Source organism: Xenopus tropicalis, chromosome 5 (genome assembly GCF_000004195.4).
Source record: "Xenopus tropicalis strain Nigerian chromosome 5, UCB_Xtro_10.0, whole genome shotgun sequence".
Taxonomy (NCBI): Eukaryota; Metazoa; Chordata; class Amphibia; order Anura; family Pipidae; genus Xenopus; species Xenopus tropicalis.
In genome coordinates this window covers 42,759,883-42,904,061 of record NC_030681.2, presented here as the reverse complement: position 1 = coordinate 42,904,061, position 144,179 = coordinate 42,759,883, and the positions used below count along the sequence as shown (strand labels likewise).

Genomic DNA, 144,179 nt, shown 5'->3' with positions numbered 1-144,179 from the left:
GGGTCAGCTTTTCAAACAGAGACACTTTTGCATCTAATAGACTCTTCAGGGAGGGTGGCAGTTGAGGGCAGTTTATGAGGGCTTTGTCTGTGTGGGGGTTTAGTTCTCCTTTAAAGCATAACTAAAGCATACCAAAGGATTTGACCATATATTTATATGTATTGGTCTTCTATATCAGTCCAAAGTCACAATGGTACTTCAATATTCCAATCAGTGTCACATTATGTAAATGAAAACTGATGTATTCTTCATTAAAACTTAATAATATTCAATTAAGTTTAACTTCTCAACATTGATTACGTTCAATGTAAATGACACTTATAAAATTCTGCTTTGGGCATAATTTTGGATTATTATTGGTTTATCGCTTCCCTGGGCTAATGCAGTAAATTGAGTAAATATAATAGCATTTATAGTTAAATTCCTTTTTTTGTTCTCCCCCCAGGCTGTTGTTTACTCAAGGGTCAATGATTTAGTGTGTGGAACCACTTGTTTTATTCACTCCGCTTTGTATGTATGTGTTTGCCAATATAATAACAGATTAGGAAGTTTATGTTAACAAAATACCATCATCTATATAGGAAGAGTATATCATCTGCACTTTGATACTTATATATATCTAATCCATTTTTTAAATGGTTCTAGTTCTTTCTTTATGGCACTGAATTTCAGGAGGCAGGATAATTATGGCATGTCGTGACATGGGAAAATGTGAAAATGCTGCAAGAGACATACGGGGAAAAACACTTAATCATAATGTGTTTGCAAGGCATCTAGACCTAGCATCATCTAAATCCATTAAAGAATTTGCAAAAACTATAATAAATGGTAAGTTGCTAACATTTGTTTATCATACCCTGAAAACAGATTATACGTGTGATATCAAATTGCATTTCTTTCTTATTGGGTGTCCCTGACATTCATAGTTACTGCAGAGTGGATATAGGAAAAACCATTTCCATCCAGCAATTAATACTTATATTTTGAGTCTTGGCCTTTGCCTTTTGCAGAGGAAGAGCGTGTAGACGTATTGATTAATAACGCAGCAGTGATGAGGTGTCCTCACTGGAAGACAGAGGATAACTTTGAGATGCAGTTTGGAGTTAATCATTTAGGTAAGTAAATATTCTTATCTAGTAGCAACAAATAAAAATACTGGGACATGAAATAGATTTACAGATCATTGAACTTGTAAAACCCCACATGCACATTGTATAATTTAAAACTGTTCATATAATGAGTTGCCATTCTCTTAATTTGTCTTAATACTTTTCATTGACTTCATCTGGTTTAGGTCATTTTCTCCTTACCAACTTGCTGCTTGAGAAGATGAAGCGGTCTGAGAATTCCAGGATCATTAATGTATCATCCTTGGCACACATAGCAGGAGATATTGATTTCGATGACTTAAACTGGGAAAAAAAGAAGTACAACACTAAAGCAGCATATTGCCAGAGCAAGCTTGCTAATGTCCTTTTTACAAATGAATTGGCCAAGAGGCTGCAAGGTGAATACAGTCATGTCAAGCGAAGTAAAAGTGAAATCAGAACTATGACATTTAAGGTGTTGTCAGGCATTGCTGCAACAAACCATATTTAATCAGAATAATGCTATACACAAGGCCAAATTTACTAAAATTTGAAAAATGCTTTCAATTTCTTGCATTTGTCAGTGAAAGGATCATTACTTATGTTTTCTAGCTAGGCTTCAAATCCTTGCATTTGTTATTTCTTGTTTTGGAGAGTAGTAGTCAGCACCAAGCCTTGTGATTAGTTAGAAGTAGTGCAGGTTCCCCAATGGCCACTTTCCATCGGCACATCCAGGTACAGAAGAACAGGAACAGCACCTAGCAGGTGCTGTTCCTGTTCTTCTGTACCTTTGTTATTTCTTGTGTCAAGTATCAAGGCTGGGAAATTTGTTCACAACTCAAGCTTTTATTGGAAGCTGTACTGGAAGCATGTTTGTGACCACCTTTGCATTTATTTGTTCAGGCCAACTAACCCAAACCATTGGAACTGCAGCCTGCAGTCTCCACTTCTTTATTGCCAATAAACAGATTATCCATCAGGACTGCTAATTGTCAGTTTACCAAGACTGCAGGATTTATTTATTTTGTTTGAATGGCCCCCAGAATTATTATATATTCCCAAATAACTGTGCTGTGTGGTAAAAATTGGCCAAATTACCTGACCAAACCTTTGCATGTATGGACAGCTTCCATCCAATCATCTTACAGTCTAAGGTTAATATTACATTGCAAAATTTAGCACATTTGTCACCAAAAACTAGCACAAGGAGCTACTTGTGGAGCTTCTCAATGCCATCATTGGCAAATTACCTACAATTATTTATACTGTTTGATTTATGTGACTTTGTAGCAAAGATAAAAATATTCAGTGTACCATCTATCACACACACACACACACATTATCAGACAAGTTTATGTGCAAATTTGCAGATATATATCTACATTTAAGTATATTTTCTCTAAAATACTAACTTTTTTACACAAAGGTACCAAATTGACTGCCAACTCACTCCACCCAGGAGTTGCAGATACAGAACTGGGCAGGCATACAGGAATGCACCAATCTGCATTTTCCAGCACCATTCTAGGTAAGAACATTTTCATAATATTACATAGTGCATAAGGAATATTTACATGCATAGCATGCATTGAAATGCAACAGTACAAAATGCTTGTGGACAACAAGGCAGAACAAAATGAAATCAATTAGCTCATGTCATGATTTTTATGGTGTACTTTTTATTTCTAAATTACACTGTTAACATATGGTATAATTCACTCAACCATTTAAAATTTTATTTATGAACAAACAAATATGTGGTTTTTTTAGTTGTAATATGGGTGTGTAGGCAGCCATCTCAGTGCATTGTGCCTGAGTCTGAGCTTTCATAAAGAGCCAGCGCATTAGAACTGCTTTCAGATAACCTATTGTTTCTCCTACTCCAATGTAACTGGAGGAGTCCCAAGTCGGACTTGGATTTCTTACTACTGAGTGCTATTCCGAGCTGCTATCTTGCTTCCTTTTCCATTGTTCTGCTGATCAGCTGCTGGGGGGGAAAGGGAGCTAGGTGATATTACTACAACTTGCAGCACAGCAGTAAAGTGTTACTGAAGTTTATCAGAGCACAGGTCACATGGCTGTACACCCTGGGAAATGAAGAATATGGCTAGTCCCATGTGAAATTTAAAAATTAAATATAAAAAAAAATCTCTTTGCCTTTTACAAAAATTGGATTTCATTGCACGATTCTGCTGGGGAAGCTCTAATAACTGATGGATTTTGAAAAAACAAAACAAAACATTTTTTTCCCGTGACACTATTCCTTTAAGGACAAAAGACGGAATGTCATATGAAAGCACTATCATACTGCAAAGGGCCTTCCAGACACTATTGCAAACAAAATAGGAAGCATTGACTTGCTTTTACTAAAACTAAGGCCATAAGCCCAAACTAAGGCCACAAGCCGTGAACAACTATCTTTACTATATACATCATACATTCCTTTATGCAGATGGCTGAAACAAGCTAATCAGTGATTAGTTGTGATAGGTCATTGCCCAGGTGCAAATGTTCCCAGATCTGACAAATGAACACCAATATGCGATAGATTGAATTAAGTTACATTTGTTTGTCTTGTTTGAAACTATAAGCTTTGTTAGGTAGTTACCTAGAGATCCCTGAACAGCATACACCCTATAAATTTCTGTTTACAGGGTAGATGCTGACCACACAGTGGCAGCATAGAGCAGTCTGAGGGCTATAAAAGGCTGACTGACTGGTATGCACCCAGTGACACAATAGTATGTACTTAGGCCGGTAGCTTTTTCCTGGCATCTGCCAATCCCAGATTTTTCCATCAGATAGTTCTTATGCACCACTCATAAGAACTTTTCCACTGCTCCAAAGTCCAATAACTTAAATTTTTACACCACACCAGCTAATACATTGCATTATGCAAGCATAGTGATCTTAGACTATGGAAACCTATGTTGTTAAAGAACAAGGAAACTCTATATCATGGGGGGTGCCAATATGTTAGACACCCCCAGTGAATTAAATCAAGGAACTTTAGGAAGGACAGGTAAGATTGTGATGTTGCTATAGAATGTTCCCTGGGCCAGTGTATGTGTACCAATTTGATTAATAAGGGGGCTAAATTATTGCCTCACCCCCTCCTATTGCATTAAGGTTTTCTTGCTGTTTAAGCTCCCAAGTGACTGCTTCAAGAGAGAGATTTTGAATTCAGCAGTGAGCACTCAAATTAATCAAATGAAATTTTTACACATGTCTGCATTTGGTAAACCTGTTTTGTCAGTTCATGTGGCCAGCAAATGTTGTTGCTTGTAGATATTTTTCCACTTGACTTCCATGGTGTAAAAAAGCAAATAAGTAGAGAAAAGCACTGCAATAAAGAGAGTTTATCCTGTGTCCACTTCATGTCGAGGCCACCTGAGCTGTACTGGACTGGGCTGGCCGGTAAAAATGTTGCTTGATGCCAAAATAGGGGAAAAAAATAAATACAGGAAGACTCCTATTTTTTTCCAGAAAAGGTGGCAACCATATTCATGTCACACTTTATAAGTCCTTACAGTTCCTGCACCTTTGTCTGAAATTGCTAACCTGATAAATTTTGTCTGCAGTTATCAGAACAACAATAAATTAAAATGCTGTAATAATATTTCTATCTTCAAATCCTATTTCCTTATTTCTGTTATCAACTTACTATTTACTGCTTGTATGTTATTACTAGTTGCAATACAAACTTTACAAATTTAAATTTCTTGTTTCAGCTCCATTGTTTTGGTTCTTGGTCAAATCCCCCAAGCAAGCAGCACAACCAAGTGTCTACCTGGCTGTTGCTGAGAACCTCCAAGGGGTATCCGGAAAATATTTTAATGCACTAAAAGAAAAAGAGCCTGCTCCGCAGGCCTTAGATGAGGAGTCGGCAAGGAAACTCTGGGAGGAAAGTGCCAAACTGGTGCATCTTGAGGAAGCATTAACTGAATGTAAAGCTCTGTAGGATTCATATTTGAATCAAGCAAAATACCTTCAATGAAGGTTTCATTTGAAAGATAACTTTGTAGTAATTATTTTTTTATCTATAAAAAAAATAAAACAAAATATTCACGTGTTACTACTAAATTGATAAATCAACCTTTTGTTACCAAAGGGCTATTGTTAATAGAATAGTAAGTCACCATTTTCAAGTACTTTCAGGCATTAAGCACAAGCAATATATGTTCTTGCTTACACTGTAACATTTACAATAAAGCAGTGGTGCTCACCATGTCAAGCGATGGAGACTCCGATTCCTCTTGGTGGGCCATACGGAGTCTATGAACATGGAGTGTTTAAAGGCTGTAATAGACTGGAGATAAAGTTCAGAGTAGTACTCTACCCTTTGCCTAAAGAGACTCATTGGACAAGGACCACAAGAATGCGCCAATGAGCTCCTTGATTGAGATCTGCCAGATATCAGTCGGCAGACTGTTGTGGTGCCCTTTTTATACACGGGCAGATAGATTGCTGACCATGAGTGAGCCTTGCAGGGCACACATATGTTTTCCCGCTGCCAATTTACATTATTGTTGGTGGCATAAGCTGCTGTATCTTTATAATTGTAGTTTGGCAGCCCAGACCCGGCAAAGTTACTTGGTGAGAAAAATGTAGTGGAGCTATTGATAAATCTGTATTTTCAAGGTTCACAGTTGTGTAATTACACATTTGGTGAAAAGAAATGAATATTCATAGATGCAAAGTTAAAACACCAAAATCTATCATACTCGAGTTTTAGAAAATTGACACATCATGGCAAATTTTTAATTGCAAATGTTCGTCAAATTTTGCGTTATGCATTAGTGAAGTACTGATGTTGGGGTTCAGGTCGGCTTACATATGGCTTTCAAATTCTTCCTGTAGGTGTTCAGATGGGTTGAAGTCCAAGATTCAGTGCAGGCCAGTCAGGATTTTTCACTCCCACCTCAGCAACTGTATTCTGTACAGACCTTGCTTTGTTAATATGGACATTATAGTGCTAAAATAGTAATAGCCTTCTCCAAACTATTGCCACAATGTAGGAAACACAAAATTAAGAATGTCTTTGTACTCAGTTGTAAGGTTTGCTTTCACTGGAGCTAGAGGCCTTAGCCCTAAATAGTCCAAGATGATTATCCCTCCTCCTTAAAATATTACTATTACTCATTAACATAGTGTCTCCAAAAGTATGCCAAATTCACCACTGCAGAAAACATGTTTCCAGTGCTCCAGAGTCCAGCGGAAGTAAATTTTATACCACTTCTGCTGACTTGCCTGATAGTTCTGATAATGTGTGCACAAACAGTTTGGAAGTTGGCAGTGAGTGTTCCAGCTAAGGACATATGATTTCAAAAGGGGTGTCTATATACTTTGACTATATCATGTATTTTACTAGTATCAGCTTGCCAGCCCTCAGTTTGCCTTTAAAAATCATTTTTACAAAAAATTAGGTGTTAGTACCACACTTTGGCCAAAATATGTAAGCTCACGTGCCACTTCAAGGCCCCCCATTAACATTATACACCTAAAATAGTTCCAGCTAGAAGCAATACCTAATTACAATTTGTACACGAAACACAGAAAAAAAATCTCCAGCGCTTGGTCTAACCCACGCTGTAGTGTTGACCAGCTGCTAGAAATAACCTTGTACCAGTGCTCGGTCTAACCCACATTCTTCTCCTAACCTTCAGAGCCCTCCATTCCTCTGCTCCTCACTACATCTCTTCTCTTGTGTCTCTGTACATTCCTGGTCGACTCCTTGGTTCCTCGCAGAGCAATTGCTTGGTTACGCCCCCCACTACTACTGCAGTTTCCCGCCTTAAACCTTTCTGCCTTGCTGCCCCTTACATTTGGAATGCCCTCCCTGATTTCCTCCGGAGAGAATCCTCCCCCAGTCTTTTTAAAACTAAAGTTAAAGACTACCTTTTGGAGCACTCCCCCAGCACCTGATCTGGGAACTGGCACTTATATTGTAGTGTCACCCACTGTGACCTACAGCACTTATATTTGCCTATTTGTGTCTGTTAGTTACCCCTCCCATATAGATTGTAAGCTCTATGGGGCTCTCTTATTGCAGCTGTATTTATTGTTATACTTTGTATTTATCTATTATTATCTTATTAACACCCTGTTTGTATTAATGTATTCTACTGTACAGCACTGCGTACATAAGTAGCGCTTTATAAATAAAGATATACATACATACATACATGCATACATTCTGGAATTGACCAGGTGCTAGAAACGATAAAAATCCACCATTTGCATAAAAAAAATAAAGAAAAAGATTGCCAGCGCCCTAAAAATAAGGAACTATTTTCAGATGTATGTTAATGAGCTGGGGCTTAAAACCTTCCTGCTTTCTCACTAGAGCCTTTGAGCTAAGGGTAGGTACAACATGGTCTTACTACTCAGTCACACTGTTTGCTATGGTACTTGATTTTAATTGCATTACAGACTTCTAATGTTAATAAGTAGTGTACTATTCACGTAAAATGAGGGGCCTTGATGTGGATCGTGAGCTTACATATTTTGGCCAAAGTGTGGTACTAACACCTCAAAATGATGTTTAAACTGAGTAAGATTGGAATTAAAGGAGAAGGAAAGCCTGTCACTTGGGGGTGCCAAAATGTTAGGCATCACCAAGTGACTGAAATCGTTTAACTTTTACCCCGGGCTGGTGCCCCTGTTAAGAGAACAACAACAGCCCATGGTAGCTGTGAGCGCTTCCATCTTCCACGTTGGTGCGCTGCGCATGTGCATTAGAGTGAAAAGCCGAACTTTAACAACAAAGTTGGCTTCTCACTCTAATGTGCATGTGCCGGCCCAGGGAATTCCCCGCCACGCTGGTGCGGTTTTCTTCAAAGTCAATGCATCCAGAAAGCAATTGCATTGCCTGTTTTCACTAAGCATGCCATGGGTAATAGGGGACTTAATACCAAACGGAATTCATGATGGAAGTAATTATCTAAAAGTAACCAAATCTCAGTAAGTTTTCTACCTGTACTACCTGCATTAGTCTGATCATATATAATTACTGACTTATTGCTATGGGTTACTGCAGGGTGTAAAGTTGTGATGTACCTCACCATGACCAGCCTGTGCCCGCACTGAGAAACGTGCATTGGTTTCCAAGCAAAAAGCCCAACAAAACTTTTGAGTAAAATCATTTAAACTTGTCATATAGAACTGCTACTACTATAACCACAGGAAGTGTAACGATGTACCATTAGCTGAGGCAGACAATGAAAGAATAGGATTAATAGCAAACTCTTTTATTTTCATATAGGCGCCCATCTGGCCCTTACATATGACGTTTACCGCTGCCAGCTGCCATGTTATGTGAAGGCAGAGGTGTTCCCAGAACATAAAGTTCCTGTACAGTGCGGATATTTAGACTGCGCCACTCCCTAAGCTTTTAGTAACGTAATTGTTGTAATTTGCTGAGTTCAGCCGTTCGGAAACAAAGCGACGATCAGGCGCTATTCTTTAAGTTACAGTTATTCATCCTGTTATATTATTTAAGGTAGCCGCGCCCGAAAGAAACATGGTTTCCCGCCACGTCTTCTCGCAACGTCACGTCATTTAACTTTTAGCGCAGACGATCACATGTTGCTAATAATCCAATCAACGTAAAGTCGGTCGTCATGTCAACGTGTCCCGCCCCTTGCCAGCGGCTTCTTCCGGCCCTGGGTTCCCAAACATGGTGAGTGTCTGACTGGGCTGTGTCTTGAATGACATGACAGTACAGGGCTTTAGTGTGATTAAAATATATGTAGGTAGTGAAGGGAGGGACGGCTTTATAAAATAATGCCATGTTTGTTTTCGGGTTACTATACGAGTCATCAAGAGTCATGTGTAGCATCTTCTAGGTCTGTTTCCACAGCTGTTCCAAAACTCTGCAGTCCTTGGTTGTAGATTCGGTATAATTGGTTCCATATCCTAGTGCACATGCCCTTCATCCCCCGATAAACCTTAGGTTTGAAAGAACTGGCTCCCAAAACTTGAATGGAAATCCTTGTCCTTGCAAGGGAACTGTCTTTCTAATACAAAATCAACTGCATTGTAGGGAAACGCATTTGTTTAGGTATTTAACAGGACAACTGTTGGTATTATAGAAATGCACCAAACTGTAATGGAAATTCAATAAACCCATTTCACAAAGTCTTTATTTTTTATTGCAGTTATTTATATGTAACAGTTTGCTTTCCACATACTGCGAGTCACCAATAATTTCCACCTGAGCCAGGGATTCCCACTGGCAAACTGTCAGAAAGTTTTGTTGTGTTGTTTGTAGCAGAATCATAAAACCAAGGAACTGGAAATGTATTAGGGCAGTAATGTAAAAAATAATGACATTAATCTTGATCGACAAGTACAGAGCTGAAATAAGCCTTATTGTGTTAGTCTTTGTTGCAACATACAAGTTTACAACAGTGAGAACAACACATGTTGACACCGGTTAATTATGTTCATATAATGTACTGCACTGACAGTGTTATACAGAGTAGTGACGTTTAGTAGATGTGCCCTTTTTTCATCTTTAAATTATCTTTTAATATATGATGTAGAGCAGTGATCCCAAACCATTGGCTCACAAGCAACACAATAGGTATAATAGGATGGAGCACGCCAGGACAGCTATGTTAGTAAAAATAAAATAAACTTTTATTTCTAGCTTCCATTAAAAACATATTACAAAATAGAAGAACTGAAACCCCCCAACTTAACTTGTTTCATGGCTCAAGGCCACTTCATCAGAAGCTATATTGGCTCACAAGCACCATGTTGCTCAACAACCCACTGGATGTTGCTCCCAGTGGCCTCTAAGCAGGTGCTGATTTTTAAATTTTTGACTTGAAGACAAGTTTTGGAGGCATACAGACCACATGCACTGCCAAACAGAACCTCCTGTACTGTGCTAGTCCACATGGGGCTACCAAATAACCAATCATAGCGTTTTTTTAATCACCCCCTAGGAACTTTATTCATGCTTGTGTTTGCCCCCCAATATTTTCTTTTGTCCCCCTAGTTTAATAGGTCAGTTTAATGAGAGGGGGGGCTTCATCCACCAACCACTAATAATTCAAAACTATAAAAAAAGAATTGCCAATTTCAAAATATACAAAAAATGAACTTCACCTATTTAAATATTTGTTATTGATCCTCTACAAATACAACAGGTTACACAATGTTGATACTGGGCATTCACAGGGGCTTACAGAATTGGCATTTAGGCATTATTAATAGATCAGCTCTGAAAAAACATTTTATAAATACTTTGCATATAACTTATGTATTTCTATGCTTAAGGGGACAATTTATCTTTTCCGGAAGACACAACGATCTCTGTTGGGCAAGTTAACACAGGAATTTCGACTTGTAACAGCAGACCGAAGAGTAAGTAACCACACATTCATGCCTGGAGCTTCTGTATCAATATTTACTGCATTTAAGTGTGTCATGTATTAAAAAAAAAACCACCAATACACACTTCAACTTTTTTGTGTTAATTTGCCTATTTTGGTTATCCGTTAAAACAGCAAGAGATTTCCATGACTTGTAAACACTTGGCCAGCAGGGTTATTTATATGGTTATTGAGCTCCTGGGCTGTTTGATAGTATCTGAGAGAAATAAACAAGTGACATTTGTGCTTTACAGAACTCCCTGCAAACACATAAAAAGGCTAAAAAGAGATTTTTTTAGGCAGTCAGTCACTTTATTTGTTCTGTTTCTCACTAAACAACTTCTTCTATATTTGCTTGTTTTGCAGTCCTGGAAGATCTTGCTGTTTGGTGCAATAAATGTGGTATGCACAGGTTTCTTGCTCACATGGTGCAGCTCTACAAACAGTATGGGTAAGCAATCTTATGTAAAGCTGATGCATTAATAATAAATGATTTTGCACTTGCCAATATAGTTGGGAATATAACCCCTATAGTCTCATTGTAAAGGGACCTGACAAAATAAACTGAGTTGTGCCTCATTTAAATCTTGGAGGAAGCCTTAATGGATTATTCCTAAAACAAATCTCTCAGTTGGGCAACTGAACTCAACTTTTAAACAGTGTAAAACAATGTAAACTTGTACACCTGCTCCATAAAAAAAAGTTCAAACACATCAAATTTTTTTATTCCTATGTTGATAACTCACCAATAAGTACTTCAGCACCCTGCTTTTGGCTTTACTCAACATGTGCTGCAGTTACCATGTGGAGAGAGTTTGGTTAAAGGACAAGGAAAAGCCACAGAAGGCCATGTGACCTGTGCTCTTATAGACTTCAGTCACACTTTACTACTGAGCTGCAAGTCTGAGAGATATCACCCCCCTCCCTTTCCCCCCCAGCAGCCGATCAGCAGAACAATGGGAAGGCAGCAAGATAGCAGCTCCCAGTAGATAGCAGAATAGCACTCAATAGAAAGAAATCCAAGTCCAGCTTGGGACTCCTCCAGTTACAAGGGAGTAGGAGAAACAATAGCTTGTCTGAAAGCAGTTCAAATGTGTAGTGCTGGCTCTTTCTGAAAGCTCAGACTTGGGCTGCCTACACACTTGAACCATACATTTGTTGGTTCAAGAATAAAATTTTAAATGGTAGAGTGAATTATTTTCTATATAAACAGTGTGATGTAGAAATAAAAGTATATCATAAAAGAGAGGCTTCGCTGCTTAAAGAGGAATCAGCTACTCTGTAAGTCCTGACTATTAGGGTAGGGTGGGCGACGATCCACTCCGAGATGGTTTTCCACTGGCAACAACCGTATTCACTGGTGGAACTGCACCGCTCCTTGGGTCCTCACTCTTATGCATGTCTGCACAGAGCTGGTGTACCAGTGGAGCAGTAGCTTTTTTTATTTCCATTGACATATATTTACTGTGCTGTTTATTTGTAAATAATATTTTTTAATATATCATTATTCAATATGATACAGGTATGGAACCCACTATCCAGAATGTTTGGGACCTGTGGTTTTCTGGATAAGGGGTCTTTCCGTAATTCGGATCGCATACCTAAAGTCTGATAAAAACATTATTTAAACAGTAATTAAACTCAACAGGATTGTTTTGCCTCCAATAAGGAGTAATTGTATCTTAGTTGGGATCAAGTACTAGGTACTGTTTTATTATTACAGAGAAAAGGGTAATTATTTTTAAAAATGAATTCTTTGATTAAAATGGGAGATGGCCTTTCCGTAGTTCTGAACTTTCTGGATAATGGGTTTCCAGATAAGGGGTCAGATACCTGTACAATGTATTTTAATAATAAAGTCTCAGTTTAGCATTAGAGTAAAATATCTGTATATTTATTACATATGGGTGCTTTCGTGATGGTAAACATTATATAGCAGTATCGGCACACTTCTTGCTCTGCGATTTATATTATTGTGCAAGTGTCTGGGAGCAAGTGAACAATTTAGAAGCCCGTGGACGTGAGTTAGTTAAGGATCGTTGTGGCTTACTTTCTGCAATAAAGCTGAATAATCCTGTGCAAGTAGACTACTAATGGCATATAGCACATACAAAATTAGGCAAAAATACATGGGACATTTGCCCAAAAGATGTACAGTTTTGTGGGTTGGTCAAAATTCTAAATGCCCTCGTTCATTTCAGTGGCATGGGTGCAATCACAGGACAACTGGCTTTAGAAAGCCAAATTCTGTATTTTCAGGCAACAAACATCAGACTTGCATGTCAAGGGGATTGCAATTCATGTGACTGAGCAACAGGCCTGCATTTTGCCACCTGCTTGCTGTGCTGCAAATTGTTTAGGCTCCTTCTGTTCCCTTACCTTTTGTCTGTTGTTCTGCTAAACGGAAATTGCTATTCAGCCTGACTTTAGAACTGTGGAGGTGCCTCCAGGTGTTGTGGAGGTGCATGTATATAATAAACATCAATTAAAGATACACAGATGCTCAACTAGGGTACCGGTAATTAAATTTTTTTAGGCAAGTGACCCCAACAAGCACTTGCAGGCATTATACATGGAAGTCATCCAGGGCAGTTTTGAGCCATATTCCATGGCCCCGTAGAATATTAAGGTTTTTTCATATGCTAGTTAATGGGGGTTTTTTTGGAGGGGGAATTTGTATTTGCTACCAAATATTAGGAAAAAGTGGATGTGTCCCTTTCTATAATGTTTGTTTTCAGTTTCTGTGAGCAATCTGCATTCTGATTTTATAATGTCATTGTCACGTTTTATGGCAAATGACCATTAATGAGCCGGTGTTGATAATTTATTGTATTTATATTTTGACTGCATTTAAACATTAATATAAAATCACAATTTAATAAAAAAAAAAATATCTATTTCTTTCAGCTTTAACAGCCTATACCTACCTGACTATATTTGATCTTTTCAGGTAAGCTGGCAAATTTAAATGAGAAGTGAATACTGTTTCATATAAACACTATTTACATTTAAACACTACTCTGTGCTAGGTTAAAGGTATATTGACACCTACTCTGGATTTTTTTATTGCTTTGGGTATCCTTGTTTTTTCAAAAAGTCACGCCCATTGCCTCCCAGCAAGCTGATTTTTCCTGCTTTAGGAAAGGAGCCTACAGCCATATCATGGCACACGTAGCAATTTGTCACCCTTAGGAAATCTCTGGTCCCACAGAAGACAAATCTCTTGAAAATGCCATGCCATGCAGATCAATTAGAATTGTCGTATGTAAAAACACTTAACATGTGGCGACCCTAGTCAATTGCAATAAAATGCATAAGAAGCGATTTTCTCATTCTTACCGATGATTGCAACTTGTAAAGTGTTTTACAAGTGGCAATTATAATGGATCTTAATGGGAAGGTTTTTTCAGGTGATTGTTACCCATGTATAGCACATATTTCCTGAGGGGGGCAAATCTCTTGCCAGCAGAAAATTTATGTGTCACCACACTACATCTGCAAACGGCCTACAGAAAAAAAGAAAACCAAGTACTTAGAATATGCTGTGCTTTGAATTTATTGCTTTATATCCTCTCTGTACAAATGATGTGTGTTGAGTATTTCTTATACCTTCTGGATTCTGTGCATTGGGCTTAGATTTGACACACAGGCGGCCTACCTATCTGGAAACATGTAAGAAAGACCGTTATTACATTGTCAGTGTTAATGGCACATTGCTCATTTTTATGACCTGCTTAAAGGAACGGTAACACCAAAAAAGTGAAAGTGCTTTAAAGTAATTTAAATATAATGTACTGTTGCCCTGCACTGGGAAAATTGATGTGTTTGCTTCCGAAAAACTACTATAATTTATATAAATAAGCTTCTGCGTAGCCATGGGGTTAGCAATTCAAGCTGTAAAAAGGCACAGGTTACATAGAAGATAACAATTGGCTCTGTAGATTATAATTGTGTTTCACAGAGCTTATCTGTTATGCTATGTTACCTGTGCCATTTAGCCCTAATTTACTTTTTATAGCTACACCCATGGCAACACAGCAGCTTTGTTTATATAAACCATAGTAGTTTTTTTTAAACAAACACACAAACAGTGCAGGGCAATAGTACATTTTAATTTTAATTACTTTAATTTTTTTACATTACTGTTCCTTTAAGGGTTGCATATACAGGTTGCAACATTTTTTTTTGCAGCACCTATAAAAAAAGTTTTTTCAAATACCATTGTGCTATCCTTGAGAAAAGGCCTATTAAGGACCGAAAAGTTTTGTGCAATGTGTTCACAATAAAGTTGTGATTGCTTTTACAGGGTGTGCAAGTCTTATGAAAAATATTCTGTATACTAAATTTGGCTGTGCACCCCGCTATACATGAATTTTTTGCATCAGAGTGCAGACACTCTAAGGACTGATATTTAGCAGAGAAGTTACCAGTATTGTCTATGGCAGAGAATTTTCTAGTATTTAGTAGCCACTACAAGTAGCGCTTAAACAGGCCTGTTCAAATAAAGGTTGCTCTGTAGTTTATCATACTTATTTATATTTTGGACAGAAGATTTAATTTAGAATTTTTCAACTTACATTATGTTAAATCTTGCATTGTTGTTACATAAGTTTATTAAACCTAAATGCACTTTCTTTTAGTTTGATCACATGTTTGATAAGTTATTGGGTGATGATGAAGAAACCGAGTCCAACATATTCCTTTGGGTATGTATTTATATTGTTGACTTTTGCAAAAAAAAAGTTTAACTTGCATACCACAAACCATTGACAAATTCTTTACTGGGTGTTATGAAAATTTGTGGAGGATGCTTAAAGCCTAAGTAGCCAGTGTAGGTTTTCCTGTTTGGTCAGAGCTTGCTCTCCATATTAGTAAAGTATTTCTCACTTTCTACTGACAAAGGTTTAGAGACATCTAAATTCATTTGCTTTAGTTGGATCAAAACATTTACTAATTAGAAAGGCCTGCTTCCTAATTATGTTTGAAAAAACAATATGATTTATGAGTATTCTGCTCATCTGAGAGCTTTCTTTATCTGACTTCCAGTAATTGTGAACAGTAGTGTTTTAGGAGAGATTATAGCAACATGTTTATGACCCCTGGGGGTATTGCTGCACTAAGTAAGTTGTTGAGTTCCCAAAAAGTCTGCTGGCAAATCTTTACCAGCACACTTTACACTAGTTTTTATAGTCCCTTTAAATTTGAGGACAATACCTAAATGTTGTGTTTTAAAGGGTTAATTCACCTTTAAGTTTGAATTACTTTGGTTTGGTGCAGACAGTGAAATTCTGAGACAATTTGCCTTCTGTTATTTGTTGTGGTTTTTAAATTACTTAGTGTTTTGTTTAGCAGTTTTGAATTTTGAATTTCTATATGGTTGCTAGGGTCCAATTTACCCTAGCAACCAGGCAAAATCAATGATAGAAAGAGATAAAAAAGATTTATAGAAATAAAAAGTAACAATAACATTGGAGCTTTACAGAGCAGTGATTTTTAGCTGCCCCATTTGAAAGCTGGAAAGAGAGGAAGGAAAGTAATTCAAAAACTATAAAAACAACAGTTGAAAAGTTGCTAAGAATAGACCATCATATAATATACAAAAAAGGGCGACAAAATTGTATTGTCGCACCGAGATTTATTCAAGCTTCGGTATCGTGACTTTCCTTGGGCCAGGTTGGAGCTGCAGAGTGCCATTGATTCCTATGGGAGACTTTCCTTGGGCCGGGTTGGAGCTGCAGAGTGCCATTGAGTCCTATGGGAGACTTTCCTTGGGCCAGGTTGGAGCTGCAGAGTGCCATTGAGCACTATGGGAGACTTTCCTTGGGCCAGGTTGGAGCATCAGATTGCCATTGAGCCCTATGGGAGACTTTCCTTGGGCCAGGTTGGAGCTGCAGAGTGCCATTGAGCCCTATGGGAGACTTTCCTTGGGACAGGTTGGAGCTTCAGAGTGCCATTGAGCCCTATGGGAGACTTTCCTTGGGCCAGGTTGGAGCTTCAGAGTGCCATTGAGCCCTATGGCAGACTTTCCTTGGGCCGGGTTGGAGCTGCAGAGTGCCATTGAGCCCTATGGGAGGCTTTCAAAATCATGCACAGAAGGATCAAAGTCAGAAAGGTTTTCCTGCATTTTACAATCATTCAGATACGAAAAAATAGCACTTTTCGGCCATTATATGATAAGATACGATTTTTTTGTATTTTCAAATACGAATTTTTCGTACGTTAAAAAGCACAATACAAAAAAATCGTATTTGATACGATTTTTTTGTATCGTGCTTTTAAACGTACGAAAATTGTACTTTGGTAAATCTGCCCCTAAATGTTAACCTGAAAACGAACTACCCCTTTAATGGATGTTTTGCAGAATGCCTGCAGCATGTAGCCTGCTCTGTTACTTAGTCATTCAGTGTGTTAATTTTTTTCCCCTCTTTACAGGTTTGAAAGGTTTGAAGTATTGTCTGTCTTTGCATCTACGGTGCTGGCCCAACTGGGGGCTCTCTTTATTCTTAAAGAAAGGTATTCACTAATATTTACCCTGTTCTTTTCAAACATTCTTTTACACTGTGGCAAAAGTCATGATCAAAATCACGATGCAGTTTAACAAATAGTAACTAATGGTGACTTTTACCTTTAATCTTGATTTTTTTTCCTCCTGAGCTTGTGCATATTTATTAAAGTTTTTTAAATAGTTTAATCACAGCCCTGTTAAGTCTCAGAAACAAATCATAAAAAAAGCCGGCCATGTAATTTTCCTATTAATTTTCTAGCAAATAGATACATTTGTGGGAACAGTATTAACTTGCTTGAATGGTGAAGTTATACTTTCCTTTGACTTCTGTAGCATCTTGATAGATATTAAGCACCGATATTGTAATTTTTTATCATGCTAAATCCATTCAGATGCAATTATTTTACCCCAATATATTTATTATGTAATATAAATATACTATAACTGACATCAGAAATCTGCTACTTTTCCACCAAGATCTACTTTGATGCACTGATTTTGGAGAATGGACACAAGTTATGGGGGGATGTAATAAAAGGTACAGGTTTGCATTATGTATAGGCACTTATAGCAACCAATGAGATTGAAGCATTTACTGGCTCCCTTTTTGAAAACTAATTTGATTAGTAGCTGTGGGTGACTAGTGACCTAGTTCAAACATCAATGAGTACAGCAGAGATTCTAGGCCAAGCATTGCCTGAGGCAGCTTTCCCAATGCCCCCCCCCCAGGAGTGGCTTTTTGCCACCCCTCGTAACTTGCTGGGCGCTGCCGCCTGAGGTGATTTTCTCAGTTCACCATATGGCAGCAGCGCCCCTGTTTTAGTGTTAATTTCAGTGAAGCTTATGAGCATGCCTCATGCCTAATTTGGTCTTTGTTAGGTTCAGCTGTCATGAAAAAATGCTAAAATTTACTTTACTTAACACAGCATCTCTTTTTTTTTTTGTGTTTTTTGTTATAGTGCAGAGCGGTTTGTGGAACAGCCAGAGATCCACACGTAAGGAGTTTTGAGTTTTTCTATCATTGTACACAAAAATATTTGATCTAACTTGAGTTATTCGTATCCTTCTGGTTAGTAGGCCTTGTTTCTGATTTCTGTGGTTGTCTTTTAAAGGATATTGCTATTATAAAGCTTCAGCTTCTCAGTGTCACTGATGCTTCTAATAAAATCCAAGTTGGGGAGCTCCAGTGACAACTTTTAAGGCCTTGGTGATTACTATTATAGATGCTGAACCTTTAGGCTGTCACAGTAAGTTCTGTATATAAAATACGGCATTACTAGCAATATTTTATTTTTAGGGTTTAGTTCTCCATTAAATATTAAAGAAATTGTGACACATTCCAGATTTTAAAGGAGAAGAAAAGGTAAAAATTACTGGGGGATGTCAAGTGTTAGGCACCCCAAGGATTGTAATGGCTTACCTTTTACCCCAGGCTGGTGCTCCTGTTGGAGAAAGCCACACCAGCCCGGGGTAGCTGTGAGACGGCGATCCTCTTCCTTCTTCTGTCTTTGCGCCACTTGCCCATGTGCAGTGCAGTACAGTGAAAAGCCAAACTTTATCAAGAGAATATCTAGTAGAATTAAGTCTAAAACAACTGGACTTTTCTGAGTTTTTCTTGAAAACGTTTCACCACTCATCCGAGTGGCTTCTTCAGTTCAAATGACTGGTAGGGAATTCCCCGGTATTTAAACTCTTGATGGTAGTAGAGTCACAGACATCCAATCACAATGGTTCCATTGAACTTGTTCAGTTAGGTGTTAGCTGAAACTGACAGGTGTAGGAAGGTATGATCCAATCACAATGGTACCAAGGTCATTGGATGACCTATGACCTAGTTGAAGCCTCCTGTAACCTAATATCATTACATTTACACCCCTCATTGCTTTCCTGGTGCCCTTAATAACAAGAGGTTTTTTGTTTTTTTAGAGGTCGACTGCTTGTGGGAACATTTGTTGCCCTGTGTTTCAACTTGTTTAGCATGCTGTCTATTAGAAATAAACCATTTGCCTATGTTTCAGAAGGTAAGTCTTGCTGTTTCTTAAAGGGAAATTCAAATGTAAGCATGTTGCCGGTCAGAATAATATAAGTTAAATTTCAACTGGTCGTTTTTTTCAATTATTAGCTCTTTTTGTTGCTACCTTAAGCGAAACTCAAAAATCTATGTGGTAGGATCTTAGGTTCAGTGACCACAGTAACAAGAAGGCAGATTTTGAGGCTGCTGTTTTATTATTCTGTTTTGCTTCTTTCCATTCAGACTGTTTTTAATTTATCCGTCATGAATTAGAAACATCCCCTGATACTAGGGTCCTCGAACTCAATAGCCGAGATAGTAGTATAAATTCCAAATTAGAAAAAATGAAATTATTTAAAAACAAAAAAAAAAGCAACAGAATGCCCTCTAAGAATCTCCACTGACTGTTCCTGTCTTTTATTCAGCTGCCAGCACTAGTTGGCTCCAGGAACATGTTGCGGACCTGAGCCGAAGGTATGTTACCAAGATATGTAGAAATAGCTTGTGGGAAACACTGCATCTCATAAATATGTTGGCTTCCTTTCTGCTGCAGAATGACACACTGTGTCACTTAATCTGAAGTATGAAAAAAATAGTTTTTTCAAGCTTATTTCATTGTACAGGTATAGGATTTCTTATCTGGACCCAATATCCGAAAAGCTCAGAATTACAGGAAAACCTTCTCCCACTGAGTCTATTAAGCAAATAATACTATTTTTTTCCCTATAATAATACAGCACAGGTATTGGACCTGTTATCCAGAATGCTCAGGACCTATGGTTTTCCCGATAAGGGATCCTTCCATAATTTGGATCTCCATAACTTAAGTCAAAAAAATAATTTAAATATCGAATAAACACAAAGATTTGTTTTGCCTCCAATAAGGATTAATTATATCTTAGTTGGGATCAAGTACAAGGTACTGTTTTATTATTACAGAGAAAAAGGAAATCATTTTTAAAAAATAGAATTATTTGCTTATAATATAGTCTATGGTAGATGGGCTTTCCGTAATTTGGAACTTTCTAGATACCGGGTTTCCGACTAAGGGATCCCATACCTGTATGGTGTACATAGTAGACTTAAGGTGCAGTGCTCCATTTACAGAAGCCTTTATAACAAAAACCTGAGGTCCGAATAATAGATCTTACACCTCTACTGTAAATATCACCTGAAAGATACTGTAAGGATGTGAATTATGTATGCATGCGTGATTTTTTTGAATTTAAAAAATGCCAGGGGCCATTAACTGCAAGGAATCCTTGTAGCACAGACCTGAGTCAGTCAACTGCTTTGGGCCATTATTGATAAACACATAGGAATATTTTTTTTATGTAAATGCAGGTGACAGACCCCCCTAGAATGAGTTTATAAGCAATAGGAAATCAGTCGCCCATACTGTCAATTATAATTTTACTTACAAAAATGATGGTTTACTTCATTTTTAAACTGAAGTACTGAGCATTTTCTGAATTCCTGTTAAACCACAAGAACATTTATTGGTGGATTTCAGTCAAAAACAACAAAATCAGCTGCATGTATATGGAAGTTTAAACAAAAATTTGTTTCATCATGGGCACCCAAGTCCACCTTGTCATGTACACAGTCCCATGGGTTTACAGACATAGGGCAGGACCCAAACAAATTGTTGGTATATCAGGATGAGGCATTTACTGGAGAATGGCAACTACCCATCCACACATTTCCACTAGCAAATGAACAGTAGCCAGCCTGCACTAAGCGGTCCTGTTTCCAGAATGTTTCTGGAATGGGAACTGTCGGTCACTGGGTGGTGATTTTCAACTGCGTTGGCTTACAGCTGGGCAGTCTCTTGGTCTCCTCATGGCAGGACACAGACTAGACTTCCCTCTGATTTTCTATACAAAGACTAGTGAAATTTGGATATCTGGCCTTTGTAGGGCAGAAAAAGATCAACCCCTTTTGTAAATTCAAACAGGGTTTGATCCCATCTGCCAATCACAAAGACAGGCTCCAAAGAGAAATCAGGCCTCAGTCCAGTTGACAATTACAGAGACCACTCAGACTCTCAGCTACATTAGGTCCAATCGCAGCTTGTACTGCTGGGCCTATGGGAAGCCACCTAGTGAGCATGCCCAGTTCAGTCCACTGCATGACCGAGACAGAACACAACTCTCACAAGGGGACTTGGGGGTAACTGTGTATTGTGTTACAGCGGGCCTAGCTTTTTTTGCCCTGACAGTCTGGTCAATTACTTTGGAAGGACCAGAGCAAGCAGGCTGGCTATACAACATTAAACACTTAGACCAAAGGTTATCATACACATAGCATTTGTTACTATAGGCCAGAGGGGGCAGGGGGGTACATTTAAGCATGAATAGAATATCCCAGGTTTTTTGCTTAGAAAAGTTGTTTTATCACACACACCTTTAGAAATCTTTGGGATCCATTCAATAAGTTCCCCCAGTAGGCTTTTTTTGAATGCTGCTAGCTTTGTCGGCCCAGAAATAGGAGGGTCCCTGCTTCAAGGAACAGTAACACCAAAAAATTATTGAGCTTTAAAGTAATAAAAATATAATGCACTGTTGCCCTGCACTGGTAAAACTGGTGTGTTTGCTACAGTAACACTACTATAAGTTATAAAATAAGCTGCTGTGTAGCCACGGGGGCAGCCATTCAAGCTGGAAAAAAGGAGAAAAGGCACAGTACATAGCAGATAACAGATCAGTTCTGTAGAATACAATAGTGTTTTATCTGTTATCTGCTATGTGCCTGTGCCTTTTCTCCTTTGAATGGCTGCCTCCATGGCTACATAGCAGCTTATTTATATAAATTATAGTAGACTTTCTGAAGTAAACACACAACCTTTACCAGTGCAGGGCAGCAGCACATTATATTTTAGTTACTTTTATACACTTTCATTTTTTGGTGTTACTGTTCCTTTAAAAAGAAAACAAGAGGTGTTCCTGTTTGGGCCCACCCTTCAAGCATAAAATTTACCAGGCCCACTACAGCTATTCTTCCTAAAGGTCCTGTGTGTCCCACCTTACATTTTTTATATGAAGTTATTGAACAATCGCTTGTTCACGCTTTGTCATATTTGATAGCATGCTCACCACCCTTCCAAAATAGAAATGCATATCCGTGAATAAATATTTTGTGGGAAATAGATACTCAAGCAGTTTGATCCTGAATGATGGTTATAGGAAACCAGGTATGCCTAAAAACATTATATCCCAATGTAATATACTGATGGGGGTTGCAATAAAGGATACAGCGCACTCTAACTGGAATATTGAATTTGTGATACATATATCTCGGGTGGCATATCTGTTTGGTTATGTGTTCTACTGAAGCCTCAAGTCTAACAGGGATCCTAAATTTGGATCTGTAGGTTTTGAGTACAGTACCCCTCACGGTATGCTTTCACTAGATCCCCAGTACTGCATCATGCAACATTTCATTAACAAATATGGTTTTCATGTTCTTTTTCTTGTAGTTTATGTGGGATAATCCCAGGTCTGAGCAGTATTTTCCTCCCTCGGATGAATCCATTTGTGTTGATTGACATTGCTGGTGCTCTAGCTCTCTGCATTACATATATGCTAATTGAAATAAAGTAAGTAACAGCTGTTGTATGCAAATGCCCAAAGTCACAAATATGATTGTTTTCAAATGGCCCTGTAAATCTTTGGTGCATTTATCGCAAAATGTTGCGAAGGTCTAGTCTAATTCCCCTTCTGCCATTTAAATAATTACAGTTAATTCTAGTTTTATGCTTAGTTTATCTTAGTGTTCAGTTTACTTTTATTTTGCACCAGTAGCCTGCAGAATCCTAGAGTCAGTATCCAGCATGCTCGTCCCTTCATTACATGTAACCTAGTTTAATGTTCTTTATTTCGGGGGCTATAAGTTCAGTTAAGGTTGAACTTCCCTTTTCAGTTGTCAGCTCTTAAGTCTGCAGTGTTGTGTTGTAAACAAATGCACTGCATAGGTCAAAGAGTCATTTGGAAAGATAGAATCTATGGTACCTCCCCCATGGGTTCTGCATTCCGAGGCACTAAAAGTATTAAAGGTTAAACAACTCCCCGCAGTTGTATGGCAATAAAAGGAAAGTCTCCTCTTCTTCTTGTGTTTGATTTCTATAAAGCAATATTGGTTTTGCTATTTATTCTTACAATACCCATAGTAACAGTAAAACAAATTATTGCCCTGGCTGCAAGGGCAAATAAAAGTAACTTTGCCTGCTGCTTTAGGGAGCTGTTTAATGAGCTGATTAACCCTTGCCGTGGTGAAGAGAGAAACAAGCAACTGGGTAGCCTGTAATGTAGAGAAATTACACAGGATTTTGCCTGAAGGCACTGCAGGCATTATCAGAAGAGAGGTGGCTGGTTATAAAAAGTTAACCTAAAATTCGTTTAAACAGGACCTACTATTGATTAAGATACAAACTACTAAACTAAGATTCTCTATTAAGTCATGATGCCCAAAGGGGTAGCATAAGCTCTTTAGCAGTCCCCTACCTATTAGACTCTGTAAAACACAGACATTCTGTCCAGGTTGACAGGTCTCAACTGTGCCTAACCTGCTAGCATGGCACCCTGGTCATGTACAAGCGGCTCTGTGTCTAGGGTGGTTTTGGTTTGTTTTTATAATAAAGAAGAGGGGTGCAGGCTACTAAAAATAAGCATCGAGGGTCACATGGAGGTACATCAAAATACCCATTTCTTTCCCATGCTTTCCTTGTTCCATAATTATGCACTAATTATACTATAGCATCCTTTCTGTTACAGAGTTTCTGTGGCCATAAATATGTGTACTTTATGCATACATTTTCTTTTTTTAGCCAGTTACCAACATGGAAAAGAACATGAGTGGTGGTACATTCCTGTACTTACATTAGAATTACTTTTACTTGGAGACACCATGTTTTCACTATTTTTATAAACATTATACGAATGTAAAAATACTGTTACAATTTTTTCCAGACCTAGCAAAAGCCCATTTTTCCTAAGGATGAAAATAACTTGGGCTTAATGAGAACAATTATTGATAATTTAAATCTCTCTTAATGCAAATCTGTGTTTATTACAGTAACTATTTTGCTGTGGACACTGCATCTGCCATTGCTATAGCCGTGATGACGTTTGGAACAATGTATCCAATGAGTGTATATAGTGGAAAAGTTCTTCTTCAGGTAAGAGTGTCAAGCTTGAGATAATAGTCCTGATGCAGAAAGCTAGAGTTAGACATGTTTGTGTTATTTGAGGAGTTTCTGTAACAGTAATAAGTCTCTGTAAATGCAAAAAATATTTTTTTTCTGGCCTGTAATATATTGAGCTTAAATGTCAATGGTGATTCACTGATTGTATTAGAGCAGAAAAACAGTTGGGAGTATGGTTGTTTTTGAGGGGTTTGGGCACAGGTAGTATAGAGTATGTTAAAGGGTTATAATGGGGGAACCAATAGGAGTATGGTTGTTTTTTTGTGGGGTTTGGGCACAGGTGGGATAGAGGACTAGTTTAAAGGGATATAGCGGGGGAACCAATCAATGAATTAACTTTCCTTGGAAGGACTAAGCAACAAGTTGGAATTGCAGAAAGAAGTAACCTAAGAGTTAATTCGTGGAATAAATGTGGTATAAGAAAAATGTTGCCTTATTAAAATGAGATGCAGCGAGGCTTCATCTTATGACAGAAGGCAAAAAAAACATAAACATTGCTTTTTCTTCCTTCTGTAGACAACACCACCCCATGTTATTGGGCAACTCGATAAACTTCTTCGAGAGGTAAGATGGAGGGGAAAAATGAATTCAGGCACAATAATTTTGCGCCATCCAGCTGATCGGATATACAACAACCGGTGTCCAAGGCTAATGGTGCATGGGGCTGGGAATCCACACGATGTCTGGGATGGAAAGAAGCCTTTGTGTTTCTGCAGTGACAGGCACATTGTCTGCCTTTGTACAGACACATGTAGCAATATTTGGCACAAAACTGCACACTACCGGGTTTTTTGCAACAAAATCCAGTCCTTGTGTATGCACACAGGCCATCAGCAAGCCTGTCATTGTATATACACAATGGAGCAGATGAGAGCAGATTGGCCTTATCACTACCTATGTGCAAAATGCAGATGAAAAAAATACAAATGCCTGTGTGACATTATACTAAACTCTGCTGCTATAGTGCTGTTAACCTTTGAAAATTACATATTGCCAGTGGTGCCACGTGCCACAATGTATTCTGTTTCATTTTCTATGGAACATACAGAATATGCAGATTTGGCAGAATAACAGCAATAGTCCTGAATGGTAATTCTTACTAAGTATTTTGGTTGAATAATGTGTTTGTTTAGTAGTTAGTAGTTTTGTTCAAGTTACTGTCATTTTAGTTTGTCATCTTGCAGTTGTTGCTGATAGCGTATTATGTCTTACTGTCCCCTTACATCAGAAAAACAGTCAGTTTTATTGTTGTATCCAGAGATAAGACATCTTAAGGACTGGCTGCATATAATAAATTTAACTCAGAAATTATATATGTTATTAAATTCAGAACTTTTATGGTGGTCTACTGATTTTGACTGATTTGCCATGTACTTTGGATATCACCAGTTCAGGGATCGGGCCTGCAGTCACATCTGCCATTGTATGGTGAATTGGCAGATAAGAAAGCGAAGAGGAGTCACAGCTCCAAGCATACAAAAGAAAGGGAAATTATAAATGCACTTCCCTGGCCCCCTGTTTCGCTAGTCATTTAGTATTTATGTATATGCGTGTCATTCCAAAAACGGGAGTTCTAGTTCTTGGTTACAAATCTATGGGCCATAAAATTGGCAAGCCACCATGCCACATCAAGGTAAACCCCATATGGTGGTCTTAACTATTTACAGTTTTTCATATTTTTCATAGACTGGCACCTCCCCACATGGTTGCAGCTCCTCAGCACTTCCTCCTATTTCCATCATAGGTGGTTTAGACCTGGATGCCCACCTTACAGTTTTGAGATGTTGATTTCTGTTTCATCTCTCATTTCAGAAATTGCCTGGCACCTTATCTGATCATCTCCAATTTTAATCAAATAACATTTTAAAACTACCACTGTTTTCTTTTGCACTTGTCAAGTTTTGTTTTCTTTAATGGAGCCTCCATATTATAGAATCTTTTCTTTACAAACCCAGGTTTCCACACTGGATGGTGTTCTAGAAGTTCGGAATGAGCATTTCTGGACACTGGGATTTGGGACTATGGTTTGTATGAAATCTTTTTTCCATAATGTATTTAATTGAAGCCTTGTTTCTTAATTCTGGGTTCCCAGATGCTGAGGAACTTCATAAATACCTGGATGCTTAATTATATTTTGAATGATGCTGGGGATTGTAAACCTGCAACATCTGGGGGCACAAGGTTGAGAATCTTTGAATTAAAGAGATGCTGACACCTTTTCTAAAAGTATGCTTACATTCTTTTGCTCTGGCTGCTAGACTGGAGGGCGGGTTTAGTAATCTGAGTTTAGAACCACTGAGCATGCCCACAAGCCAGAAGTGAAAGCAAGTTCCAGAGGGAGGGGGCCGAGTGGGTTACAGGAAGAGACGTAAATCTAAGGGATAAAGGGGACGCTAGGGCCTTACTATTAACCTCTGTACAACCAGTGTGGCAGGTATTGAAAGATTTCAAAGAGGCTGTTCACTGATTACATTTTTTGTGTGTGGGGTTTACATGTCCTTTAAGCAGGTCATTTCAAGATTAGGATTCATATTTGTCATTGTTTCTCAGATTTTCTGCTGCTTATTGTTCTGCCATTCTCACACTTATTTGCCCATGTGTTTTTTTTCAGGCCGGGTCAGTGCACGTGCGAATTAGAAGAGATGCCAATGAACAGATGGTATTGGCACATGTCACAAATCGCCTTAACACCTTGGTTTCAAGCTTAACTGTTCAGATTTTCAAGGATGAGTGGGCAAGACCCGTGTTAGCCTCTGGTGCCATGCCACCCAACATGTTGAACATCCCAGACCATCATGTAATTCAGATGCCCTCTTTGAAGTCCACAATGGATGAGTTAAATCCAATGACCTCCACGCCATCCAAGCCTAGTAGCCCACCTCCAGAGTTTGCATTTAATACGCCTGGCAAAAATATGAACCCAGTTATACTTTCAAACAACCAGACAAGACCATCGGGTGTAGGATTTAATTATGGGACCACACCATATACCACTACATTTAATCACGGACTTGGGGTGCCTGGCATTGGCAACACACAGGGTTTACGAACTGGTCTTACAAATGTGGCCAACAGATATGGAACTTACACTCCAGGACAATTCACCCAGTTCAAGCAATGACAGTATCTCCATTTTAATAAATTTGTATTTTTGTCACTTTTGCTGTTCCTCTAATTCTTTGTCCATCATTTATATCATATAATAGAGGGAGTCAAAGCTAATGGAGTCTACCAGGACAGAGGTGTATTGTGACGAAGAAAAGCAAACCATTTATTAACACCAAGCTTTTGAGGTGATGAGTTCTTCTGAATATGCCATTCTGGGGCTGCAAGAAGAAATATTTTTTTAAATAAAGGACTGAACTTTTTTTTTTCCTAAATCTTTAAAGGAATGACTTGGATACTAGTAGAGGAAAAATATGCGCAGACAAAGCAGAAATGTGCAAACCACCTATCAGGCATCACACCTCACACATCACACATCAAAGCTGAGCTAGGTTTGTTTTGGAACTGAAGAATAGCAAGTATAGTATTTATGAGATGTATCATCTTACATTCTGAGAGTTATGGATGATTGTATTACACTTTTATGCTATTTTGGGTTTATTCTTCAATGTAAGTTTTTTCCTTATTTTTTAAACTGTATGTTTTAATTATTTTAAAAACTTTGATTTGCTTTTTTCATTTTAGTGATTATTTAAAGGGAAAATATCACTGAGAAATTAAATTGGATTTACTTTGCTATTAAAATGTTGCCCTATAGGTTGTCATTCATTGGTAATGTATTTTCTCCGTGCAGTTTGTACATGCAGGTCTAATACAGTAGAACCCCCATTTTATGTTTTTCAGGGGACCAGAAAATAATAGTAAAAAGCATTATGCATTATATATTGGTGGGGCCATAAAAAAATTATGTGTAAAATGAGGGTATGTTATGGGACCATGTGTCTGCAGAATGATGAAAAAGATTTTATTCTCAGGTATTTATCTCAGGCCGTATGAGTGTCAGAAAGTATAATGTTAAATGTGGGAATATGCATGTTTCCCAAACAAGTAATGGTGTTTTACACAAGTGTTCTGCTGACAAAGTTTTCTGCCATCAGCTTGTGTATATTTTGAGACATGTCGGCTACATAAGATGAGAATAAATGGTAAATGATTGAAGGCCTTGAGGCATTAAAGCCCTTCAGTATTTCTACATCAGGGTGGAGGCCGGAAGGTGAATTTCTGTGTAAAGCTAAGTAAATGTTGTTCCAAACAACTTTCACATAAAGGAAAGTTGTTAAACTGTCACATGAGACTTAAATTTTAACGCTACGAAAAATGCGCAACTTTTCGCGTAAGTTTTAACGCTACGAAAAATGCGCAACTTTTTACGCAACTTTCGTAATGGATACGAAAAACTCGCGTTTTTACGCAAAAATCGTATTGGTAACGAAAAATTCGTACAGAATCCGAAAAAATCGCAAAACATACGAAAAAGTCGCAAAATGTTCGTTTTCAAGTCGGAACTTTTCCAATTCGGGTCGGATTCGTGGGTTAGTAAATCAGCCCCTTAGGGTAATTCGAACGCTGCATAAAATCGACATATACCCTCCACCGAACAAAAGAACTGAGTCTGGGAGCATCAGGAGACACTTCTTGCTTTGAAAAATTAAGCTTTCACTGTTCTGCCCACTCTCACCAGGGCCAAACAGCAAGAGATGCTCTGGTTACACATTTGTGATAATCAGGGTGTAAAAACTCAGAATAAAATCTGCTCACACACAAAAAATGTGCGGTTCTTAAAAATAAAAGCTGGAATGTCAAAGTGTTGAATCCGTTAAATCGCATTCCAGTGAGTCTATGCAAAGTGGATTTTTGTTCAAAAATTCTAATTTTAAAATAGTTTGATATTTGAAAATAAACCTTCCATTAACTTCTACATTTGCTTTCCTGCTTTTAGCTGCCAATTCTTATTCAAGTTTTTATTTGTTTGATAAATCTCAAATTTGAGTTTGTTTCAAATGTTGTTTTCAAATGTGGAAAAGATTCAATCTACAATTTTAATAAATGAGCCCCATTTGTAGGTGAGTATTATTGTACTGAAAACTCTTTTCTCTCATGTTATACAATTCTCTGCTCTAGAGGTGTTCCCAATTACATTTTGGGCAAAGGAATGTATGGATATAGACACTGTATATCCTTATGTCCCAACTGTTCTGTTGTAAAATGTCTAATTGAAAACAACAAGGTTTTGTATATCTGAGATATACGGTACATTGGGTTCTTGCCAAAGTTTGTGCCATTCTAGTAAAATGATGAGTGTCTTTAAATCAAGTCATGTGAGAACTGTTTTCATAGGTCCAGTGGTCCTTAGGCTGTGGGCTTCTTCCCTAGGGGGTCTGATAGCCAATTACAGTCACAATTTTGAAGACTGCCTCTTCCCTCTTTAAGAGAACACAACTATTTAAACCATTTTAGCATGAGATCAGTAGTGACATTGTATTTGTTGTCCTCTGTATTATTCTATTTATTTATATTATCCTTTGTATAGTGCCAACATATTCCATAGCCCTTTACATCATATATAGGACCTATGGCTATGATAATGGATGAGTGCAGAGGATCTCTTGTCTTTGTGTACATGTATCTTGTGGTTGTGCCTTTGTTGTACCCTCGCCTAATGGTTTAAAATTGTTACGTGGTGAGCACAACTTTGTTTTTTTAAAATAGCCTTTATTGTTAGTGGCACAACATGTATAATGGAAGCGCCATTTTCTGTGGATCTCATTGCACAGCTCTTCCTAACCAAAAGAAAACTTTTAAAAAGGTGTGTAAAATAGTATTATACACCAAAAATTGGTGCAAAATAAACTGCATACTATGCTATGTTGTTGTATCTCTTAGAGGGGAAATCCATCTAAATACATAAATACAACTTTAGCTTTTTGAAAAGTAAATATAATTTTCAGCAACTTTGCATTATGCATCCGTTAAACATATGCAGCCTTTTCATGATTTTAATGTATTAATATGGTTTGTAACTATTACCTAAGCCTGGCCCCCTGTTCTACTGATCTGGCTGACTACTTAGAGACTTACATAAAATCTAACAGTAACTGACTGTCCCCACTCTGTTGTCAGCCTGCATCATCCAAATCCAACAATTACCTGCACACGAGATTTCAATAAGGAAAGGAACATCACCATTGAGGGTTATGTAGTTCCTGCATGGTGTCTGTAAGCTGCAGAGAAGTTCCCAGTCCCTCTTCCCCTGCCAAGATTTCAAATGATGCAGGATTTCAGCATAAAAAAATTATATTCATACTTTTTGATGGAATAATTTACAGTGCTAAGTATGATAGGGGTTTCTGTGTTGTGTGGGCTCTTTAACAAATTGTTCCAGAAGCTGTAGTTCCCCTTTAAAAAGAGTTAATTGGCATATGCCATCATTCTACAGCACTCTATATAGGGTATGACCTGCTGAAACCAATGGAACAATCAATATGGTTTGCAAGGAACCAAAGCCGGCACCTTTGTTTAGCTAAACATACATACAAACATGTCTTGTAAATACATGACCTCATGAAAACACTTACAGTAACTGCTTTGCAAGAACACCGTAACCCTTTAGCTGTTAGCCAAGGTTACAATCCAACTGGGACTCGTTTATAAAGTTTGTGCAGAATTATTCTTACAGGGGAGCATATTTGCCCTGTGTTTAAACAGCTGGACAAGGTTTGTGCATTTAATGTGCAAAATAATTGCAAATTTTGCTTTGGCATTGTCCTTAAGAGTTTATTAAATATGGTATAATTGCGAATATTTCTGCACACTCTGGGTCTGAATTATGCCACAACTTTGGTGGAGTAAAAAATATTCACTAAACAGATTTTGCAAATTGCAAATTTATATTTGTGAAGTGAAAATTGGCACTATACAAGCATACACGGCGGCCATGCTCACGCAAACCTCATTCTCACCAGCAAATATTTATGCGCATCTCACAGCAATTCAAAAGAATTAAGGAATGATGGGCACTGTTAGCTGTATAGGGGAAAACATGCACAAAACCATATCTGAAAAAAAAATGCACCACACGAACTTTAGAAATGACTGTTTATTACATGTAAAAGTGTAACCTTTGATTTAAAGGCATTTTTTCTGCCTCCTAAAAACATGCATCTTGAATGATATTGACTTGACACCTTTGCTGGTAGAGTAATAACCTTGTTTTTCTGGTTTGGCCAACATAGTTTAGCAGCTCATCCAGTGTAGAGCCACTGAATTCCACATAAGATTATCCAGTTTGCTTTTGTAAAACATTCAGTTTATTTCTTGTTTTCTTAACTTGGGGCATGACACAAGCAGGGTTGGACTGGGGGTGCAGGGCCCACCTGGGCTGCCGCTGTGGCTCCCACACACCTGAGGGGGACCCCGCTTCCTGCCCAACCCCATACCCAAACACAGGTAATTTATACTTACCTTCGGTGTGTCGGGGGAAGAAGATCTGCGGGGGGAGCACCAGGGCATAGGGCCCACCAGGTATTTTACCTGTGCCCTGCTGGACTGGTATGACCCTGGGCACAAGCCTATAATATTATTATTACTAACATTAATTTATAACACAACACAACTGTGTTTTAATTGTGGTTTGCAACATGTTCAGATTCATCTGCATTAGTGAAAATTGTTTAATATTTCCCAAAGCTGCTGAAAGCAATGTGTGGGAAATCTGCCCCTTCACGTGTACTTTATTGTTACAACTGTTCTTTCTGCTGTAGAAGAATTTCTCAATATGATTTTCTGGATAATATTAGATGGTCATTTAGGGATTTTTGCAGAACCCTGAGAAATGTACTTTGTGTTGGAAAAACTAGGAACCATTTGACAATCTGTAGGGTCCAGTTCTTCAAGATTCCAGTAGCACATTCCTAGAAAAATAATACTTTTAAGCAGGTGTCACCTGGCCTCAAGGTTACCAGCTGTTCTGGGTGTCCTTCCAGTCATAGAATTTACTACTTGCTAATTTACTACTTCTCTCTTTCCTTTCTCCTTTATTTTAATTCCTTATTGAAAACAAAATGGATTTGTATTTTGTAGGCTATGCACAATATGTATCTTGTTATAGTCTATAAGGAGCATTTGTAGTTAGGTTTGTGATGCCTGTTTTGGAGAGCTGCCGGGTGCAATTAGGACCCTTTAAAACACAAAGGGGACCTGTTATCTTATAAAATATCTTATAATCTTTATAAAATCTGACTTATATCTTAAAGGACATTTGACCCCCACAAAAAAACTTTAATCAGACTCTTTGAAATCTTTAAATACATACCACTCCTGTTGTTCAAAGGTTAATAGTAAGGAAGTAGTTTGCTTCTCCTCCTCTAACCCACTCGGTCCCCTCCCTTAGAAACTAACTTTGGCTATTTGCTGACTGAGCATGCTCAGTTCTTTTCAACTCAGGTTACCAAACACACCCTCCAGTCTAGCAGCCAATTACAAAATGGCATTGCTGGTACCAATATCAACTTTACTTTAGCTGTCTGCTCCTGTTTTTTCTCCTGACCTCCTCTCCCCAAGCTTAGTTTAACTGTTACAGTGCTCAATCCCAGCAGGACTTTTTCTGCCTGTGTAAGCCTGCATTCTTCACTGCATGAACTTTACAGCTCACACATGCTGTTTGCAGATGTAAATGTCACTGAAGATGTGTGAGAGGCTGTCTGGTGAAAGCTGCTATTTATTTTTGGGAAAATGTGATGGTCCTGGTGATATATGCATTAGAAATGATGCCGTCTGGGTTGGGGGTTTATATGCCCAACTAAAACTAATTGGGTGCACATAGGTGAGTGGCTTGTATTATATACTACACACATTACCCCGGCTTCAAGAGAAAATTAAAACCTAATCTTGCACACACTAAAGGAAAATGTCTGCATCTGGTAAACAAAATAAAAGGCACAGTTACATGGTTTGTTACTCGTTGTTCATAAAGTGTCACAGCCTTTCTTATGAATAATGCAGTGTAAACGCTTCCCATTACAATAAAAACTCCATTTGCATTAGCCACCATATTTATTTGTTTGCTTGTATTTATTGTTGGCAGGTTGCCTTTATTTGTAAAGTATCAAAATTCTAATTTTTCCCTCTGCAAATTACAGAATAAAACTCATTTCTGCTAAAACCACAAATGTCTAGACATTTATTGAAAGATCTGAATCTAAAAAGCACTCCCGGAATAAAATGCAGAACAATATGAAAAGAACAAGAATACCTCAAAGTTTTCGTTTTCTTACGAGTTTTTGTGCGCTTACAAACAAGAAAACCCGAAAAGATAAAAGAAGACAACAAATCATGTTTCTTTTGATAGAGGACTCAGTGCAGTGTTTCTGTGAGTGCTTATGGCTGTATTTACATAGACTTTTCTGATAAAGCTTGCTTAGTTTTTACCTTTCCTTCTCTTTTAAAGGTAAACTATACCCCCCAAAATGAATATTTAACCAAAAGACAGAACTTTGCCCATTAATTGGCTGGTGTGACCTAACATGTATGTGTGCCTTTGGTGTGTTTGTGTGCACTGTCAATCGTTGGATCCCAGGGGGCGACTTGAAATGGCAGTTTTCTATGTAGGATTACCCAATGGCACATACTAGTAAAAAATATATTTTTATGAAAATGGGTTAATTAGATACAGCACATATGGACTGTTTTATGTTATATATTTTTATAGACGCCTACATTGTTCAGGGGTATAGTTTTCCTTTAAGAAGGATATTAATGAGCTGGAGAGAGTTCAGAGACATACAGTTAAACTGGCAAATGGAATGGAAAAATTCAGTATGAAGAAAGACTATGAAGGTTCTCCATTATTTCTGACACTGGTTAAAGTTAAATTAATATTGTTTAATAGCCTGTAAATAGGAAGTTTTCAAATCGTGAAGGGTGCCCACTGCACTGCAACATCACACAAGGCAACATTTCTCCTAAAGCCAGCTCTGATAACAGAAAATAACAATGTTGAATGCTGCTGGCACAAACAATGGTTCGAGAAATAGATTATTCATTTTATATAAGTGAATCATTAGTATATTAAACCCAATTTACACATGCACACCTAGCTGAATGGCTCATTTATAGCAACAGAACAATACCTTAATATTTCTGGTGACTTCCTGTTGTCATATAACACCCATGGGTGTATTTCAGTACTTGGCTAGAGATTAATGGATTACTTATTCATAGTCTACCCAATAATGTTTCCTGTGCCAAAGTAAAACTGTAAAGATGGCAATATGAATGTTGCTAGCTGACCAAGGAGGTAGGGGTCTGCATTTCAAGCAACACTGGAGGTTCCCATTTTACACTATCTTAGTGTGCTGGTCTACCGGCACTGGAGAGTGGTGGCTCTGTGTTTCCCCTACAGTTACCATCTCTAGAGAATATCTCATGGTCCAAGTCTAGCTGCAGCTTTAGTTTTGCAATGGTTCACTAAGATTTTCTTGCATCCTTAAATACCATGAATAAGTATTCCATTTGGATCTAGCCATAGGATGAAGCTTCCATTTTTTTTATCCAAAACATGTATGAAAGAAAATTTTAGAATAAATCAGCTCAAAAAAGTTTTATGCTTATATGGACATAAAATGGAAGTTAAACAATAAGGATAATAATATTTATTTAAAAAGTGGTCAACGGAAACTACAGTAAATCAGATGGCAGATGGTAGACACCCACTCGCAGGAGACAGACTCAGTATCAGGACTCAGGTAAAAATGAATGGCACGTGTTGAGCTAATACTGTGCAGATATTTTGTGTATAATCATGTCAAATATTTAGGGGCGAGGGCAGACTAAGTGTTAGGCTAATGCGACACCATGTGTATGACGTATATTTTCAGCAAGTTGAAAAACGCAAGACTTTGCATTCACTTGCATTTTTAGACAGATATCGGCTATATGTGCCTGCACCTGAGCGTATTCAATTCATTCAGGTGCAGGCACAGGTAGGTGCGCATGGTGCATATTTTCAGCAAGCGGGCGAATATACACCATACGCATGGTGTGGCATCAGCCTTGGGTCACATTGCCATTTATTTTTGGTGCTGCCCACAAGTTGTAGCCCAGGGCCATGAGCATGCTCAGATCAGCTAGTAGTTATCCCTCTATAGAGCACGTGTACAAAAGCCATTTGGAAAAGTGATCGAGAAAATACCTACAGTAACCATAGCTGTAAACTTTAATGCAGAGAAACATTACAATAGAAGAAAAGAAAGAGCACTATATATGTTATATTTTCAAATATGCTGTATTGCATAAGCCAAGTGACTAACGTGCTTTTACTCTCCCTAGGGAAGAGTCTTGATGATGCCCCTTTTCTGCTTTCAGATCTTTACATGAGCATTACAAAATCTTGATTGTGTATGCACAGAGCTGCAAGCAGACTTGTTCTGCAGGGCATGCACAAATGGGGGGATTTTTTTTAACCTCAAGCATCATGATAAAACCTGACAGGTTGGTAATCATCTGTGGAGGAGGGGTAGTGTAGCCACCATAGAGGTGGGGAGGTGTTGTAGTGCAGCAGTGGGTGGTAGGGCCTTGACCCAGGTCTTCCAGTGGGCCCCTGTTATGCCAGTCCAACACTGCATGGGCACCCTGTACCCCTTAAACTGCCAGTCCTGGCACTGCCCCACAAGTGCTAGTTTGAATAATTTGGCACAATAATAAGCTTTATGAATCCCTAATTGGTTTTATTTTTTATTCTATATGATCACAAGCTTGTATGGCATGCACTCTTTCTCTGCTATAGCTATGTGGCTCAATTCACATTAAAAGCCATAATCATCTGTGAAGGTCACCTGACAAATGCCTGGGGCTATTATTTATTTCCTGGTATTTATAATGTGCCACAGCACTTTACAGAGAACCGAGCGACCTGGCCGACCGATATCTGGCCTGAAACTGGCCAGATCTCGATCGGCCAGGTTAGAGAATCCAGTCGGATCGGGGACCGCATCGGCTCGTTGATGCAGTCCCCGACCTGACTGCCCCCTGGCGTCATCGCTAAGTGAGCGGATCTTATAGTGTATGGGGACCTTAAGGTAGAAACACAGTTAATGGGGAGTGGGGAGGAAAGTCCCACTGTTTACTTGAGACTCTGCACAAAAGATTACAGCAGTGAGCCATGATCAAGAGCCAAAATGCAAGGGCAGGGTTGCAATTTGTTAGGTAGCAGACAGATTGTCTTGTGATTGGTTGACTGGTATGCATACTTAATTGTAAATAGGCATGTACTAGAGTGAGCAAGAGAGGTATAAGAACTAGAAATTATATTATAATATACTATAATTATATATGAATTATATTATATTAAAATTATGTATAAAACATTTTTTGACTTAAAGTAATACTATACACCCAGAATGAATACGTCACCAATAGATCATATTAAGTGGCCTATTAAAGAATCTGTGTGCTCCCTCACAGATCCCTTGACAATAATTAATGCAGCTCTAACTGTAACAGGGAGAAGTGTGGGAATAAAAGACAGAACATTGTCCTTTAATTGGCTGATGGGGCCTAGCATGTATGTGTGTCACTGGTGTGTTTGTGTGCACCGTGAATCCTATGATCCCAGGGGTCGGCACCTACTGAATGGCCAATTTTCTATTTAGAATTACCCAATAGCACATATTACTAAAAAAGAATATTTTTATAAAAATAGTTTATTTAGATTAAGCAGGGTTTTACATATGAGCTGTTTTTTTGCAATATATTTTTATAGAGACATGTTCTGAAGGTATAGTGGGGTATAGAGGAAATAAAATGAAGTTAAATCTTCTGAACACACATGCATAATTTTACTTTCAGGCAGCAGCACCTTGGTAGAAGATGTTTGTTGTCTGTTTCTAATCTAACCCCTAGGGCGATCCTTGCTAAATGGCAAATATCTTCTTTATATTGGTTTCTGCTGCATATGGGTGTCCTGCCAGAGACACCGACCCCATATGTAATAAAAGGCACTAAGTTTGCCCAGGAGCAGTAACCCATAGCAACCAATAAGATGTTTGCTTTTAAACAGGTGACCAGTTAATGCTGCTATGGGTTACTGCTCCGGGACAAACTTGATGCCTTTTATTACATAACCCCACCGAATGCGAAATAAACCTCTGGTGCAGAGGCTGACATTCAAGTTGGTAACCTTTTATAGCCATTATATTTTCTTTTTGCACTTCCCCTTTATATTTCAGCCCCTTAGACCTGTGTGGCGACTTAAACATTATAATGCTCTTTTGTTATATCAGTTCTGTTCTCTATAACACTACATGTAGATGTATGCAATTTTGTCGCTATAGTTTCTGTGAAACTAATAAGTATTTAGTAACACCCACAGCAGCTTACAGAAATCTGGTTAGACGTGTATATTAATAACTTTGCACACAACGTTCCACCTCCCTTTCCCCTCCAGTAACTATTCCTGCTACATTAATGTTTTCAAGAATGTCAGTTCTGTCATTTTTAATGAACATGCAGGTAATGTAAAGGGGACATAAATCTTCTATAGCAGGGCTGTTCTGCCAAACTGCTGCTGCTCTGCCACATCCCAGCATTCTTTAGCATGAGTTTAAGGAGCCGTTTACACTTATATACCCTTTTTTAAAGCACAAATAGACAGATTCACAGAAAATATATTCTACTTACTTTTTATTTAAAAAATCCTTATTATTAATGATGAAGCAAAAAAAATGTTTTTCTTTTATTCCTCCCATTATTATGAGTTCATTAGGCAGGGGATTTCTCCTCCTACAAGAGCTTGTAAGAACCAGGAAGTTGAAAAATGAAACCACTTTCAGTTTCCATGTTTGCTCTGTTTAGCTTAATAAAATACAAGAGACTGATCTTTCTTAATTAAAAAATAGGCAAAAAGATGGTTTAGTACAAGCCCTATTATTAAACTTTATATCCAATTTTAAACCAATATATCCAATTTTAAACTTGTGTCCAAGTTTCAGTGACCGGAACTGACCTGACATGAAAATCCACCCCCAATGTCCACCATTGGTGTAACCCCCCCCTACTCCTAAATGTCAGGTGTAGGGGGTACATTTGGTCAGTCCACAGTACAGAAGCTTCTTCTCAGTGGCTGAGGGGGGGTGGGAGTGGGTTTTATTTTATAGCATGATGGGAGCTGCAGTCCAGTAATATTAGAGATGGATTCTTAAACCAACACTGCTCAACAACACCACAACACCACTTACCCACCGAAGAATATATCAGCAAAGGCACTGTAAGATCTAACATTAAACACCTAGGCAAAAATGGGGATACCACCCAGTTCTTTGAAGGTCAAATTATTTCCTAACATTTTTCCTAAACATTTATACAGATGAAGGTACAGCATCAGGCTTGGACAGGGATTTAAAATAAGCCCTGGCATTTCAAGTCACAGAGGCCCAAACAGCCCCCCACCAGCCCAATAAATAGTGACTGTCTATGGCATCTTACAGCAGCCCATCTGGCATTTGCCAGAATCCTCAGATTGCCAGTCCAGGTCTGTACAGCATTCATCACACAATACACAATATCTTGTTTAAGACATACACACATGCAATGTAGTCAGATTTGAAACTATAATAAAATATTCCACTCACAGCCACTTTAAAAAAGCCCCACTATCTTATTCTCCTAGACTAGATTTAAAAGGACAATTGTTCAAAAGCTTCGCTCACCACTCTGTATGGTTAGCCCAGATGCCTTGCCCCAGACCCTTAGCTTAGGGGGAGCCCTTTCTTCGCCAATTATTCAAAACATAACATTTTTGTGGCAACTCACGATGCTAAACCAATGGTCCAGGTACAGTGGCACAATATCCTCAGACGAAACAGTGGTTAAAAAGAAGCTTTATTTTACATCAGTTCTGACATGTTTCATGTTAGAAAATGCATTAGGATTGATGTGAAATAAAGCTTCCTGTTAACCGCGTCCATTGGCGTTTGGAGTGTCCATTCATCTGAGGATATTATCCATTTTAAACTGAGTTTATCAGAAAATAGACCTTGCAAGGTCTCGCAAGGACCAAACTGTGATTATAACAATAGGTAAAGGCAGCCCCATATTTATAGTTTGTACATTCCTAGGCCACCTTATGTCATGTGACTGGGCGGCACCACCCTAGGCCTTCCTTTGTAGCCTTCCCTTGTAGCCTTCCCAAAAATCTGGGCCTGGGCAGAGGTATGTTCAGCACAAAGCCTATTTATTGAACTCATGTTGAAAAGGCATTATACTGCCCCTTTTATGTCTAATACCTTATTAATATGGCTGATTATATTATTTTTAAGCAGAATTTCTGTACCTTATGACAAGATCAGAACATATGGATTAAGGAGCACATAGGACGGGGGGGGGGGGGCGGTGTTAAAATTAAGTCACGCTGGTGTAAGATATGGCCTATGGAGGATATGAAAATAAACTCTTTTTATTTAATTTTACCCCTGCATGTTTGATGCCTGGCACTTGCTTAATCAGCTTTGCAATTTATTTTGGGTAAAAACTGCTTTATCTTCTTACATTGTTTAGGCACAAATGCAAAGCGCTGAAATTGATGCAAAAATGAGTGCACATATAATGGCACTTTGTGCTTGGTTTGACCTGCTTTCTACAAGTTCCTAAGCTAGACTAGTAGAATTGGATACTGATTTCACTTGGGTGGTGGAGTTGCCATAAAGGTTCTAGTGCCGTAGAGTAGCTGAAATATGAAACAGAAACTGTGCAAATGTGCAGTCTGGCTGCAATCTTAGGAAATGGAAACTACGACAATTAACAATCAAGTGCCTTTGTACAGATGGATTGAACTCCAAAGCTGATAATATCATTATAATGAATGCTTTCTGCAATGATCAAGTGGAAGATCTTTTTGCATTAATTGGGCTTTTAGCCCTGGAGGACCTGGAAAATATTATTGAGCAGTGTTACCTTAATGAATCCACCTGTAGGTGAAGCAGCACTGTTATACAGGGTTTCAGTCCTGTTTACCAAAGATATATCCATTCCATTGCAACTGTGCTCCACCCAAATGTTACTGTTCTATAACAGGTGGATCTTTAAAGTAACACAGCTTACAAAAACTCTTTTGCTAGTTTTCCAGTGCTAGCAGTCCCCATTTAAAGGGCAGATAAACTTTCTATAGCAGTCTTGCTCCACAGGCACTAAAAGGCACTATGTTTGCCCAGGAGCAGTAACCCATAGCAACCAATATGATGTTTGTTTTTAAACAGGTGACAAGTCAATTGCACCTGCTGATTGGTTGCTATGTGTTACTCATTCTGGACAAACTTAGTGCCTATTATTACATAACCCCATATGAATTATGTAATACACTTGGCAATACTTAGTTCCTTTCACCCTGGTGCCCACTGGGCAGTGGTCCCTGCTTTTTATGACCACCACCTACATCATGTCAGATGGATGGCACGCTGAAATAAATATTTAGGAGACAGAGAGGAGACAACATGGTTCAGAGTAGATAGCAGAAGAAGAGGGATCATGAGGCTCACGATGGCAGAAGACAGATCATGAGAGACCAAAAGAGACATTTCCCCATATGTACCGATAACAACCAATAAGATGCTTTCAAACAGGTAACCAGTAAATTCTGCATGCTGATTGGTTGCTACAGGCTACTGCCCTGGGGATACTTAGTGCATTTTATTACATAACCCCAATGGTGTTGAACCTGGCAGGCTGTAATGAGCAAAGAAGTTCAGAATGGAACTTCATGTAAAGGAGCAGACCATGAAACAAAGAGGAAGACAGACAGCAGAGCAGGTTTGACAGGCTTAAAAAAATATCTGTGAGGGAAGGTATGTGCAAACAGAGAAATAGCAAAATGAAACCCAATGATATGAGAGAGAGTGGGGATAAATAAACAAGTTTTTGTGGGGTAAAGCCCCAAGGAAAGTTTAAGTACTAATTCTACATCTCTGCTTGGGACTCATTTAGGAGTGCCCTACTGGGCTGACTTGGGTGAAAAAATCAAGATGAAAAATGGATGTTGACTAAGATCAAGTAATTCTGTGTACATTTATTTCATTTGTATTACAGCTAACATAGCCAGTCGTTTGCATAATCTGCTTTGTTTTGCACAATGGCTCAGCGCTGACCCCCATTGCCTTGCTGTATTTGGTTTGTATGTTCCATTTTGAGCTGGGTATTATGTACATGGAGTTAGAATGTTTCTCCATGTCTGTGAAGATGTATCGTGGGTAACTGGCTCCTGATGAAACAGGGAACACTTGACACGTAGAACACTTGTGAATGATAAACAACCTTTGTAAATAATTTTTAAATGTGTTTGCACCATATACATAAACGCATGGCCAGCCCTCACTACCTGAGGTGACCTATGCCCTATACCCTCCCTGAATGCGAGAGCACAAGCACTGACTAATTTGTGGCCAACAGGAGCAAGGGCAGGAAAAGGGGTGAGACAGGGGCAGGTTTAAGGTGGCCTTACAGCAGATCCCATGGCATGCCCCCCCCCCCCCCCCCAGCCTGCTGTATTGTAGTTATGCCACTAAATAAAACGATAATGATAAAATACAAGTTTTAATTACTGGTATGAGCTGCCATATCTTATTCATCAGTTATTTGTATGAACTATTTCATCCTGCCCATAAATCAAATTAATATCTGCATGGAATTTTCAATCTGCTCATCATCTTATACCCAGTTTTTTGTATGAACCGTCACACTTATTTGTCAGTAATTCATAAAAAATAAGTTCTACTTATTTACTGCCTTATCCTATTCAGCAGTTATTGGTATGAAATGTTTGTCCATAGAGCAAACTAAACTAACTGTTTCATCAGCAGCTTCTGAAATGTGTTCATTTGCTATCATTACTGCCAGTGGCATCTCAGCAAATTTTAGGTGGCAAGGTTTTTACTTGTAACATATCTGATAATGCATTGTTTGTGCCATTTGAAACCACAAATATATATCAATCTGTCCTTTAAGGTGGCCATACACGTTAAGATCCGCTCGCTTGCCGACCTCGGGTGGGTGATATCAGGAGAATTTAGGCTAATTTGGTCGTTTGGCCCCAGGGGAATTCCGGAATAGGCGCAGTCGGTTCGGGGACTGCATCAACGAGCCGATGCGGCCCCCGATCCGACTGAATTTTTTAACCTGCACAATCGATATCTGCCCAATTTCAGGCCAGATATCAGTCGGGCATGCACGTCGTTTGTGCCCCTGCATGGGCCGATAAGCTGCCAAGTCAGTATAAGGGACCGATATCGGCAGCTACAATCGGCCCGTGTATGGCCACCTTTAGAATGCTTGCTGCTCCAGATTATTAGCCTCACAGTTATTTTACCACAGAAACTGACTGAGCATATTGACTGAGGCATGACTGTGGGAAACTTCAACTCTGCAGTATTGTACTGCCCATAAATACTTACCTTATGAGCCAGCTTTCTGTTACATGGCACAGGGCCTTGCACAGTAAGAATACAGTGGTGAGTGAGCTCATTCCTTTGGATTGTGGTTCTGCTTCTTCTTAAACAGCTAATTATAAACTTTTGCTTAGCATATTACACAGGCACTTCATTATGTAAATGGAGGGTTTTAGGGGGCATTAACACTGCTGCTAAACCGTACTTTGCCCACATGTTGCTGAACTACATATTCTGACATATCATTAAGGGCTAAAGCATTACTGATAATACATCTACAGTATACCTACAGTATTCCTTCCATACCAACAAGTTATTGTAAGTAATATTATGGAAAATGCATCTTTCTTTGCTAAATATTATTAATATTAGGGTATATATTCAACGTCACTCAGCTTGGATGTCCCAACAGTAAGAGAAAGATGTTTATGTAGGTGAAAGTATTGGTGAAAAATGTAATGAAAGTGGGTTGGTAAAGAAAATTACAACTCTTGGGGAATCCCTTTTATTGTTTTTGATTAGCAAAAATGCTCCCAGACTGGATAGAGCATTGCTACTGTAGCCAAATGTTACTAGACTACAGCTCCACAGCTGTCAACCAACCCCATGTCATGAGGGGGATAATGATCCTTCATGTTATTATTTAAAGAGGAATCCAGGTCTGAAAAAAACAGGACTGGATTATTATCTCCCTCATGCCATGGGGTTCATTGCCAGCACTGCACCTCCCAGCAGATTCCAGTATTTTATTTAGGATTAAAGCTAAAGGAAAAGGATTAACGCGTTGTAGTCCAGCAACCATAGAGATAGATTCTTAAAACAACGCTGCTAAAGTCCTGCAGGAATAAGGGCCCAGCTGATGCAAGTGGTGCCTTTAATAAGAATCCTGCTTGCTTGATTACATATGTCTCTCTCTTCTTGTTATCATATGATCATTGCTGAAGGCCATTTAAACTGAATTTGTTTTTGATTTGAATACCAAGACAGCACTATAACTGCCTTCTGACATCTGATGCATTATCATACTGACAACAAGCAATTGCAACGTATTATGTTACATTACAGATATAACAATAATTTGGAATTCTCTTGCAGCACCTTTATATTACTATTGTAAATTAGAAGTCTATTCATTTTCATTTTTATAGTTAAATTATTTGCCTTCTTTTTCAAGCTTTTAAATGGCAGTCACTGATTCTAGCAGGCAATAAAATTACTGCTCTCTGATGCTAGAATGTTACTGTTATTATTACTGTTTATTACTTTCTTTTTATTCATGCTTCCTCATATGAATCTTACAGTGTCTGATGCAAAGGATTGCCAGGTTGCAAAGGTCTGAAATTTCCAAACTGGAGAGCGTAAACCTGTGTAGACTTATTGCATGTTGTCTCTGACTATTTCTGTCTACAATTTTTTTTAATCATTAGCCACCAAACATGGCATTTCAAAATGAGCACCTGAATTGAGGCCATGGGGAGCAACATCAAAGGGGTAGAAAACAACATATTGTTGATGAGCCACAGGTTGGGGATCACTGGTGTATTTAATACTGAAAGAAATAAGTAGCTTTGTATCTTTTCTATAATAATAACCAGGGCCGCCGCTCCCTATAAGCAGAGTATGCAGTCTGCATAGGGCACCATCTCCCAGGGGGGCACCACCCCAGCTGCTCAAAAAAATCGTTTTTATATATTATAACTTAGTTATATAGTTCAATCAATCTATGGGGGCTATTGGGGGCATTGTCTATGGGGGATATTGGGGGCACTGTGTGTGGGGCCCCTATAGTAGGTGTTTTTTTTAATTATTTTATTTTTACTTCCATAATATTTGGGGGAGGGGGCACAAAAGTAAATTTCTGCTTAAGGCACCCATTTGGCCAGCAGCGGCCCTGATAATAACTATTAACTATCCCCCTATCAGCAGTCTCTGTCTTCATGCAGCTTTCTGTCAGAGTTGGTAATTGTGAAAGACAGTTTGCTCAAATACATTGTCTGGGGAAAGGATATTTAGAAATATCCTTATTTCCATGAGATAAAGCTGATCTTACAATAATTTTTTGGAAAGTTTCACTTTAATGTCTCCAGTGGCCCAACTGATGCAAGATAACCATTCTTTGTTCTTTATTCAAATGATTGTTACAAGAGCCATGACACAATTCAAATACATAAATAGAGTTTTTACTGCAGAGTAATATCAGCAAGTGAACATTGCACAGTAATCGCTCTATGTAAGATAATACCGAACACTCTTGGACAGTACTGAGCCTCTGCCTACCCCTATGTCTGGCCCTGCTCTGGTAAGCCAGTCTTTCATTGGCTCATGGTGAATTCAATGAAAGAGTTAAAGATGACAGATCCTTGACACATCCAGATTTCACTTCTATGAAATAGCTCCTTGGGACGTGTACCATTTTCCTGTGTGTGTAGGCACAAATATAACACATATAATAAATATATTTGAATAAACATTCCCACATTGCATATTCTCGTTGATACATACTTTTGACAAGCAACAATAAATATGTTTCAACAATGTTTAAGGTATTCAACCCCATATGAAACATGCACATACTCAGGTTCAGTAACCTATAGCAACCAAAAAGATGTTTGCTTTTAAACAGATGACCAGGAAAATGTATCTGCAGTTTGGCTTTGTGTTACTGAACCTAGATAAAATGAGTGCCTTTTATTACACAATCCCTTGAGCATATTGTTTTAGCATCAAACTTCTAAAGTACCCTTCCCATATTAGATAACTAAGAGATGACTTACATACAGTTGGTAGGAATGACTCACAGTGGTGAATGTTCTTGTATCAGAAGGTAACAATACATTGAGCATTGAACCAGGAGCTGGGTGTACTCTTACAATTGGAGGATTCTATTATAGCAACATTGTTCCACCAACATTTTTGCCTAATTTGGAAACCTAACTGGGGAAGTTTTAGGGAAGTTGTATTTTCCATTTAGCTATGGGAATTTATATAATATAAAGAGACTGAAGTTTAACTCCATTGATTATAGGGAACGTATGTACAGACAGTATAGTTCAGCCATTTAGCATTCACGTGGTTGCTCTCACTTCACAGCACACACATAGGGGCAGATTTACTAAAAATCTGATTTTTTGGTTTTAGAAACTCACATAAACTCCTGAGAGCTCTTTTGATTAAAAAAATATAAGATCAAATTATTATTTAATAAATTCATCATTATGTATTTATTAAAAGTCACAATAATTTGTAAGGTCATCATTTCAAAAAATGTTTCTTTTTATCCAACTTTATTTCTCAAAAGTTTAAAACATTTCCACAAATCCTTCTTTTTTTTACAAACAGGAAGTCTTCCAGCAGCCATTTTAGGAGCATTGGCAGGCATTTTCCTCACTTGCTTTTTGGATAGCAAAGATTAAATAAAAAACAATATTCCAAATTTTTCAAGACCCCACCCCCACACACAAAACAATCGTATACTACCAAAAACACTTACATACATCTCAAAAAAATGACATGAAAAAAATTCTAACTTTTCTCAAAAAACCTTAGTAAAAGGCCCCCTTAGTGACTTATCTATTAAGGTTATTGTCCAAGTGCCCACCTAATTTGTTGATGGTTAATGATGGTCTTTAGAGCACCATACACTAAACATTAGCACCATACCTATAGCACAGGTACGGATATGGGAGTGCAGCACTCACTGGAACAAGAGAAACCTATACTGTGCTTAAAGTCTGCCTTACATGCAAACAGTGTCAGACTGGGAACCCAGGGGCCACCAGAAAACCATAGACCATGGGCCCACTATACCAACTATTTGTCCTCCTTTCCTCACTCAACCACTTTAAGTCTCGTTTATTTACATGCTAGCATCTATTCTATTTCTCCTTTTTGTTCCTATTCAGAAATAGGGAATGACCATGAAGCAGGCCAAATGGTCAGGAGTAGGAGGGCCCACTGACACCTGGGTCCACCGTTTTCCTGGTATCCTGGTATCCTGGTGGGCCAGTCCCACACTGCATGCAAAACCCCATGGGCAGCCCAAGAACATGCCATTAAATGGGAGCGCAAATTGTGCCCAATAGCAGTATACATTTCACTGTTGTCTATTACAGTGAACCCCAAATTGCAAAATACTACTATCTAAAGTCGTTCTGCTGTTACTTTTATAGACACATAATAACTGATCAAAATATTATCCACTCAGATATATCTAATGATATACAAGCACATTAAGCATTTTTTCAAGCTGCCTTCAATCACCAATACCAAGTTTGCTTTAATAAATTGCCAAAATGTCATTTGCCAAGGGCCCAGCAGATCATATGGGGCCATAATCATTTCTTAAAGGAACAGTAACACCAAAAAATTAAAGTGTATAAAAATAATTAATATATTATATACTATTGCCCTGCACTGTTAAAAGTTGTGTGTTTTCTTCATAAACACTACTACAGTTTATATAAATACCCTGCTGTGTAGCTGCTGGGGGCAGCCATTTAAATTAAAAAAAGGAGGAAAGGCACAGGTTACTAAGCAGATAACAGATAAGTAGCAGATTCCCATTGTATTCTACACAGTTTATCTGGTATCTTCTTATGTAACCTGTGCCTTTCCTCCTTTTTTCAATTTAAATGGCTGCCCCCATGGCTACACAGCAGCTATTTCTATTAACTATAGTAGTCTTTCTGAAGCAAACGCGCAACTTTTACCAGTGCAGGGCAACAGTACATTATATTTTAATTATTTTAAAACATTTTTATTTTTTAGTGTTACTGTTCCTTTAAAACTACAACAGTATTGGAATTGAGCGCCTCCCAGCCCCCCCCCCCCCCCCCCATTTTACTCAGTTTAAATATCTCTATGGCATTTTTTTGTTCATAAACAGATCATATCACTCCTATTACTGCAATGTAGTCCATCCGTGCAGAAGCACAGGCACCACCTTCCCTATAAACCTGAATCTCTGGATGAGCTGGAACCTTCTGCCTTATTTGCTTTAAAGTGGTAGTCCACCTAAGCAAAACTTATAATCTGCAAGTATTACACCAAAAATTATTTTCTACTGATTTAACACACTGCTAGGGAGGTTCCCTTTCCCCTGGGATCCACCAAAGACCAGGACGAATCTCCCAGGGCACATGTGCTCCCATAAAGGGGAGCTGCCACAGGAGCAGTGGGGAAGGAGTGAAAAGGCCACCTATTTCCCCAAGATCATCAGAGCAGAGCCCTTATGTAGCTACTGCATCTTCTAAACCCACAGTGAAAAAATACAAAAACAGAAAGGTACCTAAATGAAAAACATACATAAATGGCATGTTTACTGCCCCAATAGTGAGCCCTCCATCTCTGCTGTGTATATCAAGCAACCCCTGGGTCATCACTTCATGCTCCACACCACCTTACACCTCAATTAAAGTATATGTTCTTATAATTTTTAATTGCCTAGCATGGTGATTCATGCACAGCCTATTTATGGCAGTGAGAGTACAAACTATGATCAGAGTCTCACTCTCTTTGCTTATACAAACCCACATGCTTGGGAAAAACTGCATTGTTTTTCCAATGGATTCTCTCTTTACTGTAAGATGCTTTGCTCATACACCTTCTGTCACAGTTTCACTCCCCATGTCTAATGGTAGGTGCATCATTTCTCAGTCAAGTGGTTGTATAGGTTGTATTAGGGCTTGCTGTATGCAAGAGTATTTTGTTATTGTACAGAAATACCAGAGTCTTGTTATGTTTTCAAGCATTTGTGAGAGGTTTATCTGGTAGTAAAACCAACAGAATAGGGCAGGGCAGTGCTCATGTCCTTCTGTTGATCAATAAGTTGTTCTCCAAACAGAGGTGTTGGTTTATGTTGTATTCTTTATCTTGTAGTGATTTGGGTTGCAGCTTCATGTTTCTGTTACATGTGCCCTATTCTTTTATAACTGGGGAACACAGTTGCAGGTACCCTGTGGGCAGATAACTACTCTACTCTACAACTAACACAATGTTTTAATAATTATTTGATATTTTAATATCCAATTTGAATAATTGAAAATGGAAAAAGACATCATACTTTCTATGATTTTCTTTTCCTGACCATTCCCCATGTCAGCAGATCCTCCAATACCTAAAGCTTTAAAACTTTCTAACCGCCTATACAGTCACAGTACCAAGGTGGTAAACTGGCACCAGACATGGCAGTTGATCAGAAAACTGAAAATCACATTTTGTGTGATGTAATTTTGGCCATCTCCACCATAGTCTATACAAGTGGGGACATACCCTAGCACAGTGATCCCCAAACAGTGGCTCAGAAGCAAAATGTTGCCCACCAGCCCCTTAAATGTTGCTCCCAGTAGCCTCAAAGCAATGTTTTGGTTGCATAAAAACCAGGTGTACTGCCAGACAGAGCCTTCTGTAGGCTGCCAGTCCACACAATTACTACCAAATAGCCAATAACAGCCCTATTTTAGCATTTTTCATGCTTGTGTTGCTCCCCAATTCTTTTAACATTTGAATGAGGCTCATGGGTAAAAAAAGGCTGGGGACCCCTGCCCTAGCATAATCAAATTGGGAGGTAACCAAGGCCCAGAAATCATTTAAATGAAAGATATTAAAGGGATTACTCAAACGAACCTAAACATTTGAGATTCATATGTATAACATATTGATTATTCTGATTCCAGAGCAGAGTGTCAGAAGAACATACAATAATCTGATCCTCATTTTAATCCAGCCAAGGAAACCATAATCTTTCATATATATATATATATATATATATATATGTATATATATATATATATATATATATATATATATATATACTGTAGTTAGTCTCCTTTAAAACTTCCTACAAGGGTACTACAGAGATAACACAGAAGGTTAGATCCTCCATTAAATCTGTTTAAGTGTATGAACCTACACTTTTTATAGACATACACATGAGAGCTCTCACAAATCAAACATCTCTGATACTCAGAAGACTGGGACACTTGCTTTGGGTAGATATCCATAAGCATCCTGCCCCCTACAAACACAGGGTTCCAAGATCCTACGAGAAAAAAAACACACATTATGTACGTACAAAAATAATCATTAAAAAGGGGAGACATTCATTGCATGACACATCTTCTGAATCATAGACACTTCTATGGTTCCCTAAACATTGAGAAACTACTACAGAACAAATAGAATTGCCTATGCCAAACACACAGGGCGTCATTTATAAACACTGGATACATTTGTACATGAGCAGTAACCCATGGCAACCAATCAGAGGTTTGCTTTTATAGTTCTACCTGCAGCTGGCTGAAAAAAAGCTAACTTATGATTAATTGCTATGGGTTACTGCCCAGGTGCAACTTTGCCCATTGTTTATAAATGAGCACTTGTAAATGTTCTTCTGGATTAAAAATGGTGATTTCAGCCTAGTATACTAGTAAAATAGAACTATATAAATACAATAGGAATTCTTAGGGGCACATTTACTTACCCACGAACGGGCCGAATGCGTCCGATTGCATTTTTTTCGTAATGATCGGTATTTGCCGATTTTTCGGAAAATTATTGCGACTTTTTCGTTGCCATTACGAATGTTGCGCAAAATCTGGCGATTTTTTCGTAGCGTTAAAACTTGCGCGAAAAGTCGCGCCTTTTTCGTAGCCATTCCGAAAGTTGTGCAAAATGTTGTGATTTTTTCTTAGCGTTCGGATTCATTCAAGCTTCAGTATGGTGACTTTTCTTGGGCCAGGTTGGAGCTGCAGAGTGCCATTGAGCCCTATGGGAGACTTTCCTTGGGCCAGGTTGGAGCTGCAGAGTGCCATTGAGCCCTATGGGAGACTTTCCTTGGGCCAGGTTGGAGCTGCAGAGTGCCATTGAGCCCTATGGGAGACTTTCCTTGGGCCAGGTTGGAGCTGCAGAGTGCCATTGAGCCCTATGGGAGACTTTCCTTGGGCCAGGTTGGAGCTGCAGAGTGCCATTGAGCCCTATGGGAGACTTTCCTTGGGCCGGGTTGGAGCTGCAGAGTGCCATTGAGCCCTATGGGAGACTTTCCTTGGGCCAGGTTGGAGCTGCAGAGTGCCATTGAGCCCTATGGGAGACTTTCCTTGGGCCGGGTTGGAGCTGCAGAGTGCCATTGAGCCCTATGGGAGACTTTCCTTGGGCCAGGTTGGAGCTGCAGAGTGCCATTGAGCCCTATGGGAGACTTTCCTTGGGCCGGGTTGGAGCTGCAGAGTGCCATTGAGCCCTATGGGAGACTTTCCTTGGGCCGGGTTGGAGCTGCAGAGTGCCATTGAGCCCTATGGGAGACTTTCCTTGGGCCGGGTTGGAGCTGCAGGGTGCCATTGAGTCCTATGGGAGGCTTCCAAAATCATGCTAAGTCTGAAAGTTTCGCCCGCCGCTTACGAGCGCTCAATACGAAAAAGTCACGACAAGATACGAGCAAATCGTAATGGCTACGAAAAACTCGCGTTTTTTCGCGAAAATTGTATTGGTAACGAAAAAGTCGCGACAATTTCCGAAAAGTTGTAAAGGCGCCGAAAAAATCGCAAAAAAAAGAAAAAGTCGCAAAATGTTCGTTTTCCAATCGGAATTTTTCCAATTCGGATTTGAATTCGTGTCTTAGTAAATCAGCCCCTTAGTCTTTTTTATTTGTGGGTTTAAAACTATTTAGGTTTTTGTTCAGAAATTCTGGAATTTTAACACCAATCTGGTGGTTAAGGTCTAAATTACCCTAGTAACCAGGCAGTTGTTTGAATGAGAAACTGGAATTTGTATAGGAAAGGTTCTAAATAAAAAGATAAGTAATAAAAAGTATCAATAACAATAAAATTGTAGCCTGACGGAGTAATAGTTTTTAGGCTGCTGTGGTCAGTGACTCCCATTTGAAAGCTGGAAAGAGTCAGGAGACAAAATAAAAAATGAAGACCAGTTGAAAAGTTGCTAAGAACTGACCCCTTTAGCAAAAGTATGTTTAGCACAAGCCATAGCATAAAGTATTCCTATGCATTAATAATTAATAACCTAACCCACTGTAGTAGTATAGACAGGGCCAGAACTAGGAGTAGGCAGAAGAGGCACGTTCCTAGAGCACAGTGGAAGGAAGATGTTGAACATGTACCTCTTCTGCTTGTGCAACAACCTTTTCACTCCCTAATGTGATGCTGTTATATGTAGCAGAACCACTGAAATCTATCCAGCGTGCCTGGTATTCACATTTATGTTTTATCTTTGTAAATAAGGAGCTGAAATGTGCTAATTCCAGAAATTTTATGAAAAACTAAATTAAACTTTTCGTAGCTTAAAATAGAAACGCATATTTAATATCCTGGATTCACAGGACATGTCCAAAATTATATTTCTATGGTCTCCTTAATTTTACTTATAAAAATTGCAATTAGTGTGTTGGTTTTGCTACAGACAAAATGTCAATAATTATTTCAATAATAATCATTTGTATGTACTCTTTTCATTTTAGATTCTTGCTACATACTTTGGTACCCCTATCCATATTGGCCATTAAACTGTTCAGGAGACCACTGTCATTAATATTTATGACGTGGAATCTTTTTATTAAAGTATATATAAGATATAGGATGCTGTAAAATGCAACATTTGCAAATTTCAGAATTGCATTTTGGAATAGTTTGGAATGGGCAGAAATATTTACCCATTCTGGATTTTTCAGAGTGTACTCTTTCTAAAAATACATATGGATTTCTTGGTTAACTTAGTTTTCAGGGCTTATACCACATACATTGCAGGCAGTCTGTTGACAAATATGCTCACACGCATTTTCTGGGCAAATTCCCTATGTACATGCATTACCACAAGCGTTATAAACTAACTGCTATTTGGGCGCAGCTAACACTGTAAGTGAAAAGGCACAACCAGGATGATTTAAGAGAAAAGGCACAAACACTAAGATTTTTTAAGTGAAAAGGCAAGACTTTTTGAGTACGAAATGTGCATTCTTTACAATCCTAGATCAATATCAGATGTTCATTCTTATGCTGAAATGTTTTCATAATAGACAGTTACATCAGCTGCATCTTTAACATACACACTGCTAAAATGTTGCATTTTCTGCTAAACTTGTTCTACCTAATACATTTCTTGCCTGTAGTGTTTTTATGGGATTCCTAAAATGCAGTCTAATGTAGACCAAGGCGCAATCAAGCCCAGCTTTTAGTAGGCTGGTAAGACAACAAGTAAGTAGGAGAGATTATTGAGGGGAGACTGGACTTTGAGTAGCCCAAGTTCTTGCAGGTGGGAAATGGTGCAGCAGATGCAACAGTAATAATTCAATTATAACTTTTTATCGAATAAAATTTAACGAATAAAATTACTTATATAATTACTTTGGCCTTTGTAGGCCTTCTTCTATAAGCCAGCATTCTGAAACCTATTGGTACACTGTCTTGCCCCATGGGTTATTTTTTACAATAATAATATTAAAGGGGCAATTGCACACAATAAGATCTTTCATTTGCTATAACTTTTGACTGGAGCATCCCCCAGAAATGGCAGACTTCTCTAGAAGAGCTCAATATAATATTCATTCTTTATTTATTTTTTTTATATATTAGAACATGCTTTGTAAAACAATTAATTCTAGAAAAATTGTGTAAAAAGCTGTGTCAAGTAATGGCAAATTTATCAAGCGTGCAATGGCAGATTAATGACTTGTGAGGCCCCTAGGCTACACTTTCCACAGGACCCCCCCCCTTCTAGGCTACTCCCACTCCCAACAATTATACAAATATACAATATATGTTAACTATTGGTAATTATTATTAGTAAAATAATGCACCTGGCCTGGGAGAAGAAGGCAGTAGGCAGGCAAAAGTGGGTGCGATTAGGGGCCCCTTGTACCGTCTTCGAATTGTTATGTACACTTTATAATGCACATGCGTCGGATAGAAGGGAAGGCGGTAGGCAGGCAAATTACTTAAGCAGTGCATGCGCCACTGCACCCAGAAGTACAGGTCATCCATGCACGCAATGTGTGCACACCAGAGCTTTCTATGCTGGGTGGGGTTTGGTGCGTGGTAGTGATGTGTGAGCCAGCCCGATACCCGTGGGACCCGTGGATTAACCCGCGGGTCAGGAGGGTTCAGCCCGACCTTGGTACATGACTTGCAAGTCACGGGCGGGTTAGGGTTGAGCTCTTCCACTCACCCACCCCGCCCATGACCTAACACGGCTGGCTTCCTCTTCTGGCTTGAGAATTTACTGGATTTCTCGACCCACACATCACTACCGACCGGCAAAGAGAGCTTGGGGGCACTCGCTTCACATACATGGATGATCTGTAATTTGCCAGCCTACCACCTTCCCTTCTCCCACACAGGTGCATTAATAAGTGTAAATAAAGATTTGGAGATCCCACTGGGCCCCTAGGCTATAGCTTAGGGATGCCTAGGCCATTAATCCGCTCCTGCAAGCGTGCATGTTTTATTTTATGCTGTTCAAACACCAGATTTGATGCCATTATTTTACACACTTCAGACCTCACATAATCCATTAGTTAAAGTGTGAAGTAAAAAAACACGATGAAAACTAATTAATTTTCCTATAGCATTTTCAAACTGCTACTTCTGTTAACACCAGATTTTCACACAGAGGCACACAATAGCCGAAAATCATTGCACAGCTTGATAAATACATCATTTTTTACAGAGTGATGCCTGGTGATGTGTAGTGTATTTTTTCACTGATTTTTACACAGCATGATAAATAGGCCCCATTGTTTGGGGAGCTGGCATTCTGGGATGTAGTTCACCCTACTGGGTTTATTGCATTCCAAAAACATACAGGCAGGTTAACTTGCTCCTGATAAAATGAGGCATGCATTATAGGTGTTTGTGTATGTTTGCCACTGCTGAGGGCAAGTTGTGTCAGTAACATAATGCATGCACTGTTTATATATACAGTATATATACAGTATGTTTCATGCCATGGGCGTCCACAGAAGGGGGCAAGAGGGGGCACTTGCCCCCCCCTGGAAAAGTAGCAAAAAAAAAAAAAAAAACCTTACTCCGTTTCTGCACTGTCCCCTCAAGCCCGTTTTGCTGTGCTCCGATTGGATCTTTCTTCTTGTGTATTCTCCAATCAGAGCACAGCTTCCTTGACAGACAGTAAAATTGACCAATCAGAGCACAGATGCACACAGGGATCGGGAGATTTTGCAAACTGGAAACAGAAATGAAGACTGAAAAGAAGAATCTGCAGCTGTAACTTTACCTAAGAACCAACTCTCAACTTTTGCTGCAGTTTTCATCCCACAGGTACTATACACAGGTACTATACACAGGCACTATACACAGGCACTATACACAGGCACTATACACAGGCACTATACACAGGTACTATACACAGGCACTATACACAGGTACTATACACAGGCACTATACACAGGCACTATACACAGGTACTATACACAGGTACTATACCCAGGCACTATACACAGGCACTATACACAGGTACTATACACAGGCACTATACACAGGTACTATACACAGGCACTATACACAGGCACTATACACAGGTACTATACACAGGTACTATACCCAGGCACTATACACAGGCACTATACAGTTCTAAAGAATCACTAGCTGACATTAAATTGTTTTTTGCCTGACCTGACATCTATAATAATTTATAATCTTTCCCCTACCCTAACAGATGGAGGGTAAGTTAACTCTTTCCCTCTGAAAATGCTCATTGTGTGTTTATATATTTGTTATTGTTTTTTGCACTTACTATTTTTTTTTTTATTTTTGTCATTGTTTTATTCATTTATAGTAAGTTACAGTGGGGCCAATCCTGTGTATCAGTGCCAGTGTTATAGTGCCAGGGCCTGAATATCTACCATCAGTACCCACTGTGTTTCACTGTATATAATGTGCTGGTTTTGTAAATACGGACTGCGTCTCACTGTATATAATGGGGAGTCAGTACCCACTGCCTTTCTTGCTATAAAACTAACATAAACACATCTAAAGGGGTGGTTCACTTTTAAGTTAACCTTTAGTATGTTATAAAATGGCCTATTCCTAGCAACTTTGCAATTGGTCTTCCTAATTCATTTTTTTGAATAATTTGCCTTTCTCTTCTGCCTCTATACAGATTTCAAATGGGGGCCAAAAAATATTGCTCTGTGAGGCTACAATTTTATTATTATTATAATTTTGTATTACTTATTTTTCCAAGTAGGCCCCTTAACTATTCATATTCCCATCTCTTGTTTAAACCACTACCTGGTTGCTAGGGTAAATAAGACCCTAGCAAACAGATAGCTGCTGAAATACCAAATGGAGAGCTGCTGAACAAAAAGCTAAATAACTGAAAAAACATTAAAAATAAAAGTGAATTAGAATGCGAACTAGCCCTTTAAGCTAACTGATCACAAACACAAATGTTTGCAGATCCCCTAACAGAAGTGCGCGTATGAATACTTTTACATCCTAAACATTTTAGGGTAAAAAAAAAAAGCACCCCCACCCGCACTTTTGTACAGTATCCCTGGGAGTCAGTGGGAACGGCAAGAGGTAGTTGGGAGGTTAACTTTTTACGCCAGCAGCGAATCCACATTGTCACATGTCACATTAGCTGTAGGTCAGTCTGTGTATGGGCCATCTTTAGCCTCCCCTAGTATCATCCTGCAATATATATTTGTCTGTTGCAGGATGATGCTAGCTTACTTGCCCCCCTTGGAAAATTTTCTGCGGACGCCCATGTTTCATGCATAAATAACTGTGGTAGTGTTTAAAATCTGCCATCCTTATGTGGTTCATAATTATTTACAACATAAATACAAGCACTGGTTGTTATGCTTTGCTATGTCACACAGTGGAGGATGTTTTGAAAGTGTGCCTTTTTTATGTCAATTATGTAAGCCCTATTTAAAGTGCAAAAAAATCCAAATAACACATTGGGGCTAATATTTTAACAACTAAATATAAATTAAATGGTACCTACTTTCATTGATTCTATACGTTGCCTGCCTCATTCATTTGTTCATTACCTGCTCCCTTTCTTTAGCAGAAGCAGCTTAGTTCATAGCCATCAGACAGACCAGGTAAGTAATGATGAGACAAAGCCACTGAATAAGGTGGTGCAAAGCATGGGCGTCCGCAGAAACTTTTCCAAGGGGGGGCAAGTAAGCTAGCATCATCCTGCAACAGACAAATATATATTGCAGGATGCAGGATGGGGAGGCTAAACATGGCCCATACACAGACTGACCTACAGCTAATGTGACACTTAGTGGATTCGCTGCTGGCGTAAAAAGTTAACCTCCCAACTACCTCTTGCCGTTCCCACTAACTCCCAGGGATACTGTACAAAAGTGCGGGTGGGGGTGCTTTTTTTTTTACCCTAAAATGTTTAGGATGTAAAAGTATTCATTTGCGCACTTCTGTTAGGGGATCTGCAAACATTTGTGTTTGTGATCAGTTAGCTTAAAGGGCTAGTTCGCATTCGAATTCACTTTTATTTTTAATGTTTTTTCAGTTATTTAGCTTTTTGTTCAGCAGCTCTCCATTTGGTATTTCAGCAGCTATCTGTTTGCTAGGGTCTTATTTACCCTAGCAACCAGGTAGTGGTTTAAACAAGAGATGGGAATATGAATAGTTAAGGGGCCTACTTGGAAAAATAAGTAATACAAAATTATAATAATAATAAAATTGTAGCCTCACAGAGCAATATTTTTTGGCCCCCATTTGAAATCTGTATAGAGGCAGAAGAGAAAGGCAAATTATTCAAAAAAATGAATTAGGAAGACCAATTGCAAAGTTGCTAGGAATAAGCCATTTTATAACATACTAAAGGTTAACTTAAAAGTGAACCACCCCTTTAGATGTGTTTATGTTAGTTTTATAGCAAGAAAGGCAGTGGGTACTGACTCCCCATTATATACAGTGAGACGCAGTCCGTATTTACAAAACCAGCACATTATATACAGTGAAACACAGTGGGTACTGATGGCAGATATTCAGGCCCTGGCACTATAACACTGGCACTGATACACAACATTGGCCCCACTGTAACTTACTATAAATGAACAAAACAATGACAAAAAAAAAAAAAAAAAATAGTAAGTGCAAAAAACAACAACAAATATATAAACACACAATGAGCTTTTTCAGGGGGAAAGAGTTAACATACCCTCCATCTGTTGGGGTAGGGGATAGATTATAAATTATTATAGATGTCAGGTCAGGCAAAAAACAATTTCATGTCAGCTAGTGATTCTTTAGAACTGTATAGTACCTGTGTATAGTACCTGTGTATAGTACCTGTGTATAGTGCCTGTGTATAGTACCTGTGTATAGTACCTGTGTATAGTGCCTGTGTATAGTGCCTGTGTATAGTACCTGTGTATAGTACCTGTGTATAGCACCTGTGTATAGCACCTGTGTATAGTACCTGTGTATAGTACCCTGTGTATAGTACCCTGTGTATAGCACCTGTGTATAGCGCCTGTGTATAGCACCTGTGTATAGTACCTGTGTATAGTACCTGTGTATAGCACCTGTGTATAGCACCTGTGTATAGCACCTGTGTATAGTACCTGTGTATAGTGCCTGTGTATAGTACCTGTGTATAGCGCCTGTGTATAGTACCTGTGTATAGCGCCTGTGTATAGCGCCTGTGTATAGTCCCTGTGTATAGTACCTGTGTATAGTACCTGTGGGATGAAAACTGCAGCAAAAGTTGAGAGTTGGTTCTTAGGTAAAGTTACAGCTGCAGATTCTTCTTTTCAGTCTTCATTTCTGTTTCCAGTTTGCAAAATCTCCCGATCCCTGTGTGCATCTGTGCTCTGATTGGTCAATTTTACTGTCTGTCAAGGAAGCTGTGCTCTGATTGGAGAATCCACAAGAAGAAAGATCCAATCATAGCACAGCAAAACGGGCTTGAGGGGACAGTGCAGAAACGGAGTAAGGTTTTTTTTTTGTTTTTTTTTGCTACTTTTCCAGGGGGGGGCAAGTGCCCCCTCTTGCCCCCTTCTGTGGACGCCCATGGTGCAAAGGCCACAGCTTTGAAATCTTATTATGAGATTAATCAGCCTCTGTTAAACTCAGCAGGCTGACCAAAACATATCAAACCAAAATCTGCCATAGCCAGGCCAGAATTACCATGTTTACTATTTAGCCTTACTTTTCCTCCTCACAAGCTTAAATTGTGCATTTTGTTTAATATATATATATAGGAAAAGGGGGTGGGAGGGATCAAGCGCAGCCCATACTTGCTCCTCTGGCTCATCGATAGAAAGGGGTAAGCCCGTGCAGCTGCATGCCTTTTAACCCCTTGGGTGACTCACCCACTGCTGCGCCACCACTGACCTGCTCTCCCTGGCACTGCAGACCCCACTGACCAATAGCGTGACCCCCCTCTGCTGTCCTGACCATTAACCCCTTCACACCCACCCCATGCGTTTGCAGGGGGCATCCACCCCCTGTGCCCTACTAAGGCCCCGCTCCATGTCCTTGACATGAAACAAGAGTTGTGCTCTGTGGCTTAGGAGGTGTAGGAGCCTATTTGGTGTACTTAGTATTAGTGATGACACATTGACTACCAATGCAATCTGCATGTTGACACGTGAGACAACCTAGAATATGATCCTAAGCTGTAATATACTGTGTGTAATACTTTCATACAGTGATTGTGATACCTACCAGAATGATAATATGATACCTGGCATCAGTATTGTGCTTATAGCAGTGATCCCCAACCAGTGGTTTGTGAGCAACATGTTGCTCCCCAGCCCCTTGGATGTTGCGCCCGTGGCCTCAGAGCAGGTGCTCATTTTTAAATTCCTGGCTTGGGGGCAAGTTTTGGTTGCATAAAAACCAAGTATTATGCCAAACAGAGCCTTCTGTAGGCTGCCAGTCAACATAAGGGCTACCAAATAGCCAATTATAGCTCTTATTGGCACCCCCAGGAACTTTTTTCATACTTGTGTTGCTCCCCAACACTTTTTCCATTTGAATGTAGCTCAGGGGTATAAAAGGTTGGGGATCTCTGGCTTATAGGAATGCAAGCATAACTGCAAAAGTACTAAAATAAACACAAAATACTCACAATACCCATACATGCTGCTTAGAAACTTGTGGTGAGTGCCAAGCCTCATGAATTCATGTGAAAATGCTGCATTGTAGGTAAAAAAAAACCCCCAAAAACTGCAATTTGCGCTCTGCACTGCTTTTATAAATAAGTCTCCGTGTTCCACAAAAATGGGAATGTCGTACAACATAACATAAAACAAGTACAGGAGTCACTTAGCTGGCCTAAGATAAAATGAACACCATATTTCATGCCTTAATAGAATATGGACAGTATGACTGTATGAGACTCTGAACGCAGTATATAAATACTATATAAAGTTGAAAGCACTATTCTGATTTCATATCCATCTACAGAGCACGGGCTGAAACCTGACTGACCTATTATTACCTATCTGCTGCCGTCACATTAGTTGCCCAGCTGCTTGCTAAAACCAGACACAGATCGGGCTGTTCACTTTTCTGAACGAGGGAGTTGACCATTTTGTTTAAGAATCCTCCCTTGGTCCTTGTGGTGTTTCAATGTGCACCTTTTAATGTATGCTTATCCTAGTGATGTAATTTAATATAGACCTGTAGTAATGCCTTGCCTCCCTATCCCTCTGTCACAAAATGTGACCGCCCCAACATAACTTCACCTTGCAATACTCGTTTGTCTTCTTTGAGGGATAGTAACATTTGTTGCAAGAGACTAAAACATCACTTGGCAGCTGTCAGAAGACCTGAGTACAACTCACAGGCCTTCGTCCAAAGGTAAGAGAAGACCTAATGCTACACATGTGTCAGTAGAATAGAATGCATTTGACATTGGCATATAACGCTGTGCTGACTGCTTGGGTGTTTGACACCTCTGGCACATTTATTTTAGCATTGAATATCTTATTATTTATTGACAGAACATTACTCATATTTAACTATGTTTATAAAACATCTGGGAAAGGATCCAACATCTATTCTGTTCTTCAGAATGCAGCATTGTCTGCTTATTACAAACTGGTGGTTGTGCCTACAAAAAAATTAATAAAATTGCCAATTGATTCCTGAGGGGAAACCTCTAGTACAAACCATGACCCACAACACTGGTGGAATTAAAGTTCCCAAAATGAAGCTGGAGAGCCTATATAACTGATTTGTTGGAGGTACTGGGGTTGCATAGGGGAGATCCACCATATTCTAGCGCTGCCACTGGCATAGGAACAAGCCATGAAAGCTACAATGTGTTTGGCCAAGGGGCCAAAGGGGGAGAAGCATATTCTGTTAAACCTGATGGTATATTGGGTTGCCTTTGTAAATGGTCTAGGTGAATATATAGGGCTAGTCTAAGGGCTAAACTCCATGGTAGATTTTGTTCAGATTTTGTAGCTCAGATTTTATCTAGTCTTGTCATGCAACACCGCAACAGCTAAAGATTTTTTAGGTTCCTATAATATCTGATTTCCACAGGCTGTAATGTAAAGTTGGATAGTGTATTTTGTTCCTGCGTCTCCATCCGACAGTCAAAGTATTTCAATGAGAAAAAAAGTCTTTCCGACACCATCAGATTTTATCAAGTCGGATGAAGATGCAGCGTTCCCCTTTCACAAGCGCATTGTGACGGATGGCAAATCATTTAGTTTACTCACATTCACATTCTATTTTGACCCTTGTCACTATATTTGACTTTTAGGACGCGTTTTGCAGATCGGACACAATCCAACAAAAGCTCCAGTGGAGTTAAGATATAACTGTTAAATAGAACATTATTCAATCAATGTGTCTGGTCCAAGTTGCACAAGGTGCAGCAGGATGCAACAAGATATAATGGGCATTTGAGATGACACCTGAGCACATGTACAGAGGAAAGCTGCAGGCACTCCTGTCTGTTTCCTTTGAGTGATGGAGTTGTAGAACAGACTAAATCTGTGATGTGGTTAAAAAGCCAGTCACTATGGGCTGTCCCATGCTGTTCCTTATAGAATCTCATTCTTCTGTCCACTTCATATTAGCTGTCTTTGTGCACTCGATATTCTGTGTGTAAAAATGAAGTCACTTATGTAGCATATGCTATTTAATATCATTGTATCTTTGGAATGGATTCAGTATCAGATATATTGCGTTAATAAACAATGCCAGTATATTAACAATGACTAATAAAACTATTGTAATTCATTATGGATTTTATTTGAAATATTAAACCATGAGATAATTATAAACAACAGAGAGAGGCAAGAGGTGCTTATTCGGGTGTTGCAAAACAAGAACTCCCAACATTGTCCCATGTGCTTAGCTAACTTTATAAATACACGTTAGTAAGTAATAATAGCTCTGTCCCTGTACTGTTCCTTCTGCAGTTTGGGTGCCCCTCCTTGGTTTACAGGGAGTATAACTGTATCAGAACAATAAAGATAAATATTTAATAGTATGCAGAAGGCAAAAGAAGAGTTTCAGTTGGCAGTTATATCTTCAGTGGAATACAATGATACAATTAACCAGGCAAGGAACATAGCTAGTTCAGGGTTAGTTATAATAAATGCTGCTTTTCACTGTACAAAATTCTGCAAGATGTTGAGTCGTACTGTGTAAATATGGGTGTTGGTCTAAGCTCCACCCACATTGCTACGTTCATGGGGACTGATGCGCTGCATTTGCTAGGCTGAAGGCTATTGTAATCAATATGCTATTTGTACAAGTAGGTATAACTATACCTCAGACTGTATTATCCCTAGTTGTATAGCAGTATAGAGTATGATGATGCTGAAGAACAAGACAATAATAGTACTTTATTTTGACCTTGCATTTTAAAGGTCTTCATCTGCACAAAGAATTTGTGTTACTTGTAGACGCATCTTATTCAGCTCTGGACTGAGCTTCAAAATAGGCCCTGGTATATCAAGTACACAGAGGCCCAATCAGACCCCCACAGGCCCAATGCATAGTGACTGCCTATAGCACCCTACAGCAGCCCCTCTGGCATTTGCTAGAATCCACAGATTGCCAGTCTGGAATTGATGTTATTCTGACAGGCATGTTTGAATTCATGATAACATTAGTAAAGGTCCTGTGGCTACTCTGTGTGCAGCTTCAAATGTGCCACAGGACAAAAAGACAGAGCAATTCATATGGATGTTTTGTGCTCTCTGTTAAAGGTACAGTAGCCCTATATAACCCTATCTGGAATAGAGTAAAATACATTCATCCTTAAATTAAATGACAGGGGATGGTAGAATGCCATTGACATAAACAGGTAATCTTGTTTTCAGTAAAATGTGTGCTGTCATCATTTTAAAGCACAAAAAGTCACATCAGATAAAAACAACACAAGAATCTGAGGTATCTCATGCTGGGTGTGGCAATTTGGGGAATTTGAGTTATTCTCAAAGTGGCAGATCCTGAAATATTGATCAGAGGTTGCTGTGTGATGCAGGTAAATAAGGAATGTGATAAATGCCAAGATAAGGTTTGTGGGGCACATGTGCAGGCTCACGAGTTGGTTAATGGTTAAAAATGGCGGGGCCAAGAATGCAGTCGGGCAGGATCATATTGATAGAATGGCTTGTAAAGTTCATTACAGCAAAGAAAGCACTGAATTGTGGTTATCATGAAACAACTTTTGGAAAGGCTCAAAGATCGCATCCTTGGTTATTCCTAAACTGGAGCAACAGTTGGGTCTCATCCAAATTGGCATTAGGTGTGAATCTTATTCATATTAAGACAACAGGCTAATTCATTCAGATCACAGCATTATAAATGAGTGGAAGTCATGGATCTGATCACTTGGACTGACTTGATGCAGTTATGTGGGGTGGGATTTAATGCAAATGTACCTGATATCTTGGGGTCCATAAGATGCCAAGTTCCACCTGAGTGGTGTGTTCAGTGGCGCAGCCAATGCACTGTTATCATAACCACATGGTCATGTACAAACACAGCGGCACATGCGGTTATGCTAAAATGGATACAAATGTTGTGCTTATTGATCCATTAATTGTACTTATGTCCACACACGCTCCTCGCACTTCTGTATAGGTGTGTAAAGCACTACTACATTATTTGTGCTTCTTCTGCAATGTACTAAAACTAGGGAGCCCCGGTACTATGGCTACTCTGAATGTGCCAGTAATTCCAGGGTTCCCACAGCAGGATGCAGCAAAAGAATCACATGCAAACTCATGTAATGATGTAATCCCGACCCACAGCTTGCATTCAGTTTGTTCCCACATACGTGCATACGTGCATCCATTTTGATACAGCGGGAACACTTGCAACTGGAAAGGAATTGCGTGATGGATAAAAAACGGTGATTTACCTCCAAAATTGAACTTTGCGGTCATAAATTACCCCTAATGAAAACTGGACAGTGGTCATTTTGGGAGAGTAAGACAGACATGGAACCTGGCTCTAAAACCCTGTTAAGTATGCCAGGCATTATAGCCAACTATATAGAATCTTATTTTATAGGTAAAGAGACTCTTCAAATAGTAAGCATATATTTTGTTATTATGTTCTAGAAACTTGTTCCTTAAATGTATATACAGGTATGGGATCTATTGTCCAGAAATCCATTATCCAGAAAATGATGGGAAGGCTATCTACCATAGATCCATATTAATCAAATAATTCAGAAATTTAACTTTGATTTCCTTTTTGCTTGTATTAATAAAACAGTACCTTGTACTTGATCCCAACTAAAAAAATCCTCATTGGAGGCAGAACAATCCACTGGGGTTATTTAAGGTTTAAATGATTTTTTAGTAGACTTAAAGAATTTAAATCAAAATTAGGGAAACCCCCATATCCAGAAAACCCAAGTTCCGGAGCATTCTGGATGACGGCTCCTGTACCTGTACCTTATGAGTGGGAGCTGCCACACCACATACCTAAGCTAAAGCATTTTCCTTAGAAGAATAGCAGAAACAAATGTTGCTTTTACCATAGCATTATATAGAGCCTGCCTAATTTATAATATATGCTAGTGAATTCAGTTAGACCCTTATGTGGGACCCTCCCCTCCCTTTGATTTAATTTGTGATGTTTGCCACGTGTGATACCTGTACAGTGCAAGTAAAACCGAACTGACCTTGGTTTACACAAAACAATTGCTATTAATTATTTATAAAACCTGTATAACCAGGCTCTGCCATGACAGTTTCTAAGATAGTTTCACCTTAATTAAATTATATAATTCCTCAATTAAAATCACTAACCTGTTGCTCACCGTATCTGAATCATTCATTTAAGCATATTTATAGCACCACAGGTGCAAACACCAAGTAAGGAAACCCCACGTGTATTTAGGTTTTTATTATACAGTTAAAGGGGACATGCACCTTACAGAGCAACATTGTTCCTTCACCCAAACGTTGCTGGCCTACAACTGTCAACATTCTCCAGCATATTATCTAGGCTTTATTTATAATGAAATCTGCAGTCCAGCAACCAAATAAATCCAGAAAACAACCCTATGACCAGACAAAATGCCATCTCACATTACTCATACCCAACGTAGCAGTACTCATTAAGGACCCTGTTACCTCCAGTTCCAAACAAGTGTTGCTTTTATAAAGAAACCTTGCAGAAAGTTTCTCATTTAGTCAGGACTGCTGTCATACAACTCTCAGGTTCCCCAGTGATCAGTAGAATAAGCCCAAGTATTGCCCAAATATTGCCTTTCCTGCAGGGAAGGGAAAAAGCCTAAGGTCTCCCTGGCCCTAAAATTCAAAAAGTCTTCTACAAGAATCCCAGCTGTCCCACTTATGGCAGCACTGATTTTAGTGCAAGGGTGGCTCTTAAAGGAATAACATACCTCCATGTACTGTAAGTGATATTTTATATTTTTTCTTAGGAAATGTCCTGCCAGTGTGTTTCAGCCATTTATAAAAACACAATGTTATCTCCTGGGAATTCTTTCATTGCAAATATCATGTATGGATTCAGTTAAATACCAAATGCATGATTTTTGAACAAAACAGGTTATTTGTCCAAAGTCACATGATTAAAGGGTTGAATTTGGTTTGATTAAACATCCAGCAATAAATACTGGGATTTGCTGCATCTCTATTAATTTGTTATCTATTTGAACTTTTCCATCCAAAAAGCAATTAAAGCTGCACTTCTGCTCATTTCCAAAGGAACTGGAGTAAAATAAGGCGAGCTTAATTACACATGCATAATGATTCTCCAGTGAGAATCATCCCTGCCCATAGTACATCATTAATCTTTCTTTATTACCATGCAGATCTTGCTAGCTAATTTTACACCGTGACCTTCATTAGGACAGGCCTAGGATTAAGGACTGGTTATATGATATATGGAAGTTGGGGGCAGTCGGTATAATAAGCAGTCCTGCAGCTCGAAACTGAGTTTTCTAACAAATGGGGGAAAGGAGTGTTCAGTGTATACCCGGGCCAATCCCTAGTCAAGCACCCATTGCCAGCAAAGGCAATCTGTCACACCACCTGCCCTGCCACACCCTGCCAATGTGCTTGTGCTGGTAGGACCCAATAGTACCTGGACCCACTGGTTTCCTCCCTGGTGGGCTAGTCTGAACTGGGAATGCTGGATAATTTGCAATGGGGCTCATAAGGTCCTTATTACACAACTAATATTAGTTGTATGTCTTCATGATCCCAAGAGTGGAATATACAGTATGTGTATCACCTGATATACCAACAGACAGACTGCTTTGTGCCAAATTCACAAACATCAAAGCAAAGATGGTTACCAGATCAGAAATACACATTAGTGATTACTACCTACTTGGCTTAATAAAAGGACAGAGAGAAAGCCCCCAGGAAATTCAGGACATAAGTCTAAGAAGAATAAAAAGTGGTAAATATCTGTTATACAATGTATATTTATACAGTATTCTGCCTGCCACCTGTAGCAAGACATGCACACCTGCCTAAGGAACATTCCTGGGGCATGAATAAAGGGCGCAACCTGAATACTTACATTTAGAAAAGGAACGTCATTTTGTATAGTCTAGTTTGATTCCCTGTGGCAACTCTTTGTCACCCTGGACTAGTCACTTAATGTCCCAGCATTCTTAGTGCGCCTATAATGGCTGCCTGGCTTGCAGAAAACCACTTTAAGTCCCACAGGACAAAATTGCTATTTAAATGATTTCCTTTCTTTTCTTTAACATATGATGCTATAAAGGACCTAGAATATCCTCATAACACTCATATTCTATGTATCTGTTTTACATTTTCCAGAATAATAGTATAAGTAAATTCTTTTGTAACAACTGTATTTACTATTTTTCTAACATGCTGCCACTGGCTTTCTGGCCAAGAAGCAATAGGCCAACGGAGTGAGAGTCTAGAGCAGTTCATGTAGATTTAATTATATTTAAATTGTTTAAATTGAAGTTGCATTCTAAGATACATATATTTGTGCCTGCAGTCTAAGGGCTCTGGCACACAGGGAGATTAGTCGCTTGCGACTCATCCTCTCAAGGCAACTTCCACGATTTCACTGAAATCGTGCCACCGCGTATGCCATCCCACCGGCGATTTACATTTTCGCCAGTGGGATGGCATTTCAGGGAGATTAGTCGCCCGCGAACAGGGAGATTTGTTGCGGGCGACTAAAAATTTTAAGTTTATTTGAACATAAAAAAAATTCACAAATTTAAAAATGGGCCTTGTCCCATTGACTTCTGCATGAACTTGCCAGCTTTTTGATGCCAAATTTTTGAGTTTGTTGTGCTTCATAAACATTCAAGTTCCAGAAACTCGACTTTGCATGTTGTAGTGGAAAAAATTTTATTGTATTTTATAACTTTATATTTTAGAATTGTATTATACTTTATAATATTATTATTATAAAACAGCCCCATATAATCTTTATTTGTGGCTCCAGGAAGCCTATGTGACATTGATGTAGTGATAAAGTAGGCCATCCTTTGAGAATATTTAATGTATCTCCTTATGAGCAGACATCATGTATTGCCCTTTAGATGTGTATGAGTAGTTAAGTTGGGCTTTACCTAATGCACCTAATTGTACCTAATTGCACAGATCTAGATGCCTGGCCAAGTATGTGGAGTGCATCAAGCAGTAACTGAAAGACTGCTGCTGTTACCTGAAAGTAAAATAAAGACAAATCCTGTTCTGCATTACTGCTGGAGTTTGTTCCTACTACGCTTGGTTGAATGTGAATGGCCAGATGGCTGGAGAGGAGTTTAGAACTCCTAGATAATACAAAATAACAGAGACAGAGGTGTGCGCATAGATTTTTATATTACAGCATATATTGAGCTCACCCTAATCAGTATGTTTCTGTATGATAAGTGTGATATTGGTGCCAGGGCAGGCCGGCTTCATTGTCCCTGGCAAAACAAGCTGCTCTTACTTGAAGTTGCTTTGTCCAGATCCTCACGAACCAATCTAGTTACTGCTGCTGCACAGTAAGCGGCTGCTGCTGCACATCTCAGTTTTTATGCCCTAGCTTGTAGACTGAACAAGAGCGAGCATGTGACAAGTGGCATGTTGTTCATTTTCCATAAAGCAGACATAGGGGAGTGTGTAAGATTGGCACTTTGTCACAAAGATCCAGTCTGTTACACAAAATGTGCCCAAAGTAAGAAGGGATTTCATTTGTAGGCTTTGCCTTCCTGCGCTGGCATTCACACTTTGATGGAACTCAAATGATCTGCTGGCTGTTCTTTACCTTAAAGTTATAATTTACCAAGTTGTATTCTAGGTGTCCCTACACAAAAGTCTACACCATTAGACTCCTATATACAGTATGTGTTTCTTTAGGCAGAAGGTATATTCTAAATGACAATACAGTACTTTATAAAATATGTATTATACCCAATTACAAGCTGTTGTAGTGCTAAACATACTATCATTGTGGGGTAGAAAGGTAGCTGAGTGGTTAGCACTGCTACAATTGCAACCCAGGGGACTTCTCCAGGCAGGTTAACTGGCTCCTAATACCTTGCTCTTATTGTGTGTGATTGTGATACAGACCATAGACTATAAGCTCCACTGGGGCAGTGAATGATGTTTAATCTCTGTAGTGCTGGGGAATATGTGAGTGCTGTATTAAAGAAAAATGTACCTGTGACTTTTCCTAAAATGCTTAGCAATATGTCTATACCCAAGCCTTAATTCCATTATTAAAAAACTTTTTTGTCTGTAACTAATATGGTGTTTTAAATGCAAATCCTGTCAATAACGTAAACCTCTCTTGCCCTCTGCCCAGCTGGACAGTCAACCCTGAACCAAATTGTCATAGAAATAGGAATTTGAAGGCTGTTACTTTCAGGCTGTTAATGCCTGAAATTGAAATCTAGGTCACCAAAGTGTGTATTTTTGCAAAATGTTTTCATGCAGATCAAAACAACAATGACCCCCACCCCCTTCTCCCTGAGGTGTTGTTCATTTCAGGCTAGACTGGAAGCTGCAGGAATGTAAGACATCCACATTTTTAGCCAAACTTTAATACATAAAGGCAGTATTCAAATCTGTAAGGAAACAGAATTGCCCTTAAGCTGGGGAGTACTGCCCAGAATGTCAGGCACATTGAGCAACACTTCTTTATTGGACTTGCCAAGTCACTGGTTAGAGATAGAGACTGGAGTTATCTGTCAAAAAAACTTCTAATGTGATTGGCCTGTCTCATCACATACAATACAACATATTATAGTTTCTTGTATTTCTGATTTTTTTATGATTTGGTATGTTTTGTCACATCTGGGAGGATGCTGATGATTATGCAAGTATGTCCACACAAAAGCTCGTATATATAAAAATATGCAAACACAGTTTTCCTGTTATACAAGATACAATAAAATTATATAGGTTATGTTGTTTCATAGAAATCTTGCGCAATAATTAGGAATGCATGAGAAAAGCTTGGAAGCCTTGCAGTCTAGTGCACACCAATGGGGTTATTGAACAAAAATTGAGTTTTTTGAGCATTTTTTTTTCTACATTAGTCAAAAAAAATGGCAAAACCTCAAAATGGTAAAACCTCAAATAGTCTGGAGTCAATAAAGAAAAAAACCATGAAAGTCACCAGAAAAAAAAACTCAGCAAGTAAAAGCTGGCAAGGTTGTAAAGGAGGCAATGGGGATATTCTCTAACAATTTCATCTATTAGTTTTCCCAGTTTACGTTTTTCAGCCTCATTGAAAAGGAATGGTACAATGTGATGCTCGCTGGCATACAACTTTCATCCAAAGTTTTGTTAGGTTTTGATAAATCAGCCTGTAGACCTCTAGAGAGGGTTGCAATCTAATATGAAGCAGGAAGCCTTGCACATACTGAACACCCAAAGCCCTTACTTCTTATGTACACTAAGAAAGCCTCTAAGTCCATGAGACTTGCACTCCAGGAACCCAAATCCTTGCACTTTAATTGTAGAGTACTTTCTACTAAGAATCCTTCACATTACTGTAGCCCTGTAGCTATAATGTGCACTGGGGAGTTTTGTGGATATTTTTTCACTCAGTACATTTTTACAAAGATGAACAATAGCATGTGAGCCTGTCTCTCTAAATATGCCCATACTCATGCACATACATGCAGCGGGAGTTTAGTATCAGTGTCAGATATCAGCCTTGGGAAAGCAACCACATCATCAGCATCCTAAGTAAACCCAGAGGGTTAAATGCCATATACACAGCTGAAACCTCCTTCTATGGGCCATGGATATTTCTATATGTATGAACAAGAAGGAGACAACCAGAACGAATATACACTGTATACAGAGGGGTTTCAGGGACTAACCAAGATCTTTGGCATTTACATGTATATGTGTTATTCTGTTTTTGCAGGCATGGTAGTGGCTACTCAGGTTTCCCATCATACTCAGATTGAGTAAGCAAAATGGTAAGTAAATGATGTACTGAAATCACAGCAAGCATCAGCTATTTTCTTATCACAGAACTTTCATACTGGCAGCTTATTAGCTATTGGAAAATTAGTCCTAGTTCCCTAGGTCTCTTTTATTTACATGCTAGCATCTATTCTTCCATCTATTTCTCCTCTTTATTCCCATTCAGAAATAGGAACCATGAAGTAGGCCAAATGGTTAGGAGCAGGAGGGCCCAAAAACCCCTGGGCCCTTCAGGAGTTTTCCTGGTGGGACAGTCCAACACTGCCCATTGAGTACTACTTTATATAGACTGTGCCTTGTCATAGAGCGCAATTTTGTTGGGTAATGTGGACAGAACCCAGTCCTTCAACCATTGACAGCTGAGCTGTCCCATCCTGGTTATATAACCCTCAACGTAATGCGTTTATGTGCATGGCAGGCAGTTTGTAACGGCTTTACACAGTCTCCAGTTATTACTATATTTAGCTTTATAGTTTTTTAGCGCTACTAATGATACCCTGTGCTGTACACAGAATTCTTCAGGCACATTGAGTTTCTGCCCAGTATAGTATTTTACACTGTTCTGTGCTGGGAAATAAGGGATATTAAGTAAATCACCCAGGGGCACAAAACGTTGTTAGGGAAACCAAATCCAGGCCCTGAGTCACAAGCTAGGAATGAAGCCAGTTGTTCTGCTTGCCAGCAACACAGCTGCATAGCCCATCAGCTCTTAGCATTAATATTATAGTTTCAAAATGCTTTAATACAGGTACTTAAAAGTTTTTAATGGGCATATTTATCATTTTTTGAGTTTGTAAATTATAGTTTGTTTTTATAAATCGAATAAACTTGCATGTTGAATGCTCACTTATTAATTAATAAGGAAAACTCGTTGGAATAAAAAAACTCGGATACCTTGAATTTTTCAAGTTACAAACTTGAAAAATGTGAGTATGAAAATATGGCTTGACTTTGCCTAGGACAACTCCCATTTACTTCTATAGAAACTCACAAGCTTTTAGATGGCAAAGTTTTCATGTTTTTTGCACTTAATAAATACCACACATCAATGTTTTTGAACCATAACTCGAATTGTGCGAGTTCTAGCATTAAAAAACTCGAAGGTTGATAAATCACCCTCTAAAGGTTCTCTACCCCCGCATCATTTTCTTACTTGCATTTCATCAGCTTGTATTACTTACTGAATGCAACCCACTGCAGAATACTTCTGACTGCTAAATACTCATAACATAAAATGTTTATTTTTGAGTTCAAACAATTGACCAGTAAATGTTGCTAACAGACCTAGTAGGAATTTGCAACCTTTTTATGACATTAGGGTAAGATCCCATGGAGCGTGTTACTCGCCTGCGATAGATCTCTGTTATCATGGGCGAGTAACTGCTCCGAAAAGGCTTTCCACCGGCAACAGTAGAAGTCTTCGGTGGAAAGCCCTTTGCATTCGCTTCAAAGACGCACTTCTATTGTTGCCGGTAGGAAGCCTTTTCGGAGTGGTTACTCCCCCCCAGAGATCTATCACAGACAAGTAACTCACTCCGTGGGTACTTAACCTTATACTACTTAATTATTTTAAAATCTAGCCATCATTAGTCAATAGGCAAATTAAACTACTATATAGATGGTAGAAGCTGTGAAAACATTTTGATTTGGCACAAATAAAGTCACATGAGCAGGTTGGTTGTGACACCCATGCATCACTGCTAAGCCGAGTCACTGACCTTAGCTTGTCACCAGAAAAGAGCTAAGCTACCATCTTGATCTGATAGATGCATATGAGCTAGACAAGCAATATGCACTGAGCTTTTTCAATATAACAGTAAAGATGCTGTGAGGGCTTGCCCATTTAGCACCCTCATCAACCCCCTGCCTGCCCCACACTAAAGGTCCCCATACACGGGCCGATTATAGCTGCCAATATCGGTCCCTTGGACCGATTCAGCAGCTTATCGGCCCATGTAGGGGCAGAAACGAGGGGCCTGCCCACCCGATATTTTGCCTGAAATGGGGGGTCCTTTACTGAACACTTCTGATGTGTAGCTTGCTCCTAGTCTCCTATATTCTGATGAATTGTCTGTTTCCAAACATTTGAAAGTTTCTTTATTCATGGAACAAATTAAATGTTTACTGTCCACAATATTATATGTACGATACCAGTGTGCAAAGTAGCAACAGAAAATAATGACAATCATTTTTATTCTAGAGTCACTTGTTGGACGGCCACAATAAAGTGCTCCTCACTGGAAGCCCAGGGAGCATAAGTGATCTGCTGCAGCTGGACAATAAACAAGGAGGTGTTGTTGTTACCGGAATAAAGGAAGATAACCCAGTTGCTAGCAATTTGGGTGTAAAAGAAGGTAAATAGCAATCCCATTTAATAGTGGCAAACTTAGGTTTGTAAAATAACTTTTTCTTAATTGACTTTATTTAGGGATGCAGGAATCCATTTTCTTCAGATGCAGTTGAATACAGAATCTTTCACAAAGGGTTAGCAGAATATTGAACCAAATCCTAATTTCATACGCAAATTAGTAAAATCCTGGTAGGGAAAATACATGCAAAAAATACAGCAATTTCTCTAGCCACATGATCTAAAGCCTGAACCAAATACAGGGTTTAGTGGCTTCATAGGTTCACTATGCTTTATTTATATAGTACTAAAATGTTATGCAGCACTTTACACTGAGATTGTTCTTTTGCGATATAGCTTTTAATAAAGGACAGATGACTCCCAGAACTGAGCAAATTTACCAATTGACACAAAGGTATAACATGTAGCACAAATACATTATCCTGATCCACAATTTAGGCCGCCAGTTGTGTTGAGGAGAGGATATTTATAATGCTGACAGCATGCTGCAAAGCCTGTAGATCTAAAATCTACATTGGTCTAGTAATCTAGTAATCATAGAAACAAGTGTGGTATAGATTGTAAGCACCACAAACAAATACAATTTTATACTTTATGAACACTCTAGATTGCTACGTATAGACTAACAGGCGCTCACCAAATATGTCAAATGGTTCGGGTGCCCATGCCCCAAACCCTTCGCTTACAAAATAATAATTCCTAGACTGACGGGTTACTCACCGTTCCGAATCAGTGGTCCGGGTGCAGCGCCCCGAACCTGCAACTAAGAGAAACCCAAATCGAAACAAATATATCAGTTTATGTCAGTTATTATATACAGTTCTGTGGCATATGTTGACACTTTATAAATAAGTGTAATTGTAAAAATAGTTAAGAGAATAGTGGAAAAAAAAATTACTTTTACAGTTTTGCTAACTAAGCAGATTTATACTCAAGTACCTGAGCTTTTGGAATGTTACTGTTCCTTTAAGCCAAATGGAAACCTGTGCATAATCTTACGTGCTGCTTATTTAAAAACATATGTGTATGTTTGTAGCGTTGCCCAAGCCCCAGGGGCCAGGGCAGGGGTCCCATTATCAGACCTTTCACCTGCTATAAATTTGGCAGGAGCATGCCACTCTGGAGCATTTCAGAGACGGCAGACCCCTCATTTTAATAAAATGGAAGAGCTCTACAGCATGGTTAATATCTCTGCTTTTAATGTGTTGTCCACAATTTCAATTTATCCTCTCCTGTGGTTGTTGGTCCAGAGCAGCACTTCAGTAAGTGCAGACCATTTATTTAGTAGAACTGAAAAAAACAAACAGTTATTCATTTTTTGCAGGGGATGAACTCCTTGGGGCCACCATATACTTTGAAAACTTGCAGAAGGCTGAGGTTCTTAATATTTTAAAAGCAACAGAACCATACAAAGCAGGTTTACAGCTTCATACTAAAAGTGAGCTTCAGCTGCCTCAAGTGAATGATTTTACTTTGAAAAAAGATCATGTGGTAAGTGTATTTATATTTATTGACTGTATTAGCTATTTCAGTCTCTAGCACATATATTAAACAATTATTCTGTGTTTATAGGTTGCAAGCTCTTCAATATATGATGAGCTCTTCAAAAACAAGATTCGACCACACCTTAGGGGGTCTGTCTCCATGTTTGATGTATCAAGAGAAGGCACAAATTATGGACAACCACAGGCTCCTAAAATGCATAACTTTGCTCTTGACTTACCTAATATTAATGCTAAAATACCCAGTATCAATGATGCCAGAAACAATGTCTCAGTACCAAAAGTCCAAGGTCCAGACGTTAACCTAAGCCTATCTAAAGATAACATACAAGCACCAAACTGGAGAAGTCCAACATTAAATGTGGAAGGTGTAGAAAAGAGTATTCCTGAAATTAATGGTCTAGATATGAAAACCAACCTTCCTACAGCAGATTTGAAATTTAGAACTCCCAATATAAAAGAGCCAGAAGTAAATGTTAATCTTCCTAAAGTAAGCGTAAAAGGCTCTGAAGCCCTTGATTGGGGAATTGTGTCTCCAAAAGCAAATATAAAAACCCCAGTATTAAAAAGTTCAGAATTAAGTGTTGATCTACCTAAAGCAGGGTTACACATTCCTGAACTACGAGGTCCAGAAGTAAATGTTGGCCTTCCAAAAGCTGATCTACAGATTCCAAAACTCAAAGGTCAAGAAATAAATGTTGATCCTCTTAAGGCAGATATAAAAATTCCAAATGTGAAATGTGATATTCCTGATGCTACTGTTCAACCCCTCAAACTCAAAAGTCCAGAATTGGATGTTGATCTACCTAAGGCAGGGTTGCACTTTTCAGAAGTAAAAGGTCCAGAAGTAAATGTTGAACTTCAAAAAGCTGATTTACAGATTCCAAAACTTAAAGGTCATGAATTAAATGTTAACCTTCCCAAGGCAGATATAAAAAATCCAAATGTAAAAGGTCTTGATGCAAGTTTTCAACCACTGAAAGTGAAAAGTCCTGAACTAAACATCAGTCTACCTAAGACAGACTTACCTACACCTGAACTAAAAGGCCTGAATTTGAATGTTGACCTTCCAGATGGAGATGTCAATATTCCAAAAGTGAAAGCTCCTGAAGTAAACATAGATGTTCCCAGTGTACCCCAACTAAAGGGTCCAAAACTAAATGTCAGTCTACCTAAATCTGATATTCAGATTCCAAATCTAAAAGGTCCAGAAGTGAAACTTGACCTTCCAAAAGCAGATCTACAAATTCCAAAAATAAAAGATTCTGCAGTGACTATAGATCTTCCTAAAGCTAATTTACAAGCTCCTACAGAGCCAGATCTAAAAGTTAATATGCCTAAAGTAGATATTAACATGCAAAAAGTGAAAGGTCCAGAAGTAAATGTTGGTGTCCCCAAAGTTGATGTGGATGTTCCAAAACTAAAATTTCCAGATGTAAATCTTCCTAAAGCTGATTTACAGCTTCCAAAAATGAAAGGTACTGAAGTAAACATTGATGTCCCAAAACCAGAAGCAAAGGGGAAGTTTAAAATGCCTTCCTTTAGTTTCTTTAATTCAAAGAAAGATATCCCTAGCACAGAAATAAATGTCAAATCTGGAAAACTGAAAGGGCCAGAAGTCGATGCTGATCTTCCCAAAGCAGATATACAGTTTCCAAAATTTAAAGGCTCAGACGTAAACCGTGATATACAGATTCCAGAAGTGAATGGTCCAGAAATAAATGCCAATTTTCAAGCTGTTAAACTTAGAACTCCAGAATTAAATTTTGATCCACCAAAAGCCGATGTTCACATTCCAGAAATAAAGGGTAAAGGATTCAACATTGATTTTCCAAACCCGGATTTACAAATTCCAAAACTAAAAGGACAAGATGTGCATTTAGATTTTCCAAAAGTCAATTTGCAAGGACCTAAAATAAAAGAGCCTGAAATGAATGTCAATCTTCCTGAGATAGATATAAATATGCCAAAAGTGAAAGATGCAGACTTGAATGTAGGTGTTCCTAAAATTGATGTAGACATGCCAAATTTAAAAGGTCCAGAAGTGAATGTAAATCTTCCTAAAGCTGATATACATCTTCCAAAGCTTAACAGTTCAGAGGTAAACCTCGATGTGCCAAAACCAGAAGTAAAAGGCAAGTTTAAAAAACCCTCATTTAACTTCTTTAGCTTTAAAAAAGATGCACCCAATGCAGAAATAAATGTGAAATCCCCCAAAATTGAAGCTTCTGGTGACATACCCAAAGTAGATTTGAAAGGAAAAGCAGAGCTAGATGTTAAAGCTCCCAATATAAATGTATCAGCCCCTGGAATTAAAGGAGATATCAGTGGGCCAGGAGCAAATATAGATGTACCAGATGTTAAAGGTTCAAAACTTAAAAAGCCTCTTTTTGATTTTCCAGATATAAAATTCCCCAAACTAAAAGGTCAGGAAGTGGATCTCCCCAAAGCAGATATACAAGTTCCACAAGTGAAAGGACCAAATGTAAATGTTAATCTACCTAAATCAGATATGGAGATCCCCACGTTGAGTGGACAAGAAGTAAATATTAAACTCCCTAATCCAGGCAATATAAATGTTCCAGAACTGAAGGGGCAAAAAGTGAATGTTGATGTCCCTAACCAAACTATACAAATTCCAAAACTGAAAGGGGTAGATGTAAATGTAGATCCAAAAATAAATGTTGATCTTCCTAAAGCAGATCTCCACATTCCCAAAGCAGATCTACAAATTCCAAAACTGAAACGTCCAGAAGCTGAAGTTGATCTACCCAAAATAAATATGGAAGCCCCAAAATTTAAAGGACCAGGAGTCAGTTTACAAGCACCAGAACTAAAAGCACCTGAAATAAATCTTCCTAAGGTAGACATTAATATGCCAAAACTAAAAGGTCTAGATGCAAATGCATATATTCCTAAAGTAGATGTAGACATGCCAAATATAAAAGGTCCAGAAGTTAATCTCCCTAAAGGTGAACTACACATTCCAACACTTAAAGGAAAAGACATTAACCTTCCGAAAGCAGATCTACAAATGCCAAAACTGAAAGGTCCAGAAGCTGAGATTAATCTACCAAAAACAAATATACATGCTCCAAAATTGAAAGGACCAGGAGTCAATGTTGAACTTCCCAAAGTTAATTTACAAGCACCTGAACTAAAAGGACCAGAATTGAATCTTCCTAAGGTAGACATTAATATGCCAAAACTAAAAGGTCTAGATGTAAATGCAGGTATTCCTAAAGTAGATGTAGACATGCCAAATATAAAAGGTCCAGAAATAAATCTTCCTAAAGGTGATCTACATATTCCAACATTAAAAAGTCCAGAGGCGACTCTTGATATTCCAAAACCTGAAATTAAAGGGAAATTGAAAAAACCCTCATTTAATTTCTTTAACTTCAAAAAAGATACACCTAATGCAGAAATAAACCTAAAAACCCCAAAGGTTGAAGCAACTGGTAACTTACCCCATGTGGATCTAAAAGGAGATGCCAAAGTCGATATTAATGCCCCACAAATAAACCTTAAGAACCCTGACATGAAATTAGAAGCTCCAAATGTGAAAAACACAGGATTTAAATTTCCATCCTTTCAAATGTCTGGCCCGAATGTCCAAGCACCTGATTTGCAGGTGGACGGATCTCTAAATAGACCCAAGTTGGATGTCAGTGAATCACATATTGACTTAAAAGGTCCGGATACAAATACACCTAAATTTAAGATGCCTTCTTTCCCTTCATTCCAATTTTCAGGCCCCAAAGTTGAAACACCTGATTTAGAAGTGGGTGGTTCTTTAAAGGCCCCTTCGGTTGATATTAATACACCACAAATTGATGTCAAAGGTCCAAATGCAAGAACAAATGCTCCTAAATTTAAAATGCCTTCATTTCCACTCTTACCTTCTCAGAAGGCAAGTCTTGACATAGACACACCAAATATAGAGGTGGATGGTTCCTTGAAAACTCCACAAGTGGAGTTAAATGCACCGCAAGTAAATATTAAAGGTTCTGATAAGCCTATTGTAGATGCAACCATTTCTCAAGGAACCTTTAAAGGTCCGCAAGCCTCAACTGATGTGAAAGGTTCAAAATTCAAATTCCCAACTTTGCGTATTTTCCAGTCTAAACTTGGTTTACCAGATGCTGACCTAGGCTTTGAATCTAAAAAATTAGAAAATTCTTCACCAAATATTTCAGGGAACCTCACAATGCCAAATCTAAAGGGTAATGTTCCAGATGTCACTTTTGAAGAATCAGATAAAAAGAGCTTGCCAAGGTTTAAGATGCCAACTTTTGGAAAATCAGATGCCCAGTTACCAAAAGATAGTGTCCAGTTAAGAGGCCCAGAGATGAATGTAGATTTACCAAGTATTAGTGGCAAAGGTATCAAAAGCAAAGTCCCAGATGCAAGTTTGAAAGCAGGTGTTCCAGTACTAGAAGGGAATATACAGGGCCCAGGTACTGAAATCAGAGCACCCAAACTTAATATGGAAAGTGTAGAAGGAAGCGTGCATTTGCCTACATCTGCATCTATATCAATTCCCAGTATCAACTTACCTGACAGTAAAATACAACTGACTGGTACAGAGAAATCCCCATCTCAAAGAAAAAGCCCTGGCTTTGATATTGATCTGCCATCTGCCAATTTCAGTGCCCCTAAAATAAAAACCAAAGTACTGCCAGATGAGGTTTATCATTTAAAAGGTCAGGCACTAAAAAGCGATGTTAGACTGTCTGCTCCGAAGCTTGAGAGTGGTGAATTAGATGATATTGACATAGATTTGCCATCTGCAAATGTCAATGCACCAGTGTGGAAGGAGCCATTCTCTGGTAAAACAGAGGTGCCACCTATTGATATACACTCCCCCCAAGTCAAAGGTGGCCTTAATATCTCCCCGCCAAAGTTAGAAAACTGTAAAAATGATGATCTTACTGTGGGAGTCAACATTCAACCTGGTGAGGTGAATGCCCCAACTTGGAAAAAACCATTTTCTGGTCACACAGAGGCTCTTGGCGATGATATAAACGCCCAGTTTAAGGTTCACAACAAAACAAATTCCCCTGATACGGAACGTGATATCAATCCTCCTAATACAACCGATGTACGTTCTAAAATCAAAAATATATTTTCCGATTCTAACTTTTCCATTCCAGATATTGACTTTGATATCTCTCCGCCGCGTATAAACACTTCATAAATTTTTGCCTAAATATTGTAACCATAACAAACACAAAAAACCTACTTGCAGGCATGTTTGTCTGAACATATGTAAATGAAATAATTGATATCTGAGTTATTGAGATATTGAGTTAAATGTCTTTTGAAATGCTTTTTGTTGAAGTGTCAAGAACTGTATATCTTCTGTTTAAGTAATGTATAATTATTTTGTTTGTGGTGTCTTACTTACTTAAAAATAAGATTCTAAAAGATAAGGTTCATTCAAGCTAGCATTTTAATTGGTCCATTTCAGTAGAATGAAAGTATGTCTCATTTAGTAGGATCCCCTTTTTGTCCACTTTTCATCTGAATCTGGCCTCATTCAAGGCACATAATTTGATGAGGCCACAACTCTTTCCTCTGTTTTCGCACTGGTCAATTTATATAACACTATCCAGCAAGAGAGTTGGAAGGAGATGCATCATAGATAAAGGGGTTGTGCACCTTTAAATTAGCTTTTAGTGTGATTTAGAGATGGTTATTCAGAGACAGCTTGCAATTGATCTTAATATTTTATTATTTGTGTTTTAATTACTTAGCTTTTTGTTCAGAAGCTCTTCAGTTTGAATTTTTGGTAGCTATCTGGTTGTTAGGGTCCAATTTAAGCTAGCAACTAGGTAGTAGTTTGGAAGAGATACCTGGAATGTGAAAAGATGAGGGCCTAAATAGAAAGATAAGTAATTAAAAGAAACAATAAAATTGTAGACTCACAGAGCAATAGTAATTGGCTGCCGGGGTCAGCGACCCACATTAGAAAATTGGAAACAGGCAAAAGAAGAAGGCAGATACTTTGATAACGATAAAAAATTAAATATATAGACAAATGGAAAACTTAAGTATAGGACATTCTATAACATTCTAAGAGATAACCTGAAGGCGAATTACTCCTTTAATCTTATGTAGTCAAAAAGATTGCTATCCTCCATGATCTCTCTGTAGCTGCAGCGTAAATTGATATATGTAGGATCAGGCATTTGGCTCTGCTAAAAAAACCTAAGTCAAGAATTCAAGACCTTTTTTCAGCTCTGGATATTTTCTAGCACACATAAGAGTTTATCATTTAGGATAAACATCCTCTTTTCTTACTCTTTGAACACATTTTTTTTAACTATTGGAAGAAGGATTTTTTTTCTGTACAGAAGCCTTGGATTTGGGGCACAACATGAAGGAACTGCTTCATTTATCAGATATATCCAGCTTGCAGCCTGCCACTTGTTTCTTTACCTAATTATTTATTACATTTTAGCTATCATGTCTTATTTAAAAACGTGGATAATGGTAATTTGCAGAAGATTATTAGCCCTTTCAAGTGCACACATATAGGCTAACATAGTAACCAGTTAATTACATTTTTACTTTATATTTAAAAGAAATGAGCAGAAATGAATATAACATGAATAGAACATAATGAGTTTTTTTGTTAATTCATATAATGTTTAAGACAGTAGCCCAGAATATAGGACAAAATGCAGTCCATTGAAATAACTGCCCATGTTTGTCATGAAACCTCCTATCAGCAGGTGCATAGGGTGTTTTCCCAAACACACATAACCTACACTGCTGAGGGGTGGAAGCAATGAAAGGTACTACACACAATTTATACAGAGGTCTTCTAAGTCTTATGCTCAGGGTGGTCTACTTCCACCTATTCTTTTCCCTTCTCTTCTAGAGAACAATAAAGTTTCTGAGCAATGATCTTACTTTGATACATATGATCCACATTTATTGTAAAACAATTTATATGTATTATAGATGTATTTTTGTATTGCCTTCTGATGCTCCAGTTATTAAAACGCCTTACATTATTATTTAATAAAAATCATTAAAATGGACCTCAAATGTACATCTTTCTTGGACACACTGATTCTGTAATTTAAATCTGGGTTAACAATAATGCAGAGATAGTAACCTGTTATAGAAATATTACTGGGTGCTTACAAAGCACAAAACATTGCACAATTGCTCACTCTGGACTAGAAGAGCATTTTTTTAAAAAAAAAGAGGCTTTTGGGTGTGTGGACATGCACAGAAGCCATAAGAACACCAAAAATAAAAAATATAATTGTGTTACAAACCATCAAATATAAGAGTCAGCAGCAAAAATGTAGTTTAAGTTCAGACAAGCTTAAAGTAAAATAAACTAACAAACATTCCCTTTACAAATGTTAAATGTACTCAAATGTGTCAGGGATGTGAGGCCACCAGGACCAAATAGTATTGACCACATAGGAAGCTGGGGATCAGTCAGAATTAGCGATGAGCAAATCTGTCCCATTGCGAGTCACCAAAAAATTCACAAAACTGCAGAATAATTCATGAGTGGATTCAACAGTGGATAATTTGCGAAACAGTGGAAAATTTGTGGAACGTGGCTACAGCACTACTTTTTTGATGCAAAACAGTCTAGAAACCAGTTGTGTGGGTTAAGCAATGCTGCAGTTAAAGTTCAGGCTTAAGGTGGCCATACACAGGCAGATTTATTGAGGTCCTTCAGACCGATTCAGCAGCTTATCTGTCCATGTATGGGGCCCTCCGATAGGCCTCCCTGATCAATTTCTGAGTTAAAATCGGTCATTGATGTGGTCCTCGCTCTAACTATTTGTGTCCCTAGGGCCAAACAATCCAATTAGCACAATATCACCCACCCACGTTGTGCATATCATAACAAACTAATCTTACCATGTGTGGCCACCTTTAGATCAGGGCAGGCAGCTAATATTATAGTCATAACAGGCTGCACTTTAGGTATGGGGAACAGATTTTGGAATCATAGACTAATGAAAAATGAGCAACCAGATTAGTCAAGGAGGTTAAGATCTAAGAACAAATACTTTAAAAAATATTGTGTATGTACATGTACAGATATATATACATTATCAAATTAAAAACAGATCAAGATTTTCCTATGAATTTATCCACTATATGAATATGTATACTTTACTTGCAATTGTGTAATCAGTATATAATATAGCCGAGAACAAAACCCTGAAAATTAATATGGCTAAAAATGCCAGATTTTATATATTGTACTTTCTGCACCAGCCTAAAGTTTCAGCATGCTAATAGCAGTAATGATTCAGGTCTTCACAGGAGCTCCCCGTCCTTGAAAGTGTCTGTGATACTCACATGCTCAGTGGGCTCTGGGCAGCTGTTGAGAAGCTGAGCTTAGGGGTTGTTGCAAATTATCAAGTAAAAGATGAAGTTTGCCCATCATATAAGCTGATGCTACAGGGCTGATTATTAAGTTCTGAGGCTAATTGCACTGGTTTCTGAGCTGCCATGTAGTAATTATCTGTGCATATATTGGGCATCAAACTTTTCAATAGACCCCTGGTAATCATATTCAGAATGTTTTATGCTGATACTTTATAGAATGTGGTGTATAGAATGGCATAAATCTTTGAGAAAAATTTCAGTAATTACATAAAAATCACTGCATTTAGCTTAGTTTTGCTGTTTGGTGCTTTGCCATTAAAATACTCATTTACCCATTTACCCATTTTACCACATATATTTGTACTATCAAAAATACACCGCCTAATTTCTATGCCAAGAAATACGTATGCACTAACTTCCTTTGGGGATCTCTAAATGCCAGATACTTTGGTAATCATATGCACAATGGGCATCAAACTGTTCAATGGACCCTTGACATTCATATTTAGGGTGTGTTTTCTTGGTACCTAATGCTATGTAGGAGACAAGGTGCTTGAAAGTTGAAGCTTTGAGGCAATTTTTATCATTGCCTTTTATCAAAACCACCAATTTTAGGAAACCATTTCAACTACATAGTTTGGAGTAGAAAGACAGGGATGGCCATTTTTAATTCACCCAAATGTGTACTTTCCAAAAATATATAGTTTTGGGGGGGTCAACATATTTTTGTGTTTTAACCACACAGAAATGCAGTAAATGTGTTGAATTTTCAGTAGCTAAAGTGATCTCCAGGGCAGTTTGTATTCACTAACATCTTTAGGGGCCTCCCCAAAATCCAATGTACAATGGGCATCAAACTGTTCAGTGGATGCATGAAATGGGAATTTAAATTTTTTAGAATTTTCATACATTTTTAAAGAAACTGCTAAGTTCAGAAAATCATTGCTGTTTGGTACTTTGGAGTAGAAAGACATGGTTATCCATTTTGGATTCGGCAGAGTGTGCACTTTTTAAGAAATAAATGGTTTCTTGGGGTGAACCTAATGTTCCAGTATTTTTGGCTTTGGAATCTAAAGTATGCCGTATTCTGCTGTAATGCTTTGAAAATTTGGTAATTTACTGATGGGATATAAAGTCATTAATCTTCATAAAACTATAGATATCTAGAATTGGCACGTTCGAGAGAGATGAGGCTTTCCGAATCAGTTGAATTTTCACCCATGCAATAAAAGATTTTTTTGATATAAATCCCTCTATCATGAAAAATAGCAATTTGTCTTTTTTTTGGTATTTAGAGTCCTAAATTTTGTTCCAGAAGTATAAATATACAAAAACTCAGGCAGATTTGGAAAGCTCAGGGTCTCCTAAAAAAACAATATTTAGTTTTCCCTACCTAAAGTAACCCCAGCCCCCCCTAGTAAATGACCTTAAAATGAGAGAGCATAAAATGTTCAAAAAATGCCTGGCACTGAGGGGAACTGAAATTCCGCGGGTACTGAAAGGGTTAATTCCATATTTATTTTTAAATAGGTTATTAGAAGTTTCACAAGCAAATGTTATCTGCAGATGGAGAATATTGTATTTAGCTTGTTGCCTTACTCTGCCATACCAGAAACTAGATGGAAAAATAAAAGCTGCTTAATCTCTACGTGTCTGCTTCTCCTCTTCGCAGCAGAAAATTATGTTATTGTTGTTTTTTGCCTTTGTGCCTATCTGCAGCTGTCTGAAGGGATTTTGTTGCATTGAACTAATTCTATCTAAAGAGTGTACTGCTAGACTAAAAAGTGACTAGTGACACTCTTACTCTGACTATTGCCAATATAGTCTACAAGCATGTTATGTCAGAAAACATTATATAAACTTGCAGAAAATTTTAACACAAATTAGCCAAAAATTAACATTATAATGTAAGAAGCAACATAATGAACAATTTGTGGTCACTACATAAACCTGCTTGTTAAGCTGAAATTTTCCCTTTTTCCTTTCACAAATAAAATCCATTTCAAATCTGTCGCTAATTTGCCATCCAAATAATGAAACAATTTGAGAAAAAGCTGGACCCCATATATTTTCTTTTCAACACTTCACGCCATATACATACGAGTTTCAATGCTTAGAACATTTTCCTTCAAATAGTAACTTTACATTACAGTCTTTACCCTCAGCAGAATTAAACACACAAATTATATAAAGAAAATAATAAAAGCTTCTTTCCTAGAGAAAAAACTCTTACCTTAAAAAAGTTAGCTACTTACTTGGACTAGCTGCTAGTGATGTTCAGGGTGACGAAAAGTCGATCTGCAGCTGACCCTTAGCCGGCACCCAACCCTTACCCGCCTATTCCCAACCTGCACCCTCCCATCTCTTATGTCATGAAGGGGGCAGGGCAATGGAGCGTGCCTATAAATAGACCCAAGGCAGAAGCAAGGCATAGTAAGGTCACTGCAGGGAGGATGGAAGAAAGAGCTTGGCCCAAACCTGCCTGAGACATTCAAATCTCGTGTGGATGTCGGCCCAAACCCGCCTAACCCATGGGTAAACCCAAAGGTCCTGCAGGTTTTGGTCCAACCTGCACATCACTACTTGATAGGTAGAAGTATACATTTTTAATATTGTAATTTGTTAAATTAAGCACTTTTACTATCTATCTAGCTATCTATCCATCTACCTACCTATATATCCCATTTGCATGATATTCACCTGCAAATTTTTATTACTCTGCAGATATATCTAAAGATCATTCCACATACCGGCTCTTCTTACTTTAATCCTGCTGACTTTGGTTATTGCTTCCTGTCTCTAGGACTTTTTTGTATTCTTCTGCTTTGTCATTTATACAAGGTCTTTAAATCTGGTTTCATGCAGGAATGGCCATTACCCTAGCTCAGTGCTGTCCAACTGGCGGCCCGCGGGCCGCATGCGGCCCTCGACCCCCCTCTGTGTGGCCCCCCACCTGTCTGGCTGCTTTGATGGCTTAATTTGTGTAAGCTTTAAATGGTATTAGTACTGAGATTAACTGGCCCCCTGCATGGTTCTCACCTCAGATTCAGGCTGTAATCCCTCTGTATTGTTTAAAAATGTAATCCCCTTTGTTGTTCACACCTTTTAATCTCTGCATTGTTCACCACCTGCAGTGTTCACACCTCAGGCTCAGGCTGTAATCACCCACATTGTTCACTTCTTCACACCTCAGACATTGTATGTACTGCCTAGCCTATGCTGTCTGTGTATAGGCAACATGGGGTAGGCAGAGTATGGCACATACAGGCAGCATAGGACAGGCAGAGTGCTGCCTGTGTGTGCCATACTCTGCCTGTCCTATGCTGCCTGTGTGTGCCATACCCTGCCTGCCCTATGCTGCCTGTGGGAGGTGAACCTGGCAGGGGTTTGTTCTGGGAGTTTGTTAGCAGTTAGCAGTTGTTAGCAGCCATTAAATGGTCCCTAAGGTGTGTAATTATGTGCTGGCGGTTGCTGTACTATCCACAGGGGAGGAGGAGGCACATGGATTTAAGGGTGTGTCTTAATATGACATAATATAATCTTTAACATATGAATGATGGTTGATATCCCTGCAGCGACCATTGTGATAAAATGGGTGTGGTTTGAAGTGGGTGTGGTTTAAAATGGGGGAGTAGCCAAAACTGGCTTCCATTAGCAGCCCTCCACCATGTATGCGAGAGAAATTCCGGCCCTCTGCACCGCAGAAGTTGGACAGCACTGCCCTAGCTGATCTACAGTAAAAGTAACAGAAATGAATGAAAGTAACAAAAGTTATGTAGGGAAATGCAATGCAAAACAAAACAATACTTCAATAAAAACCATGTTTTGGAGATTGTGCTGACCCATTAAAGTGTTTTTATATTTTACAAAGGGAAATTATAAGATGGGAATAACTAATAGAAAAAGACTTTAAGTCAGACTGCTACCATGTACTTACCCTTCCCCATAAAAGTTGCCATAGCTGAACCACAAGTTACACAAATGCAAGCTTCTATATTTACTGTAAGCAAAGCGTGTAAAGTCCTAATGCCTAATACTAGATGTGAGCTATGAAAAGGCAACAATATGAAGTCCAAGTCTGTTCTTACTAAAAATACAATGGGTTTAATGCTTTATGAAATGCTGAAAATTACAGTTTGCTGCTAGTGAGTAAAATCCAGGCACAGGGATGGCACAAGAAGGTAAGAGTAGCCCAACACTGAGTCAGTGGAAAGTAGCACTCCTCTCATTTACACTGCTATTAAATGTGTCCATAGTCCATAAGGATTTCATGTTAGACAATGCTCTTGTGGGTTTTTATATACTCTCATTGGCCACTCCACATTTACCCATTTTGATAATACCTTTTGGACATCAACCCTTTGATAAAGCTTGCACAGGTCAATGAGCTGTTCCACTGTCCTTTCACTGTTACGTAATAAAAATCCAATCGTGGGACTTTGATGCTTCTGCTCCAGGAAGCACAATTCATCGTAACTCATTCCCCACTTGCTGGCAAAGTTTCTCCAGTTCTTTACAGTTGGGTGGCAAGGATCGAGCTTAAGCTTCAGAATGTACAGCAGATCCTCATCATTCAGGATATCGCTAATAGTTGGTGCTAAGTTGCAACTCTCACTGCTTTCTTGGCACACGTTGATTCTGGATAAACCTTTAAGTAAAACTATTACAATTACAATGAAAGAAAAGACTGAGCAAAATTAGATTTTACTTAGAATAAAGAAAGTCAGCATAACATAAGGGTTTAAATGAAAGGGGAGTACATATTAAAAACAAGCATGTGCATTGTTCAGGGATACAAAACAGCTTTTAGTTAAAGGACATGTTCAGCTAAATAATGAAAACAATGTCATTCTAAGTGACCTTCCAATATTCAATAGAAGAAATCAGTGGTTTTAAAGCTATTTGTAAACTAAAGTGTAATTTAAATCCGTTTCTGGCTGTCCTTTGCCATACCCTTCTAGTCAGACTACAGGAAATCAACTCTCCACAACTCCAGTTCCCACAATTCCTTTAATACTAATTAAACCTCTTCTTCTCAGGTCTGTTAATCACAGAACATGTGAAGCATTGTATGGTATGGTATGAGCATAGTGTAGGCAATCAGGGAAGTCAGAGGATGAAATAGTAAGCGATAGAAGCTACTTTCAGATAAAAGGGGGTATCTGGGGGGGTATCCTGGTAGTTCACAAAGGCCACAAAAATAGTACAAATCTTTATTGAAAATTACATTAAAAAGATAAGCTACCCAATTTTCACTTAGTCATAGGCTTATGACTCATTATAGTTCATTAAGTCTATGACCATTTGGGCAGGAAATGAGTAGGGCAAGTGGAGATGCTTACCTTTCTAATGTAATTTTGTAAAGACTTTTACTCTTTTACTTTTGTGGGCCCTGTAGGCTCCTTAAGTGCCTGGATGCCTCCCTTTTTCCTACTGCTGACGACGTTTTGCTTCCTGAGAGAAGGGCTGGTGCACCTGCACCACCTACTCAACTTGGTGAGTGCTTTTACGCCGGTTACCTATGCAGCCATTTCTTGGATATTTAAAAAATTACATTTAAAAATTAATGTAAATTGGCAAGGTGCTATAAACTGTATTTTCTTACATCAATTAAAAAAACATTTTTTTCATGCTTTATGTAGACATTTTCTTTAATTACATGAGAATAAATATTCCCCCAAAAATCTATGATTATAAAGTCAGTAATACGATATAATTTAAATACCATATATACTCGAGTATAAGCCGATCCGAATATAAGCCGAGGTACCTAATTTTACCTAAGAAAACTGGAAAAACTTATTGACTCGAGTATAAGCCTATGGTGGGAAATGTAGCAGCTAAGTTTCAATAATCAAAATAAATACCAATAAAATTACATTAATTGAGGCATAAGTGGGGTATATGTTTTGAAATATTTATTTAAAAGAAAAACAGTAAACTAGCTCTGTAAGTGGAGAAGAGTGTCAACAAAAACAATATGAGTACTACCCCATGCTATTGCACATTGGCAAACTGGCGGCAGTCCCGAAATAAGGGACTGAAAAAAAGTCCCGAAATAAGGGGAAATAAGTATTGCAACTGGGAGCGGGCCAGTGCAGTGGAGGGTCTGGTTGCGGGTGGCCTAATTTGCACACAAAGGAAAGAGAGTGCTAGTCTCGAGTGACACATGGCACCCGACTCGAGTATACTGTAAGCCGAGGGTGATTTTTTCAGCACATTTTGGGTGCTGAAAAACTAGGCTTATACTCGAGTATATACAGTCCCTCACTCTTTGTAAAGACACTGCTGTTGGAACTGTTGGTAAGGGGCACAGAATATCACTAGGAGAGGTTGCCTGGCATAACCCATATAGTAGGAGTGAGTTAGAAGACCTATGATTCTTTTAAAGTATCCTATTTGTAGCAAATTTATCTTCAGTAGAGAGTAGCTGTTATGTATGAATACCATTAAGTGGAGGCACTGCCTGTATGTATTTACAAAGGTAGAAAGATCACAGCAAAAAGGCATCCCCATAGCTTCACAATAACACTTCATGTGCACTTTGCGCTGGTTGTTCTACAAATACTACATTACACCTACCTTTTAGCACATTTATAGTCAGTAAGGGACAGTCATTTTCTTCTGGCTAGATAATAAAGATATTAAAAAATATTGTTAGTAGTTGTCATGTTTCACTACAGTACTGGTTACTGATCAGCCAACAGTGCTGCTATAGATACAGAACGGATTATTGCAAGGAAATGACCCACAGTTCACATGTTGGAAATAAATGAAGACTTGGGGTTATATAGGCAACACTTCTACACTCCTAGGGGCACATTTACTAATCCTCGAATCCGAATCCCGAATGGGAAAAAAACGGATTGGAAACGAAAATTTTGCGATTTTTTTTCGTCGCCGTCACGATTGTTTTGTATTTCTGGCAACTTTTTCGGCGCTGTTGCGACTTTATCGTATTTTGCCCGATTATTTAATCGAGTCGCAATTTTTTCGGATTGCGCTATAGTAAACGGCGGAAAAACCAATCCGAATGTTTCGCGACGGCGACGAAAAAGTCGCAAAAAATATACGATAAAGTCTTAACGGCGACGAAAAAATCGTGCAAAATATGAAACAATCGCGACGGCAATGAAAAAATCGCAAAAATATCGATCATTACGAAAAAAACTTATTGGGACGCTTTTGGACGTTCATGGATTAGTAAATGTGCCCCCTAGTGTGTCAGAATGCCTTATAAATGAACTTGCTCAGCCCTTTCCATTTGATGCTCCTTGATGCACCCTCTTTAAATATTAATATAATAGAAGAAAGGAGAACAGAGCCTACACAGTGTAACCGCACCCATCTTTATTCTGGAATGCCACATGGCATGTCTATTAAGTGTGAATCAAGTACTGGCATTTACACAGAGACCCCATCACCAAAGCTTCCCCCTGTATATCACATAATAAACAATTGTGCCCATTAAAAAGACAACGTTACACAACCACCTTATTTTTGACCAAGTTAAATATAAGCGCATAATAATTTTTCCTTTAGGCTTTGTACATTCAGGAAACTGCTAAAATTAACCTGTCCATCACCAAGGTCTGGAAGGCTGAGCGCAGAGGACCTATCCACTCAATCATCACTTGTCCTATAATTGTACTCATTTTGAAGACAACGGTGTTTCAATAATTTGATAATGGGTACAGTTGCCACCTCACCCCTTTAATACTGGTCACATATTGAATTAAGATCCTGCATGGCTAGTTAGCAATTAATTTAGGTGATGCTGCAGACTAAGCTGATTTTTGTGCAGCCATGCAGCATACACATAAATTGCATGCTACCTAGCTGTGCAGAATGTGGATTAAATATGTGTCCAGTATTAAATGGGAGAGGGAGCAACCCTAACTATAGGGCACATGTAAGACTGCAATTGCAATGTGCAAATTTGAGTGCAATCTCCACGTTTTTTTCCGCAATGCATTTTTTTTCTAGAATTCTGGCATAATTACGGTTGCAAAATAATATTAATATAATATAGACATTACTTTTCTGAGGTAGTTTGCAACTGCTTTTTATTTTTTGTGTTTTTTTGGTTATTTAGCTTTGTGTTCAGCCACTCTCCAGTTTGGAACTTTAGTAGCTATCTGGTTGCTAGGGTCTTGTTTAGTGGGTTAAATGAAAGACTGCAGTGGGTTAAATGAAAGACTGGAATATAAACAGAAAAGCGTATGAATGATATGATAAAAAGTAAAAACAGTACAACATTTGCAAGAGCACAGAGCATCTGTCAAAAAAAATGTAGAAGTGGAAGGCAAATAGTTTAGAAACGATAAAAAAATAAATAACGAAGACCAATTGCAACCTTGCTAGGAATAGGACATTCTATAACATACTTGCTGGCAGATTTACTAAAAATAGGATTTTTTTTGTTTTTAGAAGCTTTGTTTTTTATTTCAAAAATATTCTCAAAAAAATATACGTGTATGTGGGAACCACAAGAGGTAGTTGGGAGGTTCATTACACATTAGCCTTAAGTCAGTCTATGTATAGGCCCTCAAAGCCTTCCAAAACAAAAAAGTCACCCTCTGTCTATGTTGCTTTCGACTATAGAAATTATGTTTATTAAAGCAATCTGTGGGCAATGTATTATTTATTATTTAGCTTATTGTTTAAGGCACTGATGGGCTGAAAATGTGTACATGTTTTTACAACAATCTTTACGCAAATTTCTGGAAATATAAAATCAGTATGTTTTACTTTTCAGGAAGAATAATCAAAAACTTGTAATAAATGTAGTAATTTAATGTAAAGTTTGCGAAATAAAAAGCCTGTGTAATGCTGTCACTTAAATGGGTGTTACGGACTGCCACATACTTTTTTCTGTGGAAATGATTTACTTGATTCAACTACGATACAGAGCAGACCATGATGTGTGTTATGGCAGGATAAAAATGGTTGCAGTTATCTAACACTGATGTTCAGGCCCTTCTTCCTCCTTCTATTTTGTTTATATAATGTCATGTTTATAATATCATGTGCCTGACAATTTGCCCGTGGCATTTCCTGAGGATAAAACAGTTGAACTCTCGCTGATTGTTTCCTATAATAATTAAAAGAAGGGAAGCTGTGAGCAGAATCATCCAACCATCACAGAATACATGTGGGAAGTACAGATATGGGATCTGTTATCCAGAATACCCAGTACCCAGGGTTTTCCATAATTTGGATCATCATACTTAAAGTATTATCTACTAAAAAATAATTTCTAAGTGAAATAACCCAATACGTTTATACATAAATAGCAGGGATTTATATTTTAGGTCATGTATTACTTACCTGCTTAATTCTTTCTGAGTCTGACGTGGGGGTTTCATGAAAATCGTCTACATTTTCCATTGGAATAAGGCATTCATCTTATGAAGAAAAAATGTGAACCTTTAGCAAATTGAAACATCTTCATTGCACTTTTTTATAACATGTTTATGAAGTGCGGAATGATTTATGTAGGATCTATGAGTTTGATAAAACATAAAACACCATGGAGAGCACAGGGCTGCCAGTATGAAATATTGGGAGCATTCAAGACCTGTGTAGGTACAATGGCAATGTAGAATAAAACGGTTTATTAGAAAAGTTTTGTGACCCATGCTGATGGGTTATTTTAATTTTACTAGTACTGTACAGAGACTTTTACAATACTACTCTACTAAACTTGGAGAAACAGATATGTGCAACACGTAGAAGTAATCTCCTATAACTCAAGTCTGTTATGCTTCCATGATTATCTACCTGCACCTTGGATACCTGCCGGTAGGAACCCATGGGTTGCACATCACTTTGCAAGAAAGGGTGATAATTCCAAGTGAAACTGCTTTTTCACATGACAGTTGCTTTGTTGTGCATTTTATTTAGCTAAAATTTGACCTGCTGCTTTACAAAGCTTTACAAGTACAACATTACATAATTGCTAAAAGGAAATATTTTCTTGCAGTTTATACCAGTCTAACTCTGCATTGGAAAAAGCTTTGAATTACCGAAGCACTAGATTAGCCACCCCTGGGCTCAGAGCACATCAAACGACTTTTCTGGATGAGATCCAGAGGGAGCTGACTAGAGGTAATTCTAATTCACTGTAATTACTTAAACAATAATTTAATTTAAAAATGTCAAAGCAAACATTTTACCAGTAATATTTACTCTGCCTAATGTGGAACTCCTTTCATCTCCTGATATTTTGAAGATGAACATTACAAAAGAGGCGTGCTGCATATGTCAACTGACATTTTAAGGTAGGACAACTCCTTTTTGTCTCCTTACTGCTAGAGGCACTGATTATAGGCCTCATTTATTAATTTCACAATTATTTAGAAACAAAAGCCTACATCGGCACTGCTGTACAATGCAATTAAGCTAACGTCTATTTAAATAAACCACAGCCATACAGGCATACCCTCGGTGATGGTAAGGGCATGCAAAAAATTGAGTCTTAAGCTGAGTCTTACTATACAGGTGTAGGACCCATTATCCTGAAAGCTCAGAATTACGGGAAGGCCATCTCCCATAGACTCCATTTTAAAAAAATAATTCACCTTTTGAAAAACAAGCCTTGGGCCTATTGGGTTTATTTAATGTTTAAATTATTTTTTCATAGACTTAAGGTATAAAGATCCTAAGCATTCTGGATAACAGGTCACATACCTGTATATATATCTATATCTATCTATCTATCTATCTATCTATCTATCTATCTATCTATCTATCTATATATATATATATCAATCATAGCACACAGGGCAAAAGAAGAAAAGTGGGAAAAGTTGTATGTCAGCTAACCCCATGTTATATGGGTGATAATAATCCACTGGCATTTTTAAAGGAGAAGGAAAGGTAAAATCACTGGGGGTGCCAAAATGTTAGTTTGACCCCCCCCCCCAGTGATTGTAATTGCTTGCCTTATACTATACCCTGTACTGGTGCTCCAGTTCAAAGAAAACTGCACCAGCCCAAGGTAGCTGCGAAGGAGCAATCCTCTTCCTCGTGTTTTCTTTCTTCGAAGAGGATTGCTGGAGCACCAGGATGCGGTATAAGGCAAACAATTAAAATCACTGTGGATGCCCAACATTTTGGCACCTCAAGTGATTGTATCTTTCTTTTCCTTTAAGACCTTTTTTCATGTTACCATTTAGTGTGGAAAAGAGGTTTAAAAAATCCAGTATTATGACACTATCTCACTAATGTCATTTGGTTACTTGATGTCTCTGACACCCTTTGTTGTCCAATAACTTTTTAACCAAACACACGCTACACATAGGGGCTGATTTACTAAGACACGAATTCCGACCGAATTGGAAAAATTCCGATTGGAAAACGAACATTTTGCGACTTTTTCGTATTTTTTGCGATTTTTTCGGCGCCTTTACGACTTTTCGGAAATTATCGCGACTTTTTCGTTACCAATACGATTTGCGCGAAAAAACGCGAGTTTTTCGTAGCCATTCCGAAAGTTGCGATTTTTTCGTAGCGTTAAAACTTGCGCGAAAAGTTGCGCTTTTTTCGTAGCGTTAAAACTTAAAAGGTGCGATGTTTTGAGCAAGTTTTAACACTACGAAAAAAATCGCAACTTTTTGCGCAAGTTTTAACGCTACGAAAAAATCGCAACTTTCGGAATGGCTACGGAAAACTTGCGTTTTTCCGCAAAAATCGTATTGGTAACGAAAAAGTCGCGATAATTTTCCGAAAAAATCGCAAAATACCGATCATTACGAAAAAAACGCAATCGGACGCAATTGGCCCGTTCGTGAGTAAGTAAATGGGCCCCATAATGTTTAAATATTTTTCTGATATCTTCAGACCGCACTACCCTTTGGTAAAAATAACTTAAATGCTATTTATACACTAAACGGTAGTGTATTGGGAGTATCCTTAATTCAGAAGGGTCTGGGGATTTTTGTGGATAACAAGCTTTGTAACTCTAGGTGTCATTCAGTGGCCAGTAAAGCAAATAAAGTTCTGTCTTGCCTAAAAAGGCCATTAACTTGAGGGATAAAACATTATTTTGCCTCTGAGTCTGGGGATTTTTGAGGATAACAAGCTTTGTAACTCTAGGCAGTGTCACTCAGTGGCCACATATTTGTGCACTTTGGTATTTTTTTCAACCCAGCTTAACTATTTAACTATGTACTAGAGTTCTAAAGAAAGCGATATTCTTTAGTTACCTTTGCTAAAAATGTGTTAATAGAATTTAAGTAGGGTCATGTTAAATAGAAAGCTGTTGAGAAAAACTTGTTGGATTCTGGCTGTCTGGAACACAGTTAATTGTAACACAGTAAAACTGGTGAGTTGTAAAGAAGACTTATTGAAACAGGAATACCCAGGTAATGGGCCTCTTGTCATCTGCCCACCAATATTATATGCAGCATACAACAAAATGAGACTGCTGCTGGTGCATAATTCAAACTTTATTGTACACACCAAACATGAGAACAACAATTCGGGACATGCATACAAGCATACTCAGCAGCAGCCAACAGCCTCATTTTGTTGGCATTGTAATCAGGGGAAGCAGAAAATGTGTGAGTGTGGGTGGGGTTAGTGTTGATAAGGCACGTAAGAGTGATTGTAAATATACTGTGTGTGTGAATTAGGATACAAGGAACAATACTAGTAATTCCCGCTCAGCCTACAGTTGGAATGTATACTACTCTACTTATCATTAATATAGGTGTGGCTCTTACTCTATCGGGAGATACATATATGGCTACAGAGGCTTGGGCCCTGCAACAGCCCTGCCTGAATGTGTGGAAAAATATTCAAGGATATTTTTTTGAAGATTTTTTACTGTTTTTATCACCAAGTCTTCCCATGTTTTTCTAGTCAACAACCAGGCCTCACCCTTCAAAAACATCAGCAGGGGAATTTTAATTTGGGGTAGAGGTGCCAGATAATATTACTTCTATTTACACGTTAACATTGTATCAGCAATTGTGATGGAATATTTTTTTTTTAATTTCTATTTAGTTCAGGCTGCAGTCCTCCGGCTATTATTGTATTACAGTTTCAACACCTAGAGCATTTTAAGAGGTGAAGTTGTAGTTTAACATGATACAGGACACTCCAGATATAAATATTTGGCACTACCTATTTTCATTTCCCTATGCCTGTGTAACTTTTAGCTCCAGCCTGGCTTGTGAAAATCCTTATTGTTAGTGGGTGATAATCAGTGGGATTAAATAAAAATAAAGCAGCAACAGAAAAAAGTTTATTAAGCCATAAGTGTAACTATGGTTTGTGCAGGCTTCTGGGCAGTGAACTGGTTAAACACATGCATTGCTGTTTATTTACTTTCCCCACAAAATGTGCACATTCACTGGCACATCAGCCCCTACCACAGGCTGTACTGGCGAGTTTTTGCACCCGTGTTTTGTTTGGAAGAGATAAACAGAACAAAGAGGGACTTTCCCTGAGCCCCTGAGCTATAAGGAGGAACATTATACCAGTACTGGAAATACCAGCTGAGACACTGGAAAAATTGAACATGCATTTATGTTCAGAATTAAAGCTGTAATGGCATTTACTTCTACACAATTTGCTTACAAAAATATCAAGTTTTGTATTCAACTCATACATACACCACACAGACGTTCGGTTCATGTAGGAGTCAATAGGAGGTTTTTGGGTTTTTTTCAAATTCAAGCTAATTTTTTAATTCATGTTTTTAAGAAGTTTGAGCTGTTTTTTTAATGTTTTTAAATTATCACATTTTCAAGATTCAGTTATTTTAATAAATAGGTGTGCAATCAAGATTTTCAAGTTTTTTCAAAATAAAAAAATAAACAAATCGGCCTCTAAGTCCACAGACCTATTTGGTTACAATATAATTTTAGTTAGTACTGATAATGCTATTCTGTGAAATGCATGTCTCTGAAGGGAATTTCAACAATATTTTAATGTTTGAAATATATCAAGTAAATGGTTTACAAAACAATTTTGCAACAACTATTCTCTCTGAAGTCTTGTGCCATGTTTTTTCATAATTAATCTGTGCCTTATGCAACAAGATTTAATAGGTGTCAGTTAATGAGACCACAGACAGAAGTGCAGGAGCACTAAGCGGTGCAAGAGCCCTTCAGTGCTCATTCAAAAAACACGTCTCTTTGGGGCCTGGCTGCACTCCTTAGCGCAGATAGAAAATCCAGCATAAGGTGCAATGCAACCCTTTCCTTACTACCTGCCATAAGAGGTTGAGAATAATAGCTGAAAATAATATTGGCATAGAAAAAACACTGTACCTTTAGGAAGTCCTGTGTCTTGTAGGGGATACTTTTCTGTCTGTTGAAAAAAAAGTCATTGTTGTTAAACTATGCAATGCAAGGGAAGTAAGATCTTCATTATTTACATTATTTAGTTGATTACCAGGCAGGTTTTATCAGGCTGCTCTAACAACTGATTTTTTGTACTGTATGGCTGCTATGGTACAATTTTTATAATATTTCGCTATATATTTGGTACAAAAAACATCTGTGTTGTCTCTCTCCCTCAGCAACAAAAAAGCACTGGCACTCAAAGCTGCAAAAATGGGACAAGCCCTTTAAAAATCTTTATTGCGGAGGTGCAATGTTTCGGGGCAAAATTACCCCTTTATCAAGCATTTTGCCCTGAAACGTTGCACCTCCGCAATAAAGATTTTTAAAGGGCTTGTCCCATTTTTGCAGCTTTGAGTGCCAGTACTTTTTTGTTGCTATTGGAATTTGGGAGGGTGCCGATCCCTCCAAGCAGTGTGCACCGAGCGCTAATTTTTCTTGAAGAGCTAAGGGTGTGCGGGTAGGATCTCCTGTTCTTGTCTCTCTCCCTTTCCATAACAATGTAAGTGCAAAGAGTGCATTTTGACACAAGTATCTTAAAGAATGGAATTTGACATGCAACTCAATGCAGGGAAATTTGTGGGAGCCAATTGCACTTGTGGGTATAAATGTCCCTAGAAGTCTTTTGTGGTTGCTACTGACCTAGAATTTAGTTAATGGGAAACCCTGTTGGTTGCTTGGTACCCACTACTATTGCTTAACAACATACATTTGACACTGGTATTGTCAGCAATGCCCTAGTCTGGAACTAGGGTTGAGCCACTGGAAGCAGTGTGGTTTGGGCCTGGCAGTTTACCTCATATATTTTTTTCTTGCCTGTGTTCCCAGCTAACCTGATCGAGCTGCAGGAAATGAAGGGGCTATTTAAGCCTGCCTATTCCAGTACCCAGGCCTGGATCATTAAACCCTTCTGCTTTATCCAAGCCTGTCCTGTTCATTTTCCCCCAAATTCTTTTTCCCTGGTTTTGACCCTTGGCCTTATATATATATATCGTACAGGGTATGATATGTACACGGGTTATCTTGTGTCTGGTCATCTCAATGTTCAAAACAGTTACATTAGTAGGCTTATTGAGAGTTAGCGGACGTATGGGCGACAAGGTAATTGGCTATCTCACGCTTAGGTGTAGTTTGTACATTTTTGAGAAATTGTAGCTAAAATGTTCAGGCACAACTCACACAGAGGTGTCCATTTCTAATGTCAACATCTTTTAACCCATCTACTTCTGTGGTCTCAGTTAACTGTTCCTGCCGCTCGCAATATCACGTCATGCCTTGAGATCCATTGTGGCTGCCCTGGGCTATGCACAGGGAAGAGGGGCGCCAGCTGGGGCTATGGTTAGGTTATAACCAAGTGATTAAGCCTTTGTTCATCCAATTAAGCCTTTGTTCATCCTATAAACTATTATTTAGAGTTAACAACAGCTGATAAATTGGCCCTGTAATTGTTTTTAACAGTAATAACTGCAAGGAGAACAACTCTTAAGCTGGCCATACACCACCGATACTAACCTCGTTTCGTACGATATTCGGTGCGTGTATGGCATGTCGGCGAGTCAATCGATATCGCAGGAAGCTGCTGATATCGGACGACTCGCCAATCGGCCAGGTTAGAAAATTTTGATCGGGCGCCATAGAAGGCGCCTGACCAAAATCTGCCGTCAGGGCTGAATCGGCAGAAGGGGGTAGAAATCCTATTGTTTCTACCTCCTTATCTGCTGTTTCAGCCCTGACTGTGTGTGGCGGATCTGACGATGTTTCGTGCGACCGATGGTCGCACGAAACATTGTTAGATCGCCACTTGTATGGCCAGCTTTAGGGTGAAGACACAATGAGCTACTAGTAGCAGCTAATTGTTGTGGCTACTAAAAAAAACAAAGCCGAGATCATTTACTGATAATTGTCTCTACATGTGTTTTAGCAGAGGCTATTCTCACTACTGTCTATGGCAGGGTATTTTCTAGAGTTTAATAGAAATGAAAAAGTAGCTGCTACTGGTAGCTCTGTGTGTCCACCCTTATGTTGTCATACAATCTAAAAAGAGAGATGTAAGTGCTCATCTTCCAATGGTACAGAAGCGGTAGCACCCATGCATAGAGCTCTAGGGCCTACACCATTTGCAGGTACAATTATCGGACCCCGTATCCAGAAACCTGTTATCCAGAAAGTTCTGAATTACGGAAAGGTCATTTCCCATAGACTCCATTTTGATAAAATAATTCACATTTAAAAAAATGATTTCCTTTTTCTCTGCAATAATAAAACAGTACTTTGTACTGGATCCCAACTAAGATATAATTAATCCTTATTGAAGCCAAAACAATCCTATTGGGTTTAATTACTGTTAAATAATTTATTTAGCAGACTTAAGATAGGAGATCCGAATTATGGAAAGACCCCTTATCCAGAAAACCCCAGGTCCCGAGCATTCTGGATAACGGGTCCCATACCTGTACAAGCTGTGTGCAAGGTGCAGAATAAAGCTCACTCTGACAGAAAACAAGTGGTAGGCAATATGTATAGGGTTCCCCAGTGCTTGGCTTGCCCTGAAACTCCCCAGCTTGTACATACTCAATGACACACAACCTAGTAGTGTTCCAGGGAATGTCCATGTGCCATCCACCTCCTGCTGCTTCAACATAAATGGCACTGGATTTCCCCCTGTACAATTCAGCAGTAAAGCAACTGTACATGAGTAGCATTAAATGAAATGAAGCAGTTCAAAAAATTACTCACAGTTTCATATGGTAAAGTGCTGGGTTCGGTATCTTCCACTGGTTCTTTGGACTCATGATCTATTAAGACATATATTAATTGAAATTGTGAGATTTAGGCCTATAGCTTGGGTAAAAAAAGAAGAGCACAACTGAGCTTGCCCTGTGATTGGTTCATGTTAGTATCTGCTTTTGCTATTGATGCCAGTGACATGTACTGTATCATGCATGGATAACTGAGGCCACCCTGCTACACAAATAGAAGGCATCTCTTGGTTTGTCTCTAAAAAATGGCATTGTCCACTATGGAAAACTTTAGACATATATTTCTCTTATCCAGCTGAATCTGTCTAAAAGTATACTCCATCTGTACCATGTACCAGTAGTTTATTTAATATTAGCAAATGCAGCGCTTGGCAAAAAAAGGTGTTCAAACATCAATACTAAGCACTTGCACATATTGTCAATACACCTGCTGAACTATTACTGACCAAAACTTAAGGACAAGAAACAGAATCCTTAGTACAAATGAGCCTTTTAATTTACACCTGCCACTGACCAGGCATTGGGTGCAAGGTTCCCTAAGTGCAAGCTATGTGCCTGTATTCCAGATTTGTTGGCAGTTGGCACCTGGAGGAAACTTGCAAATGAGCTGGTACTGTGGGCAAAAAAAATTGTTGTTGGGTGAACTGCATGATTTGCCTGCACTTTGCACTTAGCCCCTTGAGTAAAAGAAGCCCTCAAACAGATAAAACTAATAAAAGAAATTAGGTTTTAGGGAATGAAATGGCAACACAAGCAACAGATAAACTTAACAGATCTTTATTTTTAATATTTTGTTTGCTTACTTTGGGAGAGAAGGTATCAATATCTTAATAACTGAATATGAACAGACTGTATTATGGTAGCCCTTAGAAACTCTTAGTACACAAACTCATAACAAGTTAATTCTACAGAAATCTTCGAGTTATCTTATGCTGACAGATGTCACGTTTTCTCCACCCACTTGCTCAGAAATCCTCAGTCGAGGCCAAACAATGTAGCACACCAACAAGATAGGACTGAAATGCTTGATGGGTGAAGCAACCGCATTTGTAAATGAGGCTTATGTTGTCCATAAACACATTTTATTACTCGCCTATGATACCTTTACTGATATAAGCAACATAAAGAATTCACAAGGAATTATTTCTACAATGTACATGCAATAAATAGTATTCACATTTCATTGTTCACATTTTGCATTATTTTCATTGTGGTAGTCACATCATACACTATGAATAATCACGATTTCTGTGGATTTGAGATTCACAGGCACTAACTGGTTAACAGCAGAGTGCAGATAAAGTTACAAATGTTGCATTCTAATGCACAATTGGAAGTGTCGCCTGAAATGAGAATTCCACATCAAATAAATACTGCATGCAGCAACTTGCATGAACGGAAGACATGTATGATGAGCCTGCATCTGTCTAAACATGAACAGAATCATGGTTTGCACATGCTATTATTAACATTTGGCTGGATCCACACTGAATAATTTGATGGAATTGTCAAAACTGCTTCAGAGAAACAAAGGAACTGGGAAGTTTATTTACATAACCTGTACCTATTTAATGTCTGAATTTCTGCTCTTAACACAATCTGCCTGCCTAATAGATGCATTTGAGTGCACATACTAGCTATGGGTGCTGACTTTTAGCACTGTTATGAGAAACAAATATTCTATTAGTGAAAAATATGTATAATGTTCATCTGTTTCAGTCATTTATTGTGGCTTTCCTTGAGGACTGGGTAAAGTAATTCTAAATGTGTCATCTCAGGTGATCTTAAAGGGGAACCGTCACTAAACATTATAAAAAAACCATTTATTTTATAGTTATTGTATTTGTTAAATGGTAATTCACTTTAATGTAAACATTTATTTTCATAAAGAATTGCCTTATCTTAGCAATTTCTCTGGGTTTTTTTTTACAGTTTTTTAATTATTTTCCTTCCCTTTCTGTCTCTTTCCAGCTTACAAATGGGGGTGACTAAACCCTGAGAGCCAATAAACCATTGCTCTATGTAGCTACAATTTTATTATCTTTCTAATCTGACACGTTCCTTTCTTGTCTGTCTATACCCTGAATTTGTCTTGCCTACCTGGCTAGCCTTGTCTACCCTGTGTGTGCCTAATCTATTTTGCCAATAGCTGCCCTGGCTGTGCCCCAGTTCCATCTTCCTTCTCAGCCAGCACATCCTATCTAGAGACCAGTGACCCTGACAACTACTGAGCAGCATAGTGGGAATTTTCCCTTTTAACCACTAATAGTTTCTTATCTTGAATGGCAGATGTACACAATGTAGCAGGGCACCAGCTAGAACATGCCAAGGAAATGCCTAAAAACTGCTGCATGATGAGTATCTTAGACAATACAGAAATACATAGGTTTTAAGAAAATGCATTTAATAAAGGAAAAAAGAAATAATCATGCCTCCACACATAGCATTCCATTAACTAATGTTTTTGATTCTTTTACCACCTCCCTCTACCAAGCAAAAGCCTTGGTTTGGCAGTTCCTTAATTATATGTACACACAGAGGTGTTGTGCCTTTCTGTGCTACATTGCAGCTGTTTGATTCTTGAAAGCACTGAGGCGAGACATGTGGCTCACTGGGCACTAAATGAATAAAGGAATGAAGGCAATGATTCCAACACCAAGCACAGAAAAACATTGCTTTTATTCTGTTGCAGGTATGACATTTATTCTTCTCCTGGCCCCACTTACATATTCATTCCCCATTATTGAGCCAGGCATCTTACATTACACTCCAACAACAGTTAAACACATTCTTTTGATTAGGGTGTGGTGGCATGGAGTCTGCAGTCTCCAGTGACATGTGCCCCACAAATGCCCCAATAATTAGCAATGGCCAATAAACAGCCAATAATTAACAATGTTAAATCATTTTGCGGTTCATTTGATATGTCCCCAGATGCAAGTGCTAGAGCACTGAGGAGTGTAAAAGTGCACCATGTTCAAAAAGTACCTCTTTTTGTGGTGTAGTTGCATGCTGAACCTTGCACAGGACTGAAGAGGCACCATTGCAGCCTGCAACCAGCAACGCTCCCTAACTTGTGCATCTGCATAATGTGCAAGTCTGAGGACTGGTAGGGGGTATACCTATGTGCCTCTGCCCCACACGCCACTCATAAATACAGTGTCGCTGAATGCATTTATCAGAAACTATAAAACACTTCATTCATCACCTGAAAAAACAGCAAAATAGCAGATGACACTGCCGTGTGGTAGTCCTCAGGGCACCATTTAAAGGTTATTTAAGGTGATGGATAAAGATTTTTTTTGCACTTCTAATAAACCTAATAAAAGACCTACAAAGAGCTGTATGTATCCTTCATATTGAACAACATATCCTGTATCCCATTACAGAGATTGTACATTATTAATATCAACTCCTGCATATATATATATATATATATATATATATGTATGTGGAAAAATCTACTTTTTAGTAGCAAATCAATATTTAATATATATATATATATACTTACATATAACAAATATATATATATATTTAAATATTTAAAGGCTGGGGATCTTAGAAATTCATATCATTACCTACAAAGCAAAATTATCGTTGGCATGAAAAATCCTATGAGAATATTTTTAGCAGCAGTAAGCCAATAGCTACAGTCATAACTAGAAAATTCAACTATTCCAAAATAGTCAGAGTTCCTTCAGCTGTAGAATGAAACACACACAGTGTAAGTATAACAGATAATGCCCTAAACACTATGCTTGGGACCTTGTGGAAGAAACAACAGGACACATGACAATTGACACATATCTCAAGATAAAAAGGAATTAAGAAGATACAATATGTCAGATTTCCTTCTTCAGTGACAAATACATGCTGGTCCTTCGTGTACAAAGATTGTTTATTATACTCGGGTGTTAGCAGAAGGAATGTGGAACAGAAAGAAGAACAGGATTCCTGCTCAGTGTTGATGCAGAAGTCACAATGTCATTTCCCTAATACCAGGGAATTAACCATTAAGCCTGTTCACAGCATCCACAATCTTTCACAGAAACCCATGTATTGTAATTATATGTACTAAGGAAGGAATTTGCACTGACCTAGGATGTCACCTCATTTCAGGGTCAGGTGTTATCCATTTATCACAGACACTGTGACTGCTAAATTGTGAGACTCAAGCAGGGTTTACAGAATAAAAATGCAATCAGAGGTCCCTGCTCACAGCAGCTTACATCTAAAGGATGCATGTAGCAAACTCCTCCACCAAAGATATAAGTATGGAACATTTATTTAGAAAAAAAATTAAAATAAGATTTTTAAAATGGAAAGAGCATTATGACTTCCAATTTTAACTGAGAAGAGTTCAATCACATCAATATCTTATAAACATCTAAAGGGATTATAATTATGGTGTAGACAAATGAAAAAGTATTTAAAAGAAAATGTAAAATAAACATCATAATAACTACAGCTATATTGCCCTGTGCAAGCACCTTTCTAAAGTAAGCTATACATGTAACAGTTTGGTCTGCTAGTTTTTATGGGGCCTAAAGTGAAAACAAAATAGAAACAACCCCACTAAGGCAATAAAGTCACATATGTATCAAATAAGCACCCCAACATGCAGTACTGGAATTCACTCAAAGCAATGCCAGACTCCAATGACCTAGGGACTAAAAAGTTAAAGGAGTAATGTAATAAACTAAGAACAGGTATGGGATCGGTTATCCAGAAACCCCTTGTCCGAGCTTTGAATTACAGGTATGGGATCCCTTATCTGGAAACCCGTTATCCAGAAAGCTCCGAATTACGGAAAGTCCGTCTCCCATAGACTCCATTTTAATCAAATAATTCAGAATTTCAAAACTGATTTCCTATTTCTCTGTAGTATAAAAACAGTACCTTGTAATTGATCCCAACAAAGATATAATTAATCCTTATTGGATGCAAAACAATCCTATTGGGTTTAATTAATGTTTTATTAATTTTTTAGTAGACTTAAGGTATGGAGATCCAAATCACGGAAAGATCCCTTATCCGGAATACCCTTGGTCCTGAGCATTATGGATAATGGGTCCTATACCTGTACGATAAGCCAATTTCCACATTTTCAGCAAATAATTTAAATGTTTAAATGATTTATCAGTAGACTTAAGGTATGGAGATCCAAATTACAGAAAGACCCCTTATCTGGACCTTGTTCACACCAAGAAAAATAACCCATAGCAAGTTAGCACTTAAAGGCCGCCTGTTTGACAGCAAACATCTGATTGTTATTGCACATGGCAGTATGGCACAGGGCTAATAGTTTGGGTTCTGCCTTAAAAAGAAACTCGTAGTTGGCACACAGGGTCAGCCTCACACCAGCACCTTGGAAATCTGCTTTAGAATGCAATCGATCAAATAATGGCTGACAATTCACCAGGTAAACTTTTCATTATCCCTTTTACGCCTGGACCAATATGGCAACTTTCTCAACTCTGGAAAAATGTTTGCATTACAAACTGGTCATGTTTACTGACAAAACTTACCCACAGATCTCAGTTTATCTAGCAATATTTATTCTGATTTGCTGAAAGCAGAATGCCACATCATTCTGTTCTGCCAGATGTATTAAAGAATGTGGAAAGACGGGGGTATTATTTAGATTTAGGCTTAATCCTAGAATAATCAGCTACAAGCTCTGACAAGAACAAGTGCTCTTCCTGAGTAGAGTTTACATTATCTCTGTACATATTCGGTTGAAAAAGAAACGCACAAAGAAATATCCAAACTTAAAAATCACAAATTATGGTTTAACTCCTTTGCATTTAACCCTCTACCCTCCCCGTTATCCTTAATGCTTTTTAATCTATTGAAATCTGGTTCTATTAGGAGCAGGTTTTAAAAAAGTGGTAAAATTATCAAAATAACAAAATATATAGAGGAATAATTACAAACTCTGTAATAGGGGGTTAGATCTAAGTTCTAAACAGATTATCATTTAGATATTGAGAGCAGTAATGCAATCTTATTGTAATATGTCACCCAGACTTAAAAATGGTCACAAAGCTGACAGCTGCAGATCGGTGAGTGAAACTGCTGTGGCTATACATTGGATATACACTGTAATTATTACACAAAACCACTTATTTTCTACACTTTGCATGCATTTCCTCACAGCAACTCTCCCCAACTCTCTTTTTTTTCTCTAAGCAAAGAAACAAGAACTTTTTCAACCCTCCCACACTCTAATCTGAAAGAAATAAAAGAAAGAACATAAGGGAATTCGCCTTACTGTCAGAGAGAGGCTCCTCAGAAGCCATGTGCCTTTAAGTCTCAGGGCTCTTGTCTATCTCTGACAATGCCACAACAAGCGTTATGTACTCATCTACGATCCTCACTTCCTGGTTCTACAATAAGCATCTGTACAAATTTTTTTTGAGGGAAAAATGACGTTTTTATAGGTTTTCAAAAGTATATTTACACCACCTACTGGATATGCTGATTATCTTAATGTAACACCTTCCCCCCTTCCTACACCTCCCTCCCTGTGTTTTTCATGCAGGGAGCCTTTCAGCTGCCAGCCTTTACTGAATGGCTGAGGCAGATTCCATCCTGACCGAGATGCCTGAGGCATTATCTCCACAAGCCACACATATCATTGTTTCTTTTCTGCACATACATTTCTGCATTCTCCCCAGCTTTTCTACCATGTCTTGCAACGAACCACTGCTTATCATCGCGCCTGAAAAAGAGAATACAAAAGTCTCAGAGACTCATTCTGGGGCCACATGTTTGCTATGTTACAGCAGAATATGGAACTAGGCAAATATTTAGCTTTAATCACCCTCCCCCATTTCATTTGGACTAAAGGTGGCCATACACAGACAGATTTCAGCTGGTGATTCAGCACCTTATCTGCCCGTGTATGGGCACCCCTGATGGGCCCACCCGATCACATCGACTCGTTCTAACAGCCCGTATACCTGCCTTATACCCTAGGGTCAAACAATCAAATTAGCCCTATATTGCCCACTGTAGGTAAAAAGCCGCTCCTGGTAAGAGATGAAATTCCGATTTTTAAATTGTGCTCTCTGTACTAGCAATGCAGCCCCCCCTTCGCCCCTCTCTGACGTGAAAAGGCTAAATACATGGGGGGCGGCATCAACTTGGCTGCCTCAGGTGGCTAGGACCCATGAGGCAGCGCTGATTGTGACACAATGTTGATTGAAGTCTCTGCCTCTAGCACCCGCAGAGAGATGACATGCAGCAAATTTAAAGTTGACAGTTAAAAAAACAAAATTAAACCCATCACCAAAGAAACAAATAAACAAACCAAAAATAGATGTGTGTGTGCATTTATAGCACTGTCATTAACACAAAACATATAAGTAATACATAATATATATTTAATATATATAAGTGAAGCCCTGCCCATCATCTGTACAACAATTACAACAGCCCAAATCAGCAAGATGTAAAAGGACAGAGAAAGATACATATATAAATGATAAAAAAAAATGGAAGAAAATAGGCAAAGATTACTTAAAGGGGTGCATCACCTTTAAAGTACTTTTAGAATGTTATAGAATGGCCAATTGTAAGCAACTTTTTAATTGGTCTTCATTATTTACTTTGTACAGTTTTTGAATTATTTGCCTTCTTCTTCAAATTCTTTGTTTTAAAATGGGGGTCACTGATCCCAGCAGCCAAAAACTATTGCTCTGTGAGACTATAATTTTATTATTTTATTTATTCAGGTTCTCTCCTATTCACATATCAGTCTCTCATTCAAACCACTCCCTGGTAATTTGGGACCCTAGCCACCAGATATCTGTTGAAACTCAAAACTGGAGAGTTGCTGAACTAAAATAGGTAATAAAAAATGAAGACCAATTGCAAATTGTCTTAAGATATCTCTCTATCATACTAAAAGTTAACCCAAAGGTGAACAACCCATTTAAATTCTTCTAGAGCAGGGCTGTCCAATTGGAGACCCATAGACCAGAGTAACCCCTTATTCAGATTTAAAGCCTCAAGTCTTCTCCACAGCGCCACAGACTTATCGGTATGAATATAATGCAGCCCTTGAACACATGGTATGCCAAGTAACATATGTAAAAAGCTGCACAGCGCTGCAAATAATCATAGAGTTGTTAGAAGAGACCTTTAGCCTGGAAATTAGAGCTGGGTGATAGTGTTTGACCCAACAAGCTGCTGTAATTATCTTAGACCTAGGTCTACATGTGGTGCTCTACTTTTAGTTTGGCAGCAGCCCAATTTTTATTATTCCTCTTACTTTTCTGCCTCTCTGCAACCTAAAATGGTTGTTGTACTCACTGACCCTTGTCAATTTAAGCTTTGGGTTCAGTTTGATAAGTGAAGCTGAATAAAAAAATGATGGAACTTACTGTATACTTCCCTTTTAAGATATATTGGAAAAGTACCCTTTAAACACAGTTACTGTTTTGTTATTGGCTTATGAGCCCCTTTTAGGTAGTGTGAGGGGGATTCCCAAGTCAGTTACCTGAGTTTAGGAACCAACTTACAACAATATAAAAGTCAAAAGGCTGGTTAGTAATTAATTCAGATTCTCAATACCTGGTAGCTCAGAAATTATTACTTCATAATTTATCATCCCAGTAACACCTCATTTTCTGGTAGATAATTTGCAACAATCCCTAAGTTTAGTTTAGAGCTGCCCATAGCACACTGAGCATGTGCTCAAAGTCTAAGATGGGGACTGCCTGTGCACAATTTTAAAGGCTTTAGTCATTACTGTTATAAAGATGTTGAAATTTAGTCCCAATGTATATAATATGGAATTTCTAGCCATATTTGTTTTTAGTGTTTAGTTGCCCTTTAAAACAAGAGAAGTTGCCTGTTAGGGGTCACAAAGAACAATACAGATACCCTGGTTTAATGGTTTCAGGAGGCCAATGGAAAAGGAAAGGCTTAATAACTAACTGCACTGGCCTGGGGAGATTTACACAAAGTTAATACACCATTCATATCCCCCTATTCTCCAGTGGAGTTTACAATCTAACCCGCACTGAATGAGAATGCGTTACTGAAAGGTAAACAAAACATCTCCAAAACATTGTGAAAATAGTTTTCCAAGTTTTGCAAGTTTGCGATTCTTACGCTAGCCACTAGAGGGCAGCAGTTTTCTTAGAATCCTGTACAGCGCAGCATCTTGCCGTCATCAGGCTGCGCACTCCTGCCAACTGAGGCCGAGACGTACATGCCCCTGCCCTTACTCCCGAAGGGTTCTGGGTAAGAAGAGTGCTGTGACTATGGAGGTCCCACGTGTGTCAGCCTTGGCTGCCTACAAACAGCAGCAACAGGAGGTGTCGGCACGGCAGGTATGCTCCCTGCGGCAGGGGGGAGTGCACACTAAAGGTTTTATTCCCTTAACAGATATATAGAAATAGGTTCTGCTTCATCTGTCCCTGTTGCTTTCAGGGGCGGGCTGGCAAGAGAGTGAATGCCAAAACCAGGCAGCATAAGTAGCAATCTAGTTACTGGGTGTACGAGAGTTCAGTTATTGAGTATAGCAGAGTTTAGTTACTGAGTAAAGCAGAGCTTACTTATTGAGTATAGCAGAGTTTACTTATTGAGTATAGCAGAGTTTACTTATTGAGTATAGCAGAGTTTACTTATTGAGTATAGCAGAGTTTACTTATTGAGTATAGCAGAGCTTACTTATTGAGTATAGCAGAGCTTACTTATTGAGTATAGCAGAGTTTACTTATTGAGTATAGCAGAGTTTACTTATTGAGTATAGCAGAGTTTACTTATTGAGTATAGCAGAGTTTACTTATTGAGTATAGCAGAGTTGAGTGGCGGGGTACGGCAGAGTTGAGTGGCGGGGTACGGCAGAGTTGAGTGGCGGGGTACGGCAGAGTTGAGTGGCGGGGTACGGCAGAGTTGAGTGGCGGGGTACGGCAGAGTTGAGTGGCGGGGTACGGCAGAGTTCAGTTTAGCTGATTTGTGCATTATGGCTGGCACCAGTTGTTCCACAGAGAAGGGTGCATGGCCCTATTGCCACCCCATGTGTGCAGCACCTCTCCTTGCTCATTAACCCAAATACATGTGTGGCATTCTTTTATTGTCTTTCATTTTTACCCATAAACTGTGCCTAATGACAGAAACAGTAATTCCAAACAACTTTCCAATATATTTTAATTTTTTTTTTCTTTTTAAAGGGGACCTGTCACACTAAGAAATAATTCCAATTTCTTTTCTATTGTGTTTGTAAAGCAAAATTAACTTCACATACTATATCAATGATATAAATCTTGTTTCCTTCAGTCTTGGGAATATACAATTTTGTGGGCACTGTTATTAAGGTAAGCTTTGTATCACCCCAAAATCTTGTGTATGTGCCAGAATGGGGGACCATTTGCCCAGGCCCATGCACTGGCTACACAATTAGATGGTGAGAAGGTAGGGAGAATGTGAGTGCTGAATAGGAAGTTTAAGTAATTGTCTTCCCTGCCTCTATGCCTTTCCACCTGTTGACTATTCCATTTGCACAACAGTATGTGAAATGGATTATCAATCAGTGTTGCTACCTAAGTGGACAGTTTGATTTCACAGAAGTGTGATTGACTTGGAGTTACATTGTGTTGTTTAAGTGTTCCCTTTATTTTTTTGAGCAGCGTATTATCCTTTTTAATGCCATTGACACTTGTATTCTTCATTATTGACATCATTCAGCCCCAGTGAAGTTTACAGTCTTATCTCTTAACTTGTCCTCCTATCTACAAGACACACCAGGGGCAGTTTCATTTGAGGGATGTTTATTAAAATTGAAAATAAATATCACTGGTGTTGCCCATTTCAACCAATCAGCAATTAGATTTGAACAGTCACCTACAACATAAGCTGGCCATACAAGTACCGATAAAATCGTAAACATTTTCAGACTATGTGGGGGCACTGAATTATCTTCCTGATAATTTTCGTACCATTTCAGTCAGTCATTTAGTCAGTCGCCGAGGTTAGAAAATTTTGGTTGGATAATGATAAAATCTGTGCGTGTATTGGACAATATCCTTAGGGAACCTACAATTGAAGTCTCCTTCGTATGATTGGTGTCTGCCAACTATGTCATGTTCAGAACATCCTCTGATTTGTATTTTAAGGGCTTAACCCTACAATTTCAATCTGAATGTTAGTTTCAGATCATTGCATTTAAACTTACGACCGATATCGGAATGTATAAGGCCACCATTAGGAATCAAAAGCAAAGATTTGATTGGTTGCTACAGGAAACATCACTGGCGATATGTATCTCTGATCTTTGTAAACATGTCCACAAGGCAGTTAGTGATTGTGCTCAAGCCTTGGATTGGTGCTGCATGGGAATATTTACATTCATTTTCTTACTCTGATCAAATAAAACACAGCATAATCCTGGAAAGAAATGTAAACGCAACATATTTCTGCAATTTTAAATGTGAAGCTACTATACATTTTCTACATTAAAAAGGTTTGTCATAAGTTTCCAATATATATGCATATTTTTCTTACTGTTGTAAATAAAGATAAACAGTCAAGTTTTTTTTTCACTGTGCCAGGCAGCCTCAGTCAGCTTCTGCTTCCATTCTGAAGTAATTCAATTTGGTCCCCAACTGCACAGTCCTCCTTGTGTAGTGTGAGCCAATCAGAAGAAATTATGCTCATACAGTAGCTGCATGTGTATTCTTTGTTCCAAAGGAGTCAGTGCGGTAACTACAATACAGTAGGCCTTGCAGACACGGGGCCCAGCCTCCCTCCTAACATTAAACATTGCCACCTGCTAAGCAGCTGTGTGCCCGGGGGTGTGCACCCCCAGGAGGCACTATACCCATTAGGCTCCACCAATGGTCTTTTTGCTGATCCTATACCTGTACTTAGTAATGCCCCTCTTGGGAAGTCGCAACCTCCCTACATTTCATATAGAGAGCACATTTTTTACAATCATTTCTTCAAGTTCAGAAATATCCTTTGGTCACTATAGATTTGTTATCTACCCACAGATTTGTCCTAATATTCAGGTCTGGGATCTGCTAAGGCCATTCCCAAACCTTAATCTAAAAGTTTTTTTTAAACCTTCCTGCAGAGTGCCTGTCTCATCTCCTTTTTGTAACCAGTTTTCTAGAGACCTATTTTTGTTGCTATGCATATTCTAGTCCCAAGCTTGACTCATTAACCTGCTGTTAACTGTTAGGTGTTGAAGAAGAGCAAACGCAATCAGCCAAAGTTATCTCAGAAGAACAAACTGTTAAAAAAGAAAAGGAAATTATCCAAGTTGGTGAAGAGAGCGGAGGCAAGTGACAGCACTGCTATTCAACATCAAAATGGACTTCAGGATGACAACAGAGAATTGTTATCCCCAACTAGTAATTGTATCACAAAAAAGGAAGAAACATCAACCAAAAGGGCGAAAAAACTTAGGTTAGCTGCAGAAAATGAAAACCGGACATCGCATCAGTTGGAGGTAATACATATTCTCTACACCGGGGGGAGGGGTCATGTACTCCAGCAGGATGCAGAGTGCAAAACACAGGCGCCAGTCTGTGCCATGCAAATGGAATAGGGGGGTTGGTGGGGGGGGAGGCACATAGACGGCCCCTAAGTTAGGGTCATGCACAAGTGAGGGATAACCAGCAGGCACAGGCCTCAACAGAACTCTGTATTACTGCCTCAGGGCAGCACTCCCTTGCTTCAGCCAGACTCTGGAATAACTTTGAAATGAGCGCTAAGGGGTACACATTTGCTTCCAGAGTCAGAGTAAATGAACACTCAAGTGTTTTATTTCAGATCGCTAGATGGTGAGACTTATTTGGCATTCATTATCTGGGTGTTATTTCCTCTAAAGGAAATGATAATCCTCTTGCACTGTAGTTTGTTGTGAAGTTAAAATATACTTATTTTTTTGTTCAAGGGTATGTGGATCAGTGGCAAGCAGCATACGGGACCTCCACTAATGACTGTACTGCAGGATCTGAGCAAGATCCATAATAGCAAGACAAGAGCAACCTCCCTGTTTGAATGGCTCATTTCACCACTTGCACCAGCTGATTTCTTCAGGTATAACATGCAGTTTAATATAATAAAACAATAATATAGTTAGTGCCTGGGCAAATTAGGTTCTCTAGTAAAATCATCTTATTCATGGAGAAATTAGAGAACATAACAAACCATAGGTTGTCTGTCTCCTGCTAATACTTCCATCATCCTAGACCTGTATTAAAAATAAAAACAATAACACAATTAAAGCCACCCCAGACAGCAGGGTGTTAATTGTCCGTATAGATATTATCCATCTTAAAGTGATACTTACAATAAAAGCTAATCTTCAAAATATGAATGAACATCAAAAATTACATAATTACCAGTTGTTCCACTGCCTTAAACATTATCAGTGGCTGCATTAGGTCAGAATTTCAGTCCGGAAGACTGACTGTAATGCATTTATGAACCAAACTGCACATGGTTGGGCCTCATATAAATCATGCTGGCTGGAAAATCCCATTTTGGGTTCAATTGATTTTATCATCAAGATTTGGCCCACCCTGTGAGTGGCCATATTAAACACCAAATGAGCCAATGTTGGCATATATGGCTAGCATAACACACTACATTTTTAGAAGATGAGTAGGGACTTTCCACTAACAATCTGAGAATTAAAGCAGACCAGCATTTTCAGTTGTATAGAAGCATTAAAATTAGGTGGAAGTGTAAAACCGAACTGTGGTGGATGCAGAACAATTCTTTTTGATATATAGAAAATCTGAGTATGCTTCCCTAATCTCCTACTGCAAATAACGCAACCATGCTGTGTGTCAGTAGTGCATTGCAAATTGCATGATATAAGGTGGCTTATACAGAATTTATTTAGTTTTGATATAACATCACATTAAAATCAATTTAAAACTTGGCTGGCCAGCCTACCCTATTCACAACCACATATAGTCACATCAATATATTGTCTTATTTAAAACCAAAAGTGCACTGTGTTATAGGAGGCAAAAAGATTTTTCAAAAATAAAAAAAACCCAATTTCAAAAAAACTTGAAAAACAAAGTCACTTAAATTATTGATTCCTCATAAATGAAAGAGGTATTGTATTCTCTATGCAGGTTCCACTTTAATTATCCTGGTGAGCCAGGTGGCTACACATTAACTGTTTCACCATGAGAAATAACACACGTTTCTGCCACATTTTCACTTGTTATAACAAATATATTTAGCAGTCAACATACCTAATTTCCTAAAATATTTTTGCACAAATGGATCATGGAAATGTTCAGCAGAGTCAGCTGTACTTGGCTCAGCATATTCAAGCTATCCAATTTCACATTTCTTATCTCTTTCTACAGGAATATTTGGGAGCAGAAACCGGCTCTGATTAAACGGGACAATCACAGATATTATGATGGATTATTTTCCACAACTGAATTTGACAGGATTCTCAGAGAAGTGAGTGAGTAGTTTTTTCCTTTCTTAGAAAATGACCAGAGTGACAGAATTAGGGACGGCTGTCCCCAACAATGAAGGTCTAGCTGCTTTAGTGAAACTGTCTTCTGTGAAAATGTCACATCTTATGTCTTCCATTTCCTGTGTGTTTTTTAGGATAATGTGAAGTTTGGTGTTAACCTGGATGTCACTAGCTATACCGATGGCACCCGTGAGACCCACAATCCTCCTGGGCGAGCTTTGCCTCTAGTTGTATGGGACTATTTCAAGGTAAGAAAGAAAAAGTTGGACTGAAGGTGGTACCTTTCTTGCCTTAGTCTGGAGGTTTATAATACAAAAAGGCAATGTTCTTTTCTTCACATATTATATAAAATAAAGCTGTTTCATACATTTGTACAGACAGCAGCAATGCATTCAAGTAGCACAGACGGATGTCATCACACAGTACTGGTGAAAAAGAAAGCTATTTCTTGACTTTTTTTTGAAAGTTAAAGGGGATGTAAACCCAGTGAAATGTAATTTTAAGCCACTTCTCATTAAGTGACAGTTCATCTTTAAATGCACTTTTAGTATGTCGTAGAAAGTGTTTTTTGTTATTTTTGTGGCTTTTGAATTTTTTAACGTTGTGTTCAGCAATCCATTTGAAATTTTAGCAGCTACCAGGTTATTAGGGTCAACTTACCATAACAACCAGGCAGTGTTTTAAATAGGAGACTGGACAATTAATAGGAAGGAAAGGGACACAATAGAAAAAGAGCCTTACAGAGCAATAGATTTTATTGGTTTTTATTGCCAGGTGGTCCCCACCAGTCCGATAGCATTTTAACGTGCAGGCTTAAATGAGGCAAAAGAGGAATACAGGTAATTCAAAAAATACAACAAATTCAGACCAAAAGGTCTTACAGGTTGGTAAAAGAGACATTCTATAACAGTGCTGTCCAACTGGCGGCCCGCGGGCCTCTGTGTGGCCCCCCACCTGTGTGGCTGCTTTGATGTTTTACCCTTGTGTAAGCTTTAAATGGTATCAGTACTGAGATTAACTGCCCCCCTGCATGGCTCTCACCTCAGATTCAGGCTGTAATCCCTTTGTATTGTTTAAACATGTAATCCCCTGTGTTGTTCACACCTTTTAATCTCTGCATTGTTTACCCCCCTGCAGTCTTCACACCTCAGGCTCAGGCTGTAATCACCCACATTGTTCAACTGTTCACACCTCAGGCCTGTGTGTAGGCAGCATAGGGTAGGCAGAGTATGGCACATGGGGCAGGGTAGGGTAGAGTATGACACACAGGCAGGGTAGGGCAGAGTATGGCACACACAGACAGCATATGGCAGGCAGAGTATGGCACACACAGGCAGGGTAGGGCAGAGTATGGCACACACAGGCAGGGTAGGGCAGAGTATGGCACACACAGGCAGGGTAGGGCAGAGTATGGCACACACAGGCAGGGTAGGGAAGAGTATGGCACACACAGGCAGCATATGGCAGGCAGAGTATGGCGCACACACAGGCAGGGAAGGGCAGAGTATGGCACACACAGGCAGCATATGGAAGACACGGGCATCATAGGGCAGGCAGAGTATGGCACACACAGGCAGCATATGGCAGACACAGGCATCATGGGGCAGGCAGAGTAGGGCACACACAGGCAGCATATGGCAGACACAGGCATCATGGGGCAGGCAGAGTAGGGCACACACAGGCAGCATATGGCAGACACAGGCATCATGGGGCAGGCAGAGTAGGGCACACACAGGCAGCATATGGCAGACACAGGCATCATGGGGCAGGCAGAGTATGGCACACACAGGCAGCATATGGCAGACACAGGCATCATGGGGCAGGCAGAGTAGGGCACACACAGGTAGGGTAGGGCAGGCAGAGTGCTACCCTATGCTGACTGTGGGAGGTGAACCTGGCAGGGGTTTGTTCTGGGAGTTTGTTAGCAGTTGGAAATAGCCAGTAAATGGTCCCTAAGGTGTGTAATTATGTACTGGGGGTTGCTGTGCTGTCCACAGGGGAAGAGTCATATGGATTTTAGGGTGTGTCTTAATATGACATAATATAATTCTTTCACATATGAATGATGGTTGATATCCCTGCAGTGAGGACCAAGCATTTGGGTTTTTGCTGCACTACCACCATTGTGATAAAATGGGTGTGGTTTGAAGTGGGTGTGGTTTAAAAGGGGGAGTGGCTTCCATTAGCGGCCCTCCACCATGTATGTGCGAGAAATTCCGGCCCTCGGCACCACAGAAGTTGGACAGCACTGTTCTATAACATGCTAAAAGGTGCACTACCCCTTTAAAGGGGTTGTTCACCTTTAATTGGTCTTCATTTTTTATTATGTGTAGTTTTTTAGTTATTTTACTTTTTGTTCAGCAGCTCCCCTGGTTGCTAGGGTCCTAATTATCTTAACAACCAGGCAGTGGTTTCAATGAGAGATTGGTATATGAATACGAGCAAACCTGAATAGAAAATTAAGTTATAAAAAGTCACAACAATAAAATTGTAGCCTCACAGAGCAATAATTTTTTTGGCTGCTGGGATCGGTGACCCCCATTTGAAAGCTACAAAGAGTTAGACGAATGAGGAATATAATTAATTTAAAGGTGAACAAAATAATTAAAACTTTAATTAATTTAAACTTTAAACAAAATCACTTGATTATACAAAAGGCTCTACATTTTTCTAACATTTGTAATTTTTATTTTCAGAATGGTTGTTCTCTCAGGCTGTTAAACCCCCAGTCATTCTGTCGCACTGTGTGGAATGTCTTATCAGTCTTGCAAGAGCTTTTTGGTAGCATGGTTGGGGCAAACACGTGGGTATTTACTTTGGTTAACAGTTCTAATTTCTTAGTTTGATTTACTTTTATGTTGATGCTTTTGCAGTTAAACACCTTTAGGGCTCTGGCACACGGGGAGATTAGTCGCCCGCGGCAAAACTCCCTGTTCGCGGGCGACTAATCTCCCCGAGTTGCCTTCCCCCTGCCATCCCACCGGCGAACATGTAAGTCGTCAGCGGGATGGCAGGCGGGGCGATTTGCGCGAAATCGCGCCGCCGTGTGTGCCATCCCGCCGGCGACTTACATGTTCGCCGCGAGTCTTTTTCGGCGATTTCCGGAAATCGCCCCGCCGTGTCTGCCATCCCGCCGGCGACTTACATGTTCGCCGGTGGGATGGCAGGGGGAAGGCAACTCGGGGAGATTAGTCGCCCGCGAACAGGGAGTTTTGCCGCGGGCGACTAATCTCCCCGTGTGCCAGAGCCCTTATGTGTCTTCACTTGTGCTTTTGGTGAGCCTGGCCATCAACAGTTGCAGGTTAGGAATTAGCTTAATGTGCATTACCAAAACTACAAACATAACTTGCATATGTTTACACTATATCAAGTAAATAATCAGTAAAGACTGTCTTAACAGCATGGGAATCAAGTTTTTAGCCCTTTATGTGTGACTCTCATTTGCTACAATAATTTTTACATCCAACCCAATTTGGCATAGTAAATACAATCAGCAATCTCTCTTGGGGTTGGGGTCACAGAATGGTAATTCCAAATGGTTGGCCTAGGGCCCAATACACTGAATGATGGTTGACCAAATCTGTAAAAAAAAAAATCAATTATTCTTGTTCGATGTGTGGCAACGTCTGTAAAGATTTCTGTAAAGAACTCCAAAGCTCCTTTCTGTAAACCTGCTGAAGTAGGCTATGTCAAAGGAAGATATACCATGTTTATAGACAGGACTTAAATTCATGTATTATCCATTACATTTTCAGGCAACCTTTTCAGTTTAATGGTGTGCCTATTCTCAGCTAGGACAACATAAAACAGTCTAATGCTGAGGGCATAGAGAGTATTGGCTTTTTTTCAGAGAGGATTGCGTTTTTTCGGGCTCAGAGAAGCGGATCTGCTCCCTTACGCACATCAGTAAAACTGCATTGACAAGTACAGCTTGTCTCCGCTAGGCTACATGAAGCCTAAGGCTCATGGCACAGAGGGCTGATTCTAGGCCTGCCGAAAACCACAGACTGAGAATCAGCCCCCAGTCTGGCATGAGAGCAGACACACGTGGCGAATATCAGTGAAGTAATGTGAGAGTTTGCATTTTAGAGCCAATATCTGTGCCAACACAATGGTTCCACGGATAGGCAAACAAGACAGCTGATGCCAGCATAGGGGCTCTGTGTGGTATCAGCCTAAAATATTTTCGGAATTTATTATTGATCAGTATATTGTCCCTTTAACACAATCATTAACTGATAGATAAGATAAGGTACTACACAATGTCAAAAACTTCTCCCAAGATATGGAATCCTTTATCTATGCATCCTTTTCATAACGGATCAATATGTTTTTAAGGGTAACAAAAGACTGCATAATCCATTATTTTCACTTTCGTTATAAAGATCATTGTGTGAAGGAATTTATTCCACTAGCCCTGGGCTGCAGTTTTGCTCCATTTGGTCACAAATTTGGCAGTGCTGTGCAACCTATGACTTTGTTTTCCTTTGCCTTGGGATTCCTTTGTATATTGGCTACTTTTCAAGGCACTTTCAGTTTAAAAATGATCCCTCTTATTTTTGCATTAGAGAAGATAGTGTGTGTATAAGAAGAGCATGGTATCTTAGCAGAAGCCATAGTATGCAGGGTGCCATAGGAACCCCATTACAATTTTTGTAATTTTTTGCCCCTTTGTCTTTTAGGTACTTGACACCTGCAGGTACGCAGGGATTTGCTCCACATTATGATGACATCGAAGCGTTTGTTATTCAGTTGGAAGGGAAGAAGCACTGGAGGGTATACAACCCCAGGTAATAACATGTGTGTGTGTTACCAATATGTGGTTGGTAAGCAGTACTATCCATCTACAAGTAATTCATTTAATTTATTGGAATCTGCTAATGTTAATGCTGTCATGAAACAAAACATAACAGATTATTGCATGTATCTGCAATTTATGCCGCCCTTTAATACATTCCTTTTTACTTTTCTTTGCAGAAACAACTCAGAGTTTCTTCCACAGTTCTCCAGCGGTAAGAACATTTAATGAAACCAAATACATCTGGCTTTGTCTGGCAGGCACCACTCGCTCACCAGACATAGATTTAGAAACCTTTATTCCACATTAAAACATTAAAACCGCCTAACGCGTTTCATCCACAATGGACTTAATCATAGGTTATCATATCATCATAGTCTATGATTAAGTCCGCTATGGATGAAACTCATTCGGTTGTTTTAATGTTTTCATGTGGAATAAAGGTTTCTAAATCTACATCCGGTCTGCGAGCCTCTTGCAAATGAAAGTGGTGACTACAGGTTTGTGTCATCGGCATAGGTAGGGGATCCCTGTCTTAGGTATTCTGACTATGTTTAACCTGTAAATACATAAAAATATTATAGATGCGTTAACATAATTGCAGCAGTATAATAATGCATTAGGGATACTAAGACTGTCCATTTCTCATTAACAGAAGGCTTCATTAGTGCTACATGCAGAAATTTATCTCTCTGTAATCAAATCTTGGGTTGACCAGGATACTCATTTAAAACTGGATCATTTTAAAAATGCTTATTAAGCACCTTTAATTACATTGAAAAAAGTAGAGACACACCTTAAGTCTAGGCACACCTTTAATTACATGCCATATGGTTGATGAAGGCAACCATTTTGCTTAAAAGATGATTGCTAATAAATTATGTAGCATGTGTGTGGCATTTGTTAGATTCAAAGGCATGGCATGGTACTGCAATATATTTTATGCCCCCTCCTCCAATCATCAGTCATGTTTTCAAATGGTTTGTTTTTGTCATGTATATTAAACAGTGAACTTCAGAGACCGTGATATTGGAGAGCCCATTTTGGAGACTGTGCTCGAAGCTGGAGATCTCCTGTACTTTCCTAGAGGATTTATTCACCAGGGGGACTGCCTTCCTGATGCACATTCCTTACATATAACCATCTCTTCTTATCAGCGCAACAGCTGGGCAGACCTCTTGGAGAAGGTAAGATATTCCTTTCATTGTGTAAAAGAGAGTACAGGGGTTTGGTAGGAGGAGCCATAAATTAGCTATCTACTATAGTCTGTGATAGTGGGGCCAATTACATTAATAGCTTTCCTACATGGCTGGTTAACCAGATTCTCACTCTGCACCCTGGGGAAGTGCTCAGATTAATAGCTATACATCTGGTATTTCCATCTTGGTGAATTACAGTTCCATATCTTTAGGTTCTAAAGGGGTGATCCACCCAAAACAATTTTTTTCATATACATAAATTACAAATTTGCATTGGGTTTCTTTCATTTTCTTTCATGCAAAAAAAAAAAAAAAAAGTTTTTTGCATGGAGGGCTGCTTTAAATTTCATCTGCTACCCTTTAGCTAATGGAAGTGCTCATGTATACTGAAAAATGGTTATCAGTCACACTACAGCAGCTGAATATCAGTAATTCAGACAATCAGTAATTCTAAATTAGGACTAGTAGAGAATTGCTTTAAATTGGTGGTGTAAAATGAACATAAGATTGTATTGCTCTGAGAAAGCTGTAAAAATGTTGAAACCCCCATCAGAAATAGTAAAGTGGAAATGGGAGGCTTACATTTTCTGTAGGTTAAAGGGACTAATAAACATGAGCACTGCCATTATTGTGCTACAGATTCTCTATTTCTTTCAGGTTCTCCCTGCAGCACTGCAGGTTGCTGTGGAAGAAGATGTAGAATTTCGGAAGGGGCTCCCCCTGGATTACCTGGAGTACATGGGAGTACAACATGCTGACTTGGTAACTCTCTGTTTTCTGCAGTTTATGGGACTGAAGTTCATATTTCATGCCCACTAAAGGTCCTTTTTAAAGAGCCTTCATAGAGTTGCTGCTCTAAGAGACTGGCTGCGGGAGGAGTAATTTATTTTTTTTTAAGCTGTATAACATTCTCTGTAGCCTGCCAGCTATTTTGTATACTGGGGGACAGGTATTGTACATTACCAGCCCACTGATACCTAATGCATCTCTCCCAGCCCCACTTAACTGATCTTCACCTCTGCCCTTTCATCCACTGCCAACACAAACTGTAGATTCTAATTGCATTTTATACCTCATCTTTTGTTAGAAAGATCCACGGAGAGATGCATTTATTCAGAATATTCAGTCCCTGATAAAGAAATTGTCTGACTATGCACCTGTCGATGCAGCTGTAGATCAGAAGGCTAAGAATTTCCTACATGACTGCCTCCCCCCTGTCCTGACACCTGGTAAGCCTGGCTCTCTTTTTTTCTCCTATTTCCATAATGCTGCTTTCTCCAAGATACATAAGGGACAAGTTTATAAAATGTTGAGTTAACCTTTTCCACTTTTACATATATTCTACTATTGATATGATGGTCTTCTCATAAAAAGGTGGCTTGTGGTATATGTGTATGAAAAAATTCCTGTTCACCTCACCTCAGATATTTCCTAGCTGATTTTAAATTTTAGGCAGCTTAACACTTTCACATAAACTCCCATAAAATGTTTTTATTCTGCAGAAGATGCCGTTTTGCATAAAATACATTACTGTGGTGTAGAAAGTGTTCTTTCTTGCAATAATGCTCTCAACAAAGTACAAATTCTACCCACAACATATGACATAACCTATGTTTCTTTGAGTCTGTACTTCAGCTGATCTTCTGTAACTTATTTTGCATGTTGCAAGGGGGTAAAGGACTGACAGAGCAGTCTTCCTATCAGCATATGATAGGGAAGGCACTGCTGCAACATGGGAGACACCATATTTTTATTAAACATTTGTTGTGCAGCTTTCAGCCTGTCTTGCCTGGATTACACCTCCCTAACAATTCCCTTTTGCAAAAGTTAAATCACACTGCGCTTTTCTGTTTTTCCTGTTTCTCACAAATTTGTCTGAGACTGCAGGAATTTACTAACAGGTAGCAATCCTCATGTTTCTGAGCGGATTACAAGCTGCTTGCTTTGATTGCTTCTTCCACAAAATCATATATACATCTTATAAAGTGCACGTGGAATGATTAAGGTAGGCAGCTTGCAAGTGGGACAGAAAAATGTAAATCTAACTATGTCAGTATTTGGGTGCATTTTCAGTAATGTAGATAAGCCACCTAGGAAATAATCCAAGAGACCTTTTTTTAAAAGTGACACAGCAGGCTAAAATGCAGGAGTAATCCAGATGCAGTCATAGTCATGTTCATAACCCTCACACCTTATCTTTGCAGCTGAGAAGACTCACAGTGTACATGGAGCACCGGTCACTTTGGACAGTGGAAAAGTTAAAGATGACACCCTACAGATAGAATTAGAAACAAAAATATGCCTTCTACGGGGAGGCATTGCAAGGTCAGCCTATTCCCTGCCTTCAACCTTCTCATCCTCATTATTCTATGCAACAAATGTAGAAGACTATTATAGGTGTAGATTATTAACTTCTTGCTCCCATTCTCTTGCTTACAAATCCTATATTTGTTTATTCTGACGCATTGTGTCTTCCGTATGTATTTTAGATTGTGTAGTGAAGGAGATGCCTGCCTATTATATTACTCTTCAGAGAACTCCAGGATATACCACAGGGATGAGCCAAATTACATGGAGATAGCTGCTGAGGTATTGTATTTTACAGGCAGTATTAATTCAAGACTACTAAGGGACACAAAATCGTACACCTTAAATGAGACATATTCTATAAAAATTATGAATGTACCAGTGAATTATACTCCTCTAGATATTGTGCTTAAAAAGTTGTGTTTCTGACCACCAAAACCCCACTAGTCCCGCCCATCTGTTCCACTTCTTGCTGGCTGAATTCTCTGGATAAGCTGGGGAGCCGGCGGCCCTCCGTACACTGCACTGTAGGATAGGAACCAATCAGCAGCTAGGCTGACCTGATAGGGAACTGAAGCCTGTCTTTGCTTGTGTGACTGCAGGGCTGTGATTGGCTATCCCCCTCCTACTGTGCTTCTGGCAGGGACCATTAGAACACGCCCACTCTTCATTTCACACTGGATGGAGAAGTGATAGGATCTATAGGGAGCTCCAATCCAATCCAAAGGGGCCATTTTTACAGAGAGGATTCATTTTTAGCACAAAGTGAAACCAGCACCATATATTATTCATAATTGCCTACAAAATTTATCCAATATGTCTCCTTTAAAGCTCATTCAAGAGGCACTTTTGTCAGGGCATATCTGTTCAATGCAATTGCAGGTTACATGTCTGACTTTCATGTCTGAATGATGTGCAAGTTAACGGATGGAACACTTACTTGTCTTTCCCTGCTCAGCTGCCAATAAATACATGCAGTGATTTATTCATCATGTAAGCATTTTAGGGCAAACGGACATATGACTTTGGGTACTCCCTTATGAATCAAGTTGCAAAGTAAGAAAACCATGGAGGCTTGCAGCTGTTTTTTTGCACTTTGTACCCTGCAGTGTGTGTGATGAACAACCCCTGAAATCTTTCTTTTGCCATCCTGTTGCCAATACAGGTGGATTTCAGCTTCCCTACATATACAGACCCTACTATAAGTATAATAGACTGCCTTTCAGTTGATGTACATGCCATCATGTTTGCATACACCCTCACCCTCAATTTAGTCGTGTTTCAGATTAGCGAGGCCTTTAGCACTTTAGGTCTGGGTTAAAATGTCTCTTTAATCATTTACTTGCAATCCTGTACATTGTTACCTCTATCAGCTTTATCAGCTTCCTGAGTCTGGTTTCTCTCTTCCCCCAATGCAGCATGTGTATGCAGTAGAATATCTAATTCATGCTTACCCCAGATATGTGCCTGTGAGAAGCCTGCCCTGTAGTCATGAGGATGAAAAGGTAAATACTTTTCAATTGCGCATTCTTGGTGTTTCACTGCTGGGCCAGTATGCTGGATGGGTGTTGGGTGCATTTATCTTGGAGTTGTGACCAGGAAGCCCGAAAATGAGGTCTTTATACAGGGTTCTGAAATAGCATCAGCATTTCTAATATCCTATTTAGTGTTATTTTATTGCATTACTAATGGATGTTTTAATGTGTTTTTTAAGAAATCTACATAAGCAGGAACCAATGAAATCTTACAAACATGACCTATGCTGTGCTTAAAAAAACTTTGATCATGATTTAAATTCATATTGAAAGCAAAAGTAACTTGTAGAATTCAGTAACCTATTTCTAATTTATTTTCCCCTACAAATGGCCCACAGAATGGCACATATGTTCTAATTGTCTTCTGCCATTCCTTGTAGTTTGTAGAAAAATAAAATACATGTAGTGATATCTGCTTTGTTCATTGTTGGTGTACAGTTTAGATATCCTGGGTTCCTAGGGATTCTTGTTAGAGAGGCTATTGATTATATATAACTTCATTCTTACTGATAATGTTGCCTTAAGGGTTCTCCCTTCTCATTCCCCTGGTTGGCAAGTGTGGAAGCTGTGGGTGTTCACTGTATCCTTCAGCACCCATCTACTAGAGCCACTGGGGCTCATTTACCAACACAATGCAAAAATACACCTGGGCAGTAACCCATAGTAACTAATCAGTGATTTTTTTTTTACGTACGTAGAGCATTGAAAGCAAAACTTTAAATTGGTTGCATTGGTATGCCAAATGCAAATGTGCTCAGTGTTGGTAAATAGCTCCACCACTTGTTATTGAGAGACTTCTCGGGACAATAAGAGAGATGAAGATGTTGCTGGAGGGTGGAAGGAGATTCAGGACACACACATTAGTGGTACATATACCTGATCACACCTTTTTGACTGTTAAATTAATTTTGAGGTTGGTTACATGTTCTAAAATGTAATGGTTTTATCCATGCTGTCTCAGGATGGTGTTTTTGAAAGAGCCGGCTTTTCCGTTGTATGGAGCATTGCTATCAGAGCAGGGACCCAAACACAGGGGCACGGAGATGAGAAGTTTCTGACCTCACTACTTTATAAAAAGGAGGGAGGTTGCAGCATGCTGTGGGATTAGAAAATCGCACAAATTAGTTTATATCCCATTTATGTTATAATGAATGCTAGCTCACATCTCTGACCCAGGCAGGGTTATTTTTGTGGGTAAGGGTCTGAACATTTTTCCCATACTATTATTCTGATGTATCGGACCATGGTCCATCTCCTTTCCAGGAACTCCTTTTATTGTCATGTTAAGTGACAACTGGAAATGTGTCTGTTGTATCCAGGGCAGAGTGGGTTGTGGGAGAATAATTATAGATAGGAGAGCAAACAAATGCAGAGCAAACATGCAACGTTCTTTATCGTAGGTGCAATGTTTACACGGGTGATAGGATAAATAGCATGCGAGAAAAACAAGATCTCTAGTTCCCTACCACTTAGTTGTTCTATTCCACTGTGAGGCATAAGCAACACCTTCTGTCTGTGCCAAAAACACAACTCATTTTCTTTTATTTGCCAAGTCCTCCTTCAAGAATAAACATTTCAACTATTAGCTGTTATTGAGCTTACAGATGTATTTAACCATCACTGTATCAAGTATTCCATCAGGGAGAAAATAGGAGATATTTCAGGAAAAATACCTAACTGGCCTTTAGTCTGAGTGCCACTAACCAAGGCTTTGTTCCCTGCCCCACCATTTAGGTATCACTGCTCAAGAGATTAGTTAAAGAAAAACTATACCCCCAGAATGAATACTTAACCAACAGAGAGTTTATATTATGTTAAGTGACCAATTTAAGAATCTCGCCAAACTGGAATATATATATATATATATCGGTAAATATTGCCCTTTTACATCCTTTCCCTTGACCCACCATTTAGTGATGGGCTGGGTGCTCCCTCAGAGATCACATGACCAGAAATAATGCAGCTCTAACTGTAACAGGAAGTAGTGTGGGAGCAAAATACAGAACTCTGTCCATTAATTGGCTGATGGGGCCTAGCATGTATGTGTGCTTCGGCTTGTTTGTGTGCACTGTGAACCCTATGATCCCAGGGGGTGGTCCTTAATTTTTAATATGGCAGTTCTCTATTTAGGATTACCCAATGGCACATACTACTAAAAAAGTATATTTTTATGAAAATGGTTTATTTACATGAAGCAGGGTTTTACATAAGAGCTTGTTTATGCAATATTATTTTATAGAGACCTACATTGTTTGGGGGGTATAGTTTCCCTTTAAAAGGCTGTTCTGTATATTTGTGTATATTCAACAAAATCTTCCTTGCAAGTTTTGTATCTAACTTTTTATTGTATCTGTTTGTGATTGTGCAGCTTACTGTGGCTACTATCCTCTTTGAAAAAGGCCTTCTAACTACTAGAGAACAACTGAACCCCCTACGGTAGTTACTGCTGATGGAGGGGGAAGCAACCTGCACCCATGGGTAATGAAGACTGCCCAGTGACCAACCACCTTACTTAGAGTGGAGCTGAGGCCTTTAAGTTGAACCTGACAAGATGTTACTTTGTGGATTTCTTTCCCTAGGGGAATATTCTATGAAATATACCGTGTGTATAATTTACCAACAAAGCAGCTCACAATATAAAGTCACCTTCTGATGTTTACCTTGCGCTTTAGCAAACTAATGAAAGCCAAGTGCAGAGCTGCACATCTCAAGGACTGAAAATGAGTGATTCCTTTTTCATCCACAAAATATTAAAACTTGACAATTTCATTCTGCCATTGCTGTCAATTCATTTTTTGAGGTATAAATTTCTTATGTATGTCTGCGATGATCACTCTCCTGTGTATGTCATACTAAAAATAACAAAAAGCAATATTTGTAGCTATAGATTATTTTAAGGGATGCTGAGACCTTTTCTGTGTTGTTTTTCTGGAATCTTCCACTTTCTTGTGTTTTGGTTTTCTTATCGATTCGACAACAGATTATTATAATGTGAAAAAACATTTGCACTTCCTTGAGGTGGGGGGGGGAATGTTATGTTATATTTGGGCAAATACATTGGCTGCTGCTAAGCAATTAACATAGGGGAATAGATAATAAATGCACTGCTGATAACTCCAGATATTGCTGCATAAAATGCATCCTATTTATAAACCTGTGTAATGAATTTTAGTGAATGTATAGTAAGTGTAAAGTTTCCACTTAAATCGTGGCACTCGGCAGTTTATTGACCAATTGCCATCCCTTAATACTTTCCCTTTCCTTTTTCTTTCAAAAGTATCAGTATTCCCCCTTTAAATAGAATGGCAATCTTGTTGCCTAAGGTTGGAGAAAGAAATTGGTAAATCTTAATAAGCTGACAGTGAGGGATCCCACTCTTTTTTTTTTTTTTTTTTTTTGTAACTTACATTTTATTGAAAAGTTTTATCAAAAAGGAAAAGGAAAAACATCGTAATCTGTTGTACATTATAGTCCAAACTGTTGCACAATTTTGTCACATGGAAATTTCAGTTAGTGCAAAATTGTCATTTTCATTTAGCACATTGTTTTATCATAGTACCGTTTTAGATCATATATAAAGGGAAATTTAAACCTGGGTGGGTTATTAACATCTATAGGAACCGGGGGAAAACAAAACATAACAGGGCTTCATTATATATATATATATAATATATATATATATATATATATGCGTTTTGTTTGAGGGCTGCTGCTTCTACTTCTAGGTCTAGGCTTCACATAGTTCTTTATACAGATCTGTAAAGATGTCCCATCTATCCTACACTTTATTGAATCGGGGAATTGTGCCTCTCATTCTGGCTGTCATATGTTCCATTTCTCTCATATCAGTAACCCTGGGAATTATCTCTGAGAGTGTTGGTGGGTGTGGGTTTTTCCACCTGTATCTCTGTTCAGCTGTGGTGTTGAGGTCTGATGGTTTCCTGATATAGTGGGGGCCATTGTATGTTTTTCTTGTGGATTTTAAAAGAATGCAGATTGCTGGAATCTTTTAATGTATTAATAGAATAATTTCTGGCAGATATTGTGTTAAAGACAGCATTTTTTATCCAGGCAAGTGTATTAATATGACTCTATCTGGGCTAACAGTTGATGGTGATGGGAATTAACAGGGTAAAACAACTTGATTTGCTCATAACTTCATATGAATAAGGCCCAGAGGCTCTCTCCACTCAAGCATAAAACTGGAACTGAATACTTCTCCTAACTACAAAAATCAAAGCTTTTAGTTATGTATGAATGATCACTTCTAAGACAGCAGATTACACATCTTTATGCCACTTCCGTTTCTGTGTTATTCTTAAACAAATAGCAGTTCGTCTTCATTTTTTTATTTGTGGTTCTTGAATTATTTAGCTTTATATTCAGCACTCTTTAGTTTGGAAGTACAGCTATACGGTTGCTAGGGTCTCAGTCCCCCTAGCAATCAGGTAGTGGTTGAAATGTGAAACTGGAATATGAATAGCAGTGGGCCTGAATGGAAATAAGTAACAATAACAATTAAATTGTAGACTAAAAGAGCAATAGTTTTTTGGCTGCTGGAGTCAGTGACCCACTTTTGAAAGCTGCAAATATTTAAAAAAAACAATAAAATAAGACAAAGAAAATGGAAAATAGCCATTCTATAACATACTAAAGTTAATTTAAAGGTGAACCACCGCTTTAAGGTGGCGACATACATGCACTAATTGGGTGATTGTGAGAATGTCCACCAAAATGATGACCCAGGCTGTCTGAACTCTTATTACTACATAATGATCGGAGGGACTTGTTAACTGAAATATTGAGATTACCTTGCAGCATTCACTTGTTGATATTACGCTGCTGTGGGACTAAGGTAGGTGTCATGTTAAACCTAGCACCCTGGATTCTCATCAGATGATCCTCTTGGATGAGTTGGACTGCTGGCCCTGGAGGACTTGGAAAATGTTTTATTGTGTGTGGTGCCCTGGTGTAACTAAAAGACAAATAAGTAGTCTAATGTGAGATTTATGGTTGTTTTAACACCTCGAGTGCTCCATATATTGCATTGGACTGCTCCAGATAGCTTTCTCTCTCTCTCTCAACAATAGGGTCTCCTACTATAATGCCCCTTTCTTTGAGTTATCAATGGATGGTGCGGGTTAAAACCTGTTCCTTGTGTCAAGCTGAATCTGTCAGTTATTCTAGGTTCTTACACCACAGTTAAAACAATCCTCTACAAGCTTTGCCTCTGGCTCGATATCTGGAGAGTTGGGTGCCATGGACCTGAAGCTTCTTTAGCATTCTATAAGGTGGACACAGCAACGTTTAGATCTCTGGAGCAGGACTACCCCCAGTAACCGGACCTGGGCAGGAAGCTGGAGTCGGATGTGAGTGAAGCAAGGGTTCCAGCTCGGTATCTGGTTTGCAGACGTATCAAAAGGGTCATATGGTCTGTTTTTCTCTCTTTCAGTAGATGATCAATATCCCTGAAATGCAGCTTTATCAGTCATCTACAAAGAGATCTAAATCCTACCCCTACTCTTTGCAGACACACAGTCACTGCCCATCTCCTGCTCTGAGAAAGTTTTCTTATGAACTGGATAGAAAAGGAGGAGGTAGGGTGCCTGTCATTGGCCTAAGGAACTGACTCACATTTTTGTTCTGCAACTGTGAACTTGTGCCCCAACCAAACAACAGTATATTAAACACAAACAGGCAAAACACCCCAGTGGGCCCCCTAGAATCAGTGGGTGCTCCTTTTGCCCATATATTATTGTGACCTTTTTTTTTTAGTTTTCTGTCTCACTACCTTAGGCCATTCTCTGCTTTCCTTCATTTCTCCATGGTTATAGTGGGGCACACAGACAATTCAAACTTGGGGCAATATGTGTGTCTTATATTGCAGGCACCCCCAGCCCGTTATAAGTAAGTTTGCTTATAAATAAAAGGAGAAACGCTTGCTTGAAATAAAAAAACAAAAAAAAAATTGCCAGTATTTTTGTCCACTAAAAAAATAGAAAATTAATGGATTAATGGAGACCCTAATTTGTTGGGTGTGTGTAATTACTGCTAGACTTAGCAATGCAAAAATGCACAGAAATGGAGATTGAATATAGTTGAAATTGTGAGATCTTTATTTGATGATATATAAATACATTTCTCAGTTGGTATTTCTGAAAATCATTGGCCGCTCTTCTGGGATCCCGTCTTGTCCTTGGCGTTCTTGTCAAGAATGGTGGTAGGGCTGGCGGTACGTTTCTGGGAGTGCATGTACTCCACGAAGGATAAAAAGCCATCTTTGTCCAAATCATCTTCCTTTAGAACCTCATCTGTCATAGCTGTATAATACAGGTACAAATAGGGCACATTTATACTGTATGCTGTAAAGGCTTGGGTATGATACTCATCCATTATTTTATAACTGATACATTGCCCTAATTCTCTTTCATATAGGGAGTTTATTGTGCAATTCTGCCATGTTGATATCACACTTTATTCCTAAATCCCAATGGCGGATGTAGTGAAGTTCTTTGCTAGTGCCCCAGCAAGGAGGATTCTTTTTGGAGATTGAATATGTAACTAAGGGGCAGATTTATCAAAGTCAATATTAGCACATATAAAGATTCCCACTCTCTATTCATTCCTATGGGATTTTTAGAAGCTTATTTTTCAGTCGGTGAAAGTTAGAGTTCACCATATGAATGAAAATACTGAGAGGGTAAATTTTTCTCTCACTTTGATAAATCTTCCCCTAAGCCTGGGATATCTGGTTAGGAGAATGCTGCCAGTAGAAGTCAAGTAACAGCACTATGCAAGGTTTATGAAATAAAGGCACCGGTGAGAGACTGCGAGATCATCATGTTTAAACATGTAGGATATATCTAATGTCCAGAATAAGGCAAAAAATGATGAATATTGTATAATTTAATAAATATTAAATCAATGGTGCTGTTCATAAAGTATCTCCTGAGAAGCAAGATCTCTGCAGAGCTGTGTTCTAGAGAGAAAGAAAGAGAGTGAGAGAGAGAGAGCTGCCTTCACATCCACTTCCCTTGGATCATTATGGCCGCTTGACTTTTCATCTCCTGTATAAATCAAAGCTGCGAGTGGATTTGGCAGATCACTTTGAACTTTATTCACAGTTCTTGCTCCCAGTGGTATACTCACAGTAGAGTTAACTCTCGAGGCAAGGTTATGTAAGAGACCCAGTGCAGGAAAAGTTACACAAATTACCAATATTTTTAAACTGCAAGCTCCTTTGGGCAGGGCCCTCTTTACCTTTTGCTTCATATGTTTTTGTATGTAATCTGTATGTTGATTGTATCTGTATGTTGATTAACTGTACAGTGCTGCGATTTAAACGTATGCATTAATAATATTTGTATAACCACTAAAATGTTCAGTTAGTTCTACTTTAAAGGGGAACTCCACCCAAACACAATTTAAACTTATTGAAAAGTAAACATAATTTCAAGCAACTTTCCAATATACATCAATTAAAAAATATGCAGAAAATATTAAGGCATTAAAGGGAAAAGTCATGAGTGTTATATAATAATCTGTAACGGGAGTGTTCAGTAGTCTGTAGTTTGAAAGAAAGCATCTGATTGGTTGTTATGGGCTACCTGACATGGAGAAATCCAGAAGAAAATCGTTTAGATATATACTGTCCCTTCAGGCATTTTCATGACCAGTGGAGAATACTCCAATTACGGGCAACAGGGCTGGAACTAAGGGGAGGCAGAGACCATAGGCACATCCCTTTTCTGCTCTCTGCGGCCCCCCTGGACCCCCGCTAGCACTGTAAAGGATAATCTCTGGGAAGGCAGCATCCCACCTCAGGGTGGTTCAGGGGCCAGAAAGGCCCCTGCAGTCTCAGACCAGAATATTCTTCTTCAGTGATCAGCAATATGACTTTATCTTATGGGGCTCAAAATGAGTTCAAGGTTTAGAACATTTTAAAAGTTGCACAGAGGCCTCATGTTGTACTTGTTACTGACTTATATAATGCTTCATTTTATCCTCCTTGGTAAATGCTTCTCCAAGATAATGCTCAAGGGAGTCCTGTAGCGCAGCCAAGATCTCCAGCCCATCCAGGAGTTTGTTGTGGTCGAAGTCATGCACGCTGCAAAACAAATAACATGGTCATTTGTCACCTAAACATTGCCCCAAACTCTTTTCATATTTAACAGGTCATTACTGAAACCCAGCATTCAAGACATTTCTATGTTATTGCATTTTAGCGGACAAGGGGTCCTATTTAGTATACAGGGGTGCCACTGTATGTGCGAAAATATGAGCATTAAAAACAGCAAAAGCACTTGCACCTAGTCACAATAATTCCATAGTGCCTATTAAAGAGGGCATCACTTGTGGCATGTGGGAATTTTGTGCCCTTTTAGTGCAAGAGAATCCTGTTTGCTCTGTGCGCTTCCAGCTCCCCAATGTTTGTTGCTATTGTCAGGGAAATTCGGTTACCAGAGACCACTTGGGGTGGAAGGCAAGGTTTATTTGACACACATGGATTCTGAGCACACCAAGGGTCAGAACTCAGAACAAAGAGATAACAGAGTTTTTATACCCTTTTTACATGGTGCCCCAGCAACCCACTAAATAGTGATTGTTTATGACATGTGTGTGCCTTAGTGAAAAAGAATGTAAAGAGTATATGGGTGCTCTAATGATCCCACTCACGTGAAGTAATAGAACTCCAGTTCATCTTCGGAGACGTTGCCCAAGTCTATATCCCCAATCTCATGCTTCAGTTCATCCTCAAGGTGGCTACAGAGCAAAAGACAAATGTATAGATATTACTCACCTGCAGACAAACAGACTAATTATAGCAATGCTATGAGTAATAAGCATCATGCCAGCCTGTCTGCCATGAAACAGCTCAGTGTCTGTTCCAGCTGTATTTAGTCAGAAACAATGGATCAGCCACAATTGCTGAATTACTGGAATTATTGAAAATAATGTATAAATGTATTTATTTGAAATATGTGGATAAAAACAGATGCTGAAGCCCAAATGGGTGATGTGATTTTTCACTCAGCCTAATATGATTATACATGTTAAAAAACTGAAGTGTTGGGGGGCGCATGCGCGTCATGGAACAGTGTGGACGTCCCTGATGTGAGCTCCGTGCAAAAGGGATAAAAGCAGCCTCTGTTTAAGCTTCTAATCCGCTCACAGACGCTCAGGGGACTGCATAACCGAGAGGTGACAATCGGAGCCATGGGGAAAAAAAGAATCAGAGACTCTACCTGTACTATATCCCCGTTTCTACAAAAACCCGCGGCGTCAGACAAATTGAGGCGGATCCAAGATGGCGGCGGAGAACAAGAACCAGACTTCAGCTCCGCGACTAGTTCGCCATCACAGCCCCAAACGCCAGAGAGACACTCGGAAGCCTCCCCCCACCACTCGGAAGGTACCGATCACACTGACTCACAAACTGTGACCACAGATATACTTATAAAACAGCTTGCCGATTTGCGAGACTCTCTCTCAGCGGCAATAACCGAGTCAGTTAAAGCAGCAGTACAAGAGATCAGGGCAGACATCTTCTCACTAGGTCAATGAGTTGACCACTTGGAGATAACATTATTGTTCGCCATAACACACTAGAGGATGACCTACTGACCATGAAAGAGGAAGTAACCTCTCTAAAAGCACACTGCGAGGACCTAGAGAATAGGAACCGCAGACAGAATTTAAGGATCAGAGGTATCCCCGAAAATGTACAGCCCAAAGATCTCAGACAATACCTCAGAACACTATTCTCAACACTATGTCCCGAATTGCCAGCGGAAGCATGGAGATTCGATCGGGCGCACAGAGCCCTAGGACCCAGAAGGCCTACTCAACAAACTCCTAGAGATGTTATTCTTTGCTGCCACTACTTTGAAAGCAAGGAGCAAGTATTGGCCCATACCAGGATGCTTCCCCATGTGGATTTCCAAGGAACTAAGCTACAGATATACAACGATATTTCTCCAATCACACTAGCCAAAAGGAGAGAACTGAAACAGGTAACACAGCATCTAAGGGCCCACAACATCAGCTACAGATGGGGGTTCCCCTTCAAATTGATCGCTACCAGCAACGGACAGCAACACACACTCATGGATCCTCAACAAGCCAAGAGATTTTTACTTGCCATAGGCCTACCACCGATACCACAGACGGAACCCGAGATACAGAAATCCCCAAGCAGACTGACTACCGAATGGGAAAGAGTCGGCCCTAACCCACCAAGATCTCCACGGCGGCCATCCCCGACGCCCGGACCACCAACCTGACTGCATTACAAAACCATCCCCGCCGAAACAGCCGCGGATAAACCTACACCATAACGACTATGATAAATCCCACTGGCGGAGCCCCACGATCTTGGACGACACACAACATGAAGCCTGGACGTTCCCACCGGCACCGGTACAACAATCTTAGTACCTTGCCTAAAGTGCCCGCAGTTACCAAACCAAGGGTAACATCTCTATAACTGATCCCCTACATCAGTTTATTTCTCCCCCTCTCCTTTGCTCCCACCGGGCCATCTGCCAGTGAACTTTTACTCCATTGCTCCCCCCCCTTTCCTCTCTTCCCCTCTCTTCTTTCTCCTGCCTTCCCTTTCTCTCCCTATTTATTTCACAACCAGGGGATACTGTAAGCATCAGAATATAGCACATAAGGTTATTGCAAATATAACCGCGTAATACCACAAAATGGTACCCCTAGGTCGCTGTCCACTACGGCACGCTCCCACCAAACCACTCACCAATGAATCCTTATTCAAATGCTTCCCTGCTTCCCTTCTTCTTCCCTTTCTTTTCATTTCCTTCCTAACTAAATGGTATCGTAAATATCAAAGCACAGTTCTTAAAGTTATTGTTAACCTGTTTTTGAAATGTTATATATATATGCTATCAGATCACCGTACAAAGTTATCTCAACTCCTATTGATTGAAAAAGGCCAAGTTAACACTATGTGGCTTTACAAACCCGCAACTGCATCTCATCCCCTCCCTCCTTTTTTTATTTTTCTCTTAGCCATGTGGCAAAGTATAGTTCTCAAGGTTACTGTTAACTTGTTATTGAAATGCTACATAGATGTGTTACTGGACTATGATGCTAAATTACCTCAACTTCTAAGGCCTGAAAAAGACCAATCGAAAACTATATGGTGTTACCAACCCATAGCCGATTTTAATCACAGTATAATGTACCATATCTGTGTGTTAACTGACATAGCAGCCCTCCCAGCAGGAGGAAATATACATAAGACTCCAAAGCAATCACTCCAAAATTTACAAAATGACTAAGTTACTTTCTCTTAATGTCAAAGGACTGAACAGTCCCCGAAAACGCACCCTAGCTATAAAAGAGATCCAAAAACACGGGGCTCATATTGCAATGCTGCAAGAAACGCATTTCAAAGCCTCAGATAACAACCGATTACGTATTCGAAACTACACGCAGAGCTACCAGGCGTGCAATGACCAAAAGAAAGCTGGGGTCATAACCTTAATTCGAAAAGATTGCCCAATCTCTATAACTAAGCAAATTGCAGACCCTAGAGGCCACTACCTCCTGCTGCAGGGCACCTATGTCAGCATTCCTATCATACTTGTAAATGTATACCTCCCGAATGTAAAGCAACTTCATACACTGAGAAAGGTATTATCCAAACTAGCCAAGACAACGGCCCCCATAACTATTATAGGGGGAGACTTTAATATGGTACACTCAGATATACTTGATAGGGACAACCCCCCTAACCTTAAAGCCCGACTCACACACCAAGCTAAACAGTTTAGATCAATGCTGAGAGCCCACTCATTGCTTGACATCTGGCGTATTAAACACCCGAAGGAAAGGAGGTATACATTCTATTCTTCGCCCCACAAAATTTCTACTAGATTAGATTACTTCTTTGTTTCGCCCCAATGCCTGAAGCACCCTATAGAGTCCTCCATACAAGCCATCTCTTGGTCTGACCACGCCCCCATCACAGTATCTATCTCATTACCACCCAGCATCCCAAAACAATCACATTGGCGTCTCAATGAGACCATATTACACAACATAGAAACAAAAGACAAGGTCCTTGACTCCATTAAAGAATACTTTACCATTAATAAAGACTCAGTAACATCAAAGGCACTTTTATGGGAAGCCCACAAGGCTACAATTAGGGGCCAACTTATAGCCCTCTCAACAGCTAAACAATCCGCTAGACGCACCGAAACTCATAACCTAGAAGCTAAACTCAAAAACTTAGAGACCTCCTACAACACTAACCCCACTCCAGCATTACTACAAGAAATCCAATCTGCCCGCAATTTACTAAAACAGAGTGCCCTCAAAAGTGCAGAAAAAACAATGATTTGGACCAAAAGACGATACTATCAATCAGGAAACAAAGCCCACACAATCCTAGCCCAACAACTGAAAAAAAGTTATAATCAGTCTCAAATCCTCTCTTTACAAACAGGTACCGGGGACTTAACATATGACCCTAGACAGATTGCACAGACATTTCATAGATATTACTCAACTTTATACAACTTAACAGATGCCCCTTCCCGTTGTGAAGCCAACCTGTCTAGTACACTAGCCTCCTACCTCCAAGACTGCAATCTACCTAAACTTACAATTGAGGAACTGGAGAAACTAAACAGAGATATAACAGTTGAAGAACTCCTTGACGTAATAAAGTCGCTCCCCTCTCAAAAATCACCGGGCCCAGATGGCTTCCCCAACTCTTACTACAAAATTTTTAAAGACTATCTTAGCCCCATCTTAGTGGATCTATTTAATGATTTTTTAAGAGGTAGGGAAGCCATCCCAGACACAATGCTATCCTCATACCTAACATTACTACCAAAAGAAGGGAAAGACCTGACATTATGTGCCAATTACCGACCTATAGCATTATTAAACTGCGATTTAAAAATTTTTACAAAGATACTGGCCAACAGATTAGCCAGAATACTACCACGCCTAATTCATCTGGACCAGGTTGGCTTTATAATGGGAAGGCAGGCAGGAGACAACACCAGGAGAACTATAGATATTTTCGACACTATACAAAAATTATAACTCCCAACCATAGCGCTCAGCCTAGACGCTGAAAAAGCGTTTGACCGCTTAGACTGGAGCTTTATGGTCAAACTCTTACAATATATGGGATTCAGAGGCCCATTTCTGCAGGCAGTAAAGCTCCTATATTCCAATCCCAAAGCATATTTAAAACTAAACGGAGATGGAGGAACCCCAATTTCAATACACAATGGGACCCGCCAGGGGTGCCCATTATCCCCACTATTATACGCAATTAGCATCGAACCTCTTGAAGCCAGAATAAGAACCCACCCAGATATAAAGGGAATAACTATTAACAACGAAGTCTACAAAATTTCTCTATTTGCAGATGATGTCCTCCTAACCATTAGCAACCCTGTCGTCTCCCTGCCCAATCTGCATAAAACCCTCCAGCAGTATAGCATCATTTCTGGATATAAAATAAATTGGTCCAAAACAGAGGCACTCCCCATGAACATAGACATTCGCACAAAAAAGGCAATGACCCAAACCTACAAATATAAATGGCAAACGTCCCACCTAAAATACCTGGGGATACACATCACCCCCAAGTATGAAGATCTCTATAGGGCAAATTACATACCATTACTTAAAAAAATCACACAGGACCTTAAGGAATGGGATAATTAACCATTATCCTGGTTCGGCCGTATAGCCTCTATTAAAATGAACACTTTGCCTAAACTGTTGTACCTTTTTGAGACTCTGCCTGTTGCAGTTCCCGGAGCGGGTTTGAAAAACATCCAGAGGGACATTCTGAGATTTGTCTGGGGGTCTGTGAAGGGCAGAGTCTCAAGATCAATTCTACTCACAAGCAGACAACAGGGAGGACTAGCTGTGCCAGACATCTCCAAATATTACGATGCAGCCCAATTAAGACAAACTCTACCATGGATCCAGCCAACACCTCCCACAAGGTGGGCGCAAATAGAAGCCTCATACACCTACCCCTACCACATTAGCTGTCTCTTTTTTGTAGAAAAAGGTAAAACCCTACTACCAGATACTGCACCTGCCCCAATAAAATTCACGACTATGACCTGGAACAGATGCAAAAAGAAATATAAAATATCGGGGCCACACTCCCTCCTCACCCCCATATTGGGAAACCCTGAATTCTCACCAGGGCTCCTCTGGAATCATAAAACAACCTGGGCACCAATCAATATGACTAAGATCCATAACTTTATGGACCCAAGAAATCATAAACTTTACCCCTATGAAAGACTCAAAGAGAAGTACAAATGGGCCAAAGACAAGTTCATGGAATATCTGCAAATCCAACACTTTATAAACTCTAAACTGGCCACAACCGCAATCAACCCCTTGACACCATATGAAAAAATCTTGAGCTCCCCATTCCCCTATAAGGGCTTAATATCTCACCTCTACAAACTGATGGTAACATTACCTGAGGACCCCTTCCCCAAACATAGCTACATGCGGTATTGGGAAGAGGCCCTCGGGATAGAACTATCTGACCATACCTGGTCAAAAATTTGGGACAATGCTAATCGCATAGTCACCTGTACACAGCAGAAAGAAAGTGTTTACAAGGTAATGATGAGATGGTACATGACACCAGATAGGCTATCAAAAATTTATCCAAACAGCCTCCCACACTGCTGGAGGGGATGCACAACTAGAGGAACCTTAAGCCACATACTATGGCAATGCCCCTTGGTAACAAGCTACTGGAAAGAGGTAGGCAACCTCATCACCTCAGTACTTGCAATACCACTAGATATTCAACCACCTCATCTTCTACTGGGACAACCCATAGCGAGACTCAAACGCCCAGTTCAAAAACTTGTAAACCACATCACAACAGCTGCACGATTAGCGCTCACCTCCAAGTGGAAATCACACAATATCCCCAATATATCCGAGGTCATAACAAGGGTGGAGAGCAATAAACGATTTGAAACGATGACTGCCTCTATAACTAATAATGTGCAATTGAATGATAACATATGGTCACCTTGGGAAGCCTACTTAGCATCAAACCCACGGGAAAATCCAGAAATTCACACAAGCGCAAGCAATATATCTGATAGAAACTAAAAACCACACCTTAACAAAGATAGGGGCTGCAGAACCACAAGACACACAAGGTAACAGGATCTGGACCAGAGCATGCACTGTATTATTATGTTTACAACTGTTGAACTTAAGCTATTTTCATTTATGTACTAAAAGTAAAGCACAACATACTAACTACCAAGATGTCCTAATCAGCAATGTTTTATATGTGTTATGTATTTCACATGATAACTTTTCAAATAAAAAATTTGAGTTACAAAAAAAAAAAACTGAAGTGTTACAGTGTTTAATATAGCTTTTGGATCATCTCCAGCACAGGCCTTTGCCTTCACTTTCTCTCCTAAAGCATCTTAAGGCCCATTCTACATGCTGCTCTCAAAATCTTTCAGTTGTGGCTGCACTCCGAAGCACTGAATCCGCCTGGGTGTAGGCAGATGCAGCAGATATCAGCCAGAAATGTAAAGTCTGGTGTTTTTTGGCTAATATCCACCGCATCTCCCTGCACCCAGGCGGATTCAATGCTTCTGGGTGCAGACACAACTTAAAGCTTTTTAGAGTGGAGGGCCTGATTCACAGCAAGTGGAAAAACGATTTTTTCTAGAAGAATCAGCCCTGTGTGCCGTAGCCCTTAGCAGACTCAGGAGAGTCGCAGGCACTTTCTCATAAGCATAACCTGGAGATGTCAGTGAGTGACAAGCAGAACTCTGCAATAGCAGCCCGGTCCCTCCCCCATGTCCCTCTGCTTGTTTACTAAATGGAGATAAATATTCCCGGTGATGTTGCCTGTAGCAAACAAGTAGGTATTCTAACTTGTAGGTGACTGTTCAAATCTTATTGCTGATTGGTTGCTATGGTCAACATCACCGGAGATATTTATCTCCAATCTTTCCATATCTCTTTGCTCCAGCCTGATAAGTCCTGCCCCATGTCTCTCTCCCCCCAGTATGACTAAGTCAAGTCTCATTTGCCCCTAGCCATATTCACCTGTTTTCCCTTTAGCCATTTTAATCTCAAATGTAAAAATGTCCCTTTGCTTTTCTTGATGAATCCTAGTTTTGTCCCAATTTATCTTTTCATGACAGACAGAGAAGCTACAGTTCTGTTGTGTCCCATTATAAGTTAATAGATCTCATTCCCAGCTATTTCCCATTTATTATTTTCTACCATATATAACAGTCTTCTTTAAAACAGTAGCTCTTGTGCACTCTGGTGTGGCCACCCACTGCCAGCAACAACTCTCTTCAACCTTATATTGAGCAACTTTCAATGTAATCACAACTGGAGGGCCCCCTTATGATATACTATTGCAGTTAGATGGCCCTTCAGCTATCACAGACCAACTAACTAGCTTTGAATAAAAGCAGTTGTAGTTCTATGACAGAAGCAGGGCCACCAGCTCAAATGGAGGAACATTTTTCCTTCTTATTATCCAGAACTGCCTGCACCCTTGCCTGGGGGTAGTTAGTCAGAGACAGCTTATTAGATCCAGCCAAGAGTGCAAGCAGTTCATGTTCTGCAACAGCTGGAGGACCACGGAGGAACATGCTTTTTTTTGTAATTATCCAATATCACATATCAGACAGTAGTCTTAATGAATTACATTTAAGTAAGGTGCAGGCAGTTCTTGTTATGTAACAGCTGGGGAGCTGATATTGGATAATAAGCAGAAATCATGTTCTCTGTGTAACCAGGTAGCTCTGTTTGTCATTGTAATAAAACTAGTGTTATTCCCTGTCTGTGCAGTCTGATTTTCACATGGGTTGCACAGTTCAAAATTGCCTCTCTGGGATTTGAGTTGAACTTAGACAAAAATGTTACTACTGTAGTTCCAGGACTCAATCCCCCTTCATCAGGTCAGTAGTCCCGCCTCTGAGCCCCTATAATGTCACTGCCCAGATTTGAAGAAGACAAAAAGTGGCAACTCTAGCTACTACTACAGGTATGGGATCCCCTATCCAGAAAGCTCAGAATTACGGAAAGCCCATCTCCCATAGACACCGTTTTAATCAAATAATTTAGAATTTTAAAACTGATTTCCTATTTCTCTGTAGAAAAAAAACAGTAACTTGTAATTGATCCCAACTAAGATATAAAAATATCCTTATTGGATGTAAAACAATCCTATTGGGTTTAATTACTGTTTTATTGATTTTTTAGTAGACTTAAGGTATGGAGATCCAAATTACCGAAAGACCCCTTATCCGGAATACCCTTGGTCCCGAGCATTCTAGATAACGGGTCCTATACCTGTACTACATTTTTAATGTAATTTTTATGACAAGATTTTAAGGTAGTTTTTGTTATTTACCACTGGCAGCACAGCATCATCTGGCATATACGCTTGATCTCAGAGCATAACACAACAAACACATACATCTCATGAGTAATTCAAGGCCAGGGCATAGAATTTTAAAACATTTAAAAGCTTTTTTTTGTTATTTAGTGCTAGTTTCCTTATCAACATTCACTCTCCCTTGCATGAAGGCAAGCACTGATGAATTGGCATTGTGTTTTCTATATTGTGCTTCTGTATGGAGAGGAACGTGCTCAAAGATTCCACGTGTTCAGTTCTGTGTATGGGATTTGGGTGCATTTATGTTACAGACCAATGTGGTGAAAAATGCAGTGGGGAAAAAAACATAAAGTTTAAGTATCTCTGCACCTTGCCCGTGGATACAGGCTATGTCTGACTGATAGGTAATTATTCCTACCAACAGCATTTCACTTGCCCGAATCTGTCCCCCAGGCAAATGCAGTGATGCATTGTGGGAACACTCTCAGCCCTATGGGCACCAGGAAAGCCTTCCAGCAGAGAGGTGCTGGGCAGGTAGGAAATGCAGTTAATGAGCCTGTGTGGAATGTAGTGTTGTACACCCCATGTGTAAATTACAGCAAGTACAGACCAGCGGCCATCTTGCGATTGGCAATCCCACCTATAAACAGCACCATGGGTGTAATGTGGAAGAAGCTATCATTGATGCATATTGGTCCAGCAATCCCTTCACGCTATATGTTCTCTATTTTAGTACTCAAAATACTAGAATTTGTTTGGCACCACAAAAATTGATTAGCTACTTTTTGGGTGCCCCCTGTACTAGCAGGGAATTTTGAGTCCAGTGGGCACCACAGGAACTGAGGAAGCCAGCTATCAAGGAACTTTTAATCAAAATGCATTTTAATACTGTAAACAATATCCTTATAATCAGTGCTCGATTGTGTAATTTGTGTCACAACTCTGACACAAATAACTGTATTATAATAAATAATGCAACCCCTGTTGTAAAATATGAGGATAACTAGTAGTTCTATGACCTCTAAAAACGTAGCTCAGTATTGAATATGCTACTGGAGCTCCTCCTTGACTTATAATATCCTTATAGTTTACAATAAGGGGTACATTATTTACTATATTTGTCATTGGAGAATCCTCTTGCATCTGTATTAAAGTTTAGGATACCTCTACTTTGGAAAGACAAGGCACAAGTGTGTGAATTTTAGGGAAGGTTTATGTCCCCTTTAATACAGAACAATGCTAACTGAATAAATGAAAGATGTGCAGAAACCTTGTGCAGAGATATTACTATAGGCACAGAAGAGAGTCCTATTAAGCACTAGCAGAGCCTAGTAAGAAAGAATTGCAGGGAATAACTTACTGATGGTCTGTGATGATAGTTTTATTGTGGAAGGCGTCTGAAGGAAATGCCGGTACCTGTGATCCCTTTAGATTTTCGGGGTTGCTGGTCACTGGATTCCATATGAGTAAAAAGAATATCCCTAAAATCTGAAAATAAACCATAATTTCCAAGTAGAAGTGCAGCTTGTGCCTCTGCCTCGCCTCGCTCTGCTGAGGTGGCCCATCCAGCAGATGTTCAGCTTCCCACAGAATCTCCCAGCACCTGACCAATAACCAAACAGCACAACTATTCTGTTCCCAGCAGATAAAACCAGGGCACTGGCATTGCCATAACAACCAATATGGTGGTGCATACACATGAGCATGGGAACTTTTATCTGCAAATCCATTAAATTCAGTAGAATTTTTCTCTACTGATGCTGTTTCCTTACTACAGAGTAATGGCACAAATACCCAATGCTAATCATTTCTCACTTGGCTGTAGATGATTGTTGGTTGTACAGGTATGGGAGCTACTATCCAGAATGCTTGGGACCAGGGGGTTTTCAGATAAGGGATGTTTCGGTAATATGGATCTGAATATAAACATTAATTAAACCCAAAGGTATTATTTTACCTCCAATAAAGATTAATTAAACCTTAGTTGGGATCAAGTACGAGCTACTGCTTTGTACAGAGAAAAAGGTAATCATTTTAAAAATTCACAAATATTTACTTAAAGTGAAATCTATTGGAGATGGCCATCCCAGAATTCAGAGCTTTTTGTTTACCAAGTTTCTGGATAAGGGATCTAGAAGCAGTGGAGACAATGTTCCATATGCCCTCAGCCTTTGTCTGGCTAAAAAAATGATGCAGCTGAAAAATAAATACCTTGTTACAACAGAAATTGCCAAATTTATTTTTACAGCACGGTCAACATTGGGCCATGTTGTGGCTCCTACACACTGCTTTTTTATGTGTTTACAGACATGCTGAGAGCGTAAAAATACATTTTTAGACGCAGCTAAGTGTGTATTTGAGAGTTCTACACACTTTTATTCTATTGCCTTTTCAGCGCATGTTAATTGCATGGAAATGGCGTATGTTGCATATAAAAAGACACAATTCAAGTCAACTTGCTAATGAGTACAAACAGACTAGTAACATGAGTACAACCAGGCAATGGGTTTACCCTTAGGTTAGGGTTGAAATTTGGGCAACCATTGTGCGTTCGAGTTGGGAAGTAAACTCTTCCTCTG

At 39.0% G+C, this 144,179-nt stretch overlaps 6 protein-coding genes across 9 annotated transcripts in view; 4 read left to right on the top strand and 2 right to left on the bottom strand.

The window, feature by feature from the left end:
• The window catches only part of rdh13 (retinol dehydrogenase 13 (all-trans/9-cis)), an 8,406-nt gene extending 3,080 nt beyond the window's left edge, over window positions 1-5,326 (top strand). The window contains exons 3-7 of one of the 3 annotated variants that reach the window (XM_018093865.2): window positions 673-828; window positions 1,011-1,115; window positions 1,295-1,507; window positions 2,515-2,616; window positions 4,820-5,326. In XM_018093865.2, the coding sequence (XP_017949354.1) occupies window positions 687-828; window positions 1,011-1,115; window positions 1,295-1,507; window positions 2,515-2,616; window positions 4,820-5,049 (792 nt within the window). In that variant the 5' untranslated portion in view covers window positions 673-686 and the 3' untranslated portion in view covers window positions 5,050-5,326. Of the gene's footprint in view, window positions 1-645; window positions 829-1,010; window positions 1,116-1,294; window positions 1,508-2,514; window positions 2,617-4,819 lie in introns of all 3 variants that reach the window. The other 2 variants (XM_012962929.3, NM_001011000.1) reach the window with 2 other exon arrangements.
• A 3,435-nt stretch (window positions 5,327-8,761) lies between these two features.
• Window positions 8,762-27,940, top strand: slc30a6 (solute carrier family 30 (zinc transporter), member 6). Its single transcript, NM_001011444.1, is given in 14 exon segments — window positions 8,762-8,769; window positions 10,377-10,463; window positions 10,838-10,922; window positions 13,379-13,421; window positions 15,112-15,177; window positions 16,904-16,984; window positions 17,936-17,971; window positions 18,903-18,997; window positions 19,413-19,461; window positions 22,466-22,585; window positions 24,061-24,163; window positions 24,707-24,754; window positions 26,146-26,214; window positions 26,802-27,940. Coding segments are annotated over 14 exon segments (1,395 nt in total). The 5' UTR covers window positions 8,762-8,766; the 3' UTR covers window positions 27,312-27,940.
• A 32,392-nt stretch (window positions 27,941-60,332) lies between these two features.
• On the top strand, window positions 60,333-81,429 carry LOC101735110 (neuroblast differentiation-associated protein AHNAK). Its single transcript, XM_004914673.4, has 5 exons — window positions 60,333-60,431; window positions 70,446-70,500; window positions 72,708-72,861; window positions 74,200-74,366; window positions 74,448-81,429. Exons 2-5 carry the CDS (start codon window positions 70,498-70,500, stop codon window positions 79,575-79,577), a joined length of 5,454 nt encoding a protein of 1,817 aa, XP_004914730.1. The 5' UTR covers window positions 60,333-60,431; window positions 70,446-70,497; the 3' UTR covers window positions 79,578-81,429.
• A 5,408-nt stretch (window positions 81,430-86,837) lies between these two features.
• Window positions 86,838-106,325, bottom strand: edaradd (EDAR-associated death domain). Of its 2 annotated transcripts, none has more exons than XM_031902592.1 (6): window positions 106,141-106,325; window positions 99,844-99,902; window positions 97,036-97,075; window positions 92,084-92,160; window positions 89,336-89,381; window positions 86,838-87,413 (listed from the first exon to the last, which is right to left on the bottom strand). In XM_031902592.1, the coding sequence occupies exons 1-6, from the start codon at window positions 106,166-106,168 to the stop codon at window positions 87,022-87,024; spliced, it is 642 nt and encodes a 213-aa protein (XP_031758452.1). In that variant the 5' UTR covers window positions 106,169-106,325; the 3' UTR covers window positions 86,838-87,021. The 2 variants fall into 2 exon arrangements, with proteins under 2 accessions (XP_031758452.1, XP_002933922.2); XM_002933876.5 differs by having other exon boundaries at window positions 86,838-87,401; window positions 106,141-106,318.
• Window positions 106,326-109,048: 2,723 nt separating this feature from the next.
• Window positions 109,049-126,951, top strand: riox1 (ribosomal oxygenase 1). Its single transcript, XM_002933865.5, has 15 exons — window positions 109,049-109,210; window positions 112,063-112,332; window positions 112,780-112,925; window positions 114,218-114,317; window positions 114,471-114,584; window positions 117,033-117,139; window positions 119,019-119,126; window positions 119,314-119,348; window positions 120,143-120,321; window positions 120,991-121,095; window positions 121,421-121,562; window positions 122,538-122,658; window positions 122,823-122,922; window positions 124,059-124,145; window positions 126,544-126,951. Exons 1-15 carry the CDS (start codon window positions 109,142-109,144, stop codon window positions 126,613-126,615), a joined length of 1,755 nt encoding a protein of 584 aa, XP_002933911.1. The 5' UTR covers window positions 109,049-109,141; the 3' UTR covers window positions 126,616-126,951.
• A 3,317-nt stretch (window positions 126,952-130,268) lies between these two features.
• Window positions 130,269-143,260, bottom strand: LOC101735296 (multiple coagulation factor deficiency protein 2 homolog). The gene is made up of 4 exons (XM_004914674.2): window positions 142,961-143,260; window positions 132,852-132,938; window positions 132,158-132,282; window positions 130,269-130,495 (listed from the first exon to the last, which is right to left on the bottom strand). The coding sequence occupies exons 1-4, from the start codon at window positions 143,101-143,103 to the stop codon at window positions 130,338-130,340; spliced, it is 513 nt and encodes a 170-aa protein (XP_004914731.1). The 5' UTR covers window positions 143,104-143,260; the 3' UTR covers window positions 130,269-130,337.
• Between the last annotated feature and the right edge of the window lie 919 nt (window positions 143,261-144,179).

Excerpts from the sequence above, each read along its gene's own strand:
- edaradd (XM_031902592.1), bottom strand. The coding sequence starts at position 106,168 with ATGGCTTCTGAGGAGCCTCTCTCTGACA. Across the intron at positions 97,076-99,843 it reads GCACTTTACCATATGAAACT|ACAGAAAAGTATCCCCTACA; the intron begins GTGAGTAATTTT and ends TTTTTTCAACAG. Across the intron at positions 89,382-92,083 it reads ACTCAGAAAGAATTAAGCAG|CCAGAAGAAAATGACTGTCC; the intron begins GTAAGTAATACA and ends TTTATTATCTAG.
- LOC101735296 (XM_004914674.2), bottom strand. The coding sequence starts at position 143,103 with ATGGTTTATTTTCAGATTTTAGGGATATTCTTTTTACTCATATGGAAT. Across the intron at positions 132,939-142,960 it reads ACTATCATCACAGACCATCA|CCACCTTGAGGATGAACTGA; the intron begins GTAAGTTATTCC and ends TTTGCTCTGTAG. Across the intron at positions 130,496-132,157 it reads TAAAATGAAGCATTATATAA|CTATGACAGATGAGGTTCTA; the intron begins GTCAGTAACAAG and ends TGTATTATACAG.
- riox1 (XM_002933865.5), top strand. The coding sequence starts at position 109,142 with ATGGAGGTCCCACGTGTGTCAGCCTTGGCTGCCTACAAACAGCAGCAA. Across the intron at positions 112,926-114,217 it reads GCACCAGCTGATTTCTTCAG|GAATATTTGGGAGCAGAAAC; the intron begins GTATAACATGCA and ends CTCTTTCTACAG. Across the intron at positions 114,318-114,470 it reads TTGACAGGATTCTCAGAGAA|GATAATGTGAAGTTTGGTGT; the intron begins GTGAGTGAGTAG and ends TGTGTTTTTTAG.
- LOC101735110 (XM_004914673.4), top strand. Across the intron at positions 72,862-74,199 it reads CAATTTGGGTGTAAAAGAAG|GGGATGAACTCCTTGGGGCC; the intron begins GTAAATAGCAAT and ends CATTTTTTGCAG. Across the intron at positions 74,367-74,447 it reads CTTTGAAAAAAGATCATGTG|GTTGCAAGCTCTTCAATATA; the intron begins GTAAGTGTATTT and ends CTGTGTTTATAG.